The following is a 144,179-nucleotide window of genomic DNA, read 5'->3' as shown; positions in this document are numbered from 1 at the left end:
TAAAGATCTATCTCTTGTCTTCTTTATTCAAACAAACAATGTTATCTACACTAAAAATATAAGGGAGTGGGCTAAGTTTCATAATTGGTTAAGAATAATATGGTTCAAATTCGTCTTAGCGAGAACCGAATCTAAGACCTCTCACTTACCAGTAAGGAGGAATATTACTATATTGTAGTACTAAGTAGTAAGATCTATCTCTTTTAAACATCAGTAAATAACAAATATAATAGATACCGACTAAAAAACAACTTCAAAAGTTGTTTCTTTAGTTATTCTCAACTCAATCTCCTTTCTACATTATCTTAATTATTGTTTGATTATCCATTAATCTACTTTTTCACCTTTCTAATGGTACTTTTTAGAGTTAAACAACTTCAATAGGTAGTTTTCAAAAAAGAAAAAACAACTTCAAAAGGTTTCTATACTAAAAAACAAAAACTTAAAAAGGTTTAGTAAAATTTAACTTGCAAAGTGGATGACACATCGATGAATGATTCTATGAGCAAAAGAGATTACAATACCTTCCATAAATTTAATTTATGAGAATATAATATGTTATGTTAAAAGCTGTTATTGATATTTTAAGAAAGTGATTATGCACTTCTCCAAGTGTGCTTTCTTCTTTGCATTTTTATATGTTTGAACTGTAAAATAGTTATTTTGGACCAGTACGTAGCAGCTTTCTTTAATTATTTTGTGAAAAATATCAATAATCATTTGACAATGTAAACTTAAGTGAAATTATTATGCCTTTGAATTTGTGGTCTTAATGTTCGTGGCGGGAATTTCCGTGGGGAATGCTTCTTGGCCGACGAGCACACAACTCCCCGAGAGGTTGGCGCCGGTTGATGCTTTCTGTCGGGCTTCTGCTTTACTGGCGAGCTTGTCGGGCAAAGCCTGTTGGGCAAGGCTTGTCGGGTAAGGCTGAAAGAGAAAGACAGAGTTAACTTTGAAAGGTGCCTTTGTGAGACCTTAGGTATAGGCCTTGAGGCTCACGATCAAGATTAACTTTGAATTGCTCAGGCGTGCCACTACCATCTTCAGCATGGCAGATGTAGAACGAATGTTTGAGTTTTAATTATCTATATATTCGAGAGGCTATGTTAGTTATTGACAGGTGCCTTCGTGGGGCCTTAGATGTAGGCCTTGAGGCTTCCCATAAATAACTAACTTAGTACTCAAACACATAAGGTTCCTTTTGTTGGTTTATATGGGTCTTATAACCATCATACTTCTGATTACCTGAGTTCAAAGAGCAGAATGAATCCAAATATGTGCCTTTGTGGGGCCTTGAATAGGCTTTGAGGCTTCCCATCAGAACCCCTTCTATACTCAATGTTCTTGCCCGAGAAATAGGATGAATCCAAATAGGTGCCTTTGTGGGGCCTTGAATAGGCCTTGAGGCTTCCCATCAGAATCCATCCCGTACTCGAATGTTATATGGTCAACATAATATAATAGAAATAAAACTAAGTGGCAGGTCGATTACTTGCGCCCCAAGTAACTTTGGACTTCTTGTTTATCAAAGCTTGTCGTGGATGGGTTAAGTCCACATCATGTTCTTTTTTATGCCTTGAGGCCAAAGACTTTTTAGGGTGATCAAATCTTATATGCTCGAAGGCTTAGAACTTAGATCTGGCTTGAATTGTGAATACATATTCAAATCGGATTCAAGCGCTGAGAGAGTCTTTTAATAGCCATATTACTAGAAATAACTTGGATACAACTTGAAGTATACAACATATTGCTAGGCTAATGAATGAAAAGACAAAAAACAAAGAAGGTCGGGCAAGGCCGATCGTCTTACAACTTCCTATCTTTGTAGGTTAACAGAAGGTGTGAAAGCTTAGAAAAAGGGGTTGGGAAGTGAGTTTGCAGAAAGAAAATCGATACTACATCAGGCGTTGAACAGGGTAGCAGAGCTATTACAAAGGGTTTGTCCCGAAAGGGATGAAGGCTTGGGCTGACTACAGCTTCGTTTTGAAGGCAAATCTGGCTTTAAGCAGAGTTTGTGCTTTTGTTTGTTTGTTTGAGTGTCTTTGATTCTAACTTCTCATTCTCCTTTTATAGCCACCTTGGCTTGGCCTCCTGTAGCAATAATCTTGCTCGAATGTAGTTTGAAGGATAGTGACTCATCAGCTATTTACTTGTACTGCCATCATAAAATACTTTTGGGCTAATTAGCTGGCTGGTCTATACCACTTGTCCCTTGGGTAGGTGAGCAAGTGGTGCAAATGATCTGCACCTAGTCGGGAAAGGCCCTTTCTGCTTTCTAGGTCTGGGCTAAGCTTTGGGCTTTTCCTTCTCTTTTTGGGCCAACTCCCTTCTAAGCCCAAAGTTTAAGTTCCAACCCAAACACTTAATTAATAAATTTTGGTGTCAAAACTCGGATAGAGTTTGACTTGGGTTCAACACGTGATTTGCTTCGAGGGTGGCTTTCTGTCCCAATGCCACAAGATGGCGAGAGAGAGAGAGAGAGAGAGAGTATGTGCCCACTATTGGAGGCTACCAACCAACAATGTTTGTGTAGAGTTATATAGAATACGACAATAATGAAAGTAGGAAACTGGAATGTAATAATTTCATGATGAAATCAAGATTACTAACGTTGAAAAGAAAGATTCATGGGCTGATAAGCTAATTTACATGACTAAAAAGTAAATGGACCTCAAATATAAAGAAAGCAGTAAAATTCTAGCAAAATTCAAGCCTTGGAGGGCAGGATAATGCTAGATGAGTCCATCGATATTGTTGGTATCGAGTTGGACTCGAGAGTAAACATTACCTCAAGGAGGTGATCTGGGTTGGTTGGAATGCTCATCAACCGAATCATACTACATGGTAGCAGAGCAATAAGAGTTTCAGATCTCAAGGATCGTAGGTTGGATTTGCTTTGAAGAAAGTTTGAGATTGTAGCTGAAGAGTTGAGAGATTTTGCTAAATAACAACTTGGGTTGTGCTGAAAAACAGATGAGTTTCTTGAAGGATCACTTGAGTCTTTAATCGCAGAGATAATAATTTAACGAAGGTCCTTAGCTTGAAGGCTTCTTGTTCTATTTATAGGCATGTGAGATGAGCCTCCTCAATCAAATCGTTGAGTCTTCTGTTTATGTTGTTATTTTTTGTTGTTAAACATACCCTTTAGCTATCCACGTTTGCATAAACGAGTTGGAAACTAATCATTGACGTTATTGTGATTTGTGCTACAACAGATCTTAGCAATCATTAATTGACATTTTTAAAGTTAATTGTGAATCTATCAGGTTAATACATGGTCAGTTAACTCGACAATCATACATTATGATTCCTTCAACAAAATTGTTTACGAGTACAAATGTTTTGTTGCTTAAGTAATTAAGAGTATAATATATGTACATAAGAGGTCATGTTGCAAGAAAGCATGATCAACTTCAATCAACATATGATTTGCTTCCTTTATTCTGGTCGAATATGAATTTGCTTCCTGAATAATTCTTTTTTCCTTTTTGTTTTCCGATCGAATTTAATTGGATATTAACAGTATTTGAGAAAATGACTGGAAATAGTGGTAATCGCCTAATACGATCACATCAATGAGTCGATTATCCAAGATGGGCTATTGTCTATGTCAGACTATGTCTAAGCTTAAGGGATACTAATGTATTAATAACATTTTTTATTTAGAGCAAGAAGGATATTCATTGATATGTTGAAAATAATACATACACATTGGATGACAGAGTACATTTAAATGAGTCTCGATAAAAACCTTGTCATGATTTTAACCTGATCAAAGAAAAAAAGAACGTCTCGTACCAACAAATTACAAAGTTGTATTATCCTCAAGATAAGATCTATGATTGCATCAGAAGTTTTGCAAAACCAAATCAATAGATGCTCCTCAAACCAAATCAATTTATGAAAAACTTTTAACTTAACAAAAAAAAAGAAAATTATACATCCAAATCATTACTTTAATTAAAAGAGCTTTATTTTGGGATACAAAATCTCATTTTACTTTATTTATTTTCCATTTCCCTTCTTCACAGTTCAAAGCTAGAAACAAAAAAACAGGGGATCATGAATCTCTACATTTAAGTTTCGTGCATTTATTCGCATTTTGCTATATTTCAACTATTCTCATAATCTAACGACCAAAGACATGGCACATTAAATTTAATAGCTAACTCCAATTTATTTTGTTAAATAACCATAGGCTTTACACCTAATTAAGTTCTGCCGTTTTCATCATATATTTGCCCTAAATGAGTTCCATCCTTTTCATCCCTGCTTACCTTTTTTTTAAATTTTTTATTTTTACAGAAAAGGCTAATAATCCAAACATCAAAATGATACAAGTACCTAACAGTATCATCATCAGACGGTCAACATACTCCTTGAATGTTATTATAATATATTTGACCGTTTGATGATTATAATACTATGTACTTGTGTATTGTAGCCAGATCCCAAAAGAAAAAGAACCTAAAATTCGGAAGTATTTTTAACATTATAGTCACATTAATCATAATACTACAAACTCACGTGTTATAATATAAATGAATTAACAAAAATATATAACAATGCGACGTTACACTAAAGAATTAATAAACTAAAAACGTGCAGCGATGTGACAATCACATTAAAACGTTACTCCAAAATACTTGAAAAAAAAAAAAACATGAGTTAAGCTGGTTTCTCAGAGCATAATTCACTTACTTAAAATGGAACACAAATGAATGAGCTTTTGTTTCCTCTTTTAACACGTGGCCAGAAAATCCCCCAAAAAGCATATGTGGCATCTCATAATATTCATATGGATAATGAAAGTGACTCAACAATCCACACTGCGCTGTACACGAAATGCTGCTCTGCTCTGTCTTCCCTATCAAAACCCACATTGGGGCCCCCGGCTCCACCCCACTCTCAATTAATTAAATCCAAAATTACACATAAAAACAAAACAAATAATCAACAACCACTTAACCCTATTTTTAATTTACAATTGTTTTTCTGTATTACGATTTATTGGTATTCTTATTTATTAGTAGAAGAGAGATTTTATGTATGATTCGCATCAAAGACAAATTCGAACCACATTATTACTAGCACATTATAAGGCTAAGCCCATCCTATCCCCACAATGAAGATAATATCGATTGATCAATTTTTTTTTATTATTTCTTTATTTTAAAAAATATAAAAATAATGATAATAAATTTATCTAAATTACGAGGGAAGAAGGTATGGAAGATGGATCGCTCTGTTTTAATCAATTTTCCTAAACTCAAGTCAAAGCGGAGATCTTAGATTTATGGCCACATTGCAATAATATTTTTCTTCATCTTTAGTTGATCGTTCATAGTTTAGCAAGCGATTTCGATACCAAATTATTCTAAGTAAACCATTTTATAATTAATCTTAATCCGCATCATTTTTTGTAAATACATCGTTTAATTAAAAAAAAACTCAGATTTGAACCCTTTGCAACAAGCAAATAAACAAAAACCAAATAATAATTATTTAAAATTAATCTGCAAAAGCGGCGATAAAAAGCAGCAAAGCACTCAACATTTTCCTAATTATTTAAATAAACTTTCTACTAACACTGTCACCGCCGTTTAATTTAAAACAACTGAGGGAATATGTTCTCTTCTCCTCTCACCTTCTCTCATAAATACTGACGCAAGTCTCGCTTGTCCCGAATACAAGCCGAGTGCACTATCCCTGTTCTCTCTCTCTGCTCGCCTCAGCTCTTTCAGTAGGGTTTTGTTTTCTCTCTCTAGAACTCGCACAATCCAATCGGACAGACATTTTCTCTCTCCTGATTCCCTGTCCTCGGCAGGGCGGAAGCGTGAGCGAGAGATATGGAGTCGTACGCGCTACATTTGGCCATGGCGGCTCTGGTTGGAGCTTCGGTGGTGGCTGCGTCGGCCTATTACATGCACCGCAAAACCCTAACTCAGCTTTTGGAGTTCGCCAAGACGGTGGAGAAGGAGAGGGAGGGTGACTCCGACGGCGGTGGCGGTGGCGACTCGCCGCAGAACATGAAGAAGCGTAGGAGTCACGCGCGGCGCAAGGGAAACGGATATTACCGGCGAAACGCGGCGTCTTTACCGGACGTGACGGCGATTTCTGGAGGGATTGACGGTGATGATCATAGGCGCAACGGATTTCTACCCGTCGACGGTATTCCGGCCGGGTTGCCGAGGCTGCACACTCTCCCGGAAGGTATGGCTCAGCTGAACTTGACACCAGAGTGATCAATTTCGCTTTAATTTCTGACTTTCAATTTGATACGTATAGCAGTAACGGTACGACGTCGTGTTTGGACTGGCTTCATCACTTAGACTTGTTATATAGTTTTTCATTAGATTATCAATGCCTTAATTACTCCTTCTAAATTACTGTGTGTTGGTATTTGGTAATATAATTTTTGTACTACTTGAAATGCTAATAGGTTTTCCCATAAATGGTGTATCTTTATGTGGAGAAGCATAGGAAGGACACACATTTACTTTCATTTCTTGAGCCTAAGCAATGGATAAAACAAAAACAAAACTACAACTTTGTGTCTTTTGGTCTGAGAACTTCGTTGTTGAAAGCCACTGCCGAATTACTTGAATGGGCCATGAACAAAGAAACAAAGAAAAGGAATTGATGGTTTGTTGTGATTGTGCAAATCTTTAACCATCGAATGACGACAAGGAAAGATACTACAATATGCACGACACAAATTGGATGCAACAAATTTACAATATATGACACAAATCCAAAGAGACAAATTAGCTATACACGACCCAAATGCGATGAGACAAATTTTTCAAGCATATGTTACCCATGTGCAGACCGGCAAATGGATTTTAAATTTCATCTTAGCACACCTTAGGTGGCACTATTGGCTGGGACACGATGGCAAAGAACTTAGTATGAAATTAATGCAAGTAGTAAGGAGATATTTTCTTTTACGATGTAAATTTGTTTATGCTTGATATTGTTAACAGGACGGGATATAATATGAAGTGTTTAAATGCCTAGTGTTTCATGAGTTTCCATTTAACCTCTGATTTGATTTCTTGCCTTCGAGTAAGATCTCAAGGTTACTTTCTGTCATCCTCAAATTGTTGTTATGAACAAACCAATGAGATAGGTGCCAGTTTTCTATGCTGTTAAGTACAGAGTCTTCTTTTTCAGGGAAATCTACTGAGCTTGCGAATTCAGTTAAGAGAACCGGTAGTCTTATCCGACCAATTTCTCCCAAGTCTCCAGTTGCAAGTGCAAGTGCCTTTGAGAGTGTAGAAGGATCAGATGATGAAGACAACATGACTGACAATTCTAAACTTGGCACGGAGGTGAGTTTATTCAGCTTCTGTGCATTGTATCTGTCTGAGGCGGTGCAAGCGTCCATAATCTTACTTGCTCTAAATTGACATGCTGTTGTTGGACATAACTTTTGGCCACACATCATTATCACACAATCCAGCGAAAGTTTATTTTTCAGGTGAAATATTTATATTGATTTCTGTTATTCTCTAAACTTTCTTACAGATCTTTGGACTATTTTGACATCACTTGCAGGGGCCAGATGGTAAGATAATATATGAAAATTTACCGAACCATGTTAATGCCAATGGAGAGCAAATACCTATAGCTCCTACAAGTATGATTAGGTCCCATAGTGTATCTGGTGACCTGCACGGTGTCCAGCCTGATCCAATTACCGCTGATATCCTGAGGAAAGAGCCAGAACAAGAGACTTTTGCACGACTTAAAATTACTCCAATTGGTATGAACTCTCTCGTCCCTAGATATTCACATTTTTGGTTGATTTGTTTGTTTATTTATTTATTTATTTCATGCATATTGATAGGATTAAAAGCACACCACAAAGTAGCACACAAATGTCCTATTGATTTTCCTTATTAGCACTAAGATTTGTCAATTGTAGCATATGAAAATAAGGGTCTTTCCCGCAGAAGATTGTTTTATCTAACTACCTAAAATGTCACAAAAACTGGGTTGTTGTCCCTACTGACCAGCCACCGAAAAATAATTATTAGACCGACTTATACTTATCTAAAGTCTACGAAATTTTATATGCAGATACTAGACACACAAAGCTACACTCACACAAATTTTTGGGATTTTTGGAGTTGATTTGCTATTTAAATTAAATCGAACAAAAACAGGATAGAAACAAATTTTAAGTAGTTCACAAATTAAGAAAAACGAGTTAGGGGAATTGCTATCCACCACCAAATAATCATGCAAACATGTTATGTTTCATTCAAATTCCTTTTATTTCCAGATGAAGATGCTCAAGTTGGCTCAATGTTAGAACTCAACCTATTACTCTTTCTTACGTAGTATGTTAAGAGAATGGTGTTTTCAACTTAACTTAGTTCCTAGCATGTAATCTAGAATGTCGTGTTCATAGATTTAACAAGTAGAAATCATTAAGAACGAAAAGAGTTTGAGTCATCACAAGGCATCGTAAGTACTGGCGTTGTCTTACTTATCCTAGAAGTTGGTTCACATGTTAATCGCAATTAACAAGTACTACTCTAGAATATATGTAGGTCCTCATTCGACAAGGGCAGGCACACACATATTCATAGCATTAGAATCCTAGATATGCTTACTACGTATGCATCCATAGAAAACAAATAAAGAATTCATCAATGAGACAAGTAGTGAACCAATTTTCATCCATTCATACAAGTAATTCAAACAAAATGTCATAACAAAATTGCAATCATATTCGGGGCTTCAAAACAGCCCCTAACTTCTAAAAATTTAGTTACACATAGTTCTCAAATTAAACCAAAAGAAAGACATGAGTTTGAGAAGATAGAACCGAAAGAAATCGACCGAGGCCTCCTCCCCCCTTCCTTCCTTCCCCAATGCTGCTTTTAAACCCATTCTTGCTGCATCATTTTCTTCTCCTTAACTCACCCACTAATAGCCATTTAGTGATGACAATAAGTGAGAGGAAATGTGGTAAAACAATTGTAACACTTTAGGTAGACTTTATGCCAATTACTCCCTCTTAATCCTCATTTTTAATTCCATTTCCTCTGATATTTGAATAGGTGTCAGCTGACTTGTTCTTGGCTGCATCAGTTTTGGCTGCTAGTTTTATTGGATTTATTGCCTTCAATGCAGTTACAAACTGCTCAGCGTCTTGGAAACCTTTCAGTGTTAAAATGGCCATAACTTCTTCTAGAAAAATGATATTAACAATCTGCGAAATGCTCCAGAAAATAGACATCCGTAGCTTTCCAAGCATATAAGGCTCATTCTCTAATTCATTCTGAGCTGTTCGAAACTTGCTTCCAAAGTCAGCTGATCTGCACAGGCAGTTTTGATGAATTTGTTACTTAAAATCCTACTTGTGCTATTTTTCTTTTCTTTGCTTGACAAATCCCACAAAACACAAAAACAAAGTAAATAGCTCAAAAATATAAGGAACTAACTAAGAAAAGAGAAGTGAATTTGATGTAAAATATATATAAATATGAGCTTATCACATATATTTACAAAGATGTGTACCCGTGAAGTGTTTTGGATAGACTTGCTGTATATGATTGAACATGACTCTTTGCTGCTCATTAAATAGATACTAATGCAAATAATCGTATATATATATATTTTATATAGTGTTAGGATCCGGGGACACATGTTTTTGACACACGTTTTTGTGGGGCCCACTCTATAATGTATTTCAGCAATCCAACCGTCTACCTTTTATGTTTTACCTCAAAGATCATGTCTACCCAAAATCACCCAAATCCGAAACCATGACTGTAGGATTAAATTTAGTGTTTCTTTGTTGAACCATATTTGTCCATTTTCTTTACTACAAATGAATGTCTTAATGGTTTTGGATTTTTCTATAGTTTGCAAGGATGATCTATATGAATAATGTACTAAAGTATAGGCAGTTTGGATCGTTGAAATACATTACCAAGTGGGCCCTACAAAATGGGTGTCAAAAGCATGTGTCCCTGAATCCCAACCCATATATATTAATATATTCATATATTAATGCTAGTAATATATTAATTCTGTTAAATTTCAATATCAGTTTGAAGAAGCACTCATATTCTGGTTGTACAAATGTTCATGGTCAAAATCTGAACACCATATTTGCGCTTCCCATTTGTTGGTTTTAATTAGTTACTGATTGCGTTTTTTAACTGGTTTTAAGAAGCTGACTGTAAATTGTAATATTGAAACTGGGGAGTTAGGATGTCATCTTCATGGTTCTATCTTTGTCTATAATTTTTTCAGAAGTGCCATCTAGCGATGAAGCGGAGGTCTATGTGGTTCTTCAAGAATGCCTCGAATTGCGAAAAAGATATTTATTCACTGAGACAGTTGCTCCGTGGGAGAAAGAAATTATATCAGACCCAAGTACCCCAAAACCTAACCCAGCTCCATTTTCTTATACTTCTGAGGGGAAGTCTGATGTGAGTTTTTACTTGTTAATTTAGTCTATAAGCTATAACTCAGGAAACCTGTGTTCTTCTGTTGTGCAATTAACCTTCTCCTTTATTCGGCAGCATTATTTCGAAATGCAAGATGGGGTTGTTCATGTGTATCCAAATAAAGACTGTAAGTGGCTGTTTTTGTGTATTCTTTTTTTGTTTGTCAGATCTGAGGGATTTTTATTCATGATGAATTTCCTATGTAGAGATCTTGATGCACATTTACCCTCCCTCCTCTTTTGCAGCAAAAGAACTTTTTCCTGTTGCTGATGCAACCACCTTTTTCACTGACCTACATCACATACTCCGAGTTACAGCAGCAGGGAATATCAGAACTTTATGCCATCATCGGCTGAATCTTCTGGAACAAGTAAACAGACTTGTGTTGATAATTAATATTAGTCATTAAGATTCCTTCCAATGATCTTTCTATGCTGGAGTAGTAATAGTTGTTTGACAATGTTCGTATTTGTCTGTCATTCAGAAATTCAATCTTCACTTAATGCTTAATGCGGATAGGGAGTTTCTGGCTCAGAAGAGTGCTCCTCATCGTGACTTTTATAATGTCAGAAAAGTAGATACACATGTTCATCACTCAGCATGCATGAACCAGAAACATCTTTTGAGGTTTATAAAATCAAAGTTGAGGAAGGAGCCTGATGAGGTAATTTGAAATTGTTATGTAGATATGTTGTCGAGTGATTTTCTTTTTTTTTCTTCCATTTATTTCTGTCAACTGTGGATAATCATTCCAAACTATCAAGTTTGTAAGGTGCTATGCATATGGTCACTCAACTGTTGGTTTCAATGAGATTTATTATAATGTTGGTTATGGTTATTGCATGATTTTCACTAATACCTCAAGTTCTGTGCTTCTTGTCAGGTTGTAATATTTAGAGATGGAACCTATTTGACCTTGAAAGAGGTTTTTGAGAGTTTGGATTTGACTGGGTATTCTTTTGCCTATTTTAATTAATAAAAAGATGCATTTCGAGTCCTACTATCAATCCTTGTTCATGTATCTCTAATGTATATTTTAAGCTACAGGATGTTATATCTTTTCACATTTGTTTCCACAGGTACGACCTAAATGTTGACCTTTTGGATGTTCATGCTGACAAGAGCACGTTTCATCGTTTTGATAAGTTTAATCTTAAGTACAACCCCTGTGGTCAAAGTAGGCTCCGGGAGATTTTCCTTAAGCAGGATAATCTTATTCAAGGTATAGTTTTTTGTTTTCTCAACTATTATAAGGTTACTGGGTTATAGTGAATAATTAGATTCTTAAGCCATGGGCTTGAGTAATTGTTTCTATCCACTTCAAATCAGTTTTGATGAAGCTTAGTTTTTTAGTCGTTGATCAGTGTATAGATTAGCCGACCCCACTTAGTGGGAAAAGGCTTTGTTGTTGTTGTTGATCAGTGTATAGATTGTTGGATTTGATACTCTCTTCTTGAATAGGACGTTTCCTTGCTGAGCTGACAAAACAAGTGTTTTCTGATCTTGCTGCCAGTAAATATCAGGTGCTTCCTTGCTCCAGGTTGCAGATAGGTTTTTATGCTTGTTCTAGTTTCTATCTTCTCTTTGTAATTGTTTCTTTTGCAAGTATGCTTGTTAAGATGAGATTAATACTCCACATTGTAGTGGCGTTTTTAATTGTGTGATTTCTTGATTCCCCAATGAGTTATATCTAAATTCATTTAACCATAGGCATATGTGGATAAGATTTAGGTTTCTGTGTTATCTTTCCCTTGCCATGTCTGAATGTTCAATGTCATTGATATGGAACCAATGGCCACTTCCTCAACCTTCTCTCTCCTTATCGTGTGTCTGGGTTATCTTTCTGCATGTTTGGATAATCAGCCTCGCCTGATGTTCCATTTTTCTCCTGCAGATGGCTGAGTACAGGATATCGATATATGGTAGGAAGCAGAGTGAGTGGGACCAAATGGCTAGTTGGATAGTGAACAATGAATTGTACAGTGAGAATGTTGTTTGGTTGATTCAGGTAAAACGCAAAATTTGCAGTTCTCTGTGACATTTATAAGAATCTTGGGATTGTATGGTACTGTTCCACTTAAGCACTTTTTTCGGGTAAAAGTCTTGAATGCTACTCATACGTTTGGTTCTTGTATTTTCCTTCTTCCAGCTGCCCCGGCTGTACAATATATACAAGGAAATGGGAATTGTAACATCATTTCAGAACATTCTCGACAATATCTTTATTCCACTGTTTGAGGTTACTGTAGATCCAGATTCCCATCCACAGTTGCACGTTTTCCTGAAACAGGTTTGCCATCTCGTCAAAATCTACAATTTTTCCCCTGAAACATCTCTCTCTCTCTCTCTCTCTCTCTCTCTCTCTCTCTCTCTCTCTCGTGTGTGCGTTTCACGTTTTTGAAGCATTTATATATTTCCAAAATAAATGCTTGAGTTAAACATGTTTGATCTTACAGGTTGTGGGGTTAGATTTGGTGGATGACGAAAGCAAACCTGAAAGACGCCCCACAAAACACATGCCAACGCCAGCACAATGGACCAATGTATTCAATCCTGCATTTTCATACTACGTGTACTACTGTTATGCTAATCTCTACACATTAAACAAGGTACATATTCTGCAGTCCAGAGATTTTTATGCCATACTATGTGTTCTATTACCTAAATTATATTCCCCATACAAGTTTGAACAGCTTTGTGACTAGAGCAGCATATAGCTTATTGGAAATCCTTCTTTGCTTTTCTTTTTCCAATGTTGTCAGTCTCGTTTGCTTTGGTTGCAACACCAGGGCTTAGATTCCACGAACTTTGGTTGTTATTAGGTTTCTTTACGATGTTTAGTGGTTGCTTATCTCGTTTTCAGTCTTTGTAATTGTGATGACACTTCATATAAGTTTGTCATAAATTGGCATTAAGTGCTGAACTGTTGGATTTTTGTTTTCAGCTTCGTGAATCTAAGGGCATGACGACAATCAATCTCCGTCCACATTCTGGGGAGGTATTTAATAAAAGATATATTTTCTATTTGATCACAAGTATTACATAATGCGAAGTCATTTATTCAATATTTTTCAGGCTGGTGACATTGACCACCTTGCTGCAACCTTTCTTACCGCAACTAATATTGCGCATGGAATCAATTTGAGAAAATCTCCTGTACTTCAATATCTGTATTATTTATCCCAGGTAAGGAAGAATTTCTTATTTTATATAAACGTCTTTATCTTTTGCGATTTTTTATTGGCTGCCATGTGTTGTTTGTCTCATCAGATTGGTCTGGCTATGTCACCCCTGAGCAACAATTCGTTGTTTTTGGACTACCATCGGAATCCTTTTCCTATGTTTTTCTTACGGGGTCTTAATGTTTCTCTCTCCACCGATGATCCTCTCCAAATCCACTTAACAAAAGAGCCTTTGGTGGAAGAATATAGTATAGCTGCTTCTGTAAGCTCTCTCTCTCTCTCTCTCTCTCTCTAAAGGTTATAAAGACCCATTTATTTATAAGTTCTTCCTTTACACAGGTTTGGAAATTGAGCTCATGTGATCTATGTGAAATTGCCCGTAATTCGGTCTACCAATCAGGATTTTCACATGCATTGAAGGTAAGTTACTGCGCTACTGAATTTACATAATCTATAGTTCCCACATCTAACTAGATATACTAGAATTGAGTGTGCAATTGATTTCTTTAGTGTATGAACCACATTTATATTAGTTTCCCCAATCTGCACTTGGTTTGTGATAAGTTTTTATTTCTATGATTTCTCTGTAATGGCATATGATATGTCCGATTAGTTCTCTACTGTTGAACATGAACATAAGTCATCAAATTTTGTGGTGCAGTCGCACTGGATCGGCAGAGAGTACTACAAGAGAGGACCAGATGGAAATGATATCCACAGAACAAATGTGCCTCATATCCGGTTGGAATTTCGTGATACGGTGTGGAACTTTCTGAGATTTCTTCCAGTCATGCTTGTTCTATGCTTCATCTCTCTCTCTCTCTCTCTCTTTCACACACACACACACGCCCACACAAACAAGCCTTGGGGAAGACTGAAAGAACTAAGAGACGTACCAATCACTGTGCTTGCAGATCTGGAGAGACGAGATGCAACAGGTCTATCTCGGCAAGGCCATTATCCCAAAAGAAGTCGACAGGTGAATCCCAAAGGCATGTGCAGCTTTAACCCCTTCTTGAAGAGTAATCTGATACCGGAGGTAGGACTGGATAGCGATTCTTGTTCAAATAATAGGTATTTTGGTAGGAAATCTTACAGAAACACATTTTTTCAGGTGAGGAAGTTGCATCTATGCCCCCGTACCTGTGTGAAAGTATGATAATCATGGAAACTGAGATGACAGGCACCGGAGAAGACGCGCAATCACAAGGCAAACTGGGTCGAGAAATGAGGTGGACATGTATATGCTCAATCAAAAATTACAAACAGCGAGAAAACCCGACTATAATAGCCTTAGTTAAATAAGAAGTGGTTTTTGTACCCAAGTTAATTAGGGTTAGTTTAATAATTAGCTTCAATGTCACCTAAATACTCTACTGTCGCAGTTAGTTTTATGTAAAACCATGTAAGATGTCACCGTACAAAGGCTTATAGAGCGCAAGCTGTCGATATGCTTCATTGTTCTTCAGCACTCATCGTGTCATGGTCGGATTTCATTGACTGGTGATGGAATAGGAACATGACTCATGGGGGCATCATTCAGCACCATGAACAATCCGGCCTGAATGGCTTCATGATTGATTCGTTATTAAGTATTTTATTCATTGTTAAGTATTTGATTACAAATTTCAACGGGAAAATTGCACTTTCTAATTCCATACATGTTACTAAACACATGAGAGTGTTAAAAAGTGAATTTTCATACTCATGTTATAGTGAAAGCGAGTTTAGCCTCACAATAGGCTAGCAATAATGTGGTTCAAATTCGTCTTTGGCAAGAATCGAACCTAAAACCTGTCTTTTAAAAGTGAAGGAATACCACTAAACTGTAATACTAAGTAAAATCTGAAATTCGGATAACTTTAATGAAAATTGTCACTCCATGAAATGTCTTGGATTGAAAAATGAAATCAGTTTTTCAAATATAATCGCCTCGTTACATTCTCTCAACTTAAATAACGGCAACTATCAAAAAAGGAAAACGAGGAACGAGCTTTCGCCTCATAAGGTAACTTTGAAAAGCAACCATGCAAATGTTATTCACTTGCAATGAAAGGAAAACCAATTCGCTATTTTTTGTACTGCCTTATCTCTTTTGTTATACCTTCAGCAAGTGAATCGACATCATTGTTCTTCCCGAAAAATTTCACGAATTCCATCTCGGGGCTCATCAAGTACCTGCACAAAATAATCATTGATTTCAATATCGGAATGACACAAACAACTAATTTTTCAACTTCCACTCGAGAAAACGTTGATACATACATGACTATGGAATGATCCACAAGATAATCTGAATCTTCTTCTGTTGTCTTCATATAGTACACACGATATGCACGAGCAACACTCCGTATCTCATCCGGTTTACCGGTTAAGCCCATCAGCTTTGGATGAAACTCTGAGATAGTTGAGAAAACATCAGGTTAAGAACTTACATTATGTGATGTATGGTCATTCTTACTAGCTCTATGGTGCACACTAAAATCTTGAGATGTACCTTTCACATATTCACGGACTTGCTCAACGGTATCTCTTTCAGGATCAACGGATATGAACAGGGGTACTATCTCAATCCCTGCATCTTTCTCTGAACTCACGCAACAGACCATAAAAAATTTCAGGCATCACATGCTTGAGAATACAGAGAATAAAAGCTAGAGATCAAGCCTATTGAGATTTTATGATTTGCACTATCTGCGAGAAGAAAAAAAAAAGGGTAGACCCTCGTAAAAACGCAAGACTTACGTAATTTATCAACTGCAGCAGCTAGCTTTACTAACTCATCTGGGCAGATATCAGGGCAGTGAGTGAAACCAAAGTACATCAATGTCCATTTCCCCAAAAAATCTTTTTCAGTTACTCGCTTCCCATCATGGTTGATAAGATTGAATGGACCCCCAATGGCAGCTTTTCCCACAGATGGTCCCTGCTTTACTTCCTTTGACGCTTTAAATATTTCTGCAGAAAAAAAAAGAGTCAATTAATAGAACAAATGTCATTTTAAAGGAAGTAAAGAAGAGAAAAAACAAGCACTGAGCTTCGATGCCTTAAGAGAAAACAAGAGAAGCAATGAGTTGATACAACATTAATTACATTTTGCTCTACCCTGAATTTAACCGGATATAAATATTCGAAATGAACAAGAATACAAAGTGAAGTACTCAATCAAAAAGGCATATTTAATAGGTGACATGGGTGTGCTTAGTCATGTATTGTGTGCCTAATATAGATGTATGAGTATTTATCACTGACTTAAATCAACATTAAGCAGCTTAATCTACAAGTGAACTGACCAAGCTGGCGGGAAAGTGTTATACTTATCGAAGGCTTGAAGTGCATAAACTAAGTATTTAAGCTTTTAAGTACACAACCATCGTCTTCTGAGTCAAAGCTGAAAGCATTCTTAGAGAGAACAGAACAAAAGGCTACTCTAACCTCATATCAGCATTGGCAGTAGATTGATGACACAACTACAAAGCTTATTTTGGACAGGAAAATCCATTTGGCATAGCATAAAAACTTGATGACAGGTGTTCGTTACGCATCAAATACAACACGGGCAAGATTAAAGAGCAGCGTTGACAAAGTTGCAGACTCATGAATTCAAGTCCCACATGCAAAACTCACATACAATCCAACTCACCATAGTAGTCTACCTTCAATATGTTGTCTCTTTTCCTTATCGTAATAGAGTACAATTCCGGCTCCAGTCGCCACCAGCAGCAGAAAACTCAACCACGAAACAGGCTGCAAAATCACCAACAAAATCAATCGAAATGTCAATCACATTTTCACATTCAAATAACTAAGAAAAATCGTTATATGGCCATTGTAAAGATTACCCCTCCGCGAATAGATTTTCCAGCATTACTACTTTCACTTGATTCCCCAGATTTGCTCCCTTCACCAGAATCACCAGATTTACCGGAATTACCAGAATTTGCATTTTCTGAGGTTTTGGGATCTGGGCTTCCTTGCTTTTCCGACGTAGTATTGGGTGTCGTCGAAAAAAGACATCTTTGATAAATCGTCAACGACTGCGGTCCAATCGAATACAAAAAAAATAAAAAACGAAATACAGAAAATGAAATAAGCTCGAGCTGATTGGAGGCAGAGAAACAAAAGGGAAATAAATAACGCCAAATCTTGAATCTTTACTTGCTTTTTCTCTAGAATCAAACGGAGTATTAGCAGAAGAGAGTTGAAGGAGACGAACCTGTCCGAGGAGTGGAAGCCGATTTTGGAGACAGTCGGCGAGCGGTGGCCGTGGAATCGGCAATCCGGATCGGATCACTGAGCGGTTGACGTGGCGAAGATGGTTTACGGTTCTGGAAATGATGGACGCCATGGATCGTGGAGGAGCGGAGAGAATGCTAAACCCTGATCGGTTTTCTGGGGAAGAAAGCTAAAACCCCTTCCAGATGTCGTTTATTCTCTTTTATCGGATTTGTAATTTGCCCAAATTTTTTTCATGGGCTTTACGTGTTTGATGGACAATTGAGTACCGGTTTGGAAAGGCTCCAGATTTGCTCTCCCCAAAATATGTCTCGTTTGTGTCTCATTCCTAATATGTTAACGCATGTCCTTTAAATTAACTTAAAACTAACTTTGTTAACTTTATTTATTTAACATTTAAATAAATAAAATCCCAAATAATAAAAAACAACCGTTGGTTTAACGAGGTGAGCAAACCCAAATAGGATTCTTCACGTTCTTTTACGTGGTTGTTCACTTTGAAATAGAATTCTTCATTTTCTTTCCGTGGGTGTTGAGTTGAACAAGGATTAATGAAGACAAAAATGATTCTAGGAGTTAAGGATTAATGAAGACAAGGTCGTGGGTGTAGATCGGAGCTCCAGTGTATGTAATCTGCCAGTGCTGGAACTGGAAAGTGATATTAATAAACAAGCTTCTGCGTCCCAAGGGATTCAGTAACTCATAGAACTTGACATGGGCATCTGAATATGCAGTAACCATTTTTAAACCTGCATGTTAGACTCCAAATTGGGTATCTAGCAGTTGAGCCGAACCGCTATTAAAGCTTATGTATAGCTTCCATTGAAGAGGTTGTGCATCTTTAGCAACTTCCTCCCACAATGATAAAGTTCCATCTGCACAGACACACGCCACTGCAGCGCCGGTGGAACCCAAGCAATTTTCACAATTCCAACAGCTTCGTGCACCTTGGATTTTGAGGTGCAGGAGAAGGACGAAGAACAAGAGTCGCGTGGGTCGAAGATGGCGAGGGTTCCTCCGCCTGCCGGCAAGAAGCCACGCGCGTTTGTGCACTGAACATCCATGTAAAAGAAGGTGAAGAATCCTATTTGGATTTGCTCACCTCGTTAACCCAACAATGTTTTTTATTATTTGGGATTTTATTTATTTAAATGTTAAATAAATAAAGTTAACAGAGTTAGTTTTAGGTTAAGTTAAAGGACAAACGAGACACAAACGAGACACACTTTTGGGGACAGCAAATCTGGAGCTGTTTGGAAATGCTTGCTTAGAATCGCTTTTGTTAGAAGTGCTTATCACAAACATGTTCAAATAATTGTGCATTTTGAATAAAAAAAAAAAAACTTGGATGAAGAAGCACCTAGAAGAAAAGTGCTTATGGGATCGAAAAGTAGTTTCAAAGTTTTTGTCAAACATTTGCCCGTTTAGAAACGCTTCTCTGAAGAGCACTTTTGCAAGCGTTTCCTGTAAAAGCTCATCTATTAGCACACTTTTGCAAGCGTTTCCTGTAAAAGCTCATCTATTAGCACGTCGATGTCAAAGTGCTTCTTGAAAAGGCACTTAATGAGCTTCCTAAAGATGCACTTAGTAGGTGCTTTCTCCAAATAATATTACAAGTGCTTTTAGTGATATTGTCAAAAGTTCTTTTAATGAGATATCGTCAAAAGTGCTTTTAATTATATTATAAACACGGCCGAACAAGGGTTGGCTAAAAGCATTGAAGCAATTAGTAACACTTGATTGAGGTCGCATTTCTTCAAGATTAGAAGTTGTGCTCCATGAACCCAAATATTCTAAGAGCATCTCTAACAAGAGATGCAAAAACCAATCCAGTAGACAAGATGGAAAATGCTTAACTTTGCCAGAACAAATGTAAATAATAAAAAAAAAATTACACCTACCTAAAATTCAAAAATATTATGTGAGTCGTAAATGTAGCTTTTACATCTTAAATTTTCACGTCATGTCTTGCAAAACATCACCGATTAAGAATTGGAACGACATTATTTTTTTGTTAAGTGTGTAAGTTATGTAACTAACATGCTAAGTACATTTGAAAGTTCCCCTCTTAAAGGCAGTGGAGAGAGCAAGGAAATAGGATTCCATGTAACGACATACACATGTTTGCAATACGAGGCCGACGACCGCTCAAGTATCGCCCGTCATTGACCAAGTACCACCGGTCTTTGAAAGACTTATCGACCAAAGTATCACCGGTCTTTGAAAGACTCATCGACCAAAGTATCACCGGTCTTTGAATGACTGCAGCCAGGAAAAACAAAGGCAGAAGCCATCAGACGCAAAATATGTTATGTTTTCAAAGATTCAGAATGAACAAAATTTCAAAGAAAGGAAACTCACATCCTCCATGTTCTTTGAAAAATCCTTCATCTGCTCAGCAAGTTGTTCCTTCTTCTTTGCAGCTGCACAAGCAAAAACCATTTTATAACACCATCAGCATGATATACCATCAGCATGGTCATAGGGAAAAACTAGTCTGCGACTAGGCTAAACAGCATGCAGAGAATTTGTGTATCTTAAGGACATGGAAATTAGCAATGATCCCAATGATAGATAGTCGTCGCTCAGCAATGTAAATGCGAAGAAGCTCGTGTAAAAAAGTTGTCATGAATTAAGGATCAAAAACCACCACAGAGGACAACACCATTAAGATCACCCAAGTAATATTATATAACAAGAGATTGTAACCCTACAAATTCATTAACACAAAATTTACTTTGTACACGTATTTTTGTTTCATTTGTTGCAGAAACTTGCAGGAAGCCACCACCAATTGTGAGCACGGGCGAAAGAATCCCTGTCAAAAGAGCAAGGAAATCTACTAAGGTGAGCAAATACCAAAAAAAATAAATAAATAAGAGTGATGGTGTCGTGGGTGGATATGTATACATTGAATGAAATAAAGCTTATCTATTGATATCTCCAAGAATTACAAATATGTGCATACATATGAGTTAAAACAAACAAACATGAGGAAGCCTTCACAAAAGTTGCTCATGTGACGCATCGGTACTTGGCGGAACTCTAAAAAGATGAGGCATCGAATGTTAATTATTTGGAGCCTCTATACTTGGTTAAACTCCAGATAGCGAAAGCAATATATGCTTTTGAAATAAAACCACAAATCTCTGATGATCAATTTGAATCCGACTTTCTGATTTTTGCATCTGGTCAAACTTTCTTTTCATACTCGTTGAATAATTTTTTGTAAGCACATACAACTCTCTATTTTCATGCTTAAGCTCTTTGATCTCTTGCCATCTCAGCCCTCAATGATTCAACTTGACGGGTTTGAGCAAGTAAGCGTTGGCCCATATTGGATACATAGCTCGCATACTGAGCACTAAAAGTCAAAGAGTCTTGAACAATCAATTCATCAGACCGTTTTGAAAGTATTTTGTTATCCTTGGGAGTAAGAAGATTCCTAGCTACCACTGTAACGATTATGTTATTCTTCATCACAAAGTCCTCAATTGTAAGAGGATCATTAGCCGATAAGAAAGATGAGTGTCATATGTTGTCTTGAGGAGACATATCTACATCTTCCACAACATTCAAGTCAAAACGACGGTCAGATAGGCAAGCCATTTTCAGAAATGATGAAGAAAAAGAAGGTCAGATAAATCTCAGAAGTGCAAAAAGGAAAAATTTCTACAGACAACAACTTTCTGAATATACTTTTTGAACACAATTGATGCCTCTATAAAAGAAGGGGCACCGCTCTCCGAATTTCAAAAGCTAGATTTTCCTGAATAAAGTTCGTTGTCACTTTTCAGACGCAATCTCAGCTTTTTGGATATCACGGGCAACTTTGTCAAAAATCTCTGACAAAGTTGAAACGCGTGAATTTTGCAATTCCAACTACACCACTATTATTGACAAGAGTAAAAGAACAACACCATTACTTCATCCAATATCAAGTCATCATGACCCTTAGATCAAAAACATCACATCAATACCTTTCGGAGATCGAATCAAATGATCAAGTTGTAAACAGATTGTAACCCTACAAATTCATTAACACAAAATTTCCTTTATATACGTGTTCTTGTTTCATTTGTCACAGGATTCTCGTGTTTACAAATTTAAAAGGGGTGCATGAAGGGTATCTGAAGAAATACCCTTGGAGATGGCATAATCTGAAACCAAGGTAGAGATTGTTAGATAGATGGCTTCCAATAATGCCATTATTGATTAAACAGGTTTTTTTTTTCTCAGTATGGCAATGACGAGACAAACACACTTCAATTTTAATATTGTATTAAGTGGGAAAATTAGACCATAAGTTAGGCCACAAAAATGGTGCTCGGTTGGGAAGAAAAATTGTGGTGGTGATTCATTCTTAAAGCCTATAAAGTGATGCCTCTTCGATTTTTGAACAAGTGGCCATGTTGCCTCTTCTTTATAAAGACATCGATTGTGTTCAAAAAACACGCTCAAAATGTTGTTGTTTGTAGAAATTTCCCCATTTTGCACTTCTAAAATTTATCTAACCTATCATGGAGGACGGAGGTCGACATATATATGAATTTTTCAATAGCAAGTAGTGGTGTTATTCCTTTACTCTTGTTAGTAATAGTGGTGTAGTTGGAACTGCAAAATTCACGAGTTTCAACTTTGTCAGAAATATTTGACAAAATTGCCAGTAATATCCGAAAAATTGAGATTAGGTCTGAAAAGTGACAACAAACTTTATTCAGAAAAATCTGGCTTTTGAAATTCGGAGAGTGGTGTCTCTTCGATTTTTTAACAAGTGACCATGTTGCCTTTTCTTTTATAGAGGCATCGATTGTGTTCAAAAAGCACGCTCAGAAAGTTGCTGCCTGTAGAAATTTCCCCTTTTTATACTTCTGATATTTATTTGATCTCTTTTTTTCCTTCATCATTTCTGAAAATGACTTGCCCATTTGATTGTCATTTTGACTTGAATGTTGTGGAAGATGCAGACATGTCTGCTCAAGCCAACATAAGACACTCATCCTTCTTATCTACCAATGGTCCTCTTACAGTTAAAGACACTGTGATGAAGAATAACATAACCGCTACAGTGGTAGCTAAAAATCTTCTCTCCCAAGGATAACAAGATACTTTCAAAACGGTCCGATGAATTAGTTGTTCAAGATTCACTGGTTTTCAGTGTTCAGTATGCGGGCTCTGCATCCAATATGGGCCAACTCTTACTTACTCGAACTTGCCAAGTTGAATTATTGGTGGCTAAGATGGCAAGTCTTAGATAAGATATCAGATGGCACAAACATGAAAATAGAGAGTTACACATGCTTGCAAATAATTACTCAATGAGCATGAAAAGAAAACTTGACTAGCTACAGGAATTCGAAAGTCGGATTCAAAGTGATCATCAAATGTTTGTGACTTTATTCCAAAAGCACATATTGTCATTGCTATTTGGAGTTTTACCAAGTATTGAGGCTCCAAATAATCAACCACTGGTGCCTCTTCTTTCTGAAGTTCCGCCAAATACTGAGGCGTCACATGAGCAACATTTGTGAAGGCTCCCTCATGTTTGTTTGTTTTTACTCATATGTATGCACATATTTGTAATTTCTTGGAGATATCAATATATAATGTTTATTTCATTCAATGTATACATATCCACCCACGACACCATCACTTTTTTTCCTTCTTTTTTTTTGCATCTGCGCACATTAATGGATTTCCTTGATGTTTTGACAAAGATTCTTTTGTCCGTGCTCACAGTTGATGGCAGCTTTCTGCGAATTTGCAATTATTGGCTGCTTTCTGCAGTTAGTGGCGACTTCCTACAAGTTTTTGCGACAAATGAAATAGGAATACGTGTACAAAGTAAATTTTATGTTAATGAATTTGTAGGGTTACAATCTCTTTACAACTTGATCTTTTGATTCGATCTCCGAACGGTGTAGATGTGTAGTGTTGTTGATTCAACGGTCGCGATGACTTGATTTGGATGAACGAGGGCCGCAAGATTTTGGCTCTTGGTAATGGAAGAATCGGCACGTGTAGGAGTGCTTGGTTGTTCTTGTGATGTAGAGGTTGTTAATCCAATGGTCATGATAACTTGATCTTGAACGATACATTGCCTCATGGAAACTAGAGAAGCCAAAAATGCTTTGCTTCTTTCTTGTTGATTTGCTTGGAATATATAATTTTGGGATGCCTGATACTTTGATGGAGAAGCCTACTTACAGGCTTTGAGAATGAATCACCACCACAATTTTTCTTCCCAGCCGAACACTATTTTTGTGGCCTAACTTATGACCTAATTTTCCTACTTAATACAATATTAAAATTGAATTGTGCTTGACTCGTCATTGCTCATAATGAGAAAAAACTTGTTTAATCAATAATGACATTATTGGAAGCCATCTGTCTAACAATCTCCACCTTAGCTTCAGATTATGCCATCTCCAAGGGTATTTCTTCTGATACCCTTCATGCACCCTTGTTCATAGGTAGGGGGTGTTGGAAATGTGCCCTAAAGCCAATCATGTGATGATACTTTACGAACATTTCACATGTTAAACTAATCTAGTTTAACATATAAAGGGCATAGATTATTGTTTGAGCCGTCTCATATAAATGTTATATGCTTAAACGATAAAGTCCAAGGAATTTGTGATTGAGAGAATGTAATCTAATGAAGTTAGATTCTTGAGACCATTCTTTCGTAGACACATCCTAAACGTTCCTGATCATAGGATTGCCAATTGGGCATTGACAGTCCGTCAAGATCGGTACGTACTATGTCTTCTCTCAGGGAGAGTGATTAGTCTCGAATCATTGGTGTGTGTGACATCAAGACAAGTACGGTAGGTGCTCAATAGAGAATGAGTTCACTGAACGCGATCAACGAAGAGTTCTCATATTCCATGTCACATAAGAACTCATGGTTGGGATAATGCAAAGTAGTCCTTTGACCTGAGGCATCATAGTTGTCTTGTGGTTAAGACCTTGATCTTTGATTATGTCAAAGTCATCCCACCAGGAGGGTGTCCACGGCATCGTTGGGGTCAAGCCGCTTAGCTATGGAGACAAATGAATGCGCAACAAGGGATCTCTAACCTTCAAACCGTTTGAGGGAGAATACTCTCTGATATGATTTGAATCTTTGGCCAAAGTATGAATGAGATTAGGGAATGCGTTCCGAATCACATTCAAGGTAATCATATAAAGCACAAGACACACATTGGATAGTAGACATGAGAAAATAAACTATCAAACCAAACAATGTGGTCAAGAGTATTAGATTAGAGAAGGACCGTATTGCATTTGTAATCTCGAACTGAATAGATTCTCTAACCTCTTCTGATTAGCTTGGGTAACCATGATATGCTGCTAGGTGTCACTCATGGTTTGTGGAAGCCCTAAACGTGTATAATCACTAAAGGGAGAATTGAAAATAGTTTCAATTCACAATCGATGTAAAATGGTTTTAATCGCCCACTACCTCGCTAAAAGGAACCTAATGGATCGCACACCGTGAAAGATGGAGATTGGAGATTAAACGGAAATGAGTAAGAATGATTAAATGGTTTAATCATTTATTTATGGCAAGGATTAATTAATATGTTAATTAATCAAACGAATAAGTTCGTTAAAGACTTCGGGATAGTTTTGGACCTTAAGGCCCAATGGGCTTCGAACGTCAAGCCCATTAACTTAAGTTGTATGACAATTTAATGAATAAAGATTCATTAAAGCCCAAAAGCCCATAAATCCCTATATGGCCGGCCATGAAGATGAATTAGGGTTGTTTGGTTATTTAGGTCACTTAAAGAAGTGACTATATAAATGACTTTATAACTAAATATTCATTAAGTGAATTAAGTGAAAAATGGGTTTATTTTGGGGGAAATGGGTGAGAATTGTCTCTCCATTTTCTCTCTAAAGAGGCCAACACCTTGGAGGGTACATCTAGCAATCCTACTACTCCAAGGTCACTCATTTCTTCTACAATCGAACCTTGGTGTCGAGAATTAGAGGTTCTCAATTTTGGGAACTTGGAGAACCTATTCTTCCATCCAAATCCATGGATCTAAGAAGCAAGGAATGAAGGCCCTTATCTCTTTGGGTGATTAGCCTTTGCTTATGCAAAGAGGAATCTACAAAGGTATTAATTTCAACTCACTTATGTTTTGAGTTGATTATTGGTTCACCAATCTACTAGGCTTTGAATTTCATGGGTAAATGTTTTGTTTTTGAGTGCATGTAAGCATGATTCCGCCTTTAATTGTTAATTGCATGCTATATGATGTTGCTCAAATGAACATGTTTCACAAAATATTTCCTTCAAGTGGTATCAGAGCCTAGGTCTAGTAGTTGGTGAATCCTTTTGTGTTTTGTAGTTCATAAGTTTATGATCTAAAAGTTGTAATTGTTACAAGCTTTATTCTTGCTTCTTTGAAAGTAAATTTTGTTGGAAAATTTGCTATCTCAAATGTTGTAGATGTTGTTCATATGAGCATGAATATTGGAGCTAAAATTTGGTGCCATGCTTTTGGGAAAATTCGGCCAAAATCAAAGGGTGATTTTTTGGGTTCTTGTTTGACTTGTTAAAAGTGTTTTAATGTGTTCTTTGGAACCCCTAAGTACCCTAGTTTGGTTAGATGTTATTTCCCTTAAGTAAGAAAGGTTTTGGAATGTTTTTGGGTGGAAAAAGTTCATGGAAAAATTTGGGTTTTTCATGAATGTTCTTCATTGTTCTTGTTGTTCTTGCCAAGAACAAAAAGGTTTGGTGTTTTGATTCAAAGTTTTGAATTATTTCATAAAGTATATGTGATATGTTTTTAAATGATTTATCATGTATTTAAAGTATTATATTATTTGTATACATGATGATTGAAATAATTATGATTGAATTATTTCAAAACTTATCTTACATACACTTGCATGCTTTTGACAAAACTCACTAATCAACACACACACCAACCTCATCCTCTCCCTAAAACCGGCCACTCCCTCAAAGGGAGTACTTTTGGGGCTTTTATGCAATTACATAAAGTTTTGATACTTTTGTGTATTTGCACTTTGGCCCAAAAGTTTACGTTTTTACGTTTAGGTCCAAAAACGCTAAAGGACAAATTGTTTTGATCCTTTAATGATGTTTTTGCATTATTAAAAGTTTGGGTTCTAGTTGTATTTACATGAAGTTGTGACTTTTGTGTATTATACAAAGTGACCCCAAAAGTTTTTGTTATTGCAATATGGCCCAAAAGTTGAGGTTAATTGCATGATGGCCCAAATAGGATGAGAACAAAATTGTTTTGTCTCATTAAATGAGAATTGGATTTTCATTTTGTTTAGCTCCATTTAAATCAATCTTATGGATACAAAAACCAAATGAAAATGTTGCATTCAATTAATTAGTTAAAGTGTTAATTAATTAAAGGGTGATTATGAACCTAAGCCTAATATAATTGAGCTATGTGAAAGGCGTTTCAAATTTGTTTGAACCATGGGAATGTGTAGATTAGATTTTGGTTGTAATTTGATTTGATCAAATGTTGTAAAAGGGCTTAAGCTCTTCTTTACTTTAAAGTAATTTGTTATATGCAAATGTTGTAATGAGCATAAGCTCACCTTTACTTTGAAGTACTTCTTTCTTGCTTTATACGATATGCATGAAAATGAAGTAGTTGGGTCCAACGCCCCTAAGACAACACGCCTTATGTGATTAAACGCGTAACTAAAATCAATCACCATTCCTAGACCGAGATTCAACACAAGGCTCGTGTTGAATCTAAACAAAGGTTCATAATCATCCTTAGGCCCTAAGGCAACTATGTAGTCCATCAAATGAATGCAAAGTTTATGTTAGTAGTATCATATACTCTTGCTTTAAAAATCGTTTTAAAAGCATAGTGGGAGTATTATGTACAACTAAAACAAAGGGATGGACCAATAGTTGTAATAGGACCAAAATTGTTTTAATAGAGATTAAAATGTATGTTAATATGTGATGAGACACAAAACCCTCAACCAAACCAATATTAAGTTGATAAGCGAGAGATGTTTAGAATATCTCTTCGTGGCCTTCCACCGTGGTGGGATCCAATCGTTTATGACTTGTACACCGGCTTCACCCTATCATGGGGGAGTACAAAGTGCATGCTTATACTCAGGAGGAATCCATATACATATGATGAGGTGAGTGTAGGCAACGAGGATAGCTATACATCGTATCATCGTGAGGCTATTCTTGAACCCCTTCACACACTAAGCATGGTGGGAAGAACTTAACTAAGTGAAATGGAGCCAACATCATATCATTGTGAGGTGACATTCTCTAGAGGCCAAATAAGATGGGTACTTGCATTAGTTGCAAATGAGTAAGCGTACTCTCTCATTATTATTGTTGCTAGCCATACATCGTATCATCGTGAGGTGGGCTTGGTAATAGTGAGCCTCCCATAACCTACTAAGAGTTTCATCCAAAACTCTCGAATTCCTATGAGGGATATGGAATTTGCCAAAAATAGTGGGTGGTGCTATTTGATTTAAAGACCCAAATCAAATGGCTTAAAATCAATCAATCTATATTCGTTATGTATTTGTTTACCAATATATTTGCAAACGCTATCCAACACTTGATAAAAGCCGAACGTTTAGTTTACGGACTTGGTACCACAATCCCAAAGAATGTCTTACATGGATTGTATATGTACCTAAGTAGTCTCATCCTCAAAATCGTTCTAATGATAATGTATCATTGGAAGAACATGTTAGAAAGGTCTATCATGAAGAGGACAACACTTTTAAATGTCATAATTCTTCAATTACAATTTGTTGTATGAAGAAATAGGAGTTGCTTTGAACAACTCTTAGTCAATACAAACACTTAGTGCTTGTTTCTTTGTTACATGAACAAGGAACTTGAGAAGAAAGCACAAAGGCATGAACACTTTATGTGCCATGTTTCTTCACTTACAAATTGTTGTATGAAGAAATGAGAGTTGCCTTGTACAACTCTTGAAGGTTTGTAATTATGTTTAGAACATAATGGTTGGTTGACAAAAATAGTCCATTAACATGGACTTATGATGATTTTGAATCATTGAATGTTGAAGTGATAAACCACTTAACGAGACGGAAACTAGGCAAGGACTTCACCTTTGTGTCCCTATCCTAATGGTTCACTAAGTTTATTGTAAACTATGTAGTGAACAATAACCACATGCTCTCCAAAATTGTTTGATGTGTATAACACAATTGAAAAAGGTTTCAAGAGAGATAGTGGGAGTTTAAGGACCATGTCTAATGTAGTCAAAGGTGAAAGTCAGATAAAGAAGATAAATAACTCCAAGGGAACAAACTTTCTTTATGAAAGGATGGACATTGGAAGGGGTATTTGCAAGAAATGTCTTGCAAGTGTCAAGGACACACCTTTCGAAGGTGTTGTAAATTGTTCTTGAATAGTTCAAAACAGTTGGTTCTTCTACTTGAATGCATGATTCCGTATTAGTGACTATGTTTTACAATCGTTGTAAAAGTGTGGCTAATAAGAAGTAGAAGATTAATGAGAGAAGAGAAAGTACTTCACATTCGAAGCGTGAATCAAATGTAGATCTCTGCGAAAGCAGATGGTACTTACTTCCTCATATGAACTACCAAAGAAATTGGAAAAACATAGATTGTCTTTGTATTCCAATTTTAAGGAACTAAATTCCGTCACTATGTGAAATGGATAAATGTTTTGTTTGACAAAACAATGTTCTTTATTAATCAATGATTGGATTATGGTAATCTAATTAATTATCTCTATAGTAGAGATAATATGGTAGTGTTAACTGTTTAGAAAATAATGATGCTTAAAACCCAAAAGGTTGCAAGGTAGTGACTAATCCCAACTAAAGTTGTGATACCTCTAAAACATAAATTACGAGTTGGTCATAAATGGACGCTTTGGATCGTTAGATCCGGATCCAATACCTTCTTGTTAAAATTGTATGGAGGCGAAATGTTCGAATTTTTATTCTTTTGGAAAGAAGAAAGAATCACAAAGTTGTTGAGGTTAATTCACTTAAATGTTAGTGGCACTTGTCCACAAACATAATACTACTCATGTTGGATAACATTCACCGAAGATCACTCTCGGTTGGACTATAGTTTATTTTGAATAAACACAAGTCCGAATACTTTGCAAAATGTTTCAAAGAATTCAAGTAATGTAAGTTGATGAGTAAGACATCTAAAGTATTTACCTCCTTAGATTTGATCCAAGGAAAGATAACACTTTAGATAAGTTTCCTTGAAAGATATCAAGGAAAATAGCATCATAAGATAATGTATTTCTCCATTAGGAGAAGAACGAACTTGAATAAGATTTAGTTCGTTAGATGTTATCTATTACCCATATATAGGATATATACTTCTAAAACAATATGATTGTCAATGAGAAGATCTTCCAATATTTTCATGACTCCATAAGATGTAGTTGGAAAAGAAAGACAAATCTTAAGCATGTTAAAGATTTGGGGTTGTGTGCTAACAAGCAATATTTGTTTGATAATAATCTTGTAGTATATCCTTAAAATAACTTTTGGATATCGCTTCTATAAACCAACTAACAAATGTTGTTTTGTTGGGTAGTTCATTGTAATTCTACAATGTGATTTGCCTAAAAGCAAATGAACGAGAGATAGAACTCAAAGAATGGGTTCTTTGAGAGACAAGAAAGTAATCAACAAATATAACAACCTAGTTCCTATACCACAAGCTCCAAGGTAGTCGATAAGGATTTATAAACCGTCTCAGTTGAATGGTTTTGAACTTTATGACTATGTCATAGAAGTTACACCTCTTACTTCGAAAGAAATAAGAATGAAAAATCCTTATGACTACATTGAGTGCATATACGATATATACTCAAGGAAATGGTAAAGTACCATTTGACTCGAAATAATGAAACCTTCAAAGCTAATTGGTAGCTTAAGGTGACTACAATCAAATAGAATGGTTGACTTTAAAGGAACCATTTTTGACGTAGTCTTAGTTTCAATAAATTCGAAGATTGCTAGCTACAACTAAATGGTGATTCAATGTTTGGACATAATATGGGTTTCCGAAACCATTATTAAGATAGTCTTGATAATATATGTCTAAAACTATAAATCACAAGACATGTAAGTTGTAGAGATCCATCCATCATGGATCTTAGCAAGTTAGTGGGAGCTATTTGCATTTTATGAGAAAAAGGATCAAATCGTTTGATTTCTCATATAGATGTAAATGAATCTTTTGTTTACTAGTTTTACAAAAGATTAGTGGGAGTTAATCATGTTCCTAAAAATTTAAATATATATGATATATTAATTTTGGAAATGAAAAGAATACTTCTTCGTTAAAGTTATGACTTTAAGCATTCTATAAACGATAGAATGTATATGGGAGATATAGTCTATATACATGGGATGGAAATCTATAATGATATATTTCATGATATAATTGGATTATATCAATCCCTAATAATAGACAATGGATGCTAGGAAGTTTCTCATATGATGATAAACTTCAATAAGAAGGACGATTCTAGTGAGACTAGCAAGTTGCCCTTCTCAAAGGGAATGTACCCTTTGACTCCCAAAGAAATAATGCGTAAATTGAATCCTTTATGCATACGCAGAAAGGTGATTTATGTATTTCATATTGTATGAAAAACATTGATATGAGTTGTACCTAGAACGGTACAAGACGATATCAGTGCAAGCCCAGGATCAGAACCATGGCAACTGTCAAGTGAGTCCTTAAGTATTTGAGAAATACTAAAGGATAAATTCCTCAAAGAATGAGGAAGAATCAAAGTAACGTAATGGAAGCGTAAATGTATTAGATTATGAATCTAATTCATCATTGGATGTTTCTTCATTATGAATGAAGAGATAAACGAATATCTCTTTATTATGACTAAAGAGATATTTGGATGGAAACATTAAAGTAATGACTTTAGTGTGTTCCATTATGAATGCAAGATATATTGCCATATAGAAGTTTACAACAATGTTATTTGGATGGGAAAGTTCATTTATGAATTCTCTATTCGGTTCCAACCAGAAAGTGTATGACACTAATGGGGCGATAGCTCAAGCCTGGGAATCAAGGTCTCATCAAGATCCGAACACAAATGAGAGACTGAACCACATGATTGAGAATCATGTATAATGGTGACGTCGTTATTCTCAAGGTTGCTTCTGTGGATAACACATATAGATATCCACTGCCTAGGCCTACTATTCAGCCATTTATGAAATGACTACAGAAGAGATATCATCATTGATGATCAAGCTGATTGGCTCTAGTGCAAGTGGGAGATTGTTGGAAATGTGCCCTAAAGCCAATCATGTGATGATACTTTACGAACATTTCACATGTTAAACTAATCTAGTTTAACATATAAAGGGCATAGATTATTGTTTGAGCCGTCTCATATAAATGTTATATGCTTAAACGATAAAGTCCAAGGAATTTGTGATTGAGAGAATGTAATCTAATGAAGTTAGATTCTTGAGACCATTCTTTCGTAGACACATCCTAAACGTTCCTGATCATAGGATTGCCAATTGGGCATTGACAGTCCGTCAAGATCGGTACGTACTATGTCTTCTCTCAGGGAGAGTGATTAGTCTCGAATCATTGGTGTGTGTGACATCAAGACAAGTACGGTAGGTGCTCAATAGAGAATGAGTTCACTGAACGCGATCAACGAAGAGTTCTCATATTCCATGTCACATAAGAACTCATGGTTGGGATAATGCAAAGTAGTCCTTTGACCTGAGGCATCATAGTTGTCTTGTGGTTAAGACCTTGATCTTTGATTATGTCAAAGTCATCCCACCAGGAGGGTGTCCACGGCATCGTTGGGGTCAAGCCGCTTAGCTATGGAGACAAATGAATGCGCAACAAGGGATCTCTAACCTTCAAACCGTTTGAGGGAGAATACTCTCTGATATGATTTGAATCTTTGGCCAAAGTATGAATGAGATTAGGGAATGCGTTCCGAATCACATTCAAGGTAATCATATAAAGCACAAGACACACATTGGATAGTAGACATGAGAAAATAAACTATCAAACCAAACAATGTGGTCAAGAGTATTAGATTAGAGAAGGACCGTATTGCATTTGTAATCTCGAACTGAATAGATTCTCTAACCTCTTCTGATTAGCTTGGGTAACCATGATATGCTGCTAGGTGTCACTCATGGTTTGTGGAAGCCCTAAACGTGTATAATCACTAAAGGGAGAATTGAAAATAGTTTCAATTCACAATCGATGTAAAATGGTTTTAATCGCCCACTACCTCGCTAAAAGGAACCTAATGGATCGCACACCGTGAAAGATGGAGATTGGAGATTAAACGGAAATGAGTAAGAATGATTAAATGGTTTAATCATTTATTTATGGCAAGGATTAATTAATATGTTAATTAATCAAACGAATAAGTTCGTTAAAGACTTCGGGATAGTTTTGGACCTTAAGGCCCAATGGGCTTCGAACGTCAAGCCCATTAACTTAAGTTGTATGACAATTTAATGAATAAAGATTCATTAAAGCCCAAAAGCCCATAAATCCCTATATGGCCGGCCATGAAGATGAATTAGGGTTGTTTGGTTATTTAGGTCACTTAAAGAAGTGACTATATAAATGACTTTATAACTAAATATTCATTAAGTGAATTAAGTGAAAAATGGGTTTATTTTGGGGGAAATGGGTGAGAATTGTCTCTCCATTTTCTCTCTAAAGAGGCCAACACCTTGGAGGGTACATCTAGCAATCCTACTACTCCAAGGTCACTCATTTCTTCTACAATCGAACCTTGGTGTCGAGAATTAGAGGTTCTCAATTTTGGGAACTTGGAGAACCTATTCTTCCATCCAAATCCATGGATCTAAGAAGCAAGGAATGAAGGCCCTTATCTCTTTGGGTGATTAGCCTTTGCTTATGCAAAGAGGAATCTACAAAGGTATTAATTTCAACTCACTTATGTTTTGAGTTGATTATTGGTTCACCAATCTACTAGGCTTTGAATTTCATGGGTAAATGTTTTGTTTTTGAGTGCATGTAAGCATGATTCCGCCTTTAATTGTTAATTGCATGCTATATGATGTTGCTCAAATGAACATGTTTCACAAAATATTTCCTTCAAGTGGTATCAGAGCCTAGGTCTAGTAGTTGGTGAATCCTTTTGTGTTTTGTAGTTCATAAGTTTATGATCTAAAAGTTGTAATTGTTACAAGCTTTATTCTTGCTTCTTTGAAAGTAAATTTTGTTGGAAAATTTGCTATCTCAAATGTTGTAGATGTTGTTCATATGAGCATGAATATTGGAGCTAAAATTTGGTGCCATGCTTTTGGGAAAATTCGGCCAAAATCAAAGGGTGATTTTTTGGGTTCTTGTTTGACTTGTTAAAAGTGTTTTAATGTGTTCTTTGGAACCCCTAAGTACCCTAGTTTGGTTAGATGTTATTTCCCTTAAGTAAGAAAGGTTTTGGAATGTTTTTGGGTGGAAAAAGTTCATGGAAAAATTTGGGTTTTTCATGAATGTTCTTCATTGTTCTTGTTGTTCTTGCCAAGAACAAAAAGGTTTGGTGTTTTGATTCAAAGTTTTGAATTATTTCATAAAGTATATGTGATATGTTTTTAAATGATTTATCATGTATTTAAAGTATTATATTATTTGTATACATGATGATTGAAATAATTATGATTGAATTATTTCAAAACTTATCTTACATACACTTGCATGCTTTTGACAAAACTCACTAATCAACACACACACCAACCTCATCCTCTCCCTAAAACCGGCCACTCCCTCAAAGGGAGTACTTTTGGGGCTTTTATGCAATTACATAAAGTTTTGATACTTTTGTGTATTTGCACTTTGGCCCAAAAGTTTACGTTTTTACGTTTAGGTCCAAAAACGCTAAAGGACAAATTGTTTTGATCCTTTAATGATGTTTTTGCATTATTAAAAGTTTGGGTTCTAGTTGTATTTACATGAAGTTGTGACTTTTGTGTATTATACAAAGTGACCCCAAAAGTTTTTGTTATTGCAATATGGCCCAAAAGTTGAGGTTAATTGCATGATGGCCCAAATAGGATGAGAACAAAATTGTTTTGTCTCATTAAATGAGAATTGGATTTTCATTTTGTTTAGCTCCATTTAAATCAATCTTATGGATACAAAAACCAAATGAAAATGTTGCATTCAATTAATTAGTTAAAGTGTTAATTAATTAAAGGGTGATTATGAACCTAAGCCTAATATAATTGAGCTATGTGAAAGGCGTTTCAAATTTGTTTGAACCATGGGAATGTGTAGATTAGATTTTGGTTGTAATTTGATTTGATCAAATGTTGTAAAAGGGCTTAAGCTCTTCTTTACTTTAAAGTAATTTGTTATATGCAAATGTTGTAATGAGCATAAGCTCACCTTTACTTTGAAGTACTTCTTTCTTGCTTTATACGATATGCATGAAAATGAAGTAGTTGGGTCCAACGCCCCTAAGACAACACGCCTTATGTGATTAAACGCGTAACTAAAATCAATCACCATTCCTAGACCGAGATTCAACACAAGGCTCGTGTTGAATCTAAACAAAGGTTCATAATCATCCTTAGGCCCTAAGGCAACTATGTAGTCCATCAAATGAATGCAAAGTTTATGTTAGTAGTATCATATACTCTTGCTTTAAAAATCGTTTTAAAAGCATAGTGGGAGTATTATGTACAACTAAAACAAAGGGATGGACCAATAGTTGTAATAGGACCAAAATTGTTTTAATAGAGATTAAAATGTATGTTAATATGTGATGAGACACAAAACCCTCAACCAAACCAATATTAAGTTGATAAGCGAGAGATGTTTAGAATATCTCTTCGTGGCCTTCCACCGTGGTGGGATCCAATCGTTTATGACTTGTACACCGGCTTCACCCTATCATGGGGGAGTACAAAGTGCATGCTTATACTCAGGAGGAATCCATATACATATGATGAGGTGAGTGTAGGCAACGAGGATAGCTATACATCGTATCATCGTGAGGCTATTCTTGAACCCCTTCACACACTAAGCATGGTGGGAAGAACTTAACTAAGTGAAATGGAGCCAACATCATATCATTGTGAGGTGACATTCTCTAGAGGCCAAATAAGATGGGTACTTGCATTAGTTGCAAATGAGTAAGCGTACTCTCTCATTATTATTGTTGCTAGCCATACATCGTATCATCGTGAGGTGGGCTTGGTAATAGTGAGCCTCCCATAACCTACTAAGAGTTTCATCCAAAACTCTCGAATTCCTATGAGGGATATGGAATTTGCCAAAAATAGTGGGTGGTGCTATTTGATTTAAAGACCCAAATCAAATGGCTTAAAATCAATCAATCTATATTCGTTATGTATTTGTTTACCAATATATTTGCAAACGCTATCCAACACTTGATAAAAGCCGAACGTTTAGTTTACGGACTTGGTACCACAATCCCAAAGAATGTCTTACATGGATTGTATATGTACCTAAGTAGTCTCATCCTCAAAATCGTTCTAATGATAATGTATCATTGGAAGAACATGTTAGAAAGGTCTATCATGAAGAGGACAACACTTTTAAATGTCATAATTCTTCAATTACAATTTGTTGTATGAAGAAATAGGAGTTGCTTTGAACAACTCTTAGTCAATACAAACACTTAGTGCTTGTTTCTTTGTTACATGAACAAGGAACTTGAGAAGAAAGCACAAAGGCATGAACACTTTATGTGCCATGTTTCTTCACTTACAAATTGTTGTATGAAGAAATGAGAGTTGCCTTGTACAACTCTTGAAGGTTTGTAATTATGTTTAGAACATAATGGTTGGTTGACAAAAATAGTCCATTAACATGGACTTATGATGATTTTGAATCATTGAATGTTGAAGTGATAAACCACTTAACGAGACGGAAACTAGGCAAGGACTTCACCTTTGTGTCCCTATCCTAATGGTTCACTAAGTTTATTGTAAACTATGTAGTGAACAATAACCACATGCTCTCCAAAATTGTTTGATGTGTATAACACAATTGAAAAAGGTTTCAAGAGAGATAGTGGGAGTTTAAGGACCATGTCTAATGTAGTCAAAGGTGAAAGTCAGATAAAGAAGATAAATAACTCCAAGGGAACAAACTTTCTTTATGAAAGGATGGACATTGGAAGGGGTATTTGCAAGAAATGTCTTGCAAGTGTCAAGGACACACCTTTCGAAGGTGTTGTAAATTGTTCTTGAATAGTTCAAAACAGTTGGTTCTTCTACTTGAATGCATGATTCCGTATTAGTGACTATGTTTTACAATCGTTGTAAAAGTGTGGCTAATAAGAAGTAGAAGATTAATGAGAGAAGAGAAAGTACTTCACATTCGAAGCGTGAATCAAATGTAGATCTCTGCGAAAGCAGATGGTACTTACTTCCTCATATGAACTACCAAAGAAATTGGAAAAACATAGATTGTCTTTGTATTCCAATTTTAAGGAACTAAATTCCGTCACTATGTGAAATGGATAAATGTTTTGTTTGACAAAACAATGTTCTTTATTAATCAATGATTGGATTATGGTAATCTAATTAATTATCTCTATAGTAGAGATAATATGGTAGTGTTAACTGTTTAGAAAATAATGATGCTTAAAACCCAAAAGGTTGCAAGGTAGTGACTAATCCCAACTAAAGTTGTGATACCTCTAAAACATAAATTACGAGTTGGTCATAAATGGACGCTTTGGATCGTTAGATCCGGATCCAATACCTTCTTGTTAAAATTGTATGGAGGCGAAATGTTCGAATTTTTATTCTTTTGGAAAGAAGAAAGAATCACAAAGTTGTTGAGGTTAATTCACTTAAATGTTAGTGGCACTTGTCCACAAACATAATACTACTCATGTTGGATAACATTCACCGAAGATCACTCTCGGTTGGACTATAGTTTATTTTGAATAAACACAAGTCCGAATACTTTGCAAAATGTTTCAAAGAATTCAAGTAATGTAAGTTGATGAGTAAGACATCTAAAGTATTTACCTCCTTAGATTTGATCCAAGGAAAGATAACACTTTAGATAAGTTTCCTTGAAAGATATCAAGGAAAATAGCATCATAAGATAATGTATTTCTCCATTAGGAGAAGAACGAACTTGAATAAGATTTAGTTCGTTAGATGTTATCTATTACCCATATATAGGATATATACTTCTAAAACAATATGATTGTCAATGAGAAGATCTTCCAATATTTTCATGACTCCATAAGATGTAGTTGGAAAAGAAAGACAAATCTTAAGCATGTTAAAGATTTGGGGTTGTGTGCTAACAAGCAATATTTGTTTGATAATAATCTTGTAGTATATCCTTAAAATAACTTTTGGATATCGCTTCTATAAACCAACTAACAAATGTTGTTTTGTTGGGTAGTTCATTGTAATTCTACAATGTGATTTGCCTAAAAGCAAATGAACGAGAGATAGAACTCAAAGAATGGGTTCTTTGAGAGACAAGAAAGTAATCAACAAATATAACAACCTAGTTCCTATACCACAAGCTCCAAGGTAGTCGATAAGGATTTATAAACCGTCTCAGTTGAATGGTTTTGAACTTTATGACTATGTCATAGAAGTTACACCTCTTACTTCGAAAGAAATAAGAATGAAAAATCCTTATGACTACATTGAGTGCATATACGATATATACTCAAGGAAATGGTAAAGTACCATTTGACTCGAAATAATGAAACCTTCAAAGCTAATTGGTAGCTTAAGGTGACTACAATCAAATAGAATGGTTGACTTTAAAGGAACCATTTTTGACGTAGTCTTAGTTTCAATAAATTCGAAGATTGCTAGCTACAACTAAATGGTGATTCAATGTTTGGACATAATATGGGTTTCCGAAACCATTATTAAGATAGTCTTGATAATATATGTCTAAAACTATAAATCACAAGACATGTAAGTTGTAGAGATCCATCCATCATGGATCTTAGCAAGTTAGTGGGAGCTATTTGCATTTTATGAGAAAAAGGATCAAATCGTTTGATTTCTCATATAGATGTAAATGAATCTTTTGTTTACTAGTTTTACAAAAGATTAGTGGGAGTTAATCATGTTCCTAAAAATTTAAATATATATGATATATTAATTTTGGAAATGAAAAGAATACTTCTTCGTTAAAGTTATGACTTTAAGCATTCTATAAACGATAGAATGTATATGGGAGATATAGTCTATATACATGGGATGGAAATCTATAATGATATATTTCATGATATAATTGGATTATATCAATCCCTAATAATAGACAATGGATGCTAGGAAGTTTCTCATATGATGATAAACTTCAATAAGAAGGACGATTCTAGTGAGACTAGCAAGTTGCCCTTCTCAAAGGGAATGTACCCTTTGACTCCCAAAGAAATAATGCGTAAATTGAATCCTTTATGCATACGCAGAAAGGTGATTTATGTATTTCATATTGTATGAAAAACATTGATATGAGTTGTACCTAGAACGGTACAAGACGATATCAGTGCAAGCCCAGGATCAGAACCATGGCAACTGTCAAGTGAGTCCTTAAGTATTTGAGAAATACTAAAGGATAAATTCCTCAAAGAATGAGGAAGAATCAAAGTAACGTAATGGAAGCGTAAATGTATTAGATTATGAATCTAATTCATCATTGGATGTTTCTTCATTATGAATGAAGAGATAAACGAATATCTCTTTATTATGACTAAAGAGATATTTGGATGGAAACATTAAAGTAATGACTTTAGTGTGTTCCATTATGAATGCAAGATATATTGCCATATAGAAGTTTACAACAATGTTATTTGGATGGGAAAGTTCATTTATGAATTCTCTATTCGGTTCCAACCAGAAAGTGTATGACACTAATGGGGCGATAGCTCAAGCCTGGGAATCAAGGTCTCATCAAGATCCGAACACAAATGAGAGACTGAACCACATGATTGAGAATCATGTATAATGGTGACGTCGTTATTCTCAAGGTTGCTTCTGTGGATAACACATATAGATATCCACTGCCTAGGCCTACTATTCAGCCATTTATGAAATGACTACAGAAGAGATATCATCATTGATGATCAAGCTGATTGGCTCTAGTGCAAGTGGGAGATTGTTGGAAATGTGCCCTAAAGCCAATCATGTGATGATACTTTACGAACATTTCACATGTTAAACTAATCTAGTTTAACATATAAAGGGCATAGATTATTGTTTGAGCCGTCTCATATAAATGTTATATGCTTAAACGATAAAGTCCAAGGAATTTGTGATTGAGAGAATGTAATCTAATGAAGTTAGATTCTTGAGACCATTCTTTCGTAGACACATCCTAAACGTTCCTGATCATAGGATTGCCAATTGGGCATTGACAGTCCGTCAAGATCGGTACGTACTATGTCTTCTCTCAGGGAGAGTGATTAGTCTCGAATCATTGGTGTGTGTGACATCAAGACAAGTACGGTAGGTGCTCAATAGAGAATGAGTTCACTGAACGCGATCAACGAAGAGTTCTCATATTCCATGTCACATAAGAACTCATGGTTGGGATAATGCAAAGTAGTCCTTTGACCTGAGGCATCATAGTTGTCTTGTGGTTAAGACCTTGATCTTTGATTATGTCAAAGTCATCCCACCAGGAGGGTGTCCACGGCATCGTTGGGGTCAAGCCGCTTAGCTATGGAGACAAATGAATGCGCAACAAGGGATCTCTAACCTTCAAACCGTTTGAGGGAGAATACTCTCTGATATGATTTGAATCTTTGGCCAAAGTATGAATGAGATTAGGGAATGCGTTCCGAATCACATTCAAGGTAATCATATAAAGCACAAGACACACATTGGATAGTAGACATGAGAAAATAAACTATCAAACCAAACAATGTGGTCAAGAGTATTAGATTAGAGAAGGACCGTATTGCATTTGTAATCTCGAACTGAATAGATTCTCTAACCTCTTCTGATTAGCTTGGGTAACCATGATATGCTGCTAGGTGTCACTCATGGTTTGTGGAAGCCCTAAACGTGTATAATCACTAAAGGGAGAATTGAAAATAGTTTCAATTCACAATCGATGTAAAATGGTTTTAATCGCCCACTACCTCGCTAAAAGGAACCTAATGGATCGCACACCGTGAAAGATGGAGATTGGAGATTAAACGGAAATGAGTAAGAATGATTAAATGGTTTAATCATTTATTTATGGCAAGGATTAATTAATATGTTAATTAATCAAACGAATAAGTTCGTTAAAGACTTCGGGATAGTTTTGGACCTTAAGGCCCAATGGGCTTCGAACGTCAAGCCCATTAACTTAAGTTGTATGACAATTTAATGAATAAAGATTCATTAAAGCCCAAAAGCCCATAAATCCCTATATGGCCGGCCATGAAGATGAATTAGGGTTGTTTGGTTATTTAGGTCACTTAAAGAAGTGACTATATAAATGACTTTATAACTAAATATTCATTAAGTGAATTAAGTGAAAAATGGGTTTATTTTGGGGGAAATGGGTGAGAATTGTCTCTCCATTTTCTCTCTAAAGAGGCCAACACCTTGGAGGGTACATCTAGCAATCCTACTACTCCAAGGTCACTCATTTCTTCTACAATCGAACCTTGGTGTCGAGAATTAGAGGTTCTCAATTTTGGGAACTTGGAGAACCTATTCTTCCATCCAAATCCATGGATCTAAGAAGCAAGGAATGAAGGCCCTTATCTCTTTGGGTGATTAGCCTTTGCTTATGCAAAGAGGAATCTACAAAGGTATTAATTTCAACTCACTTATGTTTTGAGTTGATTATTGGTTCACCAATCTACTAGGCTTTGAATTTCATGGGTAAATGTTTTGTTTTTGAGTGCATGTAAGCATGATTCCGCCTTTAATTGTTAATTGCATGCTATATGATGTTGCTCAAATGAACATGTTTCACAAAATATTTCCTTCAGGGGGTGCACCACACCACTTCTCCATATGAGGTGATTTGTCCGATTTTGTTGAGTTTGTACAAGTTGTGCAACACTTAGCGCATGTCATGTATACCCTAGCATGTCGAAACTTTAATACGTTGGTCAATATTTATTTCACCGAAATTTCGATGTCTACAGTTACACTGCAGATTTTTTAAGGCTTTGAACTTATTTTGCTTCTAGGAGCACCCAATCAGGAATCTAATCTTCCCGATGGTTTATTGAGAAGCTTAATCCACTAGCTCAATAGTCATCAGCACGCGAACATTTAAACAACAACAAAACCTTATCCCATCAAGTGGACTAAATGTCTCACTAGCTCAATATTCATCAGCGTGAACAATCAAACAAAAACAAAAAATTCCCACCACACAAAACACACTCCCTATCATAGAAAATTGAAAAACAGCAATAAAGATCATTCTCTCGTGGCGAACGTTTCCTCAAAGCAGCCAAAGCCGAAGCGCCATAAAATGTTGGCGCCACAGCTGAGAGCAAAATCATAGCTTTGGCTTAATTTTGCTTCAAGGAACGAACCAGTCGGGAACAGAGAGTTCCGTGTGGCCAGAGAATGAAGCTTTCAACAAATCAAACCCAATCAAATAGGATCAACGATTCAAAAGGATCGAGACAAAGTACATATTGGTGAGGCTATCGACCAGAAGCTCATTGACGAGGTACGACACGACTCTGTTCATGAAATTCCCACCGCCCGCCATGGCTGTTTGCTTACGTCACCTGACCAAAAAGAGAGAAAATTCGCACTCGATTCAGAGAGGAGAGGGGCGAGAGATTCGACGAAACCCGATAGCATAAGCCTCAGGTTTGATTTGTAGGTAAAATTGAGAAACTTGAACGAATTTTGATTGGGATTGGGATTTGGATTTAAATCCTAATGTGATTGGTGATTGAGAGAACCCTAATTTTTTGGTTTTTGGGGGGGGGGGATTTTACCTGAACAGCGTTGGCTATCAGACGTTCGCGTAGCTTCTCGAATCCCCCAGAGATGAATGGCTAGTTGGCTTTGAGCCGCCGTCAAATGGAGTGCAACAATCTTCTATTCTATGGGCCCTAGGCCCACGGCCTAAATTCATACTAACCTTTTTAGGAATTAATCAGTATTAATTTGTAATGACTAGCAATTGATTACTTGCATTTTAAATAATTTATTAAACTTTAATTTAACCCTCTTCAATTCATTTCTTTCTCACTCGGTTAAGAATTAGCAAACATGTCGTAGTTGTATTAACCAAGCAATTTTTTCAAGTTGAAAGACGGTTGTACTTCAATTCACTTTTAAGACCAATTTTGTGACAAAATGAGTGTTTCATATGCGGGCAAAAAATTTACATGAAAGATAATAGAGTATTACAGTGACGATAATACAAGTCAATCACATATTATTATGTGCTAATAAAACTCATCTCGTACACCCAATGCCTCTAACATGGTAGTTATGTGACCTCACTTGATATAATTTTAGAAATTGTACTTGTGTGTAAGTTATTTGGACTCGTCAACTAATACATGAAAGCTTGTGTGCAGAACAAATAACAAACACGCAAGAAAGTACACCAAAGAAGATAAGAACTTTTCTTCATGGTCAACCCGTAGGAACATCAGTGACTTCCACACCCAAATATGCAGCCGCCTTCTCTCTCTCTCTCTCTCTCTCTCTCTCAAGCCATATGAATTGTATATTCCACACTTCTCCAATAGCGTGTTGAAGAAGCCACAAAATACTAGGCCTGAAAACAGCCCACATGTTGTAAACAATGGGTATGTTTGCCCACATGTGTATAGTAAAGTTTCACATGCTAATAGTAAATTTTGTAAGTTTTCGTTGATGTGTCTTTATAAATAGAGCACTTTGGTTATTCAAAGTGTGACAAAACATCAGAAAGAGAAAAGAAGAAATATAATACTTTCAGTATTCCTCATTTTCTAATACTTGCAATACTTTTGTGGTGGTTTCGTCCTCGTTCTTAGCAAAGGTTATTTCTCTAAATTTTGCCTATTTATAACACGTTATCAGCACGACTCTATAACCATTTCTCATTTTCTCTTTGCCGAAAGAAAAGAAAAAAAAGTTTCCTCTAAGGATTTTACTGTTCTTCTTCTTCCTCTACCTTAACTGCTGGATATACCCTCGCAAAGAATTGTTTGCACCATGTTTACTTCTAGTTCTCAAACTAACAGTTACTTATATATTTGATTTCTTGTTTGGTGTAGATATTAACTACTAACCCACTGATTATTTATGCAATTCAAGATGGTGCGGTATTATTGCCTATCTTGGACTGCATATCTAATTTTATAGCAATTTTAGGTGGTGTGGAATAATCACCCACCATGCTCTGCTATTTAAATTTTATCGCAATTTTAGATGGAGCGGTATAATCGTCTACCCTGCTTTGCATATTTAAATTTTATCGCAATTTTAGGTAGAGCGGTATAATCGTCCACCCTACTTTGCATATTTAAATTTTATCGCAATTTTAGATGGTGCGGTATAATCGTCCACCTTACTCAACATATTTAAATTTTCATGCTATTTAAAGTGGTGCGGAATAATCGCCCATCCTATACTTGTTTCGATAAGAATGGTGCGGTACAATTGCCCTTCTCATTAATCATGTAAATCTCGAGCTTGAAGTTTCGAGTACTTATCATTTTGGCCTGAAGATCAAAAATTTGTAAGAACCATAAGTTCTAACAATATATTCCTTCAGAACACATATTATTGCAAATTCTTACACACCTCATTTTTCTTTCAGAAAAGAAAATGGCAAACTTGGCAAAGCTTGATTTCGCTGCCCTGGACATTACTGGGAAGAATTACCTTACTTGGGTACTGGATACCAAGATCCATTTGGAAGCAGCAAATCTTGGAGATACCATTAGGGAAGAGAGCAGCTCATCCTCTCAAGATCGGGCGAAGGCCATGATTTTTATTCGTCGCCATCTTGATGAGGCACTAAAGAACGAGTACTTAACGGTTGAAGATCCGTTAGCCCTTTGGAAGGCCTTGAGAAACAGATACAATCACCAGACAACGGTGATTCTTCCAAGAGCTCGCTATGAATGGACTCACCTAAGGATCTAGGATTTTAAGTCAGTGGCTAAGTACAATTCTGCGTTGTTTAGAATTACCTCTCAGATGAAGCCTTATGGGGATACTATTACTGAAGAGGTGTTATTGGAAAGACTTTCAGCACATTTCATGCCTCTAACATGCTCCTGCAGTAGCAGTATAGAGCGCGGGGCTTCACTGAATACAACCAGCTGATATATGTGCTCCTAGTAGCTCAACAGAACAATGAGCACCTGATGAAAAACCATAATTCTCGACCTACGGGATCAACATTGTTCCCAGAAGTGAATGCTGCTTCCCTTGAAAGGAATACCATATCCTTCTGTGACAATAATTACAAATGAGGACGTGGCCATAAGCAAAGCCAGTGGAATGGGAAAGGCAAGAACCATGGTGTCCAGTTTCACAACAGGTTCCAACGCATAATCCAGGCCTGAGCTTTAAAAATGCAAATCGCCAGAAAGGAAAAACTCATATGAACACTCTTAGAAATCCTGAAGGAGGTTGCCATAGGTGTGGTGGCAACGGACATTGGGCGCGTACTTGTCGCACCCCAAAGCATCTGGTGGATCTGTATCAAGCCTCCTTCAAGGAGAAGGGTGTCGAGATCAATTTCCTCGACCAGGCTCAACCAATGGAAACACCTGATCCAATGACCAATTTATCAGGACAGTTAAACACAACCCACCTGGATGCTACATACTTTATTAATGAAAGAATGAATGAAGTTTATGGGTCCGATTGAATTATTTATGTTTAATGTACTCTTGTTATTTGTACTTGTGGTTTAATGCTCGCATTTTCAATTCAATAAAAGTAGTATTCCAGTATGAATAAACTGCTTTTTCTTTACTCAGAGAACATGGATAAAAATTATGGTTATTCTCAAAACAAGAGTAATGGCGGAGACTTTTGTTTTGCAGACAGCGCAACCACTCATTCAATACTTTGAGATCGAAAGTATTTCTCGAATTTGGTACTTGCAAAAGTAAAGGTAACAACAATATCAGGGCAATCAGATGTAATTGAAGGCTCAGGAAAAGCCCAGATTATGTTACTAAATGGAACAATATTGTCCATAAAGAATGCATTATATGCTACTTGATCCATTCAAAATTTGTTGAGTTCTAAAGACATACGTCTAAATGGATACCACATTGAAACGAAAAGTGTAGAAAATGTGCAATATTTATGCATTACCTCTAATGATACCTAGAAGCGTATATTGGAGAAGTTGCATGGTTTATCGAGTGGATTGCATTATAAATACATAAAGACAGTTGAGGCATATACTGTCATGAACTAGAAGTTCATTGATTCAAAGGTTTACATGCTTTAGCATGACCGTCTAGGTCATCCAAGATATACTGTGATGCGTAGAATCATTGCCGACTCTAATGGACATCCATTATTGAGCAGACACATTGATGTCTCAAATGATAACCCTTGCAAGGCTTGTTCCCAAGGGAAGTTGGTAATTAGACCATCACAACTACAGGTTGATGATGAATCCCTATCATTTTTACAAAGAATTCAAGGGGATATTTGTGGACCTATTCAACCACCTTGTGGACCATTTCGATATTTTATGGTTTTGGTTGATGCATCTACCCGATGGTCACATGTTTGCCTATTGTCTACTCGAAATGTAGCTTTTGCAAGACTTTTTACTCAGATAATTAAGTTGTGAGCACAATTCCCAAATCATCCCATTAAGTCAATCCGACTTGATAATGCTAGTGAATACATCTCAAACATTTGATGATTACTGTATGGCACTGGGCATTGATGTTGAACACTCTGTTCCTCATGTCCATACTCAAAATGGTTTAGCAGAGGTATTTATCAACCGGCTTCAATTAATAGCCCGCACTCTGCTCATGAAACGAAATTACTAGTCTCTGCATGGGGACATGCCATATTACATGCTGCATCATTGGTTAGATTGAGACCCATAACCAACCACCAATATTCATCAATACAACTCGTGTTTGGACATCAGCCAAACATTTCACATTTACGAGTTTTTGGTTGTGCTGTTTATGTGCATATTGCACCGCCACAACGAACTAAAATGGGACCTCAGCGCAGACTGAGAATTTATGTGGGTTTTGATTCACCATCTATCATTAGATATTTGGAACACTTGACGAGTGATATATTTACAGCTCGTTTTGCGAATTGTCATTTTGATGAGACAGTCTTCCCGTCATTAGGGGGAGAAAAGACTGTTCCAGAAGAACGGCAAGAGCTAACATGGATTGTTCCCACCTTATCTCATTTTGATCCACTAAGCATTCAATGTGAAAATGAAGTGAAAAGGATCGTTCATCTTCAAGGTATTGCTAATCAACTGCTAGATGCATTTAATGATGCTTCGAAAGTGACAAAGTCACATATACCAGCTGCAAATGCACCTGCAAGAATTGATGTCCCTGTTGGACAAAATAAAGTGGCAGTGAATGATTCATCTAGTGCACGCCTGAAGCGTGGTAGATCCCCAAATTCAAAAGATTCAGCCCCTCAAAAGAGAAAGATGAGGGCACAGTTGAACCCAAATGAAATCATTCAGGAAAAGAAAATGAATGATAAATCCTCAATTCATGACTCTGTACTTCTAGAAAAAGAAAATGTCCTTAATGAGACACCTGTCACTGAAGAGACGGAAGTACATGAAAGCAAAGAAATATCCATAAATTATGCATGTACTAATGAATTATGGGATCAAAATGCAATAATCATTGACGACATATTTGCATTTACAATAGCCACTGAAATTACATTAAGCGATGACATTGAGCCCTGCTCTATTGAAGAATGCAAACAGAGACAAGATTGGCCTAAGTAGAAAGATGCAATCCAGGCATAATTAAATTCCTTGGAAAGATGAAATGTTTTTGGACCAGTAGTCCAAACTCCGCCTGTTGTAAACCCCGTGGGTTACAAATGGGTATTCACAAGGAAACGCAACGAGAAAAACAAGATTGCAAGATATAAAGCAAGACTCGTTGCACAAGGTTTTTTATAAAGACCTGGAATTGATTATGAAGAGACATACTCTCCTGTAATGGACGCAATTACGTTCTGTTACTTAATAAGTTTGGTGATTTCAGAAAAACTTGACATGCAACTTATGGATGTCATCACCGTGTATCTATATGGAGAATTAGATACTGACATATATATGAAAGTCCCAGAAGGACTTAAGTTGCCTGAAGCAACTAACAAACCATGAGGTATGTTCTCAATCAAATTAAGGCGATCACTATATGGGCTGAAACAATTTGGGCGAATGTGGTATAATCGTCTCAGTGAGTATTTGATTAAAGAAGGATATGCCAACAATGTCATCTGCCCTTATGTGTTCATTAAGAAATCAAATACTGGATTTGTTATAGTGGCAGTATACGTTGATGATATGAACCTAGTTGGAACCCCTGAAGAGCTCAATAAAATTGCTGAATATCTGAAAAGCGAATTTGAAATGAAAGACCTTGGAAAAACAAAATATTGTCTCGGCCTGCAGATCGAGCATTGTGCTAATGGAATTTTGGTCCATCAATCAGCTTACATTGAAAAGATACTGAAGCGATTTGGCATGGACAATGCTTATCTACTTAGCACCCTAATGGTCGTTCGTTCTTTGGACATTAAGAAAGATCAATTCCGTCCAAAAGAAGATGATGAACTGGTCCTTGGTCCAGAAGTACCATATTTGAGCGCAATAGGTGCTTTATTGTATTTAGCACAATGTACTAAACCAGATATAGCTTTTTCAGTTAACTTGTTAGCCAGGTACAGCTCTGCTCTAATAATTCGTCATTGGAAGGGAGTAAAAAATGTTCTACGATACCTTCGTGGGACAACATATATGAGTCTCTTCTACTCAGACAAGCCCACAAATGACCAGATCCTTGTTGGATACGTAGATGCTGGTTTTCTCTCCGATCCTCACAAAATACATATGTGTTCACTAATGGAGATACTGCAATTTCATGGCGATCAACGAAGCAAACGCTAGTTGCTACATCTTCCAATCACTCGGAAATAATTGCTTTACATGAAGCAAGTCGTGAATGTTCTTGGTTAAGATCAATGATCCATCACATCCGGAATTCATGTGGTCTACCTTCAAAGACAGACACTCCAACTGTCATCCATGAAGATAATGCAGCCTGTGTCGCCCAAATGAAGGAAGGATTTATCAAGGGTGATAAGACTAAACATATATCTCTAAGATTTTTCAGTGCACATAAGCTTCAGAAGGGTAAAGTTATTGAAGTCAGATAAATCTGTTCCAATGAAAATTTAGCAGACTTGTTCACCAAATCTCTACCAAAGTGCACATTTCAGAAGTTGGTGCAGGGAATCGGATTACATCGGCTTACAAATTTGAAGAATGCGGAATCAGGGGGAGATACAATTCATGGGGAGCATCCATGATACATGCATGTTGTACTCTTTTTCCTTCGATTATGATTTTTTCCCACTAGGTTTTTCCTATCAATGTTTTTAACGAGGCAACGTAAGCATGCTTAACACCATATCAACAATCCAGGTAAAGTTGTACTCTTTTTCCTTCGCTATGGTTTTTTTTTCCCACTAGTTTTTTCCAAGTAAGGTTTTAACGAGGCACTGATGTTAATATGTGGACATCCAAGGGGGAGTGTTGTAAACAGTTGGTATGTTTGCCCACATGTGTATAGTAAAGTTTCACATACTAATAGTAAATTTTGTAAGTTTTCGTTGAGGTGGCTCTATAAATAGAGCACTTCGGTTGTTCAAAGTGTGACAAAACATCAGAAAGAGAAAAGAAGAAGTATAATACTTTCAGTATTCCTCATTTTCTAATACTTGCAATACTTTTGTGGTGGTTTCGTCCTTGTTCTTAGCAAAGGTTATTTCTCTAACTTTTGACTATTTATAACACCACAAACTTTTGTTGGTATGCCAAGTTAACAGTCACCGTACCCTTTTTGTCGAATAAAGCTTGAGCTCGGCAAGTGGTGGATTGCCTTACCGGTAGAGCATTCCACTTTAATCTAATGTGTTTCAGACTCTTCCTGCTCTCTGTAGTTTGATGAATTTAGTGTAGATTATCCATCATTTGTCAAAAAATAAATAGTGAGATCAGAATATCATAGAATATGCATTAACTTTTTGGACAAGATGTTACAAGATACAATACCAGAAACATTCAATTTGAAGCCAAATAGTCGAAGGTGTAACAATTGTATACAGCGCGTACTTTCGGAGCACTTCGTCATGTGTCAGCACGCGAGGAGGCGATTGTATTAGGATGGTGGATGGTACGAATTTGGACGGTTGGATTGTTTAGTTTACCTCTGTTTAATGTTGAGAAACATGACTTGCAGGGCAATTTACCATGGTACATCAGCCAAAAATTTACCTGCTCCTGTTACAACTTACAACAGTAAACATCCCCCGTCCTGTCAAGGGGGGTAACTGGTAAGTCCTCCAGACCAATCACCATGACCTAGTTTATTGGATAAATTAGAATTTGCTACATTGCAGCATTATGTTACCAAAACACAAGAACATTGAAGAAACTAAGAAGTTGCTTCAGCAGCTTTTGCTGTACAAATTCAATTCATTACAACTGAAAAAAAAAAAATGAGACAAGAACTTGATCAGAAAGTAGAAACGTGTTACTTTCGATTGTTCTGCCTCTTGTTGTTTGATAGCGCTGCAGATTTACATGTGGTTCGTAGCGCTACAAATGTGCCATAAAAATTTGATTCCATGCGTCTGGAACTCCAGGAAGGCACCAATGTATACAATCTGAATTGTGCAGCACATCAGCCTTTTGTTCATCAGTTAGTAGGTTGCCTCCGGTTTCGGTGTAAACTTTTGTGTGAGCATCAACTCTGTGATTTGACATCTGCGTTACATTAAGTACTGAAACCGGAACTTTCATTTTGCGGATTACTTCGGACACCACGCGCATGACCCTCTTGTCCGAACCTGTTCCCCAGAATCCCTTTTTCATGTACGGCTTTGTTTCGTTGAAGCATTTCATCCCATCTGGATTTTCCCAGTCTGCACTTCTGTAGAATTAGAGATTTAACTTGTTACTCAAGTAATTAGTAAAAAACACTCAATTTTTATCTTGTGCTTAATCATAACAAGTTGTGTGAGAGAGAGATACCTCATGTGTGTAGGGGACATAGTAGTGAAAAAAACACGAGTCTTGTTCGGATTGATATTTAAGTCGACCCAGTTTGCCCATGTCTTCAATGCCATTCTGTAGGCAACCGGTGCATCCAATTCTTCATACCCTTCTTCACCATTTGGAAACGATCCCCAGCTGTGTTCAGATACACATTGTTGCTCAATTGATCAATCTTAAACCGAAAAGAAAATGACAATAATCCATTGGCATAGTTAATTTTCTTGAAAAATATGCACAAATAGAATGGGTCATGACTTTTAATCATAATAGAAGAGGTTAACTAAATAGACAATAAGCCGTATATAAAGCACTGTTTAGTGCACTTCATTGCTTTAATGTCACTCCTTTTCTATTATTTGTTAGAAGTTAGTAACCGACTCTATTTATGCATATTCTGTGAGAAACTTACTATGATTTGATCGTGTAGCCGCTCATCCACCAAACGTAAGTGTTGAACGCAAGGATATCAACTCCTGTCCAGTATTTCGCATGCTTGGCAACTGAATCCACTTTTAGTATTCTTTCCCTTGGATTTCCTATTATATGTTCATCAGAATTGGACTCAACCAGAAATGGCGCCCAGTAGAATTCAATAGTAGCATTATACTCCTGAAGAAGGAAAACTTTTGATTAGCTTCATCTCTTTTGTTTAATCGTTGGTTCAACCGATCAAAAACTAAGAATTATACGTTACCTTGGCTCTGAAGACTGTATGAGACCGCCCTCGTTGAATGGATTTTTGGTTCTCGGGTATGATGGATTCGACCATACAGACTAAAGATTGCCATTGACCTCTTTGCAAAGAATCCCCAACAAAAAGTAGTCTCTTTCCTCTGAGTTTCTTAAGTGTAACTTCTGGATCAAATCTACATATAAACTTGGAAACAAATACCTGTTAGAAAAACAATAGTTCATGCAGTAATTAAGTATATATAAATCCATAAACTTGCATATTATCACCACTCCGAAATAGTCATTATGCACTCGACCTCCCTTTAATTTGAAATCGGGAAGATGAAAGATGATTTTTTCGGAGTAAATAATATCTCCCAATAAATATATCAACATTAATTCTAGTCTGCACAAACGTGCATAGATGTGTTTTGACATGCATTGTAAGTTGTCAACCTTGGCAATGTACAATCTTCAATCTGCCATTGCCAGTAGCGATAGCCAGAATCCGGACGTCCATTCTTGACACACGAAACTTGTCTATCAAGATACGGGCAACTTCTGTCTGAGTAAAGAGGCTTGATCGAACGGTTGAACACCCATTCTCCATTCTCAACACTGCACTCCTCGGGGTTGAAAGCAAACCTATCATCTAATATGGAATCCCTTAACTTATCCTCGGTAGCATTTCTGTTTTCTGTTTGGTAGTGATTGGTGACCACAAAAATCAATTAGGAAATCTTTGTTGGAAAAAAAATCTCAACAGGAAAAAGAAAAATCAATAGTTATTTAGACTTACTATTTTTCGTAATGGCTTCGGGTTTGGAACATGATTTAATTTTGAAAAAAGGGTTGGAGGAAAGAATGATGCTAGTTCGTTCGGCGTAGAGGAGACTGATAAAGGCGATAGCGCAAACCATGATAACAGGAAAATGTAGCTTTCCTCGAACTGCTTTCATCGCGCCTGATGCAGAAGGAGGGAAGCTCATGGTTGGGAGAGAGTAGAGTACTGCAGAAAGCTTTTTGATTGTGGGAGAAGAAAGAAAAGGGAGGATTATATGAAATGATGTGTACAAACAGAATGATGAGGACTTAGTGAGAGAGGTGTTTTATTTTTGGGGGAACATTTTATATAGGGTTCTTGAGTAGGAGTAAAGCTAAAGGAATGGATTGGTTGGGTGGGAATTTTTTAACTTTTTTTTTTAAATTATTTAATGTTTAGGGGTAAGTTGCAAGGCTAACATCTCGCGTTCCTTTTGTGTCCTGTGCAAATGGATATAGTGGGGAGCTAGCCATAGCTTATATGATGATCATCCAACAACTATGTTTTTGTTTTCATATGCAAAAAAGTTCAGAATCCACGCCTCTCTCTATCTCACTCACTTTTGACTTATTTGGCTATGTAGTAGGATTCATCTATATATCATATATATTGATGTCTGTATATCTATATGTATGTATGTATGTATGTCTATGTATTTATGTAAATCTAATTGCCAATGAGGGTTGGTTGAGTTGGTAAGGTTCGTTCTCTTCGCTAAATTAAGGCTTAGGTTTGAGTCCCGCTGCCAGTAATCACTCTTGGTGGGCGATCTGTAAAAACAAAAAATGGAGCTAACCCCATTTATAAGTCTTCAAAGAGGGTTGTGGCATGCCCTAACCCTAGAATGGGGTAGCCTCCCCTCCTAAACTTTTTATGTACAAAAAAATAATCCGATTGGAGTATCTCTAAAGGAGATGTCAAAAGATAAATGTTAAATGTTAAATTTGATGGGTGACATGGCAATGTCAGATTTTCTCTTTTTCCAACCGATATGTTTTTTTTTGTTATGTATGATATTTGTAGGATTCATTTTAAAATGAAATCAATTAAAATAAATTTTCAAGATCTATAATTGGTGCATTAATAAGAGCCACACAATAAAATAATTAAAAATGATTTGACATTACCTTTTCTCATATGTCAATCCACATAGGATTGATATATCGATTGGAGCTTGCTCCTACCTTCAAAATTGATTACATGACATTCCACTTAGGATGTGATATCTCCTTTGAAAATGGTCTTAAAAGGAACAAATCCTTCACACTCGTAAATAACTATTATATAAGGAGAGATTCCCGGATTTACCTAATGGTCGAGGTCACCTAAAGAATCTGGGAGGGCCAAAAACACATTTGTTGACCATTTTCTATTATAATTACATGGAGCCACATGAAAATTGAGGCAGCCATGACAACATCTAGTCTACATATAGCGTCGCCACTAGTTCAACCGAGTGTATTTCATCTTACTAGTATTCGTCACGTGAAACATAATGAAAATATACAAATATGATGATCTACACTCGGTTGCATGTTAGAATCTCAGTATCAGCTATTGAAGTCTTGCTATTAGACTAACTACGTAGCTTGAATTGTATGAAGTGCATGTCTCTCGGTTGGTTGTAGTAATCAGCAGCCAAATCAACAAATGCCTTTCTTTTGGTTTACTTTTAGAAATATTTCATTTTCAGGTTGTTAAAAGGTTTATTGATTGAATGATGAGAGAGCATGTTGAGGTACTTGTACTGAATTTTCGATATGTAGCAGCAGTATATAAGTAACCACATATATGCTTGGTGCACATCGTCATAATCGTCATCTCGAGAAGTTTACCTATATTTAGAATGTTACTTCATTAGTATTTTAAGCCAATTATGTATTGTGAGTGTGTGTTGAGGATGAAGTTGGTGTTATTTTAGATGCAGGAGAGTTAAAAGAAGGAAGGACCATTTAATTAAGAAAATTGATTGGAGAACTAGTAATTCAGGAGTTAAATGATTCTTCGCCGCTGCCATATCTCCAAAGTGAATATTTTGGACTTTTGAAGTTGTAGTGGGAGAAAGGAACACCTCTTCTACGACCGTGTTGCCAAATGAAAGTAGTGTTCATGCGAACATCCTGAAAAATCCAAAACACTCACTTTTGGGATATAGTAGCAATGAATAATCTTTTAACCTCTGAATTATCAACTCTCCAATCACTTTTTTTTTTAATTAAATGACGCTTCCTCTTTTTAACTCTCCCCCATCTAAAATAACACAAACTCCGTCCTTTGTCAAAACATTTTAACCTCCCCAGTAGTGGTGTGATTGATTCGTATAATACTACTACTATGACTAGACTCAAGAAGTTCACTTATATTTAAGATGTCTCAATAACAACATTTTAAATCAATCACATATTGTGAGTGCGATTTAACATTCTCGCATAGTCGTGTTTGTAATACTGTCATATACATCGGGAGGAGACTCTTGATGCAGTTGATATAGACATGGTAACCTCCACATGATACAGTCCTGAACCAAATGAACGAAAATAGAACCGTATGATTCTGGAGAACTGATAGGCCAACCTAAAGATCCTGACTGAACCCACAAAAAACAAACTGTAAATTCTAAAATACGAATATAAACTTCTGAGATTTTGACCGAAATATGGAAAAGTCTGAATTAGCAAATCTGGCATGAACAAACAAGTACATGAAATTTGGGGTGGCAGCAACTTGTAAATGGTATGATGCTGTTGGCGTGGAAAATTAATCCAACCTAACATTGACATCATGTTCAAGTACGACAATAGTCCTTCCATGTCTATGATTGCTTAGCATTAATTTAAGGTTTGAAGTTAGCTGCAATTTTACTCCAAATCTGTCATACGATTAAGCATTTAATATAAATCATGATCAACTTGTAAGGTCCAACTCCATCATAGAAAGTATACTCTGGTGGGTAGGGCAGGTCTTGATATTTTAAGTCTGGGAGAGGAGACCCAAAAAAAATGTGCCTTCGAATAAGAATAATTATTTGCTTTCACAAGTATGATTTGGATAAACGTGCTTATTTTTTTATTGGTGACACGTTATATAATTTACAAATTTAGTTTACACATTAGTCTTTGTTAAAAGTTAGACTTGAATTGGAATGAATGTTTAAAAACTACAACCCACATAACAACTAGTTAGTAATTAAAAAAAAATTAACAACCAAACATAAATTTGTAAAAATTGGAAAGAATAAAAAAGCACATAGCATTTCGAACCCAAAACTCAAGACCTTTCATTAATTTTAAACAACAGAAATCATTGATTCTCATTAAACTTCTTAATTATTTAACCAAATTTTATAAAATTACACTCTTATGAAAAGAAATTCGTAAAAACAGAAAGTAAAAAAGCATACATATCGTTTCAAACCAAAGACCTTCTTGTTAATTTTAAACAACATAAACCACCACTTCTAGTTAAATCTCTTGATCATTTCACCAAATTTTATAAATTTATACTCTTATGAAAAGAAATTTGTAAAAATTTGAAAGTAAATAAATGAGTTTCAAACCTAAGACCTCATTGTTAACTTCAAACAAAAGAAACCACTATCTATGATTAAACTTGGTGATCATTTAGCCAACTTTTATAAATTTATACTCTTATGAAAAATACATATGAATGTACCACTCTAATAATTTTGGTCCCCCACTTTTTTTGGATCCCGGACGGTCCGTCATCCCACACTAGCTTGGTCGACCCTGGGTGGTGGTGACGGAATGGTGTGTGGAAGTGAAAATAGTGGTCCTTATTGCATCATGGTGGGTGGTGGAGTATCAAAGTCTATGAAAGTCCATCAAAATTTTAAGGGGAGAAGTTGAAATTGCAATAACAAAAAACATACCTTATAAAGATACATGAAGGTCTATGAATTTTTTAAAAATCCTTTAAAATCAATTAAATTTTGAATACACTATGTCATATTTGAATATCATAAGATTTTTATTGACTTTTTAGAAATCATAAAAAGTTTTTAGAGAAATGCAACCAAAATTCTCTCACTTCACTCAAAATGAGACTCTTTGCCACCTCATATTTTTGGTACTATGTTTTACAAGGTTGGTATGGGAACTGACGTTAAACTGCGAGGTGATAAAGAGTTCCAATTTTGAGAGAATCCCCTTTGCATTTCTTAAGTTTTTATTCAATACAAGGTGATTTTACTCCATAAAAGTCTATCTGAAATACACTTGATTTTAAGAGTCAAGCAGATTCCATCAAACTCCATACACAATATAACCCTATAAATCAATCACATATTGATACACATTTTAACTTTCACACGTAATAGTGATCGATTCTTGACTAACACGGGCTCAATGTTATCTATTTCCTTAGGTCCTTGACTCTTAGGCCCAACCCCACTAGCTACTCGCAAATAGCTGAGTCGGGTCAAAGCCCGAATCCCTTACCTCAACAATATCTGTTGATGTCCAACCAACCAGTGCTGTCGCCTCCCTCTGTCCGCTTATTCTCTTCTCACTCTTCCCAAAATACCCCTAATCCTTCGTTCAATTTACCCTCCAAAGCCCTCGCCTTTCCCTCCATTTCTCTCAAACCCTACACCGCAACCAAGGCTCGAGCTTTGGTCATCACTTCGCCGGTTAGTACTCTGGCAGAGGCCGATCTAATCCCCGTGCCGGAGGGAGCGGAGACCGGGATCTACGCCCTTTTTTTTATCAGAACGGCGAGCTGCAGTTCGTCGGGTTATCGAGGAACATAGTGGCGAGTGTTCTCTGACACAGGAAGTCGTTGCCAGAGCTTTGCTACTCCGTCAAGGTACGGACTTTTTCTGGGACCTTTATTTGTTACTAAAGTTTAGTTTTTGTGAATTTATTATTTTTTATTTTTTTATTTTTTTATTTTTGAAATTGAACATCTATATATTGATTCAAGAGTTAAATTCAATTTATTGTGAACTGAAGAATTCAATAAATAATATCAATTCAATTCAATTTTCGTTTTGTAATACAAGCGATATTGGGGACAGGGAATTCTAACTCGGGAACTCGGCCTAGTCAACCAACTGAGCTACAAATCCCTAATCCACATTGTTATTGATTTGTGTGGGAAATGCATACTCTGGTGAAAGAAGTGTTTTTTTCCCCTACAGGATAGAAGTTTATTGGATCGAATCGAAATGTTTAATCGGTACTGCAAAACTAGTATAAATGTACAAGGAACTATGTAATATTGCTCTACTAACAGTGATGGTATTGTACTGTAGGTTGGGGTGGTAGATGAACCAGATAGGGCGGTTCTAACGAAGCTCGGAAATCATGGATGGAAGAACACATAAAAGCAACCGGGAAGGTTCCTCCGGGAAATGAATCAGGCAATGCCATATGGGTCCGAAAGCCACCACCAAGGAAGAAGAAGCCTGGTCTCCGGCCTAACACCCCGTCCTAATGTGCAGCTGACAGTGCCATTGACCGGTTGGTGAAAGAGAACAAAGTCGTGGCCTTTATTAAGGGCTCGAGAAGTGCCCCATTGTGCGGATTTTCGCAGAGGGTTGTTGGCATTATTGAAAACCAGGGGGTGGATTATGAGAGCGTTGATGTGCTTGATGAAGAGTATAATAGTGGATTGAGGGAGACTCTGAAGAAGTATAGTAACTGGCCAACTTTCCCGCAGATATTTGTGAATGGGCTTGGGGGCTGTGATATTCTAGGTTCCATGCAGGAGAAGGGTGAGCTTTCCAGCTTGTTTAAAAAGTGATTGTTCAAATTTTGGTCCGTCTATGTGTTCAAATTTTGGTCCGTCTATTTAGATTGCCAGAGTTGAGCAGGGATATGTGATATTGAAACTGCACCAGGCAATCGAGTTCGTATTCATATAAATTGTCGTTTGGGCAGTCGTGTGTAGGTCTTCGATCTTCTCTCTCCTAGTATCGCTTGTGTCAAAACCACAAATGAACAGTGAATTGGGGTGAATTTTGAGTTATTTACAAAATTGCCACCGCCTCTTCACTTCAGATTGGAAATTTCGATTTATTTACGAAGTTGCCACCGCTTCTCCCGTGCACGTGTTGACCATCGCAGATAAGGTGTTCCGTCGGTCTCAATCAAAGTGGGTTGAGGATGGAGACAGAGGCAAGGGAACTCAGAAGATATCTGTTTTGTTGAGCTAACAAGAAAAGGGGAGAAACAACGAGAAAGTGCGAATCTGAGAATCTGAAGTAAAAAATGATTAGTGGGGTTTTAGTTTCTGGCACTTTCTTCCCTGCTTTCTAAACCCAGAAGCAGCAGCTTTTTCTCTAAACCCCTTCAAGCTCTGGAATTGTTCAGAATGAATTTCTTCTCGTTAATGTAAGGGTTTTCTTGAAATTGAGCAATAACAGTTTTTGGTATTGAATAGACTGGTGGTGAATTGCAGGGATAGTACTATTAGCATAAGTAGTGATAGTGGAAACATTGAATAAGAATAGGAGGAAGATATATTGAAGCAAAATTTTCATTTTCTAGATGCTTAATTTGCTAAGCTTAATTAGCAGATAAAGTAATCAATAACAATTGAACAACTCGGGTGACTTCTATAGACATGGCCATTGGCCAGCGATTGGTGAAAAGGCGTCAGATTTATGTGGCTTGAATATGTCCTCTATGGGGTTGTCATTAAATTCTAAGGGCCATTATAATGGTCCTAAGAATACTCTTCTCTTTTTTTTTTTTTGAAAAAACGTGTCTTATCTCCTTTTTTTTTTTGTGGAAAAAAGGTCCCTCTAGCCCCTGCTTTAGGTTACATTTATAATGGCCCTGAAAATTTAATGCCAACCCCATAGAGGACATAGTCAAGCACATAAACCTGACGCCTTTTTACTAATTGTTGGCCAATGGCCATGCCTATAGAAGTCACCCAACCATTATGCGTTGTTCAATTGTTCTTGATTACTTTCTCTGCTAATTAAGCTTAGCAAATTAAGCGTCTGGAAAATGAAAATGTTGCTCTAATATTTCTTCCTCCTATTCTTGTTCAATGTCTCCACTATCACTACTACCTGTTCTAATAGTACTATCCCTACAATTCATCACCAGTGTATTCAACACCAGCAAGCAACTATTGTTGCTCAATTTCAAGAAAACCCTTACATTCGAATATGACAGTTCCCAATGATGGATTCGGTTCCCAAGCTCCGACAATTCTGTCTGTGGCAAATAGAATTCAGGAAGAGTGGAAGATACTGAAGAAGGATTTGCCAGGCAAGTTCTTCCGTTTTTTATTTTGAATTTCCTTTTAAATAACTGTTTTGAATTAATAGTAGTGAAGTTTTCCCATACTTAGCCTATTCATTTTTATCAAATATTTTGCACTGACTATTTCATGATGCTGACTGCTGTAATTAATTTGGTTTTGTTTGGAGTTGAGAATATATGGACTATAGTTGTTGGATTGGTGTTTGTACTATAGAAACTCAGATGTGCTTACCCCCTTTTCATTGACATCCACATATACAATATTTGTTAGAGCTTATGAGACAATAATGGATTGTGTGAGAGCTGTAATTGTTGGGGTGGAGGGTACTCCTTACCATGATGGTCTCTTCTTCTTTGATGTTTGCTTCCCCAGTGGCTATCCCAATGTACCACCAGTATGTGATAATTTTGAACGCCTAGAATTGATTTGTATCTGTTTACATCTTCGGCCTAACCGGGAACTCCGTTATGCGGAATGTCTACTACCACTCTGGTGGCCTTCGATTTAATCCAAATTTGTACAATTGTGGAAAAGTATGCCTTATTCTTAGTTCTGGACAAACCAAATTGCATGTGTATTTGGTGGTTTTCTGCATTTTTGGCATCTTCATTTTCCTACTTTTGTGGTCTTTGCTTTCATTTTACTGGAACTACCCTGCTTCTTTCTCATGGTCCTTAAACGTGTGCAAGTTTGTATTTTTCTGATGGATTATACTATTGGGAACTTAGTTACTTTTATTTTTTTATATTTGTTTGTTGGGTTTGTTGTTTTCAGAAAATGATTGAAACTCTGTAATCTGTATATAGAGTGTTAAATGAGTATATGATTAATGGGGGGGATTTTGTTTTCGAAAGGACAGTTTACATGTTTTGTGTCAATTTGGCTGCGATAGTAAGATTACTTCATGGAACAGTGTAATTGTAGTGGCATGTGAATGTCGAATTTTTTCTTAATTTAATTTCGGAAAGAAATGTGTTTAACTGTATATGATGAAGTTAGCATCCTTATAGGTTGGGAACTCAATTAGTGCACCATTAGTTGTGCAAATGTCTGAATATTGGTGCTTTTTCCGGAAAAGGTGCTTTTTGTTTTCTGGAACCGTTTGGAGAGCACACGACTTGAGGATCTCAGACCCAAGGTAAAAGGTAAAAATCTCTGGCTTCCTTTACTGATGTAAGCTTGCATGAAAGAGAGAAACAATAACCAAAAATTTATCTGAAGAGAACTAAGAATTTTGAAGCCAATTACATTGGCTTAAGAATTGCTTAGGGGACAACTTGCACTCGATCGACAGTTTTATTTATTTACCTCTGGTTTCTTGCTCGGAAAATATTATTTCCAGCCCTCAAAACTTAACCAATTGAAATTTCTATTTGGGCAACAACCAACACATAATTCCAATAAAAAAGAAGTAGCGAGAAGAAGAATGTAACACAGAGACACATGCATGTGAAACTTCATAGCTAGATTTTATTATTTATCATAACTCAGTACGGAAAAATCACAGACGGTGCCTTGATAGGTTTAGACCTGGCATTTTGGACCCGACCCGGTAATATTAGTGTTTGGGTGGATGCTTAACGGGTCGGGTCGCTAACGGGTGAATCCGTTAACAACCCGTTAAATAACAGGTCACTTTGGGTCAACCCGTTAAGACCCGTTAGCACCCGTTAGTTGAGGATGCTTTAATAATTTTAGTAAAGTCTTGACAACAAAAAATAAACTTTATGCAAAAAAAAATAATAATAATTAGCTTCAACAAAAGAAAATTCAAAGAACTTAGCGAAGAAGGCTTTGGTGATTTAACACAATACGTTGAAATGAAGGAAAGCTTATTTATTGATATCCCCGATAAATTACAAATATGTACATATACTTGAGTCAAAATAAACAAACAAGAGGGAGCCTTCACAAAGGTTGCTTAGGAGAAGTCTCGGCAGTCGGTAGAGCCCCAGAAAGAGAAGGCACCGGAGGGGGATCATTCGGAGCCTCAGTACTGGACAGAACCCTAGAAGGAGGAGGCATCAGAGGTTGATCATTTGGAGCTTCATTACGCGGTACAGCCCCAGAAGACGAAGGCAATAAATGCCTTTGGAACAAACCCACAAATCTCTGATGATCAAGTAAAACCTGACCATCAGATTCCTTCATCTGGTCAAGCTTCCTCTTCATGTTTGTAGCATAGTCATGTGCGAGCCGGTGCAACTGTTTATTCTCATGCTTGAGCCCTCTAATCTCCTGTTTGAGACTCATCACTTCAGCCGCCAATGATTCAACTTGGCGGGTTCGAGCAAATAGGCGTTGGGCCATATTAGACACAGAACCTGCACACTGAACACTAAGAGCCAGAGAATCCTTAACAGCCAACTCATCAGACCGTTTGGAAAGTAGTCTGTTATCTTTGGGAGTGAGAAGGTTCCTGGCCACTACCGCAGCGGTCATATCATTCTTCATCACGGAATCCCCAACGGTAAGAGGACCAGTAGGGGAGACGAAGGATGGGCGCCATATGTTGTCTGGAGAAGGCGGGGCTGCCTCTTCAACAAGGTTCAAGTCAAAACGACGGTCGGAGGGGCCAGACATTTTCAAAGGTGTAGAAAAGAGAAGAGGTCGGACAAATCAAGATCTTAGAAGTGCAAGAATGGAGCTTCTACTGGTGGATATTCAAGTGTGCTTTGGAACTTAATGTCAGCCTCTATAAAAATCTGCACTCGACGAAGCTTCAGAAATTGAAGAGGCGTTTGCTTTCTCAAAAGCTGGGCTGCTCAGAGACCACGAGGGTCGATCTCAGAAATTGAAGAGGCGTTTGCTTTCTCAAAAGCTGGGCTGCTCAAAGACCACGAAGGCCGATCTCAGAAATCGAAGAGGTTTGCTTTCTCAAAAGCTGGGCTGCTCAGAGACCACGAGGGCCGATCTCAGAAATCGAAGAGGTTTGCTTTCTCAAAAGCTGGGCTGCTCAGAGACCACGAGGGCCGATCTCAGAAATCGAAGAGGTTTGCTTTCTCAAAAGCTGGGCTGCTCAGAGACCACGAGGGTCGATCTCAGAAATCGAAGAGGCACCTACTTTTCCAGCCTTGTCAGCACCTGTCACACGCACACTCAGCTTTGCGGAAATTATGAGCATTCTGTCGAAGATTTCTGGCGAAGTAGAAAGCACATGAATCGTACTGTTCAATTACCCACTTCCCACACGCAACAGTAGCTCATGGGTACCACATATAACTTTGCCAAAGTCCTCTGACAAAGTTGAGACTACTTTTCCAGCCTTGTCAGCACCTGTCACACGCACACTCAGCTTTGCGGAAATTATGGGCATTCTGTCGAAGATTTCTGGCGAAGTAGAAAGCACATGAATCGTACTGTTCAATCACCCACTTCCCACACGCAACAGTAGCTCATGGGTACCACATATAACTTTGCCAAAGTTCTCTGACAAAGTCGAGACACGTGAAGCTTGCAACTCTCACTACATCGCTTTGACCAAAAAGGGTAAAAGAATAGCAAAGAAACAACACTAACAAAGTTTAGACACATAAATTTTGACGGCCTAGCTACCATATTATTACCCACAAGGGTAAAGGAACAGTACCACTGCTGGATAATTGGAAAGTCCCGGTGTGTCAACCTCTGTGCTTCATGGCAAGGTAGACTAGCAAACATGCCCAACCTTTACTCACATTCGAGAAAACACTCCCAACAAGATTGCTTGCCCCAAAATCGAAGAGGCATCGCCCTCCGAATCTCGAGAGCCAGACTCCCAACATGATTACTTTCTCAAAAATCGAAGAGAGGGTAAAGGAACAGTACCACTGCTGGATAATTTGAAAGTCCCTGTGTGTCATCCTCTGTGCTTCGTGGCAAGGTAGACTAGCAAACATGCCCAACCTTTACTCACATTCGAGAAAACACCCCCAACAAGATTGCTTGCTCCAAAATCGAAGAGGCACCGCCCTCCGAATCTCGAGAGCCAGACTCCTAACATGATTACTTTCTCAAAAATCGAAGACACCGCTCTCCGAATCTCGAGAGCCAGACCCCCAGCATGATTGCTTTCTCAAAAATCGAAGAGGCATCGTTCTCCGAATCTCGAGAGCCAGATCCCCGACAGGATTGCTTGTTCGAAAACCGAAGAGGCACCACTTTCCCAACTTCAAGAGCCGGATCTCCTTGGATAAAGCTTGTCTGTAATCTTCACACGCAACATCAGCTTTCCAGATACCACAGACCACTTTTTCAAAGTGCTCTGACAGAGTTAAAACTTGTGAAGCTGGCAGCTCCCACTACCGTGCTATGACCAAGCAGGGTAAAGGAATAGCATTATTACTTGATGTTAGGGAGACTCCTATATATGTCGACCTCCATTCCCAACGGACAGGCAGACCTGCAAAAATGCTCAACCCTTCCTCTTATCTGAGAGGGCACTCCCAACGAAGCCTTTCGAAATATTCAGCTTTCTTTCCCCCCGATAATACCTCTGTAAACAAGCTATACTAGAGCAAGAATATCTCATATCATCAGGGTTAAAAGCAAGAGTATCCCATATCATGCTTTTTCCCTGTCTTTTCCTTTGGCCTTGTTCTTACCTGCAAGACAAGGAGAAAGAGAGCAATCAGTCAGCACTTGGAATCAAGCTTCCAGCCAGGAACTGACTGCCTGGAACCCCTTACCCTGGCATTGCTCTCGAGTACTCATCTTCAACATCTTATGCTTCCAAGGAAGATACCGCATCTGCCTGAGGAACATATAGGGCAAGTGAGAAGGATACAAGGAAGCATGTGGAGACAAGCGTAACAGCACACGTGCCGATACATCCACTACTCTGTCAAAAGCAAAAGTATCCCATATCAGCAGGGTCGAACGTACTCTAGATTTGATGGACTTGTTTTGACCCTCAAATTCTTCAGTCGGCCTTATACTTTGGAGGAAACCAGAAAACCCTCCAGCCCAGTTCAAGAATAAGCCTGTGGAAAGTTACTTCTTCAAAAGCAAAAGTATCCCATATCATCTCTTCTCATTTTTCTTCTCTTTATCCTTCATGCTGCCTGCAAGATAGGGAGAATGTGAACAATCAGCCGGAGCTCTGATTGCTTACCTTGTCTGTTACCTCTTTCAGCAGATCCCCTAGCTCGGCGACTTGGGGGACTCCTACTACATGGTTTGTATCGCGCTTGACCAAGCCTGAAACTACAAGTAAGCTTCAAGTGACATTGATACATTACCTTGTGCATCTCCACCAGTTACAGATACCACCCCTGGATGGAGGAAGAGTACTTCCAGAAAAGATTCCACATCTACCTATGAGACAGATAAGGAAAGTCAAGCCGATACCACACTCCGGGACTTAGAAGTTTTGTGGTTACGAGATCATTCTCCCACAATATTTCCTAATGTCATTTGTACTAAATCATTCACTTGTACTCCCTAAAGGAGAGCTTGAACCTATGTACTTGTGTAAACCCTTCACAATTAATGAGAACTCCTCTATTCCGTGGACGTAGCCAATCTGGGTGAATCACGTACATCTTGTGTTTGCTTTCCTATCTCTATCCATTTATATACTTATCCACACTAATGACCGGAGCAATCTAGCGAAGATCACAAAAAGTGACCGTTTTCGCTACCTAGGATCTATCTTGCAAGAGAACGGAGAATTAGATGGAGATCTCAACCATAGAATACAAGTTGGATGGATGAAGTGTAAGAGTGTATCCGGCGTGTTGTGTGATCGTCGTAGGCCACTGAAGCTCAAGGGAAAATTTTATAGGACGGCAATAAGGCCAACGATGTTGTATGGCACAGAATGTTGGGCGGTGAAGCATCAACACGTACACAAAATGGGTGTAGCGGAGATGAGGATGCTTCGTGAGATGTATGGGCACACGAGAAAGGATAAGATTGGGAATGAGGATATCCAAGGTAAAGTAGGAGTAGCCAAAATTGAAGGAAATATGAGAGAAAATCGGTTCCGGTGGTTTGGACATGTGCAAAGAAGGCCTACTGACGCTCCGGTTCGAAAATGTGACTACGGGACAGAAGTTCAGGGCCGAAGGGGTAGAGGAAGGCCTAGGAAAACTTTGGAAGAGACCCTAAGAAAAGACTTGATTACTTGGATCTAACGGAGGACATGACACAAAACCGAGCGCAATGGCGTTCTAGGATTCATATAGCCGACCCCACTTAGTGGGAAAAGGCTTTGTTGTTGTTGTTGTTGTTAACGGGTGACCCATTAGCTTAACGGGTCGGATTCGGGTGACCCGTTAGCTTAACGGGTTGGGTTCGGGTGACCCGTTAACTTAAGGTTGAACCCGACCCAAACCCAATAAACCCGACCCGTTTACAGGTCTAGATAGGTTTAGGGTTTTACCTGAGATAAATTGCAGTGCACTCTCTGTGCTAAACGTTTTTGATTCAAAGCGGTCAGGATGCTAAGTTATAAAGATTTTTCCTTTAAATTTCTGGGTTCTTTTGTGATTTCATTTTATCTGAATTATTCATTTAATGTTTGAGATGCACTACCTTGCATACTATTATTCTCTTTTGGCTATAACAAGAAACTTGATTGTGCAGATTGTATTTGTTTTGGGATCTATAAAAGGATATTACATGGAACATATCTTGGCTGTTGATACCATATTTGGATTCTAAACTCTCCAAAGCTGCCTTCATCTGGGTTATTTTCTCAACATTCTCTTTTTCGTTTACGGTTGGTTTCGTATACCATTGCAAGTGTTAAATTTGTGATTTGTTGTTTATGTAGTAAAAAAATAGGATGGTTTTATTTTTTTTGTGAGACTTAAGAGGTTACCTTCTGCAAACGCATAAATGGACTTTTGAAGAAGGCTGTTGACCTCTCTATCCTCTACGATGCTGAAGTTGCCCTCATGATCATCTTCTCTCCCTCTGGCATGGCCTGCCAATCTGCAAGCCACGAGTACGTTTAATTAACAAATAATTTAACTAGCTAACTAGGTTTGATGATTATCTTTTCAATTAATATATGGTTTTGCTAACGTGTGATGCAGCATAAATAGGACCATTTCCATGTATAGAGGTGAAGTAGGGTTGCCTGAAATAATATCACAAAGAATGGTGCGGGAATTTTGATATTGGGTAGATTTTTATGAATTGTTCTAGAGCTAAAGGTTGAAATGATCTTATTCACTTTGACCTTTTCTAGAAGCTATTTGTTAAGGGTTGTTAATTTGGCAAAATGAGTTTTTCATGCTACCATTTTGTTTAAATGTAGAAACAAAAACTAATATCCATGAAAAGAAAGATGAGTTACAAGGAAAGATGGGATATCAGTTTAAGCATGACTGAAAGTTAGAGTGTAATGCTTGGTAATCATCTATTGCTACAAGAGGAAATTAAAAAAACTTTGTTATTTGATTCTCCGCATTTTCATTGCTGATTTGTCTATGAACACTTAAATTTTGGTTTGCCTTTATTAATCTTGAGTTCACTCTTTTCTATACAATGTTGTATGAATTAGTGTGTTAGGATTTTGTATCATGTTGTGTGAGTTAATGTTTTCTGTTCTGTGTTGTGAATGATTTTGCATTCGTTGCTGCTAGGTTTTTGTCCCAGTGTTTATACAATACTTTGTAATATTTAAATGTAATTAATTTCAAATTCTTACAGAAATGGTTATAATGTAGACATAATTATGTGAATTACTGAGTTTTCGAAAGAAAGTAATTTCAATTTTTTGATATTTGGTCAGGCACAAGAAGTGGAATTGAAAAGTAGAGAAAGCAGCCGAGCTTCAGGTAATAATGGTGAATGTATTTTTGTGTAGATTTTGGATACATTTTTTTGTTTTGTCAAATTACATTTTGTTGTGCTACGTGGTGTAGAATCTTCCTAGAATCAATGCCTGAGATGACTGATAAAGGATAAGGTGTTATTTGATGGTTTTATCTGTTTTTAATTGTTGGTGCAGAGCTTGACAAAATTGTAACTGCACTGATGTTCTCCTCCAACGAAACCGTCAATTGCCTCCTCGCTCAAGGTTCTCCCCCTATCTCTCTCTCTCTCTCTCTCTTTCTCTCTCACTTTGTCTCTCTAAAATCTTTACCCGTTAAATTTATTTGTCTAATTTTGAATTTGAAGTTTTGGTTTTTTTTGTTTTAGGCCAAATAAAAAAATTAGTGTTGGACCAACGCATAGCTATAGTATGTGACAATATAGTGGATTCTATGAATTATTGAAGAAAAAATATTTATTGGGTTGAAGTAAAATTTTCATTTAATTTATCAAGTTTTGTGCTTTCCCTACTAATATCAATTTTCGAAAAATAATGTCATGCTTTGTTGGGCTATTTCCCAGAAAACCCTCTCCGTGTTCCCAGAATCAGCATCTGGGGTATCCTTCCTTATTTGCAGTTTCTCCTTTTACCCAAACTCAGTATTTGGGACATTCTTCCTCTCTGTATCTTTCGGAGAAAACTGAATGTTCTATGCTGCACAGAAAAGGATGTTGCCTAATGCTTACCGGTTGTTCACATGTACATTTCTTTTATACTTTTTGTTGATAAAGGATAAGTTGCAAATATAGTTGGAGTCTGATGGGTCTCATGATATTCTTATGTAATCTTGATTTTCTTTCAGGCTTATGTCCCGTTGTCAATAAAAAAAAGGAAGTTTTAACGAAAAGCTCCCGGTACTGTTCATTTTAACGAAAAATCACATTTTTACACTAAAAAGTCAAAGCTGATATTATTCATTTTACCCTTTATTTTGTCCTTATCATTAAAATTCAAAGTTTTCAAGCCATTTTCATTAGTATTCTTTAAAAAAAAATGGTTTGTGAGATTTTTATTTTCACATACGCTAATCAATGCAAAATTTGGAAAAAAAGACTAAGACTTCAAAGTCTATAAATCAACAAATCAACTCAACAATATCACAATTCCACAGCATGACATATCATCTACTTTCTTCTTCCACTTGGCTATGCTGGTATTTGTGTGTTGGGGTGAAATTTTGCGCCCTCTTCCTCACTTTCTTTCTTTGAGCACCTTTATTAGTCAGTCAATAGCCTTTTAGCCGGTTAGCCCCACTAGACAGATGTGGAAAGACTTCAAAATCAACACGCAAAAGTCAATGCAAAAAAAGCGCAAGTCTTTGAGCACCTTTTACCCAATTGGCTGGCCAATGGTCCTACTATACAGATGTGGAAAGACTTCAAAGTAAACAAAGCACAAGTCTTTTGGACTGTAGCTAGTTGCAGGTTTCAGCCTCAATCAAAATTAAAGACAGATAAATGAAGAAACTGAAGAGAAATAGAGACAATTAAAGTTTACAAACGCTTGGACCAACTCAAAAGACTTGCACAAATTAAAACAATATTAACTAAACATTAATCTGATGGAAAATCAGAAGTTCGATTTTTGTTACAAAACTTAAAACACTAATTTAGAGGCCTAAGTGACCCTGGATGATCAAAATTCATCCCATCTCGTGGCATCGTTTCCTTTCTGAAAAAGTATTATGGGTCCTCGTAGCTCGGACACCAAATAGACAAATTTTCATTGCGTCCTTTTGTCTTTTGACGATTATCTCCTCGATCTATTCTGCCATTTGTTCTACATAACTTCGTCCAATCCTTGTGTACACGCAGTGCTGTGCTGGCCCTACCCACTCTCCTTTTCCATGCCCGTCCTTTTTTAGTAAGGAAAACTAATGAAAATGGCTTGAAAACTTTGAGTTTTAATGATAAGGATAAAATAACGGGTAAAGTGAATAGTACCAGGTTTGACTTTTAGTGTAAAAATGTGGTTTTTCGTTAAAGTGAACAGTACCGTGGATTTTTTGTTAAAACTCCCTTTTTAGTACCCTTCTTTTATGGCAAATGCATAGAGGAGAAGATAACAAAGACTTGATAAGTCAAGCCAACCACACATTTCATGCGTGGAAGCCTTTTGCAGTTCCATAAGATCATTAATAATTTAATATTTAAGCCAATCAACACATAATATAAAAAAATTTAACATTTCAAGAATTTTAATTTTCTAAACATCCACACATCTCACACATTCTAATTCAATTGAAAGATTAAGGTTTTTGGGAAATTTTGATAACTAGCCACTTTTTGTACCATAAAATGAGTTTTAGCCAACCTTTTACAATCATTACAAGTTTAACCAAATTCTATGTAAAATTTCAAGAATACCCTTGAATTAAAACACTAATTACCCTCTCTCATCCCTTCCCTTTTCTTAGCAGAAATGCCCGCAAACCAGAGAGACCCGAGACCACAAAATCAGGTCGAGGTGGACTCTCAAACTGGCCAACGGCAACCGATCCATTTTTCCTCTTTATGGTGGATTTTCTTTGCTACAGAGAGCCATTGGCCTTACCCACAATACCCTTCCTTCGTCATCGCCCACCCCTTTTGTACCTATTCATTAGTTAACAACATTTGCATCACCAAATTAATATCAATGGTGTTGTGAATTCCAGCATCGAAAGCAAGCTTAAGCTTCGTCCAAAGCCATCTGTGCAAACATTATAGTGAGAGAGTCCCAATCAAGACTACTTGTTCTTAAATCTTAATTATTTATTTCTTATTTTGATAGCAAAAATTCCAATAAGATTGGCAAGCGGCAAGCCAAAGCAAAGTTCCTTCCCGGACCAAGTTTGTTATTTTGAAGCTTTCTTCGCATCGATGGCAGCCATTTCGTCGCTAACTATACTTTTGCCGCTGACGTCATTTTTGGCCACCAGGTTCGCCTCCACTAGAGAAAATATCTAATCATTTTATGTTTTTACTCATTAAGGGTATATTAGTATTTTTGTATCAAATTTTGGTTATAATTATCATAATTTAAAACAGTGGTTATAATTCAGTATGAGACCCAAATTTTGGTTATTTTTCCAAATTTCCTAAGTTGTTTGGAACATAAAAAGTTCGTCAAGTGGAATAGAAATAAGTTTCAATTAAATAAAATTTTATACTAGCAAACGATTTTTTAATTATAAACTCACATAAATATAAAATACATATAAATCTCCTCAACATTAGTAGTCGTTACAGCTTATGAGAGAGGGTTCCGGGAATCCTCTCATCACATCCGTTTATCGTACATCGTGCGTTCAGTTTTTATAAGATACTATTTATATTTAATTTTAAACAAAAAAATTTACAATAATTTTTGAACGTACAATGTACGATAAGCGGATGTGATTGGAGGATCCCCATGATCCTCACAAAGAGGATCTGGCGAGGATCCTCCTAGACAACTATGAAATTCCGTCCCTGAATTTTACTGTTTAAAGGTACATATTCTCTTATTATTAATTGTAACGCATTTATATGTGCAACGCATGTTTTTTTTTAGAAGCCCCTCGATCGCATATTGTTGGAAAAAATAATAATAATAATATTAATATTAATGTTAAGAAATTGATCTGCCAAATGGCAGCTAAAGAAAGAAAAAAAAATTTAAAGAAAAAGCCACGGGGAGTGGCTGAGAGAGGGGGAAAAAGAAGAAAAGAAAAGGAGGTGAGGGAGAGAAAGGAGGGGGATGGGGGACGAATCAGAAGAGGAGAGAGGCGGCCGGGAGGAAAAAGGAGGGGGGAGAGTAGTACAGGATCGGGGACCCTGGCCCCAAAACCCGTTCGACCGCCTACCCAATCCGGCGGTCCCTCGTCGTTTTCGTCCAAATTTCCGATGAATTGGACCTATAGACCGTCCCCAATCATCATCTTGACCCTCTCTTTGCTAATTCCACCAAATATTAGAGGGAATTTGGTAGTAATTCGGTATAAAAATCATATTGGGTGCCGCGGGGGTTTTAGGTTGAGATCCATCAATTGGCAAATGATCTCCTTCAATTTCCACCATTAAAACCCTCCCTATAACCCAGGAACAAAGCTCAAACATCTTTGGAGGCGGCGGCGCACCGGTGGTGTCGAATTTAGAACACCCATTTTTAGGGTTTTTCGGCGGTTCGAGGCAAATTGGAGCCCTTCCAAGCCAAATTGGACTTAGCCACAGGTATAAAGTTTTCTCTACTATTTGAGATCTTCATTTCTGTAATTTTTGATAATTTTTAAAAATAGTTGAATTTTCCGACAAGTCGGGGCGGCCAACCGCCACCCGCGGCGGCGAGTGCGGCGGCGACCTGGCCGGTGAGCCGACGATGTCCTTTTAAATTTAATTATATGCCCTGGTTTCATAATTGATAGTCTTGTGATATGGTTTGATTGTTTGAACCTAATTTCATTACGATACGTGGTTAGGTCGAATATATGATTCGACGATCTGACCGTTGGATCGTCACCAAACCTTAATGTGTGATAGAACATAATATTTTTGGATCATATAAACTTACGGATGAAGAATCCGACGTACGGATCTTGCCTAATTGGATTTCTAAGTTTGTAAAATTAAATGTCAATCGTCACTTGAATTTTGAAATTGGTGGAGATCCGACCGTCAAATCTTGTTGAGATTTTAGTATGTTGTTATTTGAGTGTAATGTGGACTTTGGAAAGTACGGATCGAAAATCCAAGGTACAGATCTTCTGAATCAAATTACGTAAGTTTGTGGACCATACTGTTGATCGAGAGTTGACTTTTGGTCAACATGTCATCAAGCGTCCTAATTACTAAAATTAGTACTATGGGAGACGTAAGTGAAGTCTAGTGGGGCAACATTGGTTGGAGAGTGACTTGAATACTTGTGATATTGTTTATTATCTTAATTTCTTATATTGGTATTAATTGTGAATATGAATTGGTCTTATAAATAGGATTTCTATTGACATATGATTTATTTATATATTTAGCCATAGACTTATATTTATTAAACATGTATTGGCTTGTGTACGGGTGATGATTGTGATATATGTGTGTTTAATTATCTTTTAGTAATGTGAAAGGTAAGTCCGATAAATGTGGTGATAATGTGATCGTATATTCCTATTAGAAGTATTCTGTAGAACTTATATGCTTGTGTGACATATTAGTTGGTGGTCACGAGAAGTGAAAGTGTATGTGACTACGTTGTAATTATGTAGATGATGAGGTTTAGATATACCTGGTACATTTGGTAGGAATCATATGCTTGCTTGGATTCCGTTGAGTGATAGTCTGGAATCCCTTCTATTATGTGATTCCGTTGAGTGATGGTCCGAAATCATATGCTTGGTTGGATTCCGTTGAGTGATGGTCCGGAATTCCTTTCTACTTCGCGATTCCGTTGAGTGATGGTCCGGAATCGTATCTTGGTTTGGATTTCGTTGAGTGATGGTCCGGAATCCCTCCTACTCCGCGATTCCGTTGAGTGACGGTCCGGAATCGTATCCCAATTTGGATTTCGTTGAGTGATGGTCCAGAATCCCCTTTGGTGTCTTGGTTCCGTTGAGAGTTCCGGAACCCGATGATGATGGATTTCGTTGAGTGGTTCGAAATCGCATCATTTGAGACAGTTTCAGAGATGTAGGCTTCGGTCGAACTATGTCGTTCTAGCCCTGCAGTTCGATGAATTGTATGTGTTATTGATGATATGGTGATTGGCATTATTGATTGATGTGACAATTGGATGGTGTTGGAATGCATATGTATGGATGTATGATGATATGAATAGAAATCAATATTGTGCCTTGTTAAATGCTCCTTGAGGTGCTACATAATTGAATTGTGGTATTATGTTGAGTGTAGCGAAAAGATGAATGTTCGAGTGTAGAGAAAAGATGAACTACGAATGGCTTGATCCCTAATAAGGGTACGTAGGCAGTCTAACGAGGATGTTAGATGCAGCCATAAAGTATACGGAAAAATGACTATGCGATTCGATTCTTGAGTTGTGATTTGCCATATTCTGGAGACGGGGTATGTTGAGATACGAGTATTTGGTAACGTCACGTGTCAATCCTGGATGTATGTCGGGATCGGGGCGTGACAACAACTTATAATATGTTGAGACTTACAATACGTACTAGCCTCTCTGCACGCACTAATGTGCGTGCAAGAGGTTTTTTTTAATCACGAGCGCTACGCGCCCCTAAAGATGGCTTGTGTCAGTTGTTTCTTATTGTAATTGTCAAGATATATTTTTAGGAATGTGCTATCCACACACCTCATTTTACTTCTCACACACTCCTTGATAATTTCTGTTCGTTGATCTTCCTCAATTCATCCAATCCAACAACAACAACAACAACAAAGCCTTTTCCCACTAAGTGGGGTCGGCTATATGAATCCTAGAACGCCATTGCGCTCGGTTTTGTGTCATGTCCTCCGTTAGATCCAAGTACTCTAAGCCTTTTCTTAGAGTCTCTTCCAAAGTTTTCCTAGGTCTTCCTCTACCCCTTCGGCCCTGAACCTCTGTCCCGTAGTCACATCTTCGAACCAGAGCGTCAGTCGGCCTTCTTTGCACATGTCCAAATCACCGGAACCGATTTTCTCTCATCTTTCCTTCAATTTCGGCTACTCCTACTTTACCTCGGATATCCTCATTCTCAATCTTATCCTTTCTCGTGTGCCCACACATCCCACGAAGCATCCTCATCTCTGCTACACCCATTTTGTGTACGTGTTGATGTTTCACCGCCCAACATTCTGTGCCATACAACATCGCTGGCCTTATTGCCGTCTTATAAAATTTTCCCTTGAGCTTCAGTGGCCTACGACGGTCACACAACATGCTGGATGCACTCTTACACTTCATCCATCCAGCTCGTATTCTATGGTTGAGATCTCCATCTAATTCTCCGTTCTCTTGTAAGATAGATCCTAGGTAGCGAAAACGGTCGCTTTTTGTGATCTTCGCTAAATTGCTCCGGTCATTAGTGTGGATAAGTATATAAATGGATAGAGATAGGAAAGCAAACACAAGATGTACGTGGTTCACCCAGATTGGCTACGTCCACGGAATAGAAGAGTTCTCATTAATTGTGAAGGGTTTACACAAGTACATAGGTTCAAGCTCTCCTTTAGTGAGTACAAGTGAATGATTTAGTACAAATGACATTAGGAAATATTGTGGGAGAATGATCTCGTAATCACGAAACTTCTAAGTATCGGAGTGTGGTATCATCTTGACTTGCCTTATCTGTCTCATAGGTAGATGTGGCAGCTTCTCTGGAAGTACTCTTCCTCCATCCAGGGGTGGTATCTTTAACTGGTGGAGATGCACAAGGTAATGTATCAATTTCACTTGAAGCTTACTTGTAGTTTCAGGCTTGGTCAAGCGCGATACAAACCATGTAGTAGGAGTCCCCCAAGTCGCCGAGCTAGGGGATTTGCTGAAAGAGGTGACAGACAAGGTAAGCAATCAGAGCTCCGGCTGATTGTTCACCTTCTCCCCATCTTGCAGCAGCATGAAGGATAAAAAGAAGAAAAATGAGAAGAGATGATATGGGATACTTTTGCTTTTGAAGAAGTAACTTTCCACAGGCTTATTCTTGAACTGAGCTGGAGGGTTTTCTGGTTTCCTCCAGAGTATAAGGCCGACTGAAGAATTTGAGGGTCAAAACAAGTCCATCAAATCTAGAGTACGTTCGACCCTGCTGATATGGGATACTTTTGCTTTTGACAGAGTAATGGATGGATCGGCACGTGTGCTGTTACGCTTGTGTCCACATGCTTCCTTGTATCCTTCGCACTTGCCCTATCTGTTCCTCAAGCAGATGCGGTATCTTCCCTGGCAACATAAGATGTTGAAGATGAGTACTCGAGAGCAATGCCAGGTAAGTAATCAGGTAAGGGGTTCCAGGCTGTCAGTTCCTGGCTGGGAGCTTGATTTCAAGTGGTGACTGATTGCTCTCTTTCTCCTTGTCTGGCAGGTAAAAACAAGGCCAAAGGAAAAGACAGGGAAAAAGCATGATATGGGATACTCTTGCTTTTAACCTTGATGATATGAGATATTCTTGCTCTAGTATAGCTTGTTTGCAGAGGTATTATCGGGGGGAAAGAAAGCTGAATATTTCGAAAGACTTCGTTGAGAGTGCCCTCTCAGATATGAGGAAGGGTTGAGCATTTTTGCAGGTCTGCCTGTCCGTTGGGGATGGAGGTCGACATATATAGGAGTCTCCCTAACAACAAGTAGTAATGCTATTCCTTTACCCTGCTTGGTCATAGTACGGTAGTGGGAGCTGCCAGCTTCACATGTTTTAACTCTGTCAGAGCACTTTGAAAAAGTGGTATGTGGTATCTGGCTCTCGAGATTCGGAGAACGATGCTTCTTCGATTTTTGAGAAAGCAATCATGGTGGGGGTCTGGCTCTCGAGATTCGGGGAGCAGTGTCTCTTCGATTTTTGAGAAAGTAATCATGTTGGGAGTCTGGCTCTCGAGATTCAGAAGGCGGTGCCTCTTCGATTTTGGAGTAAGCAATCTTGTTGGGAGTGTTTTCTCGGATGTGAGTAAAGGTTGGGCATGTTTGCTAGTCTACCTTGCCACGAAGCACGGAGGTTGACACACAGGGACTTTCCAATTATCCAGCAGTGGTACTGTTCCTTTACCCTTGTGGGTAATAATATGGTAGCTAGACCTTCAAAATTTATGTGTCTAAACTTTGTTAGTGCTGTTTCTTTGCTATTCTTTTACCTTTCTTGGTCAGAGCGATGTAGTGGGAGCTGCAAGCTTCACGTGCTCAACTTTGGCAGAGACTTTGACAAAGTTATCTGTGGTACCCATGAGCTATTGTTGCGTGTGGGAAGTGGGTGATTGAACAGTAAGATTCATGTGCTTTCTACTTCACCAGAAGTCTTCGACAGAATGCCCATAATTTTCGCAAAGCTGAGTGTGCGTGTGACAGGTGCTGACAAGGCTAGAAAAGAAGGTGCCTCTTCGATTTCTGAGATCGGCCCTCGTGGTCTCTGAGCAGTCCAGCTTTTGAGAAAGCGAGCGCCTCTTCGATTGATTCGGAGAACGATGCCTCTTCGATTTTTGAGAAAGCAATCATGCTGGGGGTCTGGCTCTCGAGATTCGGGGAGCAGTGTCTCTTCGATTTTTGAGAAAGTAATCATGTTGGGAGTCTGGCTCTCGAGATTTGGAGGGCGGCCTCTTCGATTTTGGAGCAAGCAATCTTGTTGGGTGTGTTTTCTCGAATGTGAGTAAAGGTTGGGCATGTTTGCTAGTCTACCTTGCCACGAAGCACAGAGGTTGACACACAGGGACTTTCCAATTATCCAGCACTGGTACTGTTCCTTTACCCTCTCTTCGATTTTTGAGAAAGTAGTCATGTTGGGAGTCTGGCTCTCGAGATTCGGAGGACGGTGCCTCTTCGATTTTGGAGCAAGCAATCTTATTGGGAGTGTTTTCTCGAATGTGAGTAAACGTTGGGCATGTTTGCTAGTCTACCTTGCCACGAGGCACAGAGGTTGACACACAGGGACTTTCCAATTATCCAACAGTGGTACTGTTCCTTTACCCTTGTGGGTAATAATATGGTAGCTAGACCTTCAAAATTTATGGGTCTAAACTTTGTTAGTGCTGTTTCTTTGCTATTCTTTTACCCTTCTTGGTCAGAGCGATGTAGTGGGAGCTGCAAGCTTCACGTGCTCAACTTTGGCAGAGAACTTTGGCAAAGTTATCTGTGGTACCCATGAGCTATTGCTGCGTGTGGGAAGTGGGTGATTGGACAGTAAGATTCATGTGTTTTCTACTTCCCCAGAAGTCTTCGACAAAATACCCATAATTTCCGCAAAGCTGAGTGTGCGTGTGACAGGTGCTGACAATGCTGGAAAAGTAGGTGCCTCTTCGATTTCTGAGATCGGCCCTCGTGGTCTCTGAGGAGCCCAGCTTTTGAGGAAGCGAGCGCCTCTTCGATTTCTGAGATCGGCTTTCGTGGTCTTTGAGCAGCCCAACTTTTGAGAAAGCAAACACCTCTTCAATTTATGAGATCAACCCTCGTGGTCTCTAAGCAGCCCAGCTTTTGAGAAAGCAAACGCCTCTTCGATTTCTGAGCAGGCGCCTCTTCGATGTCTGAAGCTCCGTCGAGTGTAGCTTTTTTTTTATAGGGGCTGGCATTAAGTTCCAAAGCACACTTGAATCTCCACCAGTAGAAGCTCCATTCTTGCACTTCTAAGATCTTGATTTGTCCGACCTCTTCTCTCTTCAATACCTTTGAAAATGTCTGGCCCCTCCGACCGTCGTTTTGACTTGAACCTTGTTGAAGAGGCAGCACCGCCTTCTCCAGACAACATATGGCGCCCATCCTTCGTCTCCCCTACTGGTCCTCTTACCGTTGGGGATTCCGTGATGAAGAATGATATGACCGCTGCGGTGGTGGCCAGGAACCTTCTCACTCCCAAAGATAATAGACTACTTTCCAAACGGTCTGATGAGTTAGCTGTTAAGGATTCACTGGCTCTCAGTGTTCAGTGTGCAGGTTCTGTGTCTAATATGGCCCAACGCCTATTTGCTCGAACCCGCCAAGTTGAATCATTGGCGGCCGAAGTGATGAGTCTCAAACAGGAGATTAGAGGGCTCAAGCATGAGAATAAACGGTTGCACCGGCTCGCACATGACTATGCTACAAACATGAAGAGGAAGCTTGACCAGATGAAGGAAACTGATGGTCAGGTTTTACTTGATCATCAGAGATTTGTGGGTTTGTTCCAAAGGCATTTATTGCATTCGTCTTCTGGGGCTGTACCGCGTAATGAAGCTCCAAATGATCAACCTCTGATGCCTCCTCCTTCTAGGGTTCTGTCCAGTACTGAGGCTCCGAATGATCCCCCTCCGATGCCTTCTCTTTCTGGGGCTCTACCGACTGCTGAGACTTCTCCTAAGCAACCTTTGTGAAGGCTTCATCTTGTTTGTTTATTTTGACTCATGTATATGTACATATTTGTAGCTTATCGGGGATATCAATAAATAAGTTTTCCTTCATTTCAACGTATTGTGTTAAATACACCAAAGCCTTCTTCGCTAAGTTCTTTGAATTTTCTTTTGTTGAAGCTTGTATGTTGAAGCTTTCTGAGTGGAGCATGTAGGTTGGGGTAGTGTTCCCTTAATTTTTCGAGTGAGGAAAACTTCTCGGTTGGAGACTTGGAAAATCCAAGTCACTGAGTGGGATCGACTATATGATGAAGGGAAATCTATGAGTTTCATGTGGGATTTCAAGATGACTAGCATGCATATACAATTCAAAATTTATATACTTGAGCAACGGAAGCATGTTATCATATAATATCAAAGCTATAGTCATGCAAATCCCCTTCAAGGTTCATAGATTTATATATAATGCATCAAAACATTTTATAGAATCAAGAACAAAGTGAAGGTTAGTCTTATACCTCTTGATCTTGATTTTAGACCAAGCATGGACCACCTCCAAGCTCTTTGCTCCTTGAAATCCTTGAGCCTAGCTTCCTTCCTTGCCTCCTCCACTTTGTTAGAATGAGTGCTCCTAGGTTCTCTTCAAGTTTCCAAAGTAGGAAACCTCTAAAGATCCTCACCCACAAGTGTAGTGAGAAGGATGATGGAATAACCAAAAGGGTGAAAGATTGTTAGCTAAATCACTCCCTTTGGTGGTCGGCCCTTTGTAGTGTTTTTGAGAGATATTCTTTTTCCTTTTTGTTGTTCTAAACATCCAAAAACTCTCTTAAGGAAAATATCATTATAAAGTTCCTTATATATCAAAGAAAACCTAGCCAACAAATTGACTAAATATCTCACCCTTTCACACCTATATGGCCGGCCTCTTTGTTGTTCTTTTGGGCTTTGGGCTTTTATAATTTCAAGTCATCCAATGCTTGAATAAAAGCCCAATGGGTTTAGGCCCAATGGGCCCAATTAAACCCGAACGTTTCTTTAAGCCCAAAACGATCTTTATCGCTTTTATGATTTCTTTAGACTTTCTAAATTAATCACAACAATTAATTAATCCAATTAATTATTTCCATCATCCATTGGTTACTCACTACAATAGTGTATTGGTGAACAATCTTTTAGGTTCTAATTAGTAAGGCAGTGAGGTGATTGGAACCAATCCAATTAATTCAATCACTTATTGAATTGAAACTTCATTTCAATTCACCATTCTTCTTTGGTGACTACATTTAATCATCTAGAAGAACTCACAAGCTATGAGTGACATCTAACCATATGTCATAGCTACCCAAGCTAATGTAGAAGTTTATTCGAAGAACCTATTCAGTTGGAATTACAATGTAATTTGATCATTCTCTAATACAATACTCTCAATCACATCATTAGGGTATGGATATTATGTCAAACCCCTAATATGATTATTCCTTCATATATGATTCATTTGAGTCGTATAGGAACGCTTTCCTTTTAATACGCTCGATACTTCGGCCGAAGATTCCCGAATCATATCTTAGAGTATTCTTCCTCTCTTATCGAGGATTAGAGATTCCTTGTTGCGCATACACTTGCCTTCATGACTAAGTGGCTTAACCCCAATCATGCCGTGGACACCCGCGAATGGGGAGACTTTGACATAATCAAAGATTAAGTACTTAGCCACAAGACAACGACGATGCCTCAGGTCTAAGGACTACTTACATTATTCCAACCATTAGAGTTACTTGCTTGACATGTGAGTAGACCTCCATGCAAGTACTCTCGTTCGATTGTGTTCAGTGAACTCATTCCCCTAATGAGCACCTACATACTTGTCTTAGTGTCACAACACGAATGTGATGAAACTTTCCATCCTTCCATTTGAAGCAGACATAGTATGTACTGGTCTAAGCATTGTCAGTATCCCTCCGACAATCCAATGACCAGGAACCTTTTGGACATCTGGTTATGTGAAGAAGGTCTCTGTAGTCTAACATCATTAGATTACTTCTTCAATCGATCCATTGTCTATGGATACACTATTAAGGACATATTTCGTCTATTGAGATAGTCCTAATTCGTGTCTTTGCCTTTGATGTATAAGATTCATCCATACATTCATTTATTTGTCCTGAAAGATTTCTTCCAAAGATTGACTTTCAGGGCATATTTCCAACAATCTCCCACTTGCACTAAAGTCAATCACTAGTGTATCTTATACATCTTGTCGAGAGAGTTTATGCTCGTAGGTTAACTTGGTTATGTATTAATCCCTTTTCATTTAAAAGGGATTTACTTATCAAATGTTTCCAAAACATTTGATGATGTCTCTTTATTGTGTTCGAATACTTTGATGAGACCTTAATTCCATGGCTTGAGCTATCGCCCCATTACGTCGTAGTACACTACTAACGACCTTATGGTTTGGATTCAATCATTGGTTCTAAAAGAACCCCTTCCATTCAAAACACATTTTTGAAGCAGTTTCTAAAACTATATATCAACATATATTTCGTTTGTATACTTTATACAAATTTCGCTCCAAGCTTGAGACCATTGTAGTACAATACTAACAATTCATTTATATGATTAGTACTTCATCCATTATGAAGTTCCATTTGTTAAAATGGCTTATTTTCACGTTGGTTAACAACCTAAGTGAATGCACGCTTCCAGAGTCCTACTCTGATGTTTCTTTCTTAAAGGCAATAATACTCTATCAGTTGCTTTGGTTCTGATCCTGGGACATAGTAATATCTTAAAGTGACACCCATGTGGATCTTCACCTTTGGATATCTACTTCACGATATCTACTTCACAAGTCAATACATGTGTCCCTTTTGTGATTTTATGACACATCCATTATAAGGGTTATGAAAGTGATTTCCTATCACATAGGAAAATGCTTTCTTAAATCTACAACATTTGAGATTTATTTCCCATATAACATTATTGAGACAGCCTTGCTATATCAATAAGTCCAATTTCAAGTCTATACTTCAAAATTGACCGTGTCATGTATTGTCATTTTTCGAGTAACATCTATGTTTTATTAAGTCTATCAAATGGACTTTATTCACATCTTGTTGCTCAAATTATGACATCACTCCCACTGGCCTTGTTGTAACTTAGCATTCATTCAAAAATAACAATTATATTTTCTTGATTTGAATGCATATTGCTCCCACTAACTTAAATGAATCATACACAAAAGAATTCCTTCTCAAGTAATTCCATGAAATGTGTATGACTTGCTTTATCAGGTCAATCCATTTAAATTATATGGTGTCATACACCATACTTCAAGTTTTAGTCATACTAAGACCTTTAATGTAGTCATATAAGAATTATCTAAGTCTTTAGTGAAGCATTGCTCCTACTAAGGATAAAAACTCAACCATTCCTTCTAGGTGGTTGATATAATTCTTTATCAAAACTACATAGAGCAATATCGTTACATGAGATGTTGAATTTGGTTTGTCTTATTGTTAAACCACATGTTGTGACTCATTTTGAAATTTATTCCCTTTTGTTTCATCAACTTGTCCATATGCTTTGTTTATTAGCTTGTTCTCATAAAAGAGAATGATGGACAACTCCCAACATATAACCATTTTATGTTAGGTTGACGAAACCAACATTCAAAGACTATTCTTTAAATGTCACACAACATAGAATTTTAACGTTTGAAGAGCTTGAGTCCTTTTAACAATTAAAATTACAAACTCTTAATAATAGTCAAGTACTATTATTCTTTAGACAACTATAAACCAATCCCATTCAAGTTTATATCCATTTTCACACCTCCCACTATTTCTCATGACTTTAATGAGAAATTATTTCATACATTCAAAATGTATAAAATTGGAATATATTGGAAGAAGACATTGTGTAGTAGCTTTAGAACATTTCAAGCTTATTTGTTTCAATCTTCACTAAGTTAATGTCTTGTTATTTAAGTGACTAAAGTCTTTAAACATTTTATAGATTTAGACACTTCTTTCTTGGTTTAGTCACTAACACAATTGACATTTTAAAACAATTTTAAGAAAGCCCAATTAATTGTTCAAAACTACTAATTGAATCAAGAGTGATTTTGATCATTGTGTTTCAAGTGATAACCATATAAGAAACATTTTTCTTATTACTTATATCATTATAATGATCTTCCTTTTCTTCAAGAAAGGATTCTCTAGACTTTTGTCAATTCATATAGAACTCATAAGTAGACAAATGGAACCGAATCTAAAGATTCATTGTATCCTTTTATGTCCTACATGTGAGATCTATCCATAATTGATAAATCTAAAGTTTGGTTATCACATTACAATAAGTGATATAACTCTTGTATCTCATCTAGGATACAACAAGACAATTTTTCAATTCATAACACTACTTTAAGGAAATAATATCTTAAAAAGGCATACTTCACATTAATATGATAGTTCAAACATTCATAATGTTTAATACAAAAAGTATTAGCTCTATACATTTAGAGACTAATATAAATACCTTTATACATTTAGGCACTATATAGTGGTCTTTCATCATATGAAGCCACATAATAAGTTCTTATCAAAATAAGAAAGTTTAAAGACAATCTTTAATGCCTAACAAACTTCCTAAGTAGTGAGCAAAAACATAGTGGCTGAACACTTCACCACTTTTTCTTTGCTTGTTCTTCTTCTACTTGGCTTCTCCACCTATATACAATTATAAAAGTGATTAGCCCTTTATATCAAATATAAATATTTAGAAGATCTAACATTTAGAATTGAAGTTAAGGACATAAACCATACCTTGTGGCTTGTCCTTAAGACTTGTAAGGTATAACCTGCAATTCCTTCTCCAATGCCCCTCCTTTCCACAGTGGTGGCAAGTCCCTTTGGGCTCTTTTGCCTTCTTTTTCTTCACTCCTCCTTTCGGCTTAGGAGTGGGTGACTTCTTCTCCTTCCCTTTGCCTTTGCCTTGCGGCATGGCCTTAGAAGATGATGGCTTGTTGTAGGCTACTGCAACAGTCCCTACACCGCTCTCTTTCTTCATAGTCTTCTCAGCAGTTACTAACATGTTTAGTAACTCAGAGAGAGTACTATCCATCTTATTCATATTGTAGTTCATTACGAACTGCGCAAATGAATCAGAAAGAGAAGCCAATATGAAGTCCTGGGCCAATTCCCCGTCAAGTGGAGTACCAAGGTTCTCCAATTGTTCAATGAATCCTATCATCTTCAGTACATGTTGGTGTACTGGAGCCCCCTTTACCATCTTGGTCTTTACAAGTTCACAAACAGTGCTAAAGCGACGGTTGCGCGTCCCTTCGCCATATAACTCCGTAAGATGGAGTATTATGGAAAATGCACTATCCATGCCCTCGTGCTGTCTCTGTAGCTCCTCATTCATGGAAGCCAACAGATAGCACTTGGCTTGTATATCATCCTCAACGTGCTTGTCATACTTAGCACGTTCATCCTCAGTAGCCTCAGGGCTAAGAGGTATGTGAGGTGGAGGCTTATCTAGTACGTAAACAATCTTCTCCAACGTTAGGAGAATCTTGACATTACGATACCATGATGGGAAATTGTGCCCCTCTAGGTAATGTTTGTCGAGTATTTTCGCGAGTGTGCTTCCAACCATATCTATATACATAAACAAATAAAATAATTAGATTGATTGTTGTTTAAGTCAAACGATTCGGGTCTTTAAACCGAATGACACCACCCACCATTTTTGGCAAATTCCATATCCCCCATAATGGAATCCGGGAGATTTCAAAGAAAGCTCCTAGCGGGTTATGGGAGACTCACTATTACCAAGCCCACTTCACGATTATACGATGTCGGCTAGCAACAATAATAATGAGAGAGTACGCTTACTCATTTGCAACAACCTCTTGCAATTACCCATCTTTTTGGCCTCTAGAGAACAATGCCTCATGATTATACAATATTGGCATCATTTCTCTTAGTTAAGTTCTTTCCCACCATGCTGGTTTAGATAGGGGTTCAAGCATGACCTCACGATTATACGATGTTGGCCACACTCGTTGCCTACCTTAACCTCATCAAATGTTTTAAATAAGCTCCTCCTGAATATAAGCATGCACTTTGTCACTTCCCCATTATAGGGTGAAGGCGGTGTACAAGTCATAAACGCTTGGAGCCTACCACGGTGGAAGGCCACGAAAAAGTGTTCTAAGCACTCTTACGCTTTCAACTTAATATTGAGTGGTTGAGGGATTTTAAGGTCTCATCAATTTTATTTATTTAATCACAATCAAATAAATAATGTCCTATTACAACTACTAGTCCAAAGTTAATGAAATTAGTAGCATATGATATCCCCACTATTCGTTTTCATAAAACAAATCAATATCAAAACATTTTTCAAAATATTGGAGATATATGTAACTACTAATTGTATTCATTATAGTTTAGTAGCGTATGATACTCCCACTATTTGTTTTGAGAAAAACAAATCAATATCAAAACATTTTTCAAAATATTGGAAGTAACTACTACTACTAAGGTTTTTGCATTCCTTTGAAATTGGACTTTATAGTTATCTTAGGCTCTTGGATGACCATGGACTTATAAGGTTATTGCAACAACGAGCCATCATTGTTGAATATAAACTCGGGGAGGTTGTGTCAATTTAATTACGTGCTTATCAATCCAATTAAAACCATTTTCATTGAGCCATTAGAAATGAAAGACAATCATTCATTGCTAATTGGGGCATTGGACCCTTTTAATCTTTAATCTCATGTCAAAACCCTCTTTTAGTTATGTCTCCTTACCAATAGTTAAAGAAACTCTAGTCTAGCACTAGAGGGAATCAACTAACGAATAGAGATTAAGAAGTAATAAGAATTACAAACCGATTTGTACAAATTCCTACAAATTACATATACTAAAAGGGGAGAGATAGATTAACGTCAAACGTGACAAGGTCCAATTAAACAGTAATTAAAACACATTCCCAAGGTTCAAACAATTTGATTTTAGCGCCTTATCTCATAGCTCAATTATCGTTTAAGGCATAAGTCCATAGTCATCCATTTTACAATTACTTAAACACATTTAAATAATCATAATGGAATGCAACATAAACATTTAGATTTAGTGCATATGGGCATAATATAATTATGGGTTTAAACAACTAACAAAATTAAAATCAAATATTTTAACTTTCTAGTTAGTAGGGGCCTTTATGCAAATATGAAAAAGTTAGGGGTCAAACCGTAAATACTCAAAGTATAAAATATCTTTTCCAAATTACAAAATACCCCACAAGTGGGTATACCACTAGGGGAGGCCGGCCCTTGAATTGGGGAGAAGGTAAGTCTCACTTATCTTCCCTTAAATCATGTAAAGTAGAATAAAATCATAATTTTGCTTGTCACTTGGTTTTGGTTTAAATGATTTTATTTCAAAAGGTGATGGAAATCTCTTAGATAAGCTTATGGTTTTATAAGTTTTAATATGATTATGGATGGTAAGAACATCATCCAAAACCATAAAACTTTGCATGAAAACCAAATAAAAACACTTTCACCCAAAACCAAACCATGAACACCAAGAACAAAACCATGAACATATTTTCAAGATTTGTGTATTCTTGATGATTTTTCAAACCCAAAAACAAAAGTGACAAGGTTTCTACTTTCTAGCTTTGAAATGATGTGTGAGTGTCTTACAATAAAACACAAACACATGCTCAAAATTTTCCCAAAAACGTGCCAACCACAAAGAACAAAACCCCAAAATTTGTTCATGACTTATTCTTCATTTCATGCATACAAAACAACTTTTACATGCATATCTTTTTCAACTCTTGATTTACATTTTTCAACCATTGAAAAACAAAAGATAAACATACTTTTAAATGAAGAAATCATATGTCAAAACTCATCTTTCATTCATGCATACAAAACAACTTTTGCATACATATCTTTCTCAACTTTTGATTAACATTTTTCAACTTTTGAAAAACAAAAGATAAACATACTTTGAATGAAACAATAATATGTCATACATAACATTAATACCCATATGCATAAAATCCAAAAGGACACATTATACATAAACCTTTGGCTCTGATACCAATTGAAGGGAAATCTATGAGTTTCATGTGGGATTTCAAGATGACTAGCATGCATATACAATTCAAAATTTATATACTTGAGCAACGGAAGCATGTTATCATATAATATCAAAGCTATAGTCATGCAAATCCCCTTCAAGGTTCATAGGTTTATATATAATGCATCAAAACATTTTATAGAATCAAGAACAAAGTGAAGGTTAGTCTTATACCTCTTGATCTTGATTTTAGACCAAGCATGGACCACCTCCAAGCTCTTTGCTCCTTGAAATCCTTGAGCCTAGCTTCCTTCCTTGCCTCCTCCACTTTGTTAGAATGAGTGCTCCTAGGTTCTCTTCAAGTTTCCAAAGTAGGAAACCTCTAAAGATCCTCACCCCTAAGATCCTCACCCACAAGTGTAGTGAGAAGGATGATGGAATAACCAAAAGGGTGAAAGATTGTTAGCTAAATCACTCCCTTTGGTGGCCGGCCCTTTGTAGTGTTTTTGAGAGATATTCTTTTTCCTTTTTGTTGTTCTAAACATCCAAAAACTCTCTTAAGGAAAATATCATTATAAAGTTCCTTATATATCAAAGAAAACCTAGCCAACAAATTGACTAAATATCTCACCCTTTCACACCTATATGGCCGGCCTCTTTGTTGTTCTTTTGGGCTTTGGGCTTTTATAATTTCAAGTCATCCAATGCTTGAATAAAAGCCCAATGGGTTTAGGCCCAATGGGCCCAATTAAACTCGAACGTTTCTTTAAGCCCAAAACGATCTTTATCGCTTTTATGATTTCTTTAGACTTTCTAAATTAATCACAACAATTAATTAATCCAATTAATTATTTCCATCATCCATTGGTTACTCACTACAATAGTGTATTGGTGAACAATCTTTTAGGTTCTAATTAGCAAGGCAGTGAGGTGATTGGAACCAATCCAATTAATTCAATCACTTATTGAATTGAAACTTCATTTCAATTCACCATTCTTCTTTGGTGACTACATTTAATCATCTAGAAGAACTCACAAGCTATGAGTGACATCTAACCATATGTCATAGCTACCCAAGCTAATGTAGAAGTTTATTCGAAGAACCTATTCAGTTGGAATTACAATGTAATTTGATCCTTCTCTAATACAATACTCTCAATCACATCATTAGGGTATGGATATTATGTCAAACCCCTAATATGATTATTCCTTCATATATGATTCATTTGAGTCGTATAGGAACGCTTTCCTTTTAATACGCTCGATACTTCGGCCGAAGATTCCCGAATCATATCTTAGAGTATTCTTCCTCTCTTATCGAGGATTAGAGATTCCTTGTTGCGCATACACTTGCCTTCATGACTAAGTGGCTTAACCCCAATCATGCCGTGGACACCCGCGAATGGGGAGACTTTGACATAATCAAAGATTAAGTACTTAGCCACAAGACAACGACGATGCCTCAGGTCTAAGGACTACTTACATTATTCCAACCATTAGAGTTACTTGCTTGACATGTGAGTAGACCTCCATGCAAGTACTTTCGTTCGATTGTGTTCAGTGAACTCATTCCCCTAATGAGCACCTACATACTTGTCTTAGTGTCACAACACGAATGGGATGAGACTTTTCATCCTTCCATTTGAAGCAGACATAGTATGTACTGGTCTAAGCATTGTCAGTATCCCTCCGACAATCCAATGACCAGGAACCTTTTGGACATCTGGTTATGTGAAGAAGGTCTCTGTAGTCTAACATCATTAGATTACTTCTTCAATCGATCCATTGTCCATGGATACACTATTAAGGACATATTTCGTCTATTGAGATAGTCCTAATTCGTGTCTTTGCCTTTGATGTATAAGATTCATCCATACATTCATTTATTTGTCCTGAAAGATTTCTTCCAAATATTGACTTTCAGGGCATATTTTCAACATATGAATCTTAGAACGCCATTGTGCTCGGTCCTGTGTCATGTCCTTCGTTAGATCCAAGTACTCTAAGTCTTTTCTTAGAGTCTCTTCCAAAGTTTTCCTAGGTCTTCCTCTACCCCTTCGGCCCTGAACCTCTGTCCCATAGTCGCATCTTCTAATCGGAGCGTCAGTAGGCCTTCTTTGCACATGTCCAAACCACCGTAACCGATTTTCTCTCATCTTTCCTTCAATTTCGGCTACTCCTACTTTACCCCGGATATCCTCATTCCTAATCTTTCCTTCAATTCATCCAATCCAACGACCGAAAATTAAAAAGATGTGTGAGAAGTAAAATGAGGTGTATGGATATCACACCCCTATTTTTAATGTATTGTGCAAGGGAGAGACCTTTTCTTTATCATGTATGTTCTAAAAACTTGTCATGAAAAAATATGTAATTTGTGTAATTTAAGGTTTTCCTTTGTTTCTCTATCAATGTGTTGTCTACATGTAAAACAAAAGCTACGAAAGGTATGCTAATGAACTATTTATGTTGCCTTATTTAATATAGGTTTTTTCTGTGTTCTACACGTTCTTCATTTTTTCGTATTCTTTTTTCTCCATTTCTATTTTATTTGATTTATAAATACATGTAGTTCTCTTTTAATTGGCTATATAATGTGTGTGAGAGGCTTTATTAAACATGCGCACAATGGACGTCTTACACATTTGTCACATTTAACAGACACCAAGAATAAAACTAAGAAAAATATTACTCTCTATGTTGATAGATTAAAAAACATGTATTAGCATGTCCTAACATATGATTCTGTTTTGAGGGTCTAATTTGTCAATATTTGAAAGACACTCCTGTGCTCTCTTCAAAACAAGAGGCAAGACAACAATATTGTTGGGAACTTTATCTTTTGTTCGATCACATCTTCTCGGTATCTCCATTAGCCGTTAAAACCTTCTCTATTAGAAGCAACTTGTCCTACAGCTGCATAATATGCTCATATTAAATGCTTCAATAACAACTGGAGTGTTTTCAAATGTCATGTAGGCATACTCAATTGAAGGTGAGGTTCTGATCATGACAGAGTGCAAGAAATCCTGCATCAGGTTCAACCGAAACACCAATTAAAAGGCAAAAAGCTATATAATAAATTTTAGCTGGTGTTTGTTCTAAAACTTTAATCCATCAGAACCACAAAGGAACCTAAAAAAGTAGGAACAACCACATTAAGCTATAAAAACGATAATTTTTCTTTTTAAGTTTTTACCTATACATGCATAAAGCGTATGTCTAATTTCATGTTATATCTACAAAGAGTAAAGCGAGTACAATTCATCTAACCATGCAAAGAAGCTCTCTATAAAAAAGGAATGCAAAGAGAAGGATTTCTCAACGACAGACATCTTTTGTTCAGGATTTCTCTTGTCAAACATTTTTTTAGTAGAAATTGTTTACCAAGCATCATGATCATGATGGTTTTTCTCATTCATTCATTAAACTATACACATAAAACAAAGTATAAATGTCAAACAAACCAACTATTAAACGTACCCGCTTCCTTGTTCAAATATTGGACCTCTCTATCCTCTACGATGCTGAAGTTGCCCTCATGATCATCTTCTCTCCCTCTGGCATGGCCTGCCAATCTGCAAGCCACGAGTACGTTTAATTAACAAATAATTCAACTAGCTAGCTAGGTTTGATGATTATCTTTTCAATTAATATATGGTTTTGCTAACGTGTGATGTAAGATAAATAGGACCATTTCCATGTATAGAGGTGAAGTAGGGTTGCCTGAAATCAAACAACTTCAAAGGAAGCAAGTCAAGCCAACAAAAACTCTCCTGTGGAAGATTTATCCACGATATTAAGGGCAAATCATTGTCTAATTCATTTCTGCAACGTTACATTACTGGTTACAGTAAAAAGAAAAAGAAAAAAACCAAGACTTCAGAGTCTACAAGTCAAGAAGACTTCAAAGGCATAAAAAGTGTGTGCAGACGCATTCACTAATCACAGTATAAAGAAGAAATAGACCAAGAACAAGACTTCAATGGGATAAAAAGTGGGATTGAAGTAAAAAGAAGAAATAGACCAAGACTTCAAGCCAAATCTGCAGCGACGAAAAATAATTTAAAGCCACCACACCAATCCCTCAGTTCTTCATCTAACACTTTCCTTACTCCACTAGCAAAAATGAAAACTTTACAATCTTTTGTCCTCCTATTCTTCTTCACTATCTGTCATAATGTCGCAACTGGAGTCTACAGCCAGTGTCTCAAAGACCAGCAACTGTCATTGCTCCATTTGAAGAAAAACCTCACGTTTCATGATGATGGTTCTCCGGTTTCTTCCAAGTTTGTATCGTGGGATTCAAGTACAGACTGTTGTTCTTGGGTCGGTGTTACTTGCAGTAGCAACGGGCGTGTTGTTGGTCTGGACATTAGCTGCCAGCACATCTCGGGTGGCATTGACAGCTCAAGCAGTCTCTTCGATCTTCAGCATCTTCAAAGCCTCAACTTGGCCGATAACACTTTTGTCGAAGGCTTTTGCATTCCATCTGCAATTGGAAAGCTGACAAACTTGAGGTATCTAAATTTATCAAATGATTGTGTCCGGAAAATTCCCGTTGAGATTTCACACTTGACAAGGTTGGAGGTCCTTGATATTTCTCAAAGTTACTATAACTGGGCCAGCAAGCCACTTGAAAGCCCGAAGTTCAGCATGCTCTTTCAGAACCTCACAGAGCTTACAGAGCTTCATCTTGACGGTGCAGACCTATCAGCAGAGGGGAGTCATTGGTGCCAAGCGATATCATCTTCGCTGCCAAACCTAAGGGTGTTGAGCTTGTCGCAAACTACTATTTCAGGTCCTATCGATCAATCCCTCACTAAGCTTCAGTCTCTATCCGTGATTCAATTGGGTGGTTTTCGCAACAATATCTCCGGTCCGATTCCAGGATTCTTTGCCAAGTTTTCAAACCTGACAGTGTTGAACTTGGACGAAAACAATATCTCTGCTCCGGTTCCAGGATTCTTTGCCAATTTTTCAAAGTTGACTACCTTGAGTCTACGTGACTGTGGGTTACGTGGAACATTTCCGAAGCAGATCTTTCAGGTACCTACTCTACAAACTCTTGACCTTTCCTCTAATACGGAACTTCATGGTTCCTTGCCAGAATTTCCCAAGAATGGATCTCTTCGATCCTTGATTTTAAGCGGGACAAGCTTTTCAGGGTTATTGCACGACTCTATTGGCAACCTCAACATGTTGTCAACACTAGACCTTTCCGGATGCAATTTCACTGGATCAATCCCAAAGTCAATCGGAAACCTAACGAAATTGGTTAATTTACTCCTGTCATCAAACATGTTTAATGGTCCAATTAGTTCTATTCACTGGGAAAACCTTATTAATCTGGTAAATCTCTGTTTGTACGACAATCAACTGGTGGGGAGCATTCCGTCGTCTCTGTTTTCTCTTCCCTTGTTGCCGTACTTAGTACTTTCCAATAATAATTTCTCCGGGCAACTCCTTGAAATTTTTAACGTCTCTTCCAGTTTAGTTGCTTTAATTGATTTGAGTTTCAATAATTTGGAAGGACCAGTACCCGTGTCTATCTTTAATTTTCGAGGGCTTGAAACCCTCACTCTTTCTTCAAACAATTTCAGTGCCTTTCCTTTTAATGGTCCTCATCAGCTGCCAAATCTGGCGGAGATTGATCTTTCGCACAATAGCTTGCTGGTTTTATACAATGGCAGCAATTCCTCATACTCTTCATTTCCTCAAATTGTTTATTTCAATTTAGTTTCTAACAAGTTGAGAACATTCCCAGTTTTCTTGAGAAATCAAACCTATTTAACAGAGTTGGACCTTTCGAACAACCAAATTCAAGGCCAGCTACCCAATTGGATATGGAAGCTCGATTCTCTTGATTACCTAAATGTTTCTAATAATGCCTTGGAAAGTCTCGAAGGTCCTTTCATCAACTCCACATCTCATGTGTCTGAGCTTGACCTTCATTCAAACCAGCTTAAGGGGCCAATTTCAATTGTCCCACCACATGCCGAATATCTGGGTTACTCAAACAATCATTTCAGTTCTAGTATTCCAGTATCAATATGCAACGCAAGTGGTCTTCGCACTCTTGATTTGTCCAGTAATTCTCTGAGTGGTGAGATTCCCCAGTGCTTGGCTGCAATGAGCACACTCATGATACTTAATGTCAGGAAAAACAACATTACTGGAATGATTTCTAATCTTGAATTTCCTGAGTCATTAGAAGCTCTAGACCTCAGCCAAAATCAGATTGAAGGTCAATTTCCAAAGTCTCTAGCCAGGTGCACAAGTTTAATATTTTTAAACCTTGCAGAGAATCATATAACAGACACCTTCCCATGCTTGTTGAAGAATATCTCCACCTTGATGGTTCTTGCTTTGAGGTCCAACAATTTCTATGGAGGCATTGGATGTCCAGTAGTGAAGACCCATGCCGCTTGGCCGGTTCTTCAAATCGTAGACTTAGCTTACAATAATTTCAATGGTGAAGTACCAGGATTCTCTCTGACAACATGGCAAGCAATGAAGGATAACACAGATATTGGTTTCCCGTCGACAGTCAATGTTTCTAGAAACCCTTATAAAAGAAGGGAATATTCTTATGGGTTTGTTACATCCCCTTTTAACAAAGCGGTTGTAGTAATTTCTTATCAGCCTACTATTTCTTATGAGCCTGCTATGACGATTACAAGCAAAGGTTTAAAGTGTGATCTGGCAAAGATTCTTACCATCTTGACTTTGATTGACTTCTCATGCAACAATTTCAGTGGGCCAATACCCAAGGAAATGGGAGATTTGAAATCTTTATATTTTCTCAACTTGTCAAGTAACGCTTTCACAGGTGAAATCCCATCGTCATTTGGTAACATGCGACAACTCGAGTCCTTGGACCTGTCACAGAACAAGCTGAGCGGGCAAATCCCAGAACAACTGGCAAAGCTTAATTTCCTTGCAGTTCTGAATCTCTCGAATAATCAACTTGTCGGCAAGATCCCAGCTGGTACTCAAATTTCAACATTTCCAAGAGACTCATTTACAGGGAACAAAGGATTATGGGGGCCTCCGCTGACGATGGATAATAAAGCAGGACTGTCACCACCACAAACATCAAATGGAAGCCATCCATATTCTACAGATGAGATTGATTGGGATCTTATTAGTGTCGAAATTGGATTTGTATTTGGCTTTGCAGTTGCCGTTGGGTCACTTGTGTTCTTCAAGAGATGGAGTAAATGGTATTATAGGTCTATGTATAAAATCCTTGTGAGGATATTCCCTCAGCTTGAAGAAAGAATTGGTCCTCATCGAAGACATATTCACATAAATAAGAGGTGGAGACGTTGAAATGTTTATGAGGAGCAAGTAGCTGGACTCCATGTTGTGCCTAGGGTAAGATGCAACAAATAAAATATGGTTTCGCATTTTGATTTATAGCTTGTGTTGTAATTAGGTTTGGAAGTTATTTTGTATCTTTCTGCATTATGGTTAATAAATTTTCCTTGTACTGTCGAGGTTTCTTAAAAAACGAAAAGAACAAGCCTACTAACCAATGCCTTATGCACGCATTTTGAATTCCATTTTAACACCTTTCTAGGATGGACACTCAAAACACATGAGCAAGGAAAAGGGGTTATGTTGTTTGAATTTGTGATGCATTATATCTTATATCCTAGAATCGACCGTAATGACGTTCTAGGATTCATATAGCCGACCCTATTTAGTAGGAAAATGCTTTGTTATTGTTGTATGCTTCTTTTGTTTGTTCTCCCTTGTTTTGGCTTTTGTTTGTGAGAAAATTATCTCTTTTCTTTTGTGTGTTTGTACAGTCTTTGATTTTAAATGTTTGCTCTGTTTTTCGTGCACTGGTCAAGTTCTGTTTATCGCTCAATTTGCTTTGATTGAGAAAGATATGAAAAGACAGCTCCTCCACAGTTTCTTTCAGCTTCTGTAAAAACTAAAAATTTATGCCAAATGATGACTGTTAAATTAGTACACCTTTTTCTTTGTTTTTCCCTGCATGGAATGGTCTGATTACTTGAAACTATGAGTATGATATTATTGGCACAATACGACCTGCAAATGAATGTTTCTTTTATTGGTTCTTGGGTACTGTACCGTAAATTTTGTTACTCTTATGTAGAAACTATTCATTCCTGTTCCAACTAATATATTCAATCCCCGCAGCGAAGCGCGGGCACATTTTCTAGTATGACCTAACCCAAAACTACATTGAATTCTTTACACCTGCTGTCGACGAATGCGTTGTAGTGGCAACGCTATTTCAACTTCAACTTCAGAAACTTTGGGTGACCCAATATTATCAAGGGAACTTTACCGAAAAGCTCCCGATATTGTTCACTTTAACGAAAAACCACATTTTTACACTAAAAAGTCAATCCTGGTACTATTCACTTTACCCTTTATTTTGTCCTTATCATTAAAACTCAAAGTTTTCAAGTCATTTTCATAAGTTTTCCTTATTATCAATGATTGAAACGATCGTAGTAGGTATCATATGGAAATCCCTCGTTCCTACAATTTTGATATAATCTTCTTTCTATCTCTCTCGCCATGTAAACTGTTTGTAAGATAGAATCTCTCTCCTACTGTAGTCCTGCCAAACCGTAGAAGCAACTTACCTACCTAACACTGTATTCCCCGGCCCTACACCTATCTCAGTTCACACCTACTCCATCGGAAAGATGGGGGAAAGACTTCAAAGGAAGCAAGTCAAGCCAACAAAAATTATCCCGTGGAAGATTTATCCACGATATTAAAGGCACATCATTGTCTAATTCATCTCTGCAATGTTTTAATATTACTGGTTACAGTTAAAAGAAAAAGAAAAAGACCAAGTGTGGAAATTTTCAGGTCGACGGGCCGAGGGTCCACTCTAACAACACCGATACTGTTCCCATTTAACCACCTGCACAATCCTCAGGTAAAAGGCTTCGATGTTAGTTATATTTAAAGCACTCTTCTCTTCTCCCTCTGTCCGATGTGGGACTGGGGGTTCCAACACTCCCCCGCACGTGAGACCCCACTTATGGGTCACACGTGAATTTCCACACATCGGCAACCACGTGAAGCCATGTCGGGACTCACCCAATCACGCTGTTCCCATTTAACCACCTGCACAATCCTCAGGTAAAAGGCTTCGATGTTAGTTATATTTAAAGCACTCTTCTCTTCTCCCTCTGTCCGATGTGGGACTGGGGGTTCCAACACTCCCCCGCACGTGAGACCCCACTTATGGGTCACACGTGAATTTCCACACATCGGCAACCACGTGGAGCCATGTCGGGACTCACCCAATCACGCGGGGCCAATGGGGACCCACCCAAACACGTGGCATCTTTGGCCTACGTGGACAATCGCGCGGGGCCAAAGGGGACCCACCCAATCACGTGGCAGTACGGGCCCGCCTCCTGGCTCTGATACCATGTGGAAATTTTCAGGTCGACGGGCCGAGGGCCCACTCTAACAACACCGATACTGTCCCCACTTAACCACCTGCACAATCCTCAGGTGTGGGGTTTTCTCACAAAAGACATCGATGTTAGTTAGAGAGGGGTATTTCTATTTAAAGCACTCTTCTCTTCTCCCTCTGTCCGATGTGGGACTGAGGGTTCCAACACCAAGACTTCAAAATCTGCAAGTCAAAAAAGAAGAAATAGATAAAGGGATAAAAAGTGTGTGCAGTCGCATTCACTAATCACAGTATAAAGAAGAAATAGACCAAGACCAAGGCTTCAACGGGATAAAAAGTTTGTGCAGTCGCATTCGCTAATCACAGTATAAAGAAGAAATAGACCAAGACCAAGGCTTCAACGGGATAAAAAGTGGGATTAAAGTAAAAAGAAGAAATAGACCAAGACTTGAAGCCAAATCTGCAGCGACGAAAAATAATTTAAAGCCACCACACCAATCCCTCAGTTGTTCATCATACGCTTTCCTTACTCTGCTAGCAAAAATGAAAACTTTACAATCTTTTGTCCTCCTGTTGTTCTTCACTATCTGTCATAATGTCACAACTGGAGTCTACAGCCAGTGTCTCAAAGACCAGCAACTGTCATTGCTCCATTTGAAGAAAAACCTCTCAATCGGATATTCTCCGGTTTCTTCCAAGTTTGTATCGTGGGATTCAAGTACAGACTGTTGTTCTTGGCTCGGTGTTACTTGCAGTAGCAACGGGCGTGTTGTTGGTCTTGACATTAGCAGCCAACACATCTCCGGTCCGATTCTAGAATTCTTTTCCAACTTTTCAAACCTGACGGTGTTGAACTTGGACAGAAACAATATCTCCGGTCCAATTCCAGAATTCTTTTCCAACTTTTCAAACCTAACGGTGTTGAAATTGGACGGAAACAATATCTCTGCTCCGGTTCCAGGGTTCTTTGCCAAGTTTTCAAAGTTGACTACCTTGAGTCTACGTGATTGTGGGTTACGTGGAACATTTCCGAAGCAGATCTTTCAGGTACCTACTCTACAAACTCTTGACCTTTCCCTTAATCCGGAACTTCATGGTTCCTTGCCAGAATTTCCCAAGAATGGATCTCTTCGATCCCTGATTTTAAGCCAGACAAACTTTTCAGGGTTATTGCATGACTCTATTGGCAACCTCAACATGTTGTCCACACTAGACCTTTTCGAATGCAATTTCACTGGATCAATCCCAAAGTCAATCGGAAACCTAACGAAATTGGTTTATTTGGACCTGTCATCAAACATGTTTAATGGTCCAATTAGTTCTATTCACTGGGAAAACCTTATTAATCTGGTAAATCTCCGGTTGTACGACAATCAACTATTGGGGAGCATTCCGTCATCTCTGTTTTCTCTTCCCTTGTTGCAGGGCTTGCAACTTTCCAATAATAATTTCTCTGGGCAACTCCCTGAAATTTTTAACGTCTCTTCTAGTTTAGTTACTTTCATTGATTTGAGTTTCAACTATTTGGAAGGACCAGTACCCGTGTCTATCTTTAATTTTCGAGCGCTTCAAACCCTCACTCTTTCTTCAAATAATTTCAGTGCCTTTCCTTTTAATGGTCCTCATCAGCTGCCGTATCTGACGGAGATTCATCTTTCGCACAATAGCTTGCTGGTTTTATACAATGGCAGCAATTCCTCGTACTCTTCATTTCCTCGAATTGCTAATTTCAGTTTAGATTCCAACAAGTTGAGAACATTCCCAGTTTTCTTGAGAAATCAAACCTATTTAAAAAAGTTGGACCTTTCGGAAAACCAAATTGAAGGCCAGCTACCCAATTGGATATGGAAGCTTGATTCTCTTGATTACCTAGATGTTTCTTATAATGCCTTGGAAAGTCTCGAAGGTCCTTTCGTCAACTCCACATCTCCTGTGTCTAGGCTTGACCTTCATTCAAACCAGCTTAAGGGGCCAATTTCATTTGTCCCACCAAATGTCGATTATCTGGTTTACTCGGACAATCATTTCAGTTCTAGTATTCCATTATCAATATGCAATGCAAGTGGTCTTATCGTTCTTGATTTGTCCAATAATTCTCTGAGTGGTGAGATTCCTCAGTGCTTGGCTGCAATGAGCACACTCATGACACTCAATGTCAGGAAAAACAACATTACTGGAATGATTTCTAATCTTGAATTTCCTGAGTCATTAGAAGCTCTAGACCTCAGCCAAAATCAGATTGAAGGTCCATTTCCAAAGTCTCTAGCCAGGTGCACAAGTTTAATATTTTTAAACCTTGCAGAGAATCAGATAACAGACACCTTCCCATGCTTGTTGAAGAACATCTCCACCTTGATCGTTCTTGCTTTGCGGTCCAACAATTTCTATGGAGGCATTGGATGTCCAGCAGTGAAGACCAATGCCACCTGGCCGGTTCTTCAAATCCTAGACTTAGCTTACAACAATTTCAATGGTGAAGTACCAGGATTCTCTCTGACAACATGGCAAGCAATGAAGGATAGCAGAGATGTTGGTTTCCCGTCGACAGTCAGGGCTTCTAGAATCCCTTATAAAAGAAGGGAATATTCTTATCAGCATTCTAGATTCCCTTATAATGGAAGGGGATATTCTTCTAAGCGTTCTAGCATCCCTTATGAAAGAAGCGGATATTCTTCTAAGTATTCTAGAATCCGAAGCGAATATTCTTGCACGTGTGCTAAGGATACATCCCCTGATGACAAAACGGTTGTAATTACTTATGGGCCTGCTATTTCTTATGAGCCTGGTATAACGATTACAAGCAAAGGTTTAAAGACGGATCTGGCAAAGATTCTATCTGTCTTGACCTTGATTGACTTCTCATGCAACAATTTCAGTGGGTCAATTCCCAAGGAAATGGGAGCTTTGAAATCTTTATATTTTCTCAACTTGTCGAGCAACGCTTTCACAGGTGAAATCCCATCGTCATTTGGTAACATGCGACAACTCGAGTCCTTGGACCTGTCACAGAACAAGTTGAGCGGGCAAATCCCACAACAGCTGGCAAACCTTAGTTTCCTTGCAGTCCTGAATCTCTCGAATAATCAACTTGTCGGCAAGATCCCAGCTGGTACTCAAATTTCAACATTTCCAAACTACTCATTTACAGGGAACAAAGGATTATGGGGGCCTCCGCTAACGGTGGATTATAAAGCAGGACTGTTACCACCACCAACATTAAATGGAAGCCATCCAAATTCTACAGATGAGATTGATTGGGATCTTATTAGCGTCGAAATTGGATTTGTATTTGGCTTTGCAGTTGCTGTTGGGTCACTTGTGTTTTTCAAGAGATGGAGTAAATGGTATTACAGGTCTATGTATAAAATCATTGTGAGGATACTCCCTCAGCTTGAAGAAAGAATTGGTCCTCATCGAAGACATGTTCACATAAATCAGAGGTGGAGACGTTGAAATGTTTATGAGGAGCAAGCTGCTGGACTCCATGTTGTGCCTAGGGTAAGATCCAACAAATAAAATATGGTTTCATATTTTGATTTATAACTTGTGTTGTAATTAGGTTTGGAAGTTATTTTATATCTTATATCTGTTGGTTTTGTTTTGTACAGGTTTTGCACCCTCGTTTCTACCCTGTCTAGTTTGCTTTCTATGAATATCGAAATCAGCCGAGATCAAGAGTCAACAAGGACATGGATGCATTATATCTTATATCCTAGAATCGACCGTAATGGCGTTCTAGGATTCATATAGCCGATCCCATTTAGTGGGAAAATGCTTTGTTGTTGTTGTTGTATGCTTCTTTTGTTTGTTCTCCCTTGTTTTGGCTTTGGTTTGTGAGAAAATTATCTCTTTTCTTTTGTGTGTTTGTACAGAGTCTTTGATTTTAAATGTTTGCTCTGTTTTTCGTGCACTGGTCAAGTTCTGTTTATATATTATCGCTCAATTTGCTTTGATTGAGAAAGATATGGAAAGACAGCTCCTCCACAGTTTCCTTCAGCTTCTGTAAAAACTAAAAATTTATGCCAAATGATGACTGTTAAATTAGTACACCTTGGTGATTGTTCATCACACTTGAATTAATTAGACTTTGCTTTTGCTTCCTCTAAATTGATGACCTTTTCTGGTTTCTGGCCACAAATTAACTGGATCGAACCCGTCCCAACATCGAAATGAAAGCGTGTACATATATAAATGTCCACAAATTTCATGCTACTGTATGAGAGGATGTTGAGTTTTGGAGATAAAACGGTCTATGCTCAATCCTAAACAATCTGTAATATACTGGAATGAATAAGATGCCATTCTTCGCTTTTTGCTATTTTCACAAGTGATGATGTTCCTTTCATGTCTAAGCAATGAATCAAAGGGGTTAGAATTGCGCATGCTAGAAAAGAAAAAGGCAGAATTCTTCTTTTTTCTTATATCTTCGAGTTGAAGCTTGAATGTTTTTGGTTGAAGATTTCCCCAACATCTTCGCAAAGTGATCGTTGAAGCGCCTGTAATGTACGTTTAAAATTTTTGAGCCCAAAACTACATTGAATATTTCTCTCACTTAAAAATTAAAAGAATTTGAGGGGTCTGCTATCCAGGTCGGCCCTGCAATAGCATTTCAAATTCAAGCCGGTTTAAAACTTGGAAACAATCAGACAAAAGATTCCTTTCCTTGTTTGTTGAACATAGACAAGGATTGTATGCCCTGCTTGTTCCCGTGCCCTCCCATGCCCTGTGTGGTCATGGTTATGCCACGTCAACATTTTCTATTACTATTCATTTTTGTCTTATTATCTCTATAAAAAAATATATATAAAATGTTGACGTGGCTTAACTGTGACCACACAAAACAGGAGGGCACGGGAGAACACGGAAACAAGGAGGGCATACAATCCTTGTCTGTTGAACATATCCATTTTGCGTGTCCTGGTTTTACGATCCAACAAATTTTATGGACGCGTTGCATGTCCCAAAACCAAGGGCACCTGGCAAATGCTTCACATCATAGACCTAGCTCACAACAACTTGACAAGGCCAACATTTAAAATCAAACTCATAGAATTTTTAGATGATGACGACACATTTGGTTTTCTTTTGAGGATGGTATAACAATTACCAAAAAATGTTCAAGGACGGATATGGTTAAGATTCTAACTATCTTGGCCTTGGTTGATTTCTCATGCATTAATTTCAGTGGACCAATACCTAAGGAAATGGGAGAGTTTAAGTCACTATATTTCCTTAACTAGTTTAGTATTTCTTTCACAGGCAAAATCTCATCGTCAACATGCATCAGCTCAAGTTGTTAGACCTCTCACAAAACAAGCTAAGCAGGCAAATTCCACCGCAGTTGGCAAAGCATAATTTCCTAGAATTCTTGAATCTCTCAAACGATCAACTTGTCAAGTACTCAGACTTCGACATTTCCAAAAGCCTCGTTTATAGGTAACACAGACCTATGGGGCCTCCTTTGTCTGCCGATAATAAAGCAGGATTGTAACCACCACCACAATCAAACGGAAGCCATTCAAATTCTGATCGTGAGGTTGGTTGGTATCCTATCAATGTTGAAATTGGAATTACGTTTGGCTTAGGAGTTGCGATTATTTATACTTCCGGAAATGGGTGATGAGTTGAAGCTACGTGCAAAACTAATCTAAATTCTAGCTTAGTTTGGCTTAAAGTTGTGTTTTGCTTTAAAAATCTGGTTTCGGGACCAAGCAAGTGCATGATGCAATTCAAGTATCTATAAAATGAATATCCATCAATTTCCACATAAGCTTCAGATTATTTATTGGGAACCCGAAGAGCACGGGGGTAATGTGACTTGTCATCTTCGTAATGATAATAATTCCATTTGCTTCCCTTCTTTTTTTTTTTTTTTCTTTGTATAAAAAAGCTAATGCTTTGTTCCAACAGACTAACTAGTTAAACAAAATCATCACAACTAAACTCATCTAAACAGCAATAGATTTCGTGCGAATATAGGCTCAGACATGGCAATAGAACACATTGGAATTGGGCTTCACGCATAAGATAATTTGCTCTGATACCAGGTCCATAAAGAAAGTTGAAATTATAATTATAATACTAATTGGCAATAAGGAGAATTACCCAATTACTTATAAGCTAATGCTTCCTTTTTTTCCCCTTCTCTTCTGGTTAATGCAAAGAGGAGAGGAGAAGAAAAGACTTGATAAGTCAAGCCAACCACCATGCATGGAAGCTTTTTTCCAATTCCATAAGATCATTAACATTTAACACTAGTACAAAAACATGTTTGCGCAACGGAAACTTGCGCGACGCAGCAAATATCATCGCACAAAGTACGTTTGCGCGACGCCAAACAGAAAACGTCGCGCAAACAACTTTTGCGCAACGACACTTTGCACGACAAAGGCTGGCGTCGCGCAAAGGCTGTTTGCGCGACGTTTTCTGCGTCACGCAAGATTTTGGCGCCAAACCAAGATGCTTTACCGCTTTTTTCCCAACTTTCCGTGATGCAAGTGCACCTACATAGCGCAAAACATCTTTGTGAGACGTAGGTGCACCTGCGTTGCGCAAAGTTTTTTTTTTTCCCCCTTTTGCTTTTCATTTGGGTTCTTGCATTGCCTTTTTCTTTTGTGGTATCCACTTATGTAAATGTTTTAAATTGACGATCGAATTAGTTCATTGTATTCATATAGAATCAAGGAGTGTAGCTGTAAAAAATCAACAAAATCGGAATTAAAACTACCGTTAAATCATGATTTTTCGTTTATAATTGTTAATTTGGGGATTTTTATGCTATATGTTCCTTGATAAATTGTTTGAGATTAATTTGAACGATGCCTCGAAAACATCAACAAGTATGCGTGTAGAATTGGTTTAGCAGCTGGTAAAATGTTTTATGCTTGTGTGAAAAAAGTTACATTGACATTAGAGCTGAACACTATAATTGTTCAGTATAGATTTTCAATTCCCAGCCAGCCAGCAGGTATTGACCTAGGTTAGCATATTGCTCGAGGACTTGGTTCTATTCCTTCACTATTTTCTTCTTTGAATGTCCTCAATTTTTTTTTCTTTCTAAATATAATATTATGTGTGTCATTTTCTTGTTAGAATTTACAGTATTTGACTCAAATGCTTGGAGGAAATGTATAGAAAATGTTTACCTGCTGGATACACATAGGCATACCCCAAATTTCATTTTGTTTTATCAGTTGAGCATTTCCTTGTCGACATTTACAGTCAGATGAACATTTCACTTGATTAAACATGGTGTGTTCATTGGTAATGAAAATAAACTAGATGTTTGTTCTCACTTTGATACTGGGCTGTAATTTTTGACACAATTCCATAGCCGCCCTGATTTAGTTAGGTTATATACTTTATCGCTTAATACTTTTATACCTATGCATTCCATTCCTTAATCTTGTGAGGATGACTAAACAAGCATTTGAAGTGTGACACCTTTAAATCATGACTTAATTATAAAGCAGAAGCTATGGAAATTGAAAATTATTGGTTTATTACATTCTGGTGTGTGTTTTCTTCTTGAAAGTTTGAAACACTCGGGAAATGTTTAAGATATAGATATAGAACTCCATTAATGTTGTATGATCTATGTGGAGGCTACTTCTTGTTACAGCTGCTTCACCTTTGCGATGTATTCAGCCATTGCTTCTTCTTTGTTCTATGGTGGAAAAGCGCACTGCTGTACCTGAGGATGTAGGTCTTCAGATCGTGACTGAGGTCCTGGATCAGAAGTTGGGTCGTTGTCATGGCAAGGTTGTTCGGTGTATGGGGAAGGCGGGGGCTCGTGAGACAGGTGCCTCATCTTCCAGATCATCCACATGAGAGGTCAATGCCTTGAAGAAGGAAGTGACAACCCTAAAAGGTCAGCTTACAGCCCAGGGCGAGCAAATGAGGGCCTAGGATGAGCAGATAAGGGCCCAGAACGAGAAGATGAGTGTGATTGTACGGGCCTTAAAGATGTTCGGCCTCCAAATCCTGATGCCAACATTTGATCTTGCTCCACCTTCAACTTCCTAGCCACTTTGCCCAGCCGATACCCATTAGCATGATGTATTAAACTTAGAGGACTTGTAGTTTTTTCTTTTTCGTTCGGACATATTGTATGTATATTTTCATATATTTTATAATTAAATACTTTTTCTTGGTTTATTAATTATTGTTTAAAATTTAATTACAATATTTATTAAAAATTAAATAAAAAAATTTTTTGCCAAAAAAAAAGGGTTTGCTTGACGAAGAAGTGGTCTACGTCGCGCAAAGCGGTTATGCACGACGTATGTCACTTCTTCGTTGCGTAAACCCTATTATCACTGCCTTGGCACGACGGTTGGTGCGCAACGAAGGTTCGTTGTGCTAATTTTTGCGCGACGTTTTTTTGACTTTGTGCGATGAAGGACCTGCGTCATGCAAAGTGTTTTTTTTTTTACTAGATATGGAAAAGATGAAAAGACATTGCAAGATATGGCTCCAATATCTTTGAGTGACTAATTGCCCAAACCGCAAGAGCAGCAACTCTCAGTTTCTTCTGTAAAAAGGATACGGCTTATTCCTTATTTGCTTGTTTAAGTGTTGATTTATTATTAGTAACACATCATTTAGTTTGCAAATTTAGTCTATAAATTTGATCTACTCAACGTTACTCGTAAAGGGGTAGCTTCTGATTTCCCTCTCTTTGAAATAAAAGGTATCCACTTTATACAAAATGTCTTTTTCAAATGGGAGTACCTTTTGAGTGATTGCTGCCAATTAACCCTAAAGCCGTTTTTACAAGGTCTAAAGGCCCACATGGAATGAGCCACAAATTCAACAGTTTTATCATTAGTAGTAATCTCCTATTATATCCCCATGAACTAGGATTAATCTGGTGATCCCAGATAAGAATAAAATCATGTTGTGATTAGTTCAAACTGCAAGTTTGTAATTCACTGAAAATAAGTGGATAAAATCTGGTTTTGCTTTAAACTTCCGGTCCTGCCAAATAAAGTTCTGAAATTTAAAGGGAATTCATACTATTTTGCTTTGATTTTTGGACGATGACTTCTTATCGTTATTAATTATTTTTGAATGATGACTTATTTGTTCTTTTGCACTAAACTGAGAAATCTACTACTTTGGATGATGAGTAATTGGGATCAATCAACATTCATTTTTTGAAGTAGCTTTTATCAGTGTCGAAATTTTATGCCCTTTTCTCTGTCCTATGGAGTTGCTTTCACATCGTAATCTATCGAGATTAAGAGTCAACAAGGAAACGAAATCAAATGGGAAATCAACATTGAATCAAACAGTTTTACTTAATTGTTTTTGTTTCTTCTCCTTTGTTTTGGCTTTGTTTCTCCTCCCTCATTTTGGCACACAAAAATAAACTAACCCTAAAGTCTAGGTTACAATGAGTTAGAATCCTAATCCCATTGGAAGTGAATCTTAATCCTAATCAAATAGTTAATTAACAAAATCTCTCCACAAGCATGGAATCCAACTAAGAAATCAAATCATAAGTTGCATATATATAGATACAGATAAGGTCACACGAGACACAATAAATCTCAAAAACAAAGGACACGGACATGGCTAAAACACGATGGTTAAAATATAATAGTTATTATATATCTTCAAATCAAGAGAAATGTTAACAATTTTTTCAATCCCCACTCATCTTCATCTTTTAACATGTAGAATACCCTTACACAATTATATATATATTTTTTATTTTGGTAAAACCTTTCAGCAGAAAGGAGAAGTGTTTGGGTTAAAACTTGAACTTTGGGCTCAAAATGGAGGTGGCCCAAAAAGAGGAGAGAAACCCGAAGCCCAGCCGAAGCCCAGAAGGTAGAAAAGACCTTTCTCGACTAGGTGCAGATCATTTGCACCACTTGCTCACCTACCCAAAGACCAAGTGGTATAGACCAGCCAGCTAATCAGCCCAAAAGTACTTTACAGTGGCAGTACAAGTAAATAGATGATGAGTCACTATCCTTCAAACTGCATTCGGGAAAGATTACTGCTACAAGAGGCCAAGCCAAAGTGTCTATAAAAGAAGAAAGAGAAATCAGAGTTGAACACACTCAATCAAACAAACAAATACAAGCACAAACTCTGCTCAAATCCAGATTTGCCTTAAAAACGAAGCTGTAGTCAGCCCAAGCCTTCATCCCTCTCGGGATAAACCCTTTGTAATAGCTCTGCTACCTTGTCAAAGACCTGCTGTAGTATCGATTTCTTTCTGTAAACTCATCTCATTACCCATTTTCTAAAGCTCTCAACCCCCTTGATAAACCACAAAGTTAGGAAGTTGCAAGACGATCAGCCTTGCCCGACAAGGTTAAACCTTGCCCGACCTTCTTTGTTTCTGTCTTTTCATTCATTAACCTAGCAATATGTTGTAAACTTCAAGTTGTATTCAAGTTATTTCTAGTAAGATGACTATTAAAAGGCTTTCTCAGTGCTTGAATCCGATTTGAATATGTCTTCACAGTTCAAACCAGATCTAAGTTCTAAGCCCTCGGACATGTAAGATTTGATCACTTAAAAGTCCTTGGCCTTAAGGCATAAAAAAGAACTTTATGTGGACTTAACCCATCCACGACAAGCTTTGATAACAAGAAGTCCGAAGTTACTTGGGGCGCAAGTAATCGACCTATCCCTTAGCTTTATTTCTATTATATTATGATTACCATAGAACGTTTGAGTATGTAATGAATTCTGATAGGAAGCCTCAAGGCCTATATCTAAGGCCCTACAAAGGCACTTATTTGGATTCATTTTGTTCATCGGGCTAGAACGTTGAGTATAGAAGGAGTTCTGATGGGAAGCCTCAAGGCCTATATCTAAGGCCCTACAAAGGCACCTATTTGGATTCATTTTGATCTTCGAACTCGGGTAATCAGAAGTATAATGGTTATAAGACTCATACAATAAATGAAACGAACATTATATGTTCGAGTACTGAGTTAGTTATTGACTGGAAGCCTCAAGGCCTACACCTAAGGCCCCACAAAGGCACCTGTCATAACTAACATAGTCTCTCGGGTATATATACAATTAAAACTCAACGTCCGTTTTACATCTGCCATGCTGAAGATGGCAGTGGCACGCCTGAGCACTTAAAAGTTAATCTTGATTGTGAGCCTCAAGGCCTACACCTAAGGCCCCACGAAGGCACATTTCAAAGTTAACTATGTCTTTCTCTTTCAGCTTTGCCAGACAAGCCTTGCCCGATAAGCCCACCAGTGAAGCAGAAGCTCGACAGAAAGCATTAACCTGCACCAACCTCTCGGGGAGCTGTGTGCTCGTCGGCTAGGAAACATCCCCAGCGGAAATTCTAGCAACGAACATAGTTTTGGCACAAGAAGAAAAGCCATAAACTTTGCAGAAACAAAATACGAAGGACGGTTCTTCTCAACCTTTGCTACAAATGGCAGATCAACCAGGAAATCCTCCTTCCCTCTCAGGACAGGTGGTCCTGGAAAACCCATCTTCATCCGTAAAGTCGGAAGGGAGAGGAACTAATGAGGAATTACAGGCTACTATGATACAAGTATTAAGAAGTATGGAAAAAATCTCTTTGGAAACCAAGGGGGAAGTCAGTAGACTGTGTACCTTAACAGGGAATTTACAGAGAACGCTAGATCTGGAGTTTTCCACTCCAAAATGCGCTCAGGGAAGTGGGATGGGCCAGGTTACCATCAGAAGTGAACCAGTTATTCCCCTATTTCCGTTGTTAGAAGAAGAAAAGAATAGGGGAAAGAAGAAAGCAGTTCCTAAAGAAAGTCAACCCGTGATAGAACCAGTTCTGGAGAAGGAATTTCCTAGCTTCCCATTGTTATCATTTAATAATAGGAAGCAAAATGAGCAACAAAGGATGAAGTATGGGATGCCCATAACAACAAGAGAGTCCAGCCAAAAAGAAAGTTTCACAGTTTTGGATAAACCTCTTCCTTATAGGCTACCCCCATTGGCTCATAAGGGAGGGGGAGCCAACTGGAGAAAGCCTGAATCAAAGAAAGAAGCATTCACAGGCAATGACCGAAGCCCGAAGAACGAGTCTGCTCTTCTCTTCCAGAATAATAATACAGCTACTAAACAACTAAGGGATGAGTTGACCGAATTAAGGAGGGCAGTGGTTCAAAATGCTCAACCACGGGCTCGCCCAGTGTTCAGGGTTACTTATCAAAAGCCTTATCCTGAATACATTGATGAGCAAAATCCATTTCCTCTCAACTTCAAGATGCCCACATTCCCAACGTTCACAGGTGAAGATAGCAGTGTGTCCTCCAGAGATCACATCTTCAAATTCTCCAATCATTGTGTGGCATATGAAGACAACCCAAACTACAAGTTAAGGTTGTTTGGGAATTCATTGGCGGGACTAGCATCTCAGTGGTATTCTCTATTAACCCCTAACTCTATTGCCAACTGGGGGCAGATGGAGATGGCCTTCCATGAACAATTTTACAGAGTAGAACCAGAAATGACTATTAATGATCTGGTTGAAGTCAAACAATACGAACATGAGTCCACAGAGGACTTCATGATGAGGTTCAGGAAGACAAGGATGAAATGCCAATTCCCTGTTAACCAAGCTCAGCTCATATCAATTGCTCAAAGGGCTCTAAGATTACCTTTGAGGAAAAGATTTTATGATACACAGTTTAACAAGCTACGGAAATTGGTAATTGCTGCCACAAAATATGAAAGGCTATTGCTAGAAGAACAGCAAGTGAAGCATACTTCCAAGACTCCTCATTTCTACAAAAACAAAGCTGCGATTCATCGTGTGGAGGTAGGAGAAATCGGGCCAGAGCAGAAGGATGGCCATGACCGAGAGGAAGTTGAGGTGTGTGCTGCTGAGATGACCACGCCTTTCAAACCATTGATGGTGAAAGGATTAGTTCAACCCATCAAAGATCAGAAAATTATGATGAATGATGGAGGCTTCGTCCCTATGAAACCTCCCAAGTACCAGAGCTATTCGTTCGATCTGGCCAAAACACCTGAAATTTATGAAGAGCTGGTGCGGGCAAGCGTAATTGTGCCCGACAATACTAAAAAGATGCCCAAGCCAGAAGAGCTGAGGGGAAAGAAGTATTGTAAGTTACACTATACCTTCAACCATTCTATAACCAATTGTGTCCAGTTTAGAGACTGGATACAAGACCTTATAGTGAAAGGAAAGCTGTTACTTGACAAGCCTCAAGCTAGTATAATGGTTGATACCAATCCTTTCTCGGAAGCGCCTATCAACGCGATCAATCTAATTCGAATGGGGAGACCCGTGTCATCAGTTGTTACGACAGAAGAGAAAGATGGATCCCAGGTTGTCACAACACCCTCGCTCAAGTAAAAGTGTCATAAGGGGGACCAAGGAATCATGATCATGTCCCAAAATTGGTATTGGTGAGGGAAGCAGAAGAAAGAAGAAATAAACAAGGGGGCAAAGAGTTGCCCGAAAATAAGTTCAAAAAAGAGCCAGAAGCAAAGCAAGCAAAAGACAAAATACATGTTCATTCTGCTAAAAGAGGGGTTACAAGTAATCCTAGGCTAATAATCTTACATCTTCACTCATGGTGATTATTCGAGAATGATATGTCTGCATGATTGCGAAAATCCTACTAGGTTCGGCCAAAACAGTGAGGCTATTTGCAAGTTGAGACCTAGAATGCTCTAAATCCGAGTTTGACTTCTTCACTTCTTCAATTTGATTTTCGAGGGTGTCAAGAAGAGTTGCTTGCTCAGCTTTGAGAACAACCAGTTGTTCCTCTAGCTTCTGGATTTCAGACGTCACCACTCCGATCCTTGCTTTTGTCAGTGAACCGTCATTTATCAATCTTTTTACCTGAGCAGAAGTACGTGATTCCTTCTCCTGGAAACATCTTACACGATTGGCTTGTCTTTTAACTCTCTTATGTTGATCCCGGAAAGCCCTCAAATTCTCAAAGAAAGAAAGAAATGAGTCATGCTGGGTTTTTGACAGTTGACCGGCTTTGAAAAGCTCACTCGTAACCTTTTCCAGGTCACAAAGAGCCTTAAGGCTAAATGAAGCTGAGAAGTCCTTCTTTGCCCATTCTTGGAAAACTCGTTGCTGCTCTGGAAAGCCGAAAGGTGAAGAATGCTTTGAAGATTTCAGCCTTGTCTTAAGCTGCCCGAATTCTTCAAAAAGTTCGGGCAAGTTAGCAGTTTTTGAAAACGGAGAAGCAGGAGGAGGATTTTGCACTCTAGTTTCCTCTAATGAAGTAGTACTTACGGATGGGGTAGTCTCTGTCCCCCCGGCCTTCTCAATTCTGGGATGGGAAATCCCGGCACTTCTAATAGTTAAATGAGGCTGGGGAAGCTTTGACTTACGAACCAAGCAGGGAGGAGAAGCTTCTTCCAAAACTTGCTGCAAAGACCAAAGAAGGCCAGATTAAGACAAAAATACAGTTTGAAGCAAAGGGAAGTTTTGGGAAGAAGGCATATACCTGACTAAGCCCTGGAGCTTCACAAGGAAAAGTACCAATTCCTGGTTGAGGAGAAGACTCTCTACCACTAACAGGGGAAGAAAAAGCTGCGCTTGAACCTTCGCCAATGCCCTAGAAGTGTCCAAGGATAGCAGCAATTGTTAGTAAACAGATGGTAAGAGGAAAACAAGAAGAAAATACCTCCATACCTGAGTTCGACCCTGAGGAGATGAAGGAGGATCATCGATGGTAACTATCGGGCAAGCAAACACCTGCAAAGTAGTGGCCTCTGAAGTTACAAGAATCTTAGAGACTATGGGTTCATCATGTGCCACTGATGGTTGGGGTGCTTCATGTAATAAAGAAGGCTGCAAGAAAAATGAATAGAAGTTAATATGGAAGCAATGCACAAAAAGTCAATGTAAGGACAGTTACTCACCAAATTACTGTCCTCATCCACAAAATGCAACATGACTCCTGTGGATGGATCAAATTGAGAAGATGGAGTTGCCTCCAGGACAGAAGGAGAAATCAAAGGAGAACCTTGACTAGGCAAGGGGGCAGATACCCCGACTTGGATGAAGTTAGAAGAAGAGAAAGGTTCAGGCATTATCCCCGGAGATTATAAAGCTACCCAAGGTTCAAAAAGGAAGGGAATGTACCTCTGAAGGATTAACTCGGGGAGGAGAAAGGCTTGTTTCTCGGGCAGGTGGTGAAGAGACCTCGGGCGGATGAAACTTTTCTTCTCTTGCAACCTGATTCAAGTAATCATGCTCAGGGTTTTGTGAAAGTAGGAAAGACTATGCAGACATAAACATAAACTATACCTCAAGTTCTTTGAGGGTGATGTTTCGCAATTCTTCAGCCTTTTTTGTGCATTTCAGCTCCTAATGGTTCCTCTTTAGAAGCAATGGTTGGTTTCTTAGATGCTTGAGGTCCTGTTTTCAAGAAAAAACAAGGGCAATTAGATAAAGAAGAAGGGTAGCAATCTGATATAAAAAAAAAAAAAAAAAACAAAACTCACTTGAAGATTTTTGCTTCTTTCTGCCTGCCTCAGAAACTGGAATCGATGAGGCTGAAGATTTGAAAGTTTGGACGGTTCTTGCTCTCTTACTTTTTTCTAATGGGAATTGGTTGTTTAGTCTTGGTTGGGGATGTAGGATTAGAATCTGAGATCTCAATCACAACCGCTTTCCTTCGCTTAGATACTTGGGTAATGACTTTAGGCGCTTCTTCTTCAGCCCTTGAATCTCTTGAAACATCCCCACCTTCCCCAGCTTTTCGTCTTTCAGCCTCTGCCGCAGCTTCATGAAGAACTGCTGCATCAGCTGAGTCATCTTCGGATTCCATAGGTACCAATTCATCATCCACTTGGGCTGCAGGATGAAGCATGGTAAAAGTTAAAGAGTTTCAGAAGAAGGGATACATAATCAAGATAAGAAGAAAACATACCTATCAGAAGTAACCGATTCTTCTCCTGGATCATCTCCTTCCAATTTTCAAGTTCGCCCGAACTGGGGTATGATTTGAGAGAAAGTTGACTGAAGAGGCGATCATGAGTCTCTCTCAAGTCTCCTCCATATTTCTTGGTCCATTTGTCTTCCCACCAAGAAGAGAAGAGTGAAGTGCATTCAAAATTAAGGATGATGGACTTTCGGGCAGCCTGACTTATGACTTCAAGACTACGTCGGGCAGCTCGAAAAGTTGCCTCAGAAGGAGATGACAATCGAAAGGAAGTGCCACAATGGACAGAGTCGAAGAAAGGGATGGGAATGGCTTGCCTAAAACCTAACTGCCTGCTGCAAAAGTTAGGGTGATACACCTCCAACCCTCGATCATATCGATTGCCCAGAACTCCCCAGGCCATGTCTCTCGGTTGAATGCAACTAATAAATTTTTCCCTGCAAATGGAGGTGGCGTCTTCCCCAAGAGCATCTTGAAAAGCTTGGTCAGAAAATCAAGGATATCTCCTCAAGACTGACGCACCCCATTCTAGGTCTGATCGAGTCCTACAAACCTTGAAGAAGTAAAAACAGGCGAAGGTGGAGTGATCGGTAGGAGCAGCTTCAGCTAGGATTCGGGCAGGGGCCACACCTTCTGGGAACTCTAAGTTAGCAGCCCGAAATTCTGGAAAGTACCATTGGAGCTATGTTTGTATCATCCATATAGGTCCATTCAAGTTAGTCTCAAATGGCTCACCTTGAGTCATTTCGAAAAGAAGATGGTAAAGATGAGAAAAAAGGAATGGACATGTTGCTACATCATCAAAGTTATGAAGGGCTTCCACCAAGGGGATCCATTCAACCTTCACTCATTTAGACTTATTAGGGAAGACATGTTTGTTGAGCCAGTATAGAAGGAAATACATGTGTTCTTGATCTTTATCAACATGCGAAGACCCTGCTCCAAAATTTTCTTTTACAAAAGGGATGAAGCCCTTGAAGGAAATCCTGTAACTCTTGAAGGTTGCAGAATTATATTCCAAGGAACTGAAAGAGGCAGATGACCTTGAGCTTTCAACAATTGAAGAGAGAGCTCAGTCTTGAGTAACGTCTATTATCCTGCCTGATGGCCTTAGCTCGAAGACCTGGGCCATATCAAGAATAGTCGGAGACATGAGACCCATACGGAAGTCAAAAGTGTTTGTGCCCGAATTCCAGAAAAGAAGAGAAGAAGCAAGCAGTTCGGGCTTGGGAATAATGGTAGTTTTTGAGAGCATTATCAATTCGTAAATACCATTATTCATCCAGTTCTTCTTAAAAGTTGGCTCTAGTTCATCTATCCACTGAGCCCAAGCTGGATCATTCATCAAAGGAAAGCCTCGACGATATGACAACCACTTGGATGAAGAAATGCCCGACTTAGCCAAAAAGGGATTTGGGGAAAACCAGTTATCCATGGGCATATTGTCCTCTATTATTGCAGGGACCCGAGAAATCCATGCGGGACCCAGCGATTGTACCCCATGCACTTCAAAGAAAAGCTCGGAATACAAAACGGCCCGAGGATGATGCAGTCCGTTGAGTAAACGATGCAAAGTGGTGATGCCTTCGCCAGATTCATAGGATAGTTGGATTCGGCTGGATCCTGAAGCCATTTGATAAAGTTTAGAAGAGGAACGGCAAGGAAGACGACAAGGGTAGAAGATGTCGGGCAAGGAGCAGCGGAGAGTTTAAAAGATTTAGAAAAGAATTTTGTGCTAAGAATACAAGGGGTTCGTGAGTGGGTGAATAACTGGAGGAAAGTGATGATCACCTTTGAAAAATATGCAAATCCCGAGAGAGAAAGGCGTGGGTATAACATAGGTATTAATGGGGAGCTATTCAATCAATATTGGCGCCTGGAATTCCAGTCTGAATATCAATTGAAGGGGGCACTGTTTGTGTTAAAACTTGAACTTTGGGCTCAAAATGGAGGTGGCCTAAAAAGAGGAGAGAAACCAGAAGCCCAGCCGAAGCCCAGAAGGTAGAAAAGGCCTTTCTCGACTAGGTGCATATCATTTCACCACTTGCTCACCTACCCAAAGACCAAGTGGTATAGACCAGCCAGCTAATCAGCCCAAAAGTACTTTACAGTGGCAGTACAAGTAAATAGCTGATGAGTCACTATCCTTCAAACTGCATTAAGGCAAGATTACTGCTACAGGAGGCCAAGCCAAAGTGTCTATAAAAGAAGAAAGAGAAATCAGGGTTGAACACACTCAATCTAACAAACAAATACAAGCACAAACTCTGCTCAAAGCCAGATTTGCCTTAAAAACTAAGCTGTAGTCAGCCTAAGCCTTCATCCCTCTCGGGATAAACCCTTTGTACTAGCTCTGCTACCTTGTCAAGGACCTACTGTAGTATCGATTTCTTTCTGTAAACTTATCTCCTTACCCCTTTTCTAAAGCTCTCAACCCTCTTGATAAACCACAAATATAGGAAGTTGCAAGACGATCAGCCTTGCCCGACCCTCTTTCTTTCTGTCTTTTCATTCATTAACCTAGCAATATGTTGTATACTTCAAGTTGTATTCAAGTTATTTCTAGTAAGATGACTATTAAAAGGCTTTCTCAGTGCTTGAATCCGATTTGAATATGTCTTCACAGTTCAAACTAGATCTAAGTTCTAAGCCATCGGGCATGTAAGATTTGATCACTTAAAAGTCCTTGGCCTCAAGGCATAAAAAAGAACCTTATGTGGACTTAACCCATCCACGACAAGCTTTGATAACAAGAAGTCCGAAGTTACTTGGGGCGCAAGTAATCGACCTATCCCTTAGCTTTATTTCTATTATATTATGATTACCATAGAACGTTTGAGTATGGAATGAATTCTGATAGGAAGCCTCAAGGCCTATATCTAAGACCCTACAAAGGCACCTATTTGGATTCATTCTGTTCCTCGGGCTAGAACGTTGAGTATATAAGGAGTTCTGATGGGAAGCCTCAAGGCCTATATCTAAGGCCTTACAAAGACACCTATTTGGATTCATTATGATCTTCGAACTCAGGTAATCAGAAGTATAATGGTTATAAGACTCATACAATCAATGAAACAAACATTATATGTTCGAGTACTGAGTTAGTTATTGACTGGAAGCCTCAAGGCCTACACCTAAGGCCCCACAAAGGCACATGTCATAACTAACATAGTCTCTCGGGTATATATACAATTAAAACTCAACGTCCGTTTTATATTTGCCATGCTGAAGATGGCAGTGGCACGCCTGAGTACTTAAAAGTTAATCTTGATTGTGAGCCTCAAGGCCTACACCTAAGGCCCCACGAAGGCACCTTTCAAAGTTAACTATGTCTTTCTCTTTCAGCTTTGCCCGACAAGCCTTGCCCGATAAGCCCACCAGTGAAGTAGAAGCCCGACAGAAAGCATCAACCGGCGTCAACCTCTCGGGGAGCTGTGTGCTCATCGGCTAGGAAACATCCTCAGCGGAAATTCTAGCCACGACCAAAAAGATTTTATTTATAGCAATATATTACAAACAAAGGCCCACAAACAAAATAAGATCATAAACACAATTGGACCTCCCAACTAACCAAACAAAGCTCAACCAAGAGCCCAACACTATTAACATAACAAAAGAGACTTCTCGACCCCAGTATCCACCGCTGTAATAGTTTCACTATCAACCCAAAACAATCCTCCAACAATCGCCAAATCCAAACATGGAGCTCCGTAGAAACCAGCCACGAAAACCACCCCAATCGCCTCGATTTCAGCCAGAAATTGGAAGAAGCCCATGGGAATACCATGAACAACACTGCCATCGAAAGCAGACAGAGAGAAGGAGGTGATGTTTTAAACACCCTACCCGATGTACCCATCGAAGCTCTACGCACCTTCTCAAATGGTCACAACAAATTGCGATGAAAACTGACTGCAAATCGAATTGAGAGTGGTTGGGGAAGATAGGAGTCCAAGAGGAGAGAAATTTTGGGTAGATCGGGAAAGAAAACTGGGGGAAAAGTTAGCAAAAGATCTGAAGAGAAGAAACAGATAACAAAAGGAAAAGTTTTTTTTCCTCCGACCACGGCCACAACGAGGGCCAGTGGCAACGGATTTATATGATGAGGAACTCACTCACAGAAATGGTGGGAAGGACTCTCAGTAAGAGAGAGACTCTCACTCACACGGAGAGAAGATCGATACACAATTCTATACATTAATGTTATAAATGACAATTTTTTTCCACCAGCTAAATTTTAAATTACAATTTCCTTCCTCTCCCTCCCCAATCTTTCTCCTCTGTTTTCCTCCCCGAGCATCTGCTATGGCTCAACACAAATTCAGAAAACCCAAATCTGACAGGAAATTCAAAACCCCACTAACCAATGAGCTACATGCTCGCATTCTCCTAAATCTTATCTACTGTGCCTTAAATTCACTCTGTTGTGGAGATGGTGTTAGATTGAATTGAAAAGTTTTCAAATTTCACTAGCTAATACAAAAACTACATTCTAAAGTTGAAAAACCTCATTTTATTTTCGTCTTAGGACTAAGTTTGAATTAAGACGGCTCTGCAGTTTAGATTATGTACTTGCCGCATGCATGTAGTTTTTTCTTCAAATATATGAAAAATTGTCATGTTTGCCATACAATTACCTCTTCCAGCCTTGGAAAATCCAAGTTTTTTTTAATATAAAAATCATTATTATAATTATATAGAATTTTTCTTACTTTATGAAATCCACACTTTTGGCTCAACTCGTTGGGATCATCAGAATGCATTGAGACTTTTATCTCATTTTTTACAAAAATACCATTGGTGACATCGTTAAAGGTAGCCTACCTGGTTTTCTTACAGGCTTAGTAACATGTCTAGATATTTGAGATGAATTCGCTCAAAATTGTAGAAGAAGAGGCGAGATATGAGAATGCTTAAAATATATTACGAATTCTGTCCAAGTCCGTCAAATTAGAGAGATTTCGTAGTGTATTTTAAGCATTCACAAATCTCACATTCCTCTCTAAGATTTTGAAGAATGGGTTACGCAAAATTTTACATAAAAATATCTAAAAATTAAACTCCATCAAAATCCATAAATTTCGACAAACCAATCAAGACTTCAAAATCAACTTCAACCCAAAAAAAGCAATCTCACAATTCCACAATGTCATGGATAAATCCAATTATATCATTAGTATCCTCTTATGTGACAAATTTCCACTTCCTTTCTAATAACTTAGAGGCTATTGTAAATTTTTCATCAAGGGTTGGTCAGGGGACTTATCTACATTCTTATTTAATCTTTTTTGTTGATGTAACTAAAAATATTCAATTCAATGATGGAAAGTTTTAAAGAGATATTGATAGTTTAATTAAAAATAATATATTTTGTAGATAGAAACATGATGTAGAAAGAAATAATAGGGGTTCATATTCACTTATCAATGTAAAAAGAAAAGAAAAAAAAAAAAGACCAAGACTTTAAAGTCTATAAGTCAACAAGTCAACCCAGCAATATCACAACTCCGTAGCCTAACGCTACATTTACAATGGCCCAAAGAATTTAATGGCAACCCTAGAGAGAACGTAATCATATCTTTTCAGATTATATTTTCTTGTGTGCATATATAATCATGATCAATACAATCCTCAACCATATTCTTTTACTTTTTTCCAATTCGCTGGCCAATGGCCATGCCTATAAAAGCCACCCAAACCATTCTCAGTTGTCCAATTGTTCTTTATTACTTTCTCCTTAGGCTTAGCAAATTGTGCCTGGAAAATGAAAGCTTTGCTCCAATATTTCTTCCTCTTATTCATGTTCAATATCTCCACTATCATTATTACCTGTGCTAATACCATCCCTGCAGTTCAACACCAGCAACTGTTGTTGCTCAATTTCAAAAAAACCTTTACATTTCCTGATTTTTCTCCTACTGCGTCCAAGTTCATATCATGGAATTCAAGTACCGACTGTTGTTCTTGGATGGGTGTTACTTGCAGTACTAATGGACATGTTGTTGGTCTTGACATTAGCAACCAATCTATCTCCGGTGGGATTGACAATTCGAGCAGTCTTTTTGATCTTCAACAGCTTCAAAGCCTCAATTTAGCAAATAATATCTTTAGCTATGGCTCTCGCATTCCATCTGCAATTGGAAAGCTTACAAACTCGAGGTACTTAAATTTATCATATAGCTATTATGACGGCGAGGGGAAAATTCCAGTTGAGATTTCACAATTGACAAGGTTGGCTGTCCTTGATATTTCTCAATCTTACAATATGTGGTACAGGCCATTTGAGAGCCCTAATTTAAGCATGGTCTTTCACAACCTCACAGATCTCACAGAGATATATCTTGATGGTGTGAATATATCAGCACAGGGGAATGAGTGGTGTCAAGCGATATCATCTTCACTCCCAAACCTGAGGGTGTTGAGCTTGTCTAACACTCTTCTTTCGGGTCATGTTGATCGGTCCCTCACCAAGCTACAGTCTCTATCCGTGATTCAATTGGATCGTAATGAGATCTCGGGTCCAATTCCAGGATTCTTTGCCAACTTTTCAAACATGAGGGTGTTCAGATGGGGTGGTAACAATATCTGTGCTCCAGTTCTCCAGTTCTAGGGTTCTTTGCCAATTTTTCAAAGCTGGCTTTCTTACATCTCAGTAGTTGTTCGTTGCAAGGAACATTTCCAAAAGAGATCCTTCAGGTACCTACTCTGAAAATTATTGACCTTTCATTTAATGAAGAACTTCATGGTTCCTTGCCAGAATTTCCAAACAATCGATCTCTTCGGTCCTTGGTTCTAGGTTTCACAAAATTTTCAGGGTTATTGCCGGAGTCTATAGGCAACCTCAAGGTTTTGGAAACAATTGATCTTGTAAACTACAGTTTCAATGGTCCAATCCCATCCTCTCTCTTTTCTCTTCCCTTGTTGGTGGAACTAGTACTTTCCCACAATCGATTCTCTGGTCATCTCAGTGAGTTTTCTAACGCCTATTCCAACTTAGTTAACCTTGATTTGAGTTTTAATAATTTGGAAGGTCCAATTCCTGCGTCTATCTTTAATTTTGGAGGGTTTGGAGAACTCTCTCTTTCTTCAAACAATTTTAGTAACTTTCCTTTCAATGGTCCTCAGCATCTGAAAAATCTGACCTTCATTGATCTTTAGTACAATAGCTTGCTGATTTTGTATAATGGTACCAATTCCTCGTACTTCTCATTTCCTCAAATTATGACACTGCATTTGGCTTCTAACAAGTTGAGAGAAATACCAGGTTTCCTGATAAACCAATCTGAATTATCTGAGTTGGACCTTTCGGAGAATCATATTCAAGGTGAGATACCCAATTGGATTTGGAGTTTCAGATATCTTTCCCTAAATCTTTCTTGTAACTCCTTGGTAACTCTAGAAGCTCATTTCACTACGTCTAATGTCATTATCCTTGACCTTCATTCAAACCAACTCCAAGGAGAAATCCCTTATACCTCACCAAATGCCATTTATCTAGATTACTCCAGCAATCATTTCTGTTGTAGTATTCCAGCTGACATAGGTGATTTCTTTAATCTGGACACTTCGTTCTTATCTCTTTCAAACAATAACTTGCGTGCATCATTCCAGCATCAATATGCAAGGGAGGTCATGAGCTTATTGATCTGTCCAATAATTCCTTGAGTGGTATGGTTCCTCGATGTTTGTTTACAAAAAAAAAAGGGTCTAGGAGTACTTAATTTAAGGAGAAACAACCTCACCAGAACTATTTCAAATTTTGAGTTTTTAGAATCATGTGGATTGCACACTTTAGACCTTGGGGAAAATCGGATTAAAGGTCAGTTTCCAAAATCTCTAGCCAACTACAGATCATTACAGTTTTTAAACCTTGGAAACAATCAAATGAAAGATGCCTTTCCTTGTTTGTTATTGAACATATCCACTTTGCATGTTCTTCTTTTGCGGTCCAACAAATTTTATGGATGCATTGCATGTCCCAAAACCAATGGCACCTGGCCAATGCTTCAAATTATAGACCTAGCTGACAACAATTTGAGTGGTGAAATACCGAGAAGATCTTTGGCAACATGGCTGCCAATGAGGGCTAATGAAGATGATTCCCTTGGCAAGGCCAAACACCTAAAATTTTTCTTTTGAGGATGGTATAACATTTACCAGAAAAGACTCAAGGATGGACATGGTTAAGATTCTAACTATCTTGACCTTGATTGATTTCCCATGCAACAATTTCAGTGGACCAATACTTAAGGAAATGGGAGAGTTTAAGTCACTATACTTCCTTAACTTGTCTTACTATTCTTTCACAAGCAAAATCCCATCGTCATTTGGCAACATGCATCAACTGGAGTTGTTAGACCTCTCACAGAACAAGCTGAGCGGGGAAATTCCACCGCAGTTGGCAAAGCTTAATTTCCTTGCATTCTTGAATCTTTCAAATTAATAATCAACTTGTTGGCAAGATCACAGCTGGTACTCAAATTTCAACATTTCCAAAAGAATCATTTACGGGTAATAAAGGATTATGGGGCCTCCGCTAACGATGGATAAGAAGGCAGGATTGTCACCCCCACAAGTAAATGGAAACCATCCAAATTCTAGACATGAGATTGACTGAGATCTTATCAGTGTCGAAATCGGATTTGCGTCTGGCTTTGCGGTTGCGATTGGGTCACTTGTGTTGTGCAAGAGATGGGGTAAATGGTATTATAGAGCTATGTATAAAATCCTTGTTAACATATTCCCTTAGCTTGAAGAAAGAATTGGTCCTCACGTAAGGCATGTTCAACTAAATTAGAGGTGGTGAAGTTGAAATGTTCACATAAAGCGTTTGGGGGTAGCGTAATTGGTAAACCCTCAAGAGACGCAACTCCTCCTACTTTGTTGCACAATTTAATGTTTTGCTTGAGAACTAGCAAAAGATAAGTTGGGTTACATATTTTGTATTTCTTTTTATCTAATTAAAGTAGCTCTGATTTTATGTTAAATTGCTGAAATTAATTAGTTTTATACAAGTTATGTAAAAAAGATAATTTGTGAACAAATAATGGAATTTGGGTCTTAAATGGTAGAAGCACAACGAATCACCGGGTGGACCGTGAGCTGTGATGGACTGGATTCAAAACTTTAGGCTGTCGTGCTTAGATTTAGGCTTGTAATTCTCAAACTTTGAGCAAATAAAGTTGGGTGAAGGGAAATTTGATTGAGTGGGAATGATAAGCTGTCTGTCATCTTCATTGGTTTTTTCCTACTTTTTGCAAGGTGACATTCAATTGTTGGTACAATTTCAAGTCAGATATGCTCTCTGATCTTGAGTTTGAGGTACGAAGTGACAAAAATACAGATGATTTGTTGATTGAAAGTTTTGAGAGGACGTATGCTATTTGACGGTAACCAAAGATGAACTGAAATGCCTTTAACCTTTTTGGGCTCTACTAGGTATCAGTCCTACCCTTCAGGGTGTGCTATACCTCATGCTCCGTCAAAAATGAAAGCATTCTTATACTATTTTAATTTATCAGAAAGGAGATTTGAATTCGGTTACAAGGGAATTCTACCCCAACCAATTGATTTAACCCACATTTATCTACTTCCAAGTTTCAACCAACAGAAAATTCTAGAAGTTAGTTACTGAGCACAACCCAAAATACGTGTACGCAATTCCAACTGTTTTCTGTTGACACAATCCAAGCGTCCATCTTTCGTTTTCAGCGCACAGACTCCTCGTCGCCACCGACGCCATCCCAAACGTCGCCACGTGTGTTCACTTCGGTCACGCGACGAACAATGCGGCTGTAGCTTATTACGGTACAATATCAGGTACGCAATCATCACAGCTGCCCCTTTCTTCGCCGCCAGCGGGCAATAATTAGAATAATCACAAATTATTAGGGGTGATAACGTCATTTTATGTCCTCAACACCGGTTATCAGCTGAAAGCCTGAAAACAGAGGGAGGAGTCGTTGGGAACTTAAAGAAATTTTCCAAATTGATAAACCATCATTTTCTTCTCCGATCAAACACGGCGGAAATGGACGGCGGTGGATCTTGCTCCGGCGGAAATTTCAAGCTCTACGAGGAGCTGGAATTGCAGGAGTTTCAGGACCAGTTCGTGATCAAATCGGTCGCGGCTCCGGATCGAGGATTCTCCATCGACCACCGCGACGGCATCATTGAGCCGCTCAACGGTACATAATCTTCCGCTTTTTCGGGCGAATTTCATTTTTTTCGCTGATTTTATGTAGCTCAATCAATACTCGTTTCTGATTGCTAGGCGATTCTTCTTCTTCTGTAAGTCCTTCGAAAACCTCGACGATATACGGAGTGGCGGGAACGATCAGATTGCTTGCAGGTAAGTGAATTGCTTTCTTTTACTTGCTTTTGAGTATATCGAATCGAAAATGTGAAACTTTTTTTGCTATAATTGTATCTATTTGTGTTTTGAATGGCTAAATTTCCAGGATATGGTGTTTGTTTGTTGAATTGATGTGTTTGGTGCAGGAAATTATGTGCTTGTAATAACTTCGCGGACGGAAGTCGGGAATTATCTCGGCTTTCCTGTTTACAGAGTAAACTCGATGAGGTTTCTGTCCTGCAATGAGGGTTTGAAGAATTCAACTGCTCAGGAGGTAAGGTTTTTGATTCATTTTGATGAGTGTACGAAGCGAATGTGAGGAGTGAGTTGGGATTTTTAAAGTTTGACTCTTTGCCTGAAAGATTGTGATGTGTTTGTGCAGAAAAAAGACGAGGCTTACTTCATGGCTCTTTTGAAAACAGTCCAATCAACTCCGGGGTTGTACTTCTCGTACGAGACTGATATAACACTCAAGTAAATTCTTATACCTTGAACTCAGCCACAGTTGAAAAGTTTTGTATCTGTTAAGGTTCCGAGTTGTCTCATGTCAATTTATGTTTCTATTTGGTCAAGTGTTGTGTTAGTTTATTCTAATTATATGTATTTTATCATTTCTACCAGCTTTCAAAGACGATGTAAGTTAGTTGAAGGATGGATGGCCAAACCAATATGGAAGCAGGTTAGTTGGAGACTTGGATTTTTGGGTTTATCGGTCAGGTGCATATAAGCATATTGTCCCGGGGTTTAGTTTATCCTCAACTCCTTCCAAGTAAGAGGGTTAATAGGGAAAAGAAAGGAACACCACCCTAAGGATTTGCCTACTTTTTTTTTGGGGGTATTATGCTTATCTTTTGTTCTCAAGCTAAAAAGTTTCAGCTCAATAAAGATGCCTTCTCAGTTCTTATCCTTGAAGACATGCCATCCTTTGTGCAATTTTTTCATTGTCAAGTGATCCCCCCTTCCCCTTTATCCAAAGGATTTTCTGTCGGCACTAGAAAGCATGAGTATCGAGTCAACTGACCCACCAGATCATATGGATGTTCATCAGTCTTTTCTTTTAATGTCATTTTATCCCCTTTCAAATGTTTGCTTTACTCTTTACGATCTATAACTAGTAATTGCTTGGTAGTTTTTAATTTTATTTGTGTTTTCAGGCTGACCCTCGATTTGTTTGGAACAGAAATCTTTTGGACGAACTGATTGAGTATAAGGTTAGACTTTCCATCTTCTAGGGCATACGTAGTTAAACAATTTGGAGTATTTTCTTGCTTGCCTAAGCCACTTTATGTATATCTTTAAGGAAGAAAAGCATTTCCAAAAGTTGTTAGTTATTCGCACACATATTTTATTGCTAATGCACATTAATTTTCTCATGGCAGCTTGATGGGTTCATTATTCCTCTACTACAAGGAAATATCCTGAATTTACTGATTGCTTATGTCTATGACTCTCTCTCTCTCTCTCTCTCTCTCTCTCTCCCCCTCCCTCTCCCTCTCCCTCTCCCTCTCTCCCCCTCTCCCTGTATGTGGGCATGCATATGTGTGCACATGTAAGGAAGATGGAGATTCTGAAATTATGTGAGTAATATATTCAACTGGGGAATTTTATGGTGTTCCTTAACCTACATTTAAGCTTCCAGACTGCAGAGCTAAAGCTAAAAGGCTCACCTGCCACACTTACGATAGTCTCAAGGAGGTGTACCCGACGTCTAGGTACAATCTTAGAGAGATGATTGATTCTTGTAATCACTTTTGTGTCTGTATCGGCATATTTTGAATGACCTAAACATGAAACACTGTAATGTGATCACTTAGGGACAAGAATGTGGAGAAGAGGAGCGAATCTTGATGGAGATGTAGCGAATTTTATTGAAACTGAGCAGTTGGTGGAGATTGAAGGTTTCCAGTCCTCATTATTGCAGGTAATTCTCATATGGAGGTTCCGAAAAGAAATGTGTGCTGAGGTATTATTGTATCAGAATATGTTTAGTTACTATTATGTCTTTGCCTAAATAGGACATTAGCTTATATCTTGGTGTCATTGTAACATGATCAACTAAGTTGGTTGAGGATTAAACTTTTGAGAAAATTATGTTCTGCGCTCCTTGGTGTGAGAAATATCATAATGGTAGAACTTTTTCATTCTTTTTTGAGGTTTAGGGCTGGCCCTCATATAAATGAAACTTTTGTACAGTTTAACAAGGACAGATTGGTTTTGCCAACTTTTATACATTTAGAGAACATTTTCGTTACAATACTTTCTAAACTTGCACACAGTGTTTCACGATTAACCTTTAAGACTGATAGTAGACTGGCAGTTTTGTCATAATTTGATACGAGAAGATTTATTTATCTATTCCTTTTTACTCAATAAAAATCCTCCATAATACTTTTGATATGTTTTTCAGATTCGAGGTTCAATACCGCTTCTTTGGGAGCAAATAGTTGACTTGAGCTATAAACCACAACTTAGAATTATTGATCATGAGCAGACGGTAATTTGTTGCCACTTGCCAGAGATGCAACTCCATCCCTTTTTACTATTTTCTTGGCTTCGTGGTACATACCACTTGTTAGAGTTGTGTTCTGAATTTTCCTATCAACTTGCAGTCAAATGTTGTGGAGCGTCATTTTTTTTATCTTTCCCAAAGATACGGAGAGACAATGGCAGTAGACCTAACTGATAAAGTAAGGGTTTCTATCTCTGTACACTGATTCACCTTCCATGTTAAGGCTGAAAAGTTTGCAATTTTTTCCTTCAAATTGTGTTTGTACAACAGAGTCACCATTGTGGCTCTGGGATGTGCGAAATAAGCAATGATGTTTATAATTCTTCCCAGCTGATTGCTTGTGCTACACAAGTTTTTTTGTTTTTTTTTAATTAAATTTAACATGTATGTAAAGTAGATGTTGTTTCATGGATTTCCAATTAATATAATTTTTCCTTTTATTGTTATTTGTAGCATGGTGATGAAGGTCAATTAAGCATGGCATTTTCTGCTGAAATGAAAAATCTACCAAATGTGAGGTAACAATTTGCATACTTATGTATGTAATTATGCTGGCCCCAACTGAATCCTTTCCCACTTCAAGTAGATTCCTTTTTTGTTTTCGATGTTGCTTATAATGAGTCAGTTCCATTGGTTGGCATTGGGAAAAATGTCAGAAATGTGATTTTGTTCTCAACTTAATAGTTACTACTTTGTGTTTTTGTTGCAGATACGTTTCATTTGACTTTCATCATGTATGTGGTAACTCAAACTTTGAAAACCTAAAGTTTCTATACGAGCAGATCTCGGAGCAATTTGAAAAGCAAGGGTAATGAAAACATAATATCTGATTGAATTAAGTATGCCAAAGTCTAGGTATGCTGGCTATATGTAATACTGTTTTTAATCAAAACTGCTCCAGCCGAGCAGATACTTCCTCGTAGATGCGAAGGGCAACATACTGGAGGAGCAGAAAGGAATTGTCAGAACAAACTGCATTGATTGCCTTGATAGAACAAATGTTACTCAGGTTTCTAAGAGAATTATGTTGTGCAATGGATCTTATAATATTTTGTGCTGATATTATATTCCATATGCCATAGCATGAGTAAACTGAGATTTAACATAAACAATTTACTTCTTTATTTTGTAGAGTTACTTGGCTCAGAAGTCTCTAGATGCACAGTTACAGAGAACTGGATTGCTGGATTCTTCTGAAAGCATTTCCATGTTTGCTGAAGATTATCAAACATTTAGAGCATGTATGAAATTCTTCGTGTCATGTATCCCATCTTTCATAAATGATCAGATGATGTCTGTAATGAAATTTTATCCTTACTCTGAACTCTGTTGCTTCAGTGTGGGCTGAGCAAGGTGATGAGATAAGCCTCGAGTATGCTGGCACTTATGCCCTGAAAGGGGACCTGGTTAGGTAAATTCAACCTAAAATATGACTTGATTCACGGCCAACATGTACTTATCCTTTTTTCAAATCATATTTTGGACCCATTTTACCGCAGATACGGGAAGCAGACATTTGGAGGAATAATCAAAGATGGGATGAGTGCTCTTTCAAGATACTATTTGAATAACTTTCAGGATGGCATTCGGCAGGTAATATGCTCCTCTTTCTCAAATATTGAGTATCACTCATCTGCATGAAGGCGAGTGACGTCTAGTTGTTTATAGTTGCTTAAAATAAGTCTCAAATTTGTTCAGGATGCTATGGATCTTGTCAGTGGCCGCTATACAGTCAGAAGGGATACTTCACCATTCCGGGCTGAATCTTTTTCTGTAAGTATAATGAATCTTTCTGAGAAATTGAAGTGCCTGAATTCCATGTCTGCTTTTATCCTGCTGTTATCAGTTATTCAGATCATGTTACAGTTGGTAGGACAAGAAAATCTTTTTTGGTTCATCTTCAAGGAACCTCAATATTTTAGTTTAAGATGGTTGCATCTCTTGAAAGTAAATTTAGTAAGAAATCATGCCTACTCTAGCAAATACGAGCATTATTAAATGGATATATTTGTAGTAACTAAAGGAAAAATAAAATTCAATTCTGGCAAACTTGATGTTTCGTTGGCCAGCTTGGCATGTAATCATTGTTAGGTGGCCGTGAATGAAAGTAACTTGTGCCACTTTTAAAATGACTTCACTGAGTCTATAGTCAAGTTTTAAATGTGAGAACAAACATTGCAGTTTCTACCGGTGGCATCAGCTTTGCTAATTGGAGGGTTGACACTGACATCCGTCACACTTCAGCAAGGTATTACTGTTATTTTGGTTTTGCCTAAAATCTTATAGTCCATGGAACTTTGTTCTCAATTGTGAGTTCTGTTCGATCCACTAAGACGCGAGAAATTTCAAATCCTACTTGCAGCTGGTCGAAATGCCCAGCAATATATGTCTTCTGTTCTTTTGGCTGGGGTGACTGCTGGAGTAGCGGTAGTGGTGAAAGCTAACGGAAGGCAATTCTGTTCGAGACCTCGCTTGTGCAGACTTGTGTAACATTGTTCATAACTCGTTCAAACGGTAGTTTTCGAAAACTCTGCAAAATGTATTACCATGACGTTACCGTTGTTGCAAGCCTTGTAAGTTATGAGATAAAGAGAATTTTTACAAGCGATTTATGGTTAAAATGGTAAACTTAAGTATCTCTTAAGACATTGTGTGACCTAGTCCAGTTTCCGTCTTATGCTGCTATCTATGCGCAAAATGCTGCTACTACCATCATTGAAGAGCCTCACATTGTGGTTTCATTCCTAATGAGCCGAAAAATAGGGCTAGATCCACTACTTGTGCTAGCGACCTTCTTTCTTGGGTAGCATAGAATTGGGTTACTTCTAATCCCAAAAAATAGTGGGTCCCACAAAAAAGTAGCAACTTATGCAAGCAAAATTTTATCACTCTCTTTACTTACGACACTTATACTCTCATTCCATTTTTTTTAGATCTTTTTTCTTACATATTTTTCTTGCAATTTGGCTAATTAAATTTCAAATTTATTTAACATTCATGGGCATTGGTGAGTGAAATTTTCAAATAATTTTTTTTTCTTCAAAATTGTATGATACTAATTTACCAATTCGTGCTAGGTAAATTATTGTGTAGTACGTGAAAATCAAATTATTTCACAAGGCAAAGTGGAAGTTTGTATCTTTCAATAGATAAGATTGAGATAAGAAAATCTAATCCAATGAATTGTTCATAAGTGATGAAATTTAACTTTGTTAGAATTTGAACTTTTTTAGGTTGAAAGGTTCATAAAAAAAAATTAAGATAACAAGTCCAAAAATCAACTTAAAAAAAGTTAACATGAAAAATAAAATTATCACGCAATAAAATTATTACATAAATAAATATATATAACCCTATATAGAGTCCAAAAGAAATAACTCTTCATTAGAAGAGATTCTTTTATAAAGTCCTAAATGTTCCTCGAAACTCTAAAATGAGTTATATCTACTACTTTTCTAGCCCTATGTAAAGCCCCTCACTGTAATGCTTTAGAGCATCCCTAATGGGGGCTTTATCTTCCATGAAGCTATTACATTTCTAGCCTTAGTGAGAAATTTCATCCCCAATGCGTCCGAAAATGAGATTAGATCTACCATTGGGGCTAACAACTTCCTTTCTTGGGTAACATAAAATTGGGCTACATCTAGCCCCACAAAACAGTGTGTCCCACAAAAAAGTAGGAACCTATGTGAGCAAAATTCTATCACTCTCTCCACTTACAAATACACTTATACTGTCCTTTATTTTTTTTTTCGTTCTTTTTTCTTACATATTTTTTTTTTTTTGCAATTTGGCTAATTAATGATTGTTTTAAATTTCATAAGAACTAAAATTTCAATTGATTTAATGTTCATGGGCATTGGTGGGTGAAATTTTTAAATAATTTTTTTTCAAAATTGTATGATACTAAGTTACCAATTGGTGTTAGGTAAATTGTTGTGTTGTATGTGAAATCAAATTATTTCAGAGGACGAAATGGGGTTTTGGATCTTTATGAGATTGAAATAAGAGAAAATGCTCAAAAAAAAAAATTTAGATAGTACATCAAAAAATTAACTTAAGAAAAGTTAACACATACCAAAAAAAAGGAACTTCAACGAAAAATTTCTGTTACTGTTTACTTTAACGAAAAATCATATCTTTACACAAAAAATCAATCACAGTACTATTCATTTTACCTTTTATTTTGTCTTTATCGTTTAAACTCAAAGTTTTCAAGCCCTATTAATTAGTTTTCCTAAAAAAAATTATCACATAATCAAATTACTACCTAAATAAATATATAGTCCGAATGAGATTTCTTTAGATTGATCGCCTTGCCAACTTCTTCTCCCGCCGTCGTCCCAACCTCATTTCACACCGGTGGCTGGCGAGTCTCCCACCAGCCCCACCAAATTCTACTCCCGCTATCACCCCAACCTCATTTCACACCGGTGACCATAATCTAACAATTGAAAAAAATAAGAGCCTCCGTTCTGTTGAGTTTGAAAAGCTTATTTGTGTGGTCAACTTAGTAGCGGATTTCAAGCTGTCCACTCCCTTTACGAACTGGAAAGCAAGTTGGGTAAATTAAGAGGAAATATGATCAAATAAAAAAGTAAATGGCGAAAAAAAAAAAATTGCAGGAGATGTGGGTGACTAAATGGCGAAGGATTTGATGGGGAGATTTTTCAGTGTGATCGGAATATGAAATGGTATACTACGTGTTATTATACAAATAATGAAATACATATGTTAAAAAATAAAAAATTTCACCATTTATATAAAAATATATGATATATCACCTATTTTTATTACAATAAAAGAGCGGGTGGGCTATGTAACTTAATTTTCAGTTTTTATATTTTAATTAAGGGTATATGTGGTATGATAAATTGTGTGTTTACAGACGATCAATTATTGTGTTTGATGTGCTTAAAAATTCATGTGTCACGCGAAAGATAAGTAGGGAAAAATGCGTGGGAAAGTAGTTAGCATTTCTTGTATATATACTTGAAAAATGATAAATTAAAGAGAAATGTTAGAGCAAGTCCACCGTTGGACCTTGCTCGGGGGACAGGCGAGAGGAAAAGGCCTGAGGGTCGGTGGGTTCGGCTCGAGCGTTGGGCAGCCCGAGTGAGGGTGGGAGCCCGAGGGCCAGGCCCGTGACGGATTGCCAGCCCTTCAGCCCGAGGGGTGTGACGTCAGGCTGAAGCCATGCCTGGCGTCGGTCCTTTTTTTTATTTTTTTTGTGTCAGGCGCGTGTGGGGGCGCGTCAACCGACACGTTTTCAGAGTGAATGACCCGCACGCAGTGACCGTTGGGAAGCCACGTGGCTTCCCACGGTTCGTTCGATCCCAACGACTCTTTAATATGAGCCGTTCGATTTCCAACGGTAATAAAAAAAAAGCTGATTTAATATCAACCGTTCGATCTAAGATCAACGGTTGATGTTAATCTGCTTTATAAGTTAAAAAAAAAGAAAAAATAGTTTTAAAATTAATAATATTTTTTATTAATAAATTTTATTTAGTATTATTTTGTAAAAAAAAAAGTTTTAAAATTAATAATAGTTTTAAAATTAATAAATTTATTTAGTATTATTTTGTAAAAAAATAATAATAATATTTTATTGCCTATTGCCAGGGCTATTCAAGTGCAACGGTGGAGATGCAAAAGGCAGTTATTGTTCATTAAGGCAGTTACTGTTCACATGGTGGATTAAATAATGGATTGCATGGGGGGGGGAGAGCTCCAAGGGTGAAGTTGCTCTTAAAGGATTTTTTTCAAAAATGGACTCTTTATGAATTCGGTGTCATCTTATATTTTTAGTACAATATTTATAATATTGATATTAAAATTTTTGATAAACTATAAGGTGACAAATAATATATAAACCATCTTAAAATCAAGATAAGAAAATTCTCTTAACATTTTTCTAAATCTCCTGGATACGACACTTTCACGATAAGTACTGCAAGACTTCATAATCAATAAGTCAACTAGTCAACGCAAAAAGCAATCTCATAATTCCAATTTCTAATTTTCAACACTCTGAAAAGTTTTCCACTTGCCCTGCCTGAAGAAGTACGATCATTTTCGCAAGAAGAAAAACATGAGCATGAATTTAGTGCAAATCCCAGAGAACACTTCCGTTTATCAAAGTAGGTGCTGATCGATTTACATGACGTATAAGGTCATATTCACCTAAAATTTTATTATTAGACCGCAAAATCAACGGTAGCGATGAACTTATTCTATACAAATTACTTTCTTATAGAACACTACATGATTAGTGAATATTGCTTAAAGTAAAAACTGTACAATCAAAATCATCAGAGTTTTTCTTGATAGCGATTTTCCCATGCCTCGTACTCGTTTCTTTGCCTTTATACATTTTATTAATACATTTGATATTATCTACACTAAGAAATGTGAGAGTAGGCTAAACCTCACAATTGATTTTTGTTTCTAATAATTTTTGCTCCTTTATGTTTTTCTTCAATATATTTTCACAATAATGTCTTTTTTCATGCTAGCAATGTTGGAGTGGATGTCTCATTATTGTTTTAATTAAAAAAAAACATATTAATGGTAAAAATAAAATAAAAAATAAAAAATCTTGCAGTAGTTTCCAACGCCATAGCCTCCGATTTTGAGTGGGTTTGGTAATGTGGAGGATTTGGAAGGAGACGACGATAGTTGGGCTTCTAGATTTGTGGTGTGGAAGACCTGGAAGGAGGAGATGGATGTTCGTCGGTGCAGTGGTGGTGGTCGGTGTTGAGCGGGAATGGCTGGGCAGTGGGCCTTATGGCTTTTCAAGTTTCATTTTTGTTGTTTATGTTGTAGCCTATTTTATCTGACAAGGTTGGGGAATGTGTGTGTGTTATCCGTCCTACGTTATATCTTTATTTATAGTAATAAAAGGAGAGAAGATATTCCTCCATCCCCAAAGAATACAACTTGTAATAGGAAATGATAAATAGAATCCAATCTAATCTAGGATTTACACAATCACACTTAAACTATGAAAGTTTACAACACTTTCCTTGAGCGTGTAAATACTCAAGGTAGATTCAGCATCTTGCAGAAGTTGAGGAAGTCGACTCGTCGGCACTGATTCTAAGGAACAACGCTTATTCTCAATAAGGTATGAACTTGCATAAATAAGTGTGACAACCCGTCTAAAATTTTTACTATATTTTATATTTTAGTTTTTTTGAAAAATATGAAATGATCAAAATGCCCTTAGATGGTATGTGTCAACTTTCATTGACTTAGTAGTCAGGACACGTATGCGATATTAATTAGTATATTTTCATAGTACTTGTCATTACAAACGACACATACGTAACGAAAATTGGAATCAGAAAGATTTTACAAAACAAGTATCAATCATTTTATTCAAAGTAGAGGGAAAAGATAATATCACTAAATATAAAATATTAATAGTAGAATATAATAATAATAACATAAGAAAAAGAGGAAGGGTGGAGAACCATCGAGAAAAAGAGAAAGAAGGGAAAACAGAAGAAGGGGGAAAAGGAGAGGGGAGGCCATTTTCTTCTTCTTCCTCCCTTACTCACTTCACCCCTATAAAACAATTTTCAACATAACTTCCTCATACGATAAAGAAATTACACGAGGCCGGAAGCTATACTTTCGTAGCAAAGCCGTCTTCAATCTGATACCATACCTACCCTTTGAAAACCGGTGTATAAAGAAATCGAGGGCCAAACATATTGACGTTTTCCAACGACTTTCCTTCGATTTCAGCCAACCCCGCTGGAACCTGGCCTCAACCCAAGTGAAAAGAATGATTATTTTCCCGTGGGCTCTCCTCTAGCGAGTTGAATCGGAACCGTGCAAGAAGGATTGGTTGCATATTTAGGGAAGAACCTTGAAATCTTAACCTCAATTTGGTTCTCTTTAGAAATGTAAGAGTTGGGTTTGTTTTATAAGGATTAATGTTATTCCATAATCAAGGCTAGATACATTCGAATATTTAGTGTGCCATATTTGTCCTACCCTTGAAGAACATTGTTGAATTTGAATGTGTTGTAGCCTAGATTTGTGTAGATAATTAGAGTTCTAAAACTACCGAGTGATCCTATATTTTTCCATGGCATTGTCAAATGTTGATGCTAAATATTTGATTGGACAATGCTATTACTAGAGTAGTTTATGACTCTTGGTTGTGGTCATTGATTTATTGGTGGTTCTTTATTTCATTCTTTCAACGGATGAAGAGCTTAAGACTGCTAAGAATTTATATTTTTGTTTGAGGCACTTGAATAAACCGTTTGGTTTTCTTGAATGTTATAGTTTAGGGATTGCATGTTATTCTATGGCCTGAGAACTAGTTCCTTGGTATCAAACATTATACCTATTCTCTAATTGAATATAACTATGTTTTGAGTTCAAGATCAATTTAATACGGCGGGTCAGGTTCTTGTGGTTTGTTTGGCATGCTTATTTGATTAACTAGTGCAAATAAATGTAATCAAATTTAGTGAAGTTATAAATATACTGGATTCTATGTGAGGTGGCTGTTTTCAAACTATTATATGCTAAATACATAACTACTTGTACACAGAAAATGTATGCAGCTAGTTTTATCTGCCTATGTATCAAATTATACGTATCTTCCTCACTCAATTTCATTATATACTCTAATTGGATTAGTTCTAACGAACCATTTTATTTTATAACTAGTCCAGCTAGTTATAATCAGTGAGGACTTTGGTACAACAGAAAATGTTAAGTTTGTGACCTTCGCTAGATTGCTCTGGTCACTAGTGTGGATAAGTATGTAAATGGATAGAGACAGGGAAGCAAACACAAGATGTACGTGGTTCACCCCGATTGGCTACGTCCACGGAGTAGAGGAGTTCTCATTAATTGTGAAGGGTTTACACAAGTACATAGGTTCAAGCTCTCCTTTAGTGAGTAGAAGTGAATGATTTAGTACAAATGACATTCGGAAATATTGTGGGAGAATGATCTCCTTTTATAGAAGAGTTTCTAGCTTTGTTCTGACATTGACACGTGTCGTGTTGTGATTGGCTTCTGATGTTGACACGTGTCGCGCTGTGATTGGCTTCTGATGTCGACACGTGTTGCACTGTGATTGGCCTCCTGGTTAGAGGGAAACTCTTCTGGGTCCTTGACGGTATAACGTGAAGGAATTATTTTGAAAAACATGTTCATTTGAGCAACATCATATAGCATGCAATTAACAATTAAAAGGCGGAATCATGCTTGTATGTACTCAAAAACAAAACATGACCATGAAATTCAAAGCCTAGTAGATTGGTGAACCAATAATCAACTCAAAAATAAGTGAGTTGAAATTAATACCTTTGTAGATTCCTCTTTGCATAAGCAAAGGCTAATCACCCAAAGAGATAGGGCCTTCATTCCTTGCTTCTTAGATCCATGGATTTGGATGGAAGAATAGGTTCTCCAAGTTCCCAAAATTGAGAACCTCTAAGTCTCTACACCAAGGAGAGATTGGATGATGAATGAGTGACCTTGGAGGATTAGATGACTAGCTAATCACCTCCAAGGTGTTGGCCTCTTTAGAGAGAAAATGGAGAGACAATTCTCACCCATTTTCCCCAAAAATAAACCCTTATTTCACTTAATGAATATTTGGCTATAAAGTCATTTATATAGTCACTTCTTTAAGTGACCTAAATAACCAAAACCCTAATTCATTCCTTATGGCCGGCCATTTAGGGATTTTTGGGCTTTTGGGCTTTAATGAATCTTTATTCATTAAATTGTCATACAACTTAAGTTAATGGGCTTGACGTTCGAAGCCCATTGGGCCTTAAGGTCCAAAACTATCCCGTGGTCTTTAACGAACTTATTCGTTTGATTAATTAACATATTAATTAATCCTTGCCATAAATAATTAAACCATTCAATTAATCTTACTCATTTCATTTATTTCGTCCATCTCTACCTTACACGGTGTACGATCCATTAGGTTCCTTTTAGCGAGGTAGTGGGCGATTAAAACCATTTTACATCGATTGTGAATTGAAACTATTTTCAATTCTCCCTTTAGTGATTACACACGTTTAGGGCTTCCACAAACCATGAGTGACACCTAGTCGTATGTCATGGTTACCCAAGCTAATCAGAAGAGGTGGAGAACCTATTCAGTCTGGGATTACAAATGCAATACGGTCTTTCTCTAATCTAATACTCTTGACCACATTGTTTGGTTTGATAGTTTATTTTCTCATGTCTACTATCCAATGTGTGTCTTGTGCTTATATGATTACCTTGAATGTGATTAGGAACACATTCCCAAATCTCATTCATACTCTGGCCAGAGATTCAAATCATATCAGAGAGTATTCTCCCTCAAACAGTTTGAAGGTTAGAGATCCCTTGTTGCGCATTCACTTGTCTCCATAGCTAAGCGGCTTGACCCCAACGATGCCGTGGACACCCTCCTGGTGGGATGACTTTGACATAATCAAAGATCAAGGTCTTAACCACAAGACAACTATGATGCCTCAGGTCAAAGGACTACTTTGCATTATCCCAACCATGAGTTCTCATGTGACATGGAATATGAGAACTCTTCATTGATCGCGTTCAGTGAACTCATTCTCTATTGAGCACCTACCGCACTTGTCTTGATGTCACACACACCAATGATTCGAGACTAATCACTCTCCCTGAGAGAAGACATAGTACGTACCGATCTTGACGGACTGTCAATGCCCAATTGGCAATCCTATGATCAGGAACGTTTAGGATGTGTCTACGAAAGAATGGTCTCAAGAATCTAACTTCATTAGATTACATTCTCCCAATCAAAAATTCCTTGGACTTTATTGTTTAAGCATATAACATTTATATGAGACGGCTCAAACAATAATGTATGCCCTTTATATGTAAAACTAGATTAGTTTAACATGTGAAATGTCCGTAAAGTATCATCACATGATTGGCTTTAGGGCACATTTCCAACAATCTCCCACTTGCACTAGAGCCAATCAGCTTGATCATCAATGATGATATCTCTTCTGTAGTCATTTCATAAATGGCTGAATAGTAGGCCTAGGCAGTGGATATCTATATGTGTTATCCACAGAAGCAACCTTGAGAATAACAACGTCACCATTATACATGATTCTCAATCATGTGGTTCAGTCTCTCATTTGTGTTCGGATCTTGATGAGACCTTGATTCCCAGGCTTGAGTTATCGCCCCATTAGTGTCATACACTTTCTGGTTGGAACCGAATAGAGAGTTCATAAATGAACTTTCCCATCCAAACAACATTGTTGTAAACTTCTATATGGCAATATATCTTGCATTCATAATGGAACACACTAAAGTCATTACTTTAATGTTTCCATCCAAATATCTCTTTACTCATAATAAAGAGATATCTGTTTATCTCTTCATTCATAATGAAGAAACATCCAATGATGGATTAGATTCATAATCTAATACATTTACGCTTCCATTACGTTACTTTGATTCTTCCTCGATCTTTGAGGAATTTATCCTTTAGTATTTCTTAAATACTTAAGGACTCACTTGACAGTTGCCATGGTTCTGATCCTGGGCTTGCACTGATATCATCTTGTACCGTTCTAGGTACAACTCATATCAATGTTTTTCATACAATATGAAATACATAAATCACCTTTCTGCGTATGCATAAAGGATTCTATTTACGCATTATTTCTTTGGGAGTCAAAGGGGCACGTTCCCTTTGAGAAGGGCAACTTGCTAGTCTTACTAGAGTCATCCTTCTAATTGAAGTTTATCATCATATGAGAAACTTCCTAGCATCCATTGTCTATTATTAGGGATTGATATAATCCAATTATATCATGAAATATATCATTATAGATTTCCATCCCATGTATATAGACTATATCTCCCATATACATTCTATCTTCATATAATGTATTAAAGTCATAACTTTAACGAAGAAGTATTCTTTTCATTTCCAAAATTAATATATCATATATATTTAAATTTTTAGGAACATGATTAACTCCCACTAATCTTTTGTAAAACTAGTAAACAAAAGATTCATTTACATCTTTATGAGAAATCAAACGATTTGATCATTTTTCTCATAAAATGCAAATAGCTCCCACTAACTTGCTAAGATCCATGATGGATGGATCTCTACAACTTTCATGTCTTGTGATTCATAGTTTTAGACATATATTATCAAGACTATCTTAATAATGGTTTCGGAAACCCATATTATGTCAAAACATTGGATCACCATTTAGTTGTAGCTAACAATCTTCGAATTAATTGAAACTAAGACTACGTCAAAAATGGTTCCTTTAAAGTTAACCATTCTCTTTGATTGTAGTCACCTTAAGCTACCAATTAGCTATGAAGGTTTCATTATTTCGAGTCAAATGGTACTTTACCATTTCCTTGAGTATATATCGTATATGCACTCAATGTAGTCATAAGGATTTTCATTCTTATTTCTTTCGAATTAAGAGGTGCAACTCTATGACATAGTCATAAAGTTCAAAACCATTCAACTGAGACGGTTTTTAAATCCTTATCGACTACCTTGGAGCTTGTGGTATAGGAACTAGGTTGTTATATTTGTTGATTACTTTCTTGTCTCTCAAAGAACCCATTCTTTGAGTTCTATCTCTCGTTCATTTGCTTTTAGGCAAATCACATTGTAGAATTACAATGAACTATCCAACAAAACAACATTTGTTAGTTGGTTTATAGAAGCGATATCCAAAAGTTATTTTAAGGATATCCTACAAGATTATTATCAAACAAATATTGCTTGTTAGCACACAACCCCAAATCTTTAACATGCTTAAGATTTGTCTTTCTTTTCCAACTACATCTTATGGAGTCATGAAAATATTGGAAGATCTTCTCATTGACAATCATATTGTTTTTAGAAGTATATATCCTATATATGGGTAATAGATAACATCTAACGAACTAAATCTTATTCAAGTTCGTTCTTCTCCTAATGGAGAAATACATTATCTTATGATGCTATTTTCCTTGATATCTTTCAAGGAAACTCATCTAAAGTGTTACCTTTCCTTGGATCAAATCTAAGGAGGTAAATACTTTAGACGTCTTACTCATCAACTTACATTACTTGAATTCTTTGAAACATTTTGCAAAGTATTCGGACTTGTGTTTATTCAAAATAAACTATAGTCCAACCGAGAGTGATCTTCGGTAAATGTAATTCAACATGAGTAATATTATGTTTGTGGACAAGTGCCACTAACATTTAAGTGAATTAATCTCAACAACTTTGTGATTCTTTCTTCTTTCCAAAAGAATAAAGATTCAAACATTTTGCCTCTATACAATTTTAACAAGAAGGTATTGGATCCGGATCTAACGATCCAAAGCATCCATCTTTCACCAACTCATAACTTATGTTTTTAGAGGTATCACAACTTTAGTTGGGATTAGTCACTACCTTGCAACCTTTTGGGTTTTAAGCATCATTATTTTCTAAACAGTTAACACCACCATATTATCTCTACTATAGAGATAATTAATTAGATTACCATAATCCAATCATTGATTAATAAAGAACATTGTTTTGTCAAACAAAACATTTATCCATTTCACATAGTGACTGAATTTAGTTCCTTAAAATTGGAATACAAAGACAATCTATGTTTTTCCAATTTCTTTGGTAGTTCATATGAGGAAGTAAGTACCATCTGCTTTCGCAGAGATCTACATTTGATTCACGTTTCGAATGTGAAGTACTTTCTCTTCTCTCATTTATCTTCTACTTCTTATTAGCCACACTTTTACAACGATTGTAAAACATAGTCACTAATACAGAATCATGCATTCAAGTAGAAGAACCAACTGTTTTGAACTATTCAAGAACAATTTACAACACCTTCGAAAGGTGTGTCCTTGACACTTGCAAGACATTTCTTGCAAATACCCCTTCCAATATCCATCCTTTCATAAAGAAAGTTTGTTCCCTTGGAGTTATTTATCTTCTTTATTTGACTTTCACCTTTGACTACATTAGTCATGGTCCCTAAACTCCCACTATCTCTCTTGAAACCTTTTTCAATTGTGTTATACACATCAAACATTTTGGAGAGTATGTGGTTATTGTTCACTATATAGTTTACAATAAACTTAGTGAACGATTAGGATAGGGAAACAAAGGTGAAGTCCTTGCCTAGTTTCCGTCTCGTTTAAGTGGTTTATCACTTCAACATTCAATGATTCAAAATCATCATAAGTCCATGTTAATGGACTATTTTTGTCAACCAACCATTATGTTCTAAACATAATTACAAACCTTCAAGAGTTGTACAAGGCAACTCTCATTTCTTCATACAACAATTTGTAAATGAAGAATCATGGCACATTTAAGTGTTCATGCCTTTGTGCTTTCTTCTCAAGTTCTTTGTTCATTTAACAAAGAAACAAGCACTAAGTGTTTGCATTGACTAAGAGTTGTTCAAAGCAACTCCTATTTCTTCATACAACAAATTGTAATTGAAGAATTATGACATTAAAAGTGTTGTCCTCTTTATGATAGACCTTTTCTAACATATTCTTCTAATGATACATTATCAATAGGAAGATTGTGAGGATGAGACTACTTAGATACATATGCAATCCTTTTAAGACATTCTTTGGGATTGTGGTACCTAAGTCCGGAAACTAAAACATTCGGTTTTGTCAAGTGTTGGATAGCGTTTGCAAATATATTGGTAAACAAATACATAACGAATATAAATTGATTGATTTTAAGCCATTTGATTCGGGTCTTTAAATCAAAATAGCACCACCCACTATTTTTGGCAAATTCCATATCCCTCATAGGAATTCGAGAGTTTTGGATGAAACTCCTAGTAGGTTATGGGAGGCTCACTATTACCAAGCCCACCTCACGATGATACGATATATGGCTAGCAACAATAATAATGAGAGAGTACGCTTACTCATTTGCAACTCATGCAAGTACCCATCTTATTTGGCCTCTAGAGAATGTAACCTCACAATGATATGATATTGGTTCCATTGCACTTAGTTAAGTTCTTCCCACCATGCTTAGTGTGTGAAGGGGTTCAAGAATAGCCTCACGATGATACGATATATAGCTATCCTCGTTGCCTACACTCACCTCATCATATGTATATGGATTCCTCCTGAGTATAAGCATGCACTGTGTACTCCCCCATGATAGGGTGAAGCCGGTGTACAAGTCATAAACGATTGGATCCCACCACGGTGGAAGGCCACGAAGAGATATTCTAAACATCTCTCGCTTATCAACTTAATATTGGTTTGGTTGAGGGTTTTAGGTCTCATCACATATAAACATACATTTTAATCTCTATTAAAACTATTTTGGTCCTATAACAACTATTGGTCCATCTCATTGTTTTAGTTGTACATAATACTCCCACTATGCTTTTAAAACGATTTTTAAAGCAAGAGTATATGATACTACTAACATAAACTTTGCATTCATTTGATGTGATTAGGAACACATTCCCAAATCTCATTCATACTCTGGCCAGAGATTCAAATCATATCAGAGAGTATTCTCCCTCAAACAGTTTGAAGGTTAGAGATCCCTTGTTGCGCATTCACTTGTCTCCATAGCTAAGCGGCTTGACCCCAACGATGCCGTGGACACCCTCCTGGTGGGATGACTTTGACATAATCAAAGATCAAGGTCTTAACCACAAGACAACTATGATGCCTCAGGTCAAAGGACTACTTTGCATTATCCCAACCATGAGTTCTCATGTGACATGGAATATGAGAACTCTTCATTGATCGCGTTCAGTGAACTCATTCTCTATTGAGCACCTACCGCACTTGTCTTGATGTCACACACACCAATGATTCGAGACTAATCACTCTCCCTGAGAGAAGACATAGTACGTACCGATCTTGACGGACTGTCAATGCCCAATTGGCAATCCTATGATCAGGAACGTTTAGGATGTGTCTACGAAAGAATGGTCTCAAGAATCTAACTTCATTAGATTACATTCTCCCAATCACAAATTCCTTGGACTTTATTGTTTAAGCATATAACATTTATATGAGACGGCTCAAACAATAATGTATGCCCTTTATATGTAAAACTAGATTAGTTTAACATGTGAAATGTCCGTAAAGTATCATCACATGATTGGCTTTAGGGCACATTTCCAACATAACGTTGACCGGTGCTCAATAGTTTCGGGATTGGTCAAGTATGGTACAAACAGCTTTTATATGTACTATTGACTTTGTATTTTGGTATACAATTTGAAAAGGGTATGCTTATAGTAGATGATTACAATTATATCTAAAGTATATTGGTTAGTAATGTCATGGCCTGTATAGATATCAATAGTTGACAAATTCAATTTGGTGTGATTACCATTCGATTAAATACTTCACTTTTATACGTATCATGTGGTTTGCTTAAATGGTAGAATGATGTCCCATTATACATAAATATCTATACGCATGCCTATTCTGAAATCAAAATTGAGTTGATGATTCATGTTCTGAAGCCATATGTATATATGTCGCATATGCATAGACAAGCTATACAAAGAAAGCATATAGTTTGTAATAGGTATTCTGATTACATGTATGTAGTAGTATCTTGCAGTAGTCATATGAGTTTATTTAATAGGTGAACTACGAATGGCTTGATCCTTATTTAGGGTATGTAGGTAGTCTAACGAGGATGTTAGATGCAGCCATAAAATATACGAAAAATTATTACGCAGTTGGTTCTTGAATTACGCTTTGTACATATCCCGGAGACAGGGTATGTTAGAGATATAGGTATTTGGTGATGTCATGTGTCGATCCTGGACGTATGTCAGGATCGGGGTGTGATAGTAAGTCTCACTAAAAAACCCTAAGGCTATGGCAAAAATCCGAGTAAGGACAAAATCCATAGTCTAAGGAAAAATGCGTGAGAAATGCAAAAGTTAAAAGAAACGTCTACTAGACGTCATCAGGGATATGACTAGCCTAAGGTGGGTGCCTCGTTAAAACCTAGTAGGTAGCAAAAACCCAGTGGGAAAAATGCTCTTAATCGTAAGGGAAAAGAGTACATTAAGATCAAGCAAGTATTCCTCAGGATACTCCCCCTGAGTTTAACACAATTCCAAATAGAAATAGCAATGTTATAACTCAGAAAGTTTACGCATACCAATTCCATGAACAAGCTTATGAAACATCGTATTCGGCAGTGATTTAGTGAAGAGGTCGGCCATATTATCTTGTGAACGGATTTGCATGACTTCAATATTTTGATGCTCTTGTTGTTGATGTGAAAAGAAGAACTTTGGCGCAATGTGCTTGGTGTTGTCTCCTTTGATGTAACCCTTCTTGAGCTGTTCGATGCATGCTGCGTTGTCTTCAAAGATCGTTGTCGAGACATCAACGACGGGATAAAGATCGCAGGAGCTTCATTACTGCTCTCAACGAAAAGCATTCCCGAGTTGCTTCATGTAAGGTGAGAATTTCAACATGGTTAGACGAAGTGGCAACTAAGGTCTGTTTAGTTGACCTCCAAGAGATTGCGGTGCCTTCAACGGTAAAGACATAACCCATTTAAGAACGCACCTTGTGCGGATCAAACAAGTATCCTGTGTCGGCATAACCAACAAGGCGAGAATCGACTCGAGAAGTAGAGGGTGCGGCATCACTCGAGGATCCGTAGGGATATAACAAACCCAAATTCGTAATACCCTTAAGGTCACAGAAGATGTCTTTCATGCTAGTCCAGTGTCTGTGTGTAGGTGCATTATTCTATCTTGCTAAAAGATTAACAGCGAATGAGATGTTGGGTCTAATTCATTGAGCTAAGTACAATAAAGCGCCTATCGCACTTAGATAAGGAACTTCAGGCTCCAAAATCTCTTCATCATCCTCCTTTGGACGGAAGTGATCTCGTTTTGCATCTAGCGATCGAACGACCATAGGAGTACTCTAAGGCTTCGCTTTATCCTCATTAAAGCGGCACAACACATTTTAGGTGTAGTTTGATTGATGCACTAGAATTCCATCGGAACAATGCTCTATATCGAGACCGAGACAATATCGAGTCTTACCTAGATCTTTTATCTCAAATTTCAACTTCAGGTGCGTCGCAGTTCTTGCGAGCGTTTTAGGAGTTTCGATGAGATTCATGTCATCGACATATACTGCAACAATCGCGACTTCTTAATGAACACATAAGGGCATAATTCATTGTTCATATATCCCTGACTAGTCAAATACTCACTCAGACGGTTATACCACATTCTTCCAGATTGTTTCAAACCGTAGAGTGAACGCCTCAGCTGAATTGATAGCGTGTTCTGGGGTTTGAAAATATTTAAACCAGTCAATGTAAGTCATTCGGAAACTTTCATGTAAATTTCCGTATTAAGATCCCCATAGAGATACGGGGTTACTACGTCTATCAGCTGCATACTCAGTTTTTCAGAAACTACTAAATTGATAAGGTGGCGAAAAGTAATCACATTCCTAACGGGTGAATAAGTTTCGTCATAGTCAATCCCTGGGCATTGTGAGAAACCATATGCAACAAGACGAGCTTTGTAACACACAATTTCGTTCTTCTCATTATGCTTCCGAACAAAAACCCACTTGTAGCCAACGGGCTTCACATGTGGAGGAGTAGGAGCTATAGGTCCAAACACCTTACGTTTCTCAAACGAATCGAGTTCGACTTGGATTTCTTGTTTCCAGTTTGACCAATCAGTTCTACATCGACATTCATCAACGAAACGTGGTTCAATGTCATCGCTCAACATGATCTCAGTAGCTACTACAAATGCTAATGCATCGTCGATAATCATCTCATTTCTACGCCACACATCATCTAAGCTACCATAATAGACCGAAATCTCACGATTCTAAGGAGGAGGATTCATCTCTTCAAAGACACTTCCATAATTTATAATTTCCTCATGAGTTAGATAGAATGAGTCGGATTCACGGTAGGCTATTCGGTACCTTGTGTCGTGGATTTCCTTTTCCAGGGGTGTTAATCCTTTGAACCAAGAGGTATGCCACGCTTTTGTGTAGGGGCAGATGATTGGCTAGCCGCTAATGTACGTGGATCACCAAGATTGGCGTCCCAGGCTTCCAGGAGGGAAGTCCGTCGTACATTTGGTACATCTATCTTTGCAGGATTATTTGCAGCTAGAATGTGTGAT

The 144,179-nt window shown here is 37.6% G+C and overlaps 7 protein-coding genes, 1 long non-coding RNA gene, 1 other non-coding gene and 1 pseudogene across 13 annotated transcripts; 8 read left to right on the top strand and 2 right to left on the bottom strand.

Moving 5' to 3' along the window:
- Positions 1–5,595: 5,595 nt before the first annotated feature.
- LOC103426006 (AMP deaminase) lies at positions 5,596–15,286 on the top strand. 2 transcript variants are annotated; one of them, XR_011580142.1, is made up of 20 exons: positions 5,596–6,213; positions 7,177–7,334; positions 7,561–7,768; positions 10,276–10,454; positions 10,548–10,599; positions 10,718–10,842; positions 10,957–11,136; positions 11,356–11,423; positions 11,552–11,694; positions 11,934–11,995; positions 12,367–12,480; positions 12,622–12,762; positions 12,929–13,081; positions 13,417–13,470; positions 13,548–13,658; positions 13,743–13,916; positions 13,994–14,074; positions 14,316–14,414; positions 14,569–14,693; positions 14,769–15,286. XR_011580142.1 is itself a non-coding variant. In XM_070820670.1 (20 exons), exons 1-19 carry the CDS (start codon positions 5,850–5,852, stop codon positions 14,635–14,637), a joined length of 2,535 nt encoding a protein of 844 aa, XP_070676771.1. In that variant the 5' UTR covers positions 5,599–5,849; the 3' UTR covers positions 14,638–14,646; positions 14,769–15,286. The 2 variants fall into 2 exon arrangements, 1 of the variants encoding a protein (XP_070676771.1); XM_070820670.1 differs by having other exon boundaries at positions 5,599–6,213; positions 14,569–14,646.
- Positions 15,287–15,533: 247 nt separating this feature from the next.
- On the bottom strand, positions 15,534–18,178 carry LOC103426017 (protein SCO1 homolog 1, mitochondrial). The gene is made up of 7 exons (XM_008364112.4): positions 17,871–18,178; positions 17,497–17,691; positions 17,311–17,401; positions 16,400–16,612; positions 16,152–16,241; positions 15,920–16,052; positions 15,534–15,832 (listed from the first exon to the last, which is right to left on the bottom strand). Exons 1-7 carry the CDS (start codon positions 18,000–18,002, stop codon positions 15,724–15,726), a joined length of 963 nt encoding a protein of 320 aa, XP_008362334.1. The 5' UTR covers positions 18,003–18,178; the 3' UTR covers positions 15,534–15,723.
- Positions 18,179–50,500: 32,322 nt separating this feature from the next.
- LOC103426030 (protein trichome birefringence-like 3) lies at positions 50,501–52,976 on the bottom strand. The gene is made up of 6 exons (XM_008364123.4): positions 52,680–52,976; positions 52,337–52,577; positions 51,903–52,074; positions 51,618–51,817; positions 51,185–51,343; positions 50,501–51,083 (listed from the first exon to the last, which is right to left on the bottom strand). Exons 1-6 carry the CDS (start codon positions 52,867–52,869, stop codon positions 50,750–50,752), a joined length of 1,296 nt encoding a protein of 431 aa, XP_008362345.1. The 5' UTR covers positions 52,870–52,976; the 3' UTR covers positions 50,501–50,749.
- Positions 52,977–57,104: 4,128 nt separating this feature from the next.
- Positions 57,105–59,104, top strand: LOC139187434 (bifunctional monothiol glutaredoxin-S16, chloroplastic-like; annotated as a pseudogene).
- Positions 59,105–59,808: 704 nt separating this feature from the next.
- LOC103426315 (uncharacterized) lies at positions 59,809–67,954 on the top strand. Of its 2 annotated transcripts, none has more exons than XR_011580145.1 (6): positions 59,809–59,947; positions 60,953–61,087; positions 66,510–66,612; positions 66,779–66,873; positions 67,666–67,711; positions 67,885–67,954. It is a non-coding gene; the product is annotated as an uncharacterized protein (transcript). The 2 variants fall into 2 exon arrangements; XR_011580144.1 differs by having other exon boundaries at positions 66,741–66,873.
- A 3,502-nt stretch (positions 67,955–71,456) lies between these two features.
- On the top strand, positions 71,457–89,976 carry LOC139195325 (uncharacterized). The gene is made up of 2 exons (XR_011580141.1): positions 71,457–71,942; positions 89,765–89,976. It is a non-coding gene; the product is annotated as an uncharacterized lncRNA (long non-coding RNA).
- Positions 89,977–90,913: 937 nt separating this feature from the next.
- Positions 90,914–94,120, top strand: LOC114824518 (receptor-like protein 54). Its single transcript, XM_070820252.1, has one exon. The coding sequence runs from the start codon at positions 90,914–90,916 to the stop codon at positions 94,118–94,120; it is 3,207 nt and encodes a 1,068-aa protein (XP_070676353.1).
- Positions 94,121–96,601: 2,481 nt separating this feature from the next.
- Positions 96,602–100,253, top strand: LOC103408632 (receptor-like protein 54). Of its 3 annotated transcripts, none has more exons than XM_070820674.1 (3): positions 96,602–97,253; positions 97,359–99,704; positions 99,815–100,253. In XM_070820674.1, exons 1-2 carry the CDS (start codon positions 96,750–96,752, stop codon positions 99,657–99,659), a joined length of 2,805 nt encoding a protein of 934 aa, XP_070676775.1. In that variant the 5' UTR covers positions 96,602–96,749; the 3' UTR covers positions 99,660–99,704; positions 99,815–100,253. The 3 variants fall into 3 exon arrangements, with proteins under 3 accessions (XP_070676775.1, XP_028957107.1, XP_070676776.1); XM_070820675.1 differs by having other exon boundaries at positions 96,733–97,253; positions 97,372–99,704; XM_029101274.2 differs by having other exon boundaries at positions 96,603–99,704.
- A 17,499-nt stretch (positions 100,254–117,752) lies between these two features.
- LOC103433672 (receptor-like protein 11) lies at positions 117,753–120,574 on the top strand. Its single transcript, XM_029101273.2, has 2 exons — positions 117,753–118,273; positions 118,391–120,574. Exons 1-2 carry the CDS (start codon positions 117,879–117,881, stop codon positions 118,722–118,724), a joined length of 729 nt encoding a protein of 242 aa, XP_028957106.1. The 5' UTR covers positions 117,753–117,878; the 3' UTR covers positions 118,725–120,574.
- A 1,449-nt stretch (positions 120,575–122,023) lies between these two features.
- On the top strand, positions 122,024–127,621 carry LOC103433618 (phosphoinositide phosphatase SAC8). Its single transcript, XM_070820673.1, has 20 exons — positions 122,024–122,301; positions 122,388–122,465; positions 122,615–122,742; positions 122,851–122,942; positions 123,090–123,147; positions 123,623–123,679; positions 123,848–123,879; positions 124,098–124,180; positions 124,283–124,389; positions 124,876–124,962; positions 125,078–125,155; positions 125,431–125,495; positions 125,687–125,785; positions 125,887–125,986; positions 126,110–126,218; positions 126,316–126,388; positions 126,477–126,570; positions 126,676–126,750; positions 127,159–127,225; positions 127,340–127,621. The coding sequence occupies exons 1-20, from the start codon at positions 122,145–122,147 to the stop codon at positions 127,465–127,467; spliced, it is 1,767 nt and encodes a 588-aa protein (XP_070676774.1). The 5' UTR covers positions 122,024–122,144; the 3' UTR covers positions 127,468–127,621.
- The last annotated feature ends 16,558 nt before the right edge of the window (positions 127,622–144,179 follow it).

Source organism: Malus domestica, chromosome 04, assembly GCF_042453785.1.
Source record: "Malus domestica chromosome 04, GDT2T_hap1".
In the NCBI taxonomy this organism is placed as follows: Eukaryota; Viridiplantae; Streptophyta; class Magnoliopsida; order Rosales; family Rosaceae; genus Malus; species Malus domestica.
This window is presented reverse-complemented; position numbering and strand designations above follow the sequence as displayed.

Coding starts and splice junctions, on each gene's coding strand:
- LOC103426006 (XM_070820670.1), top strand. CDS start 5,850: ATGGAGTCGTACGCGCTACATTTGGCCATGGCGGCTCTGGTTGGAGCT. Junction 7,335..7,560: donor ATTCTAAACTTGGCACGGAG/GTGAGTTTATTC, acceptor CATCACTTGCAG/GGGCCAGATGGTAAGATAAT. Junction 13,471..13,547: donor TCCGTCCACATTCTGGGGAG/GTATTTAATAAA, acceptor AATATTTTTCAG/GCTGGTGACATTGACCACCT.
- LOC103426017 (XM_008364112.4), bottom strand. CDS start 18,002: ATGGCGTCCATCATTTCCAGAACCGTAAACCATCTTCGCCACGTCAAC. Junction 17,692..17,870: donor GGCTTCCACTCCTCGGACAG/GTTCGTCTCCTT, acceptor ATTGGACCGCAG/TCGTTGACGATTTATCAAAG. Junction 16,613..17,310: donor AAAGAGACAACATATTGAAG/GTAGACTACTAT, acceptor TTTTTTCTGCAG/AAATATTTAAAGCGTCAAAG.
- LOC103426030 (XM_008364123.4), bottom strand. CDS start 52,869: ATGAGCTTCCCTCCTTCTGCATCAGGCGCGATGAAAGCAGTTCGAGGA. Junction 52,075..52,336: donor GAAGATTGTACATTGCCAAG/GTTGACAACTTA, acceptor GTTTATATGTAG/ATTTGATCCAGAAGTTACAC. Junction 51,818..51,902: donor ATACAGTCTTCAGAGCCAAG/GTAACGTATAAT, acceptor TTCCTTCTTCAG/GAGTATAATGCTACTATTGA.
- LOC114824518 (XM_070820252.1), top strand. CDS start 90,914: ATGAAAACTTTACAATCTTTTGTCCTCCTATTCTTCTTCACTATCTGT.
- LOC103408632 (XM_029101274.2), top strand. CDS start 96,750: ATGAAAACTTTACAATCTTTTGTCCTCCTGTTGTTCTTCACTATCTGT.
- LOC103433672 (XM_029101273.2), top strand. CDS start 117,879: ATGAAAGCTTTGCTCCAATATTTCTTCCTCTTATTCATGTTCAATATC. Junction 118,274..118,390: donor GGAAAGCTTACAAACTCGAG/GTACTTAAATTT, acceptor TATGTGGTACAG/GCCATTTGAGAGCCCTAATT.
- LOC103433618 (XM_070820673.1), top strand. CDS start 122,145: ATGGACGGCGGTGGATCTTGCTCCGGCGGAAATTTCAAGCTCTACGAG. Junction 125,496..125,686: donor AAAAATCTACCAAATGTGAG/GTAACAATTTGC, acceptor TTTTTGTTGCAG/ATACGTTTCATTTGACTTTC. Junction 126,571..126,675: donor TTCAGGATGGCATTCGGCAG/GTAATATGCTCC, acceptor AAATTTGTTCAG/GATGCTATGGATCTTGTCAG.